Below are 144179 nucleotides of genomic sequence, written 5' to 3'. Positions count from 1 at the left end.
AAAGTAGCTTGGAATTCTGAGAGGAAGAATAGTGACACACATATGATAGATATTTTCTTCACATTTACAATTTCTTTAGATATACTGAGAAAAAATGGTAGGTGTTTTACAAATAAAGTTTAAATAGGAGTAAATGAAATGAAAAATACTGGTTTTGAACGGTCCTGAAAAAAACAGTGGAGTTGTCCATTGGTATTGCCTAATAGGATGATAAAATAAAAACAGATTTAAAGATTAATTTCAAATTTGAAGTTCCTAGCTTGGCAATAATTTTAAAAAGTAACAGTAAAAAACTAAATTAGGAGTTTATTCAGGGGATCAGATTTAGACTAAGAAAAAAATATTTTATTGAAAAAGTACATGTTTTTCTGTATCTTTCTCTGGTTAACGAGGGTCTTAGAAATACCATAGGCAAGCCCGCACTGATATTGTTCACTCGGTTCCTTTGAAATAATTTATTTCTCTGGTTATCTGAGGACAGTATCTGTTCGTCTTTCCTCTGGTTTGTTTTTCCACTTGTGTGCAACCTTGAAGTCAAGGATGCCACCTAACTCCAGCTACCCAAGCTGAGAGCCTCAGGGACACCTGTTTCCTGTCTCCAGATTCAGCCAGGGGTGGGGGCCAGGGCATGTCATTCCTGCACCCTCTCTTCCATCTCACCTCTCTCACTCCTTCCCCTTCCCACCACCAGCTGCACCTTTGCTTTTGTTTTATTTCCACTCTGCTTTCTTATATTCCGTGTTATACTGTTACATTCATCTCCATCCTCAAGAACAGACCATGACACTCCTGTCAAAAGACAAAATTACAACAAATTTAGTTAAAATGATCAATTTGGCTTTTGTTTGTGCTTCATGAATTAGGGCAGTATCTCCTTTAAAAATTTAGGAAAGGTGCTCCAGTGAGCTGAGCAGAGGAAGCCGAAAAGGGCTGAAGAAAGCAGAAACTGGGAACTAAAAGCAGATTGGTTAGCATCAGGTTATTTCAGGTCACTTTCCTTATAAGGGGTATAGCAGGGGGTAGGGGGTCTCACAGAGGGGACTTCCTTATCATGCTGGCTAAAACAGGCCTGCCTGGGGATTGACTATTATATCTCCCTTTCCTGATTTCTGGGAAAGTCAGATAAACAACTTAGGTTTGGTTTGGTGATGTAGAAGTTTAGCATGAGTGACTCCATTTTGCTTTGGTCTGTTAGGGCCCAGTGCAGGGCCCCAGTCCAAATCAGTGGCCTGCTATAAATTTTATTTAACACTCCTCTGCTCATAAGTCTCGAGTAGCTTCTTCTGTCACTTGAGGAAATCCAAACTTCTTGATCAGGAATGTAAGGTTCCTAAGGTCCCTTTTCACCTCATCTTACTACTGCCTTTCTCATGTGCTCTGGCCCCAGTGCAACTATTTTCTATGCTATGTTGGCTTGAAACTTTCTCTGATTGTTGCCTTCAGAATTATTACAACACTTTCGTCATGCCCCTTTTCTATGGAATCTACCACATTTCCTGTTGTTTTAAAATTTACAGGAATGGGTTTTATCTCCTTCACTGGACAGTAGTATACTGAATGTGTCTGAGCACCTGTGGCTGTCATCTGTGTACCCACCTCATTCAGTCTTGTACAGTGTAGCTTCTGAAGCAATGTTTTTTTTTATTTGTTTTTTTTTTTTTTTTTTTTTGAGACAGAGTCTCGCTTGTTGCCCAGGCTATAGTGAGTGCCATGGCGTCAGCCTAGCTCACAGCAACCTCAAACTCCTGGGCTCAAGTAATCCTTCTGCCTCAGCTTCCCAAGTAGCTGGGACTACAGGCATGCGCCACCATGCCCGGCTAATTATATATATATATATATATGCCAATTAATTTCTTTCTATTTATAGTAGAGACGGGGTCTCGCTCTTGCTCAGGCTGGTTTCGAACTCCTGACCTTGAGCAATCCGCCCGCCTCGGCCTCCCAGACAGCTAGGATTACAGGCTGGATTACAGCTGTAATCAGCTAGGATTACAAATACGCGCCCGGCCTATTTGTTTGTTTTTGAGACAGAGTCTCACTCTGCTGCCCGGGCTAGAGTGTTGTGGCGTCAGCCTAGCTCACAGCAACCTCAAACTCCTGGGCTCAAGCAATCTTCCTGCCTCAGCCTCCCAAGTAGCTGGGACGACAGGAACACACCACCACACTCAGCTATTGTGTTTTTTTTTTTTTTCCTATTTTTAGTAGAGATGAGGTCTCATTCTTGCTCAGGCTGGTCTCAAACTTCTGACCTCAAGTGATCCTCCTGCGTCGGACTCCCAGAGTGCTAGGATTACAGGCATGAGCCACTGTGCCCAGCCTGAATCAATGTTTTAAGTCAATTAATTCTTCTGGGCTCAGGAAGGACTATTAGACCAAACTAAGTTCACTGCTCCAACACTTTGATGAAATTAAAACTAGGGTTGGTCTCCAAACTAATTTATTGTTCAGATCTTTTATAAGTCAGTCCAAATATGGAACCAGACTTTAGCTCTTAAGATATCCTTGAAAGGACTGGGTTCCTTCAAGTTTTTCTTGTTAAAGCCCAAATTCAGAAAGGAGCCTCAATGACTTGGGGATCAGTCCGGGCCCTTGGGTGGGAACCCCTTTTGATTCAGCACATCCTTTCTGATAGTAATGCCTATTGTATTCATGACAACTGTGTTTGGAATATTTCCTTTAAGTTACTTTGCCACCCTTAGGTCCAAGAATGGCACCAAAGAAGCAGGAGCAGAGGATAGAGTCATATACGTAGTATGATGGCCGATCAGATTTCTCAGATGGAGGTAGAAGGGACGAGAGATGAGCCCAAAACAGTGAGGACTGGGTCACCCTCTTCCAAGTGGGAAGCTGGGGTCACCCTCTCCTGTGGGACCCATGCTCAGGAAGCCTCAGGTAGGTGCTGGGCTCATGGTTCTGCTCACCTTTTCTATAAATTGCCCATCGTCTTCAACATTCCCGGGTTATGTTGGTTCATTCAATGATCAGATATATATTGAGCACATACTTGATGTAAGGCATTGACTAGATATTGTAGGGAAATGAAAAGACGTTTCAGTCACAGGCCTTGCCCTTTAGGAGTTTGTAATCTCACTGGGAGAGTAGGCACGTTTCAGGTTGGAATAGGCATGGGAAATGTCAGTGATATAAAACAACACTGAGCACATAACATAATCATGAAGAGGAACCCAGCTACAAAATATTATATTGGTGGTTCAGAGGATTAAATTAACACACACACATATAGACACTATACACATTGATTTAAACCACTCCTCTCCAAGATATGACACAATTCCCAAAAGTTTCTAAGCTTCTCTGAAGAACTCAATGAATAACAAATTATACTGAAAGTCAAAATTTATTTGTTGGATATCTCTAATCATCTGATTTATTTTATTTATTTATTTTTAAATATTTTTAATTTTTATTTTTTTTATTTTTTTTGAGACAGAGTCTCACTTTGTTGCCCAGGCTAGAGTGAGTGCCATGGCATCAGCCTAGCTCACAGCAACCTCAAACTCCTGGGCTCAAGCGATCCTACTGCCTCAGCCTCCAAAGTAGCTGGGACTACAGGCATGCGCCACCATGCTTGGCTGAATTTTTTCTATATATATTAGTTGGATAATTAATTTCTTTCTATTTATAGCAGAGACGGAGTCTCGCTCTTGCTTAGGCTGGTTTTGAACTCCTGACCTCGAGCAATCCCCCCCGCCTCGGCCTCCCAGAGTGCTAGGATTACAGGCATGAGCCACCACACCCGGCCTTAGTCATCTGGTTTATTTAGTGGTTCTTTAGCAGGAATACATGAAATTGTAATGAAATCTAAAGGCCAAGAAATAGTGTGTCACTGGAGATATTCTAAATTGTCTTATTTAAGTGAAAATCTGAGATATAAAATATCGAAATATTTTAGTATCAAGATGAACAGATGCCCATTTCTCCAGATTGCAAATTAAACCTGGAGCATTTTATTTGCTTATAGCTAGAAAAAGATCCATGAATGAATATTAATAGATGCCTGTACCAAGAGATATTAATTCCCCAGCAAGAATGTCCAAGGCATCCAGTTGAACGCTGAAATTAGAAAGGTTCTTTGAATTGAAAATGACTGGTACTTATGAAGGCTTCATAAAATCTTTTAAAAAAAATTCAAAACTATCATTCATGTATCTTAATCAACAAACCAGGAAGCAGCAGCAGCCTGAGCTCTGAACTGAGCTTGGAGGCCCAAGGATTTGCAGTGTGATTCTGGGTAGGATGCCTTCTCTGTCTCCCAAATCACTCTCTCTGAAACAATTCCACTAGTATTATCTACTTCATAGGAGCATTGAGGACTGAGAGAAGGAAGGACAGAGGACATGCTCTAATTATTAGCGAGCCTAATTCCTACATATTTAAAAGGGGCCATAAATGTTTAACCACATGAAGGGAATTTGCAGACATCTATATCTTTCAGTTGCTGAGAATCCCAGTTGTGGGGTGTGTAGCCCTGCAGGGTCACTCTGCTGTATGTCTTTGGTCTTTTTCCCTCAGTGCAATTTAGAACATGGCTTTTGCTGAGGGCTTGTGTCTTTCTTCTGGAGGTGGCTGTCCTGGCATTTGTCCCCCCAGTGCACCTCCAGCCCCTGCCCCCAACAGACACATACTGACTTCACTTTCTTTGCCTCCCTCCCTGGCTCTTTTCCTCCTCCTTCCTTAGGTGTGTGATAAGGGGAAAAGGAATGCCCTAGTTTCTTGCCCTGGGCTTCTCCAAACTCCCCTGACCTCTCCATCTGCCCCAGCTCTGCAGGCCCTTCCTGGGGTCTCCACCTAGAAGGCAGCTTTGGCTTGTCTCCAGGCAGCCTCACCTGGCAGTTTAACTAGCCCAGACCCCTTTTGGGGCACAGTTGAGAAAATGCAATATCTTAGGGGCCATTTTTATTTTAAAAATAGGATACTGTTTTAAAAATGGTTTAATTTGTTGATTCTAGATTTTGATCCTGACCTAGTCACACATTTGCTCAGTCAGCACAATTTCTGGGTACCACTTCATGGATCTTTTTCTTTTGTGTGACCCAGCTCAGAGTGGATGCTAGTCTTAGCTATCTGGCTTTCCATCCCCTGTGGATTCAGGGTGGCCCTGCTGTTCAGTCAAAGGAAATTGAACTATTCTTGACTTCGTTTTTTGTTTAATCCCTCAGCTTGGCCCTCCAGTTTATGGTTCTCAAGAGAGCTACAGATTCTCTTATTAAAAACAAAACAAAACAAAACAAACAACCTCCACCCAACACTATTCTTTTTTTTTTTATTTCGGCATATTATGGGGGTACAGATTTTAAGGTTTCAATAAATGCCCATTTCCCCCCCTCCCCCCAAAAGTCTGAGTCTCCATCATGACCATCCCCCAGATGGTGCACATCTCACTCATTATGTATGTATATACCCACCCCCTCCCCCCTCCCACCTGCCCAATACCCTATTACTGTAGTACCTATGTGTCCACTTAGGTGCTACTCAGTTAATACCAGTTTGCTGGAGAATATATCTGGTGCTTGTTTTTCCATTCTTGGGATACTTCACTTACCAACACTATTCTTGACCACCTACTTTGAGCAAGGCAATGTGCCATATGGTATGTGGAATACAAAGAAAAGCAAGAAACTGGCTGGGGTAGTTCACAGGTTAGTGAGAAAGGAAGAGAATACCTGTATAATTGCAATAGAACGGAGCAAAAGCTTCTGGTAGACATTCGAATTTTTTTTTTTTTTTTAATATCCTACATCCAGACCTCCTTTCTATCCTTGAGTATCTGCCAAAGATTGCAAATGCATGCCAAGCAGGGCTTTCCTTCACTTCCTATGAACTATAGGAATTCTTTCATGTCATGTCCCCAGCAGGCAGGTGACCAGGCTCAGCCAATCTAATACTCCTGTCTAGGTTTGTGAATCCAGCTGGAAAGAGATAAAGATATAGGGACTAATGAGAAGTGTTTCAAAAACTGTGACCCCCACACTGAGTCTAGAAACTGTGCTTGGTTCCAGCTCATCTGCCAGTGTTCTCTAGACTTCTAGGCTCAGTATCTTCCAATATATTTGTTTTCTCCTTAAATTATTCAGAGGAGTGTGTGTGTGTGTGTGGGTGTCTTTGCTTGAAATCAAGAACTTTGATACAGAAATGAATAATGGGGAGGGTGATGCAGACAACAGATCCTCAGAGAGTTGGGAAAACTAAAATTGGGAGGAAGGCAGTGAAACTTCCATTGGTGTTGGTTGTGGGATTCTGGAAACCATCGTAAGAAGTGGGAAACAGTAATGTAATTACTGCCCATGGTCACCTTGTAATGAAGTGCCCATTGTAGGCAAGATTAGGGGACCACGTTATGGCTGATGCAGAACAGAATGAAAACATGAGGAATGGAATTCAAGAGTAGTAGGCAGGATGCATTCTTTAATGGCACTAGAAAACCTAAAGAAAGAGAATGATGGGCCCAAATATACAAGTTCTCAGCTCGAGACAGAGATTGCATCCTCCTGACGTTCTATGACCTCACTTAGAAACTTATTCCTACTCGAAGCTGAATGGTTGGCATGGCCCTGAACGAAATTCAACATTTCAGTAGTGGCTGAATTATGTTAGTTGAAGCCTACAGCTTTGTAGAGACTTAAGTGGCTTTCAAATGTTTTTGACTACAATCTCTATAAGAAATACATTTTATATTGCAGTCTAGCACACCCCCCCCCTTGATACAACTGAAAGAAAGGTGTCACGAAGCATTATTTACCCTTATCATAAATAAAGTGTTTTGTTTTTATTCTATTCCGTTCCAAAAAAATTCTGCTGGCAGTCAATCATCCCAACTGAAAAACCTGTGTTAAGGAAGATTAGAATGAGGTTCTGAAGGACTCAGAGAGGCAGCTGAACTCTTGTGCCTTGGGGGAAGGGAATTTATCTTGTTTGGAGACTCTGCAATCCCCCTTGCTGTACGGAGCCACTTAGTCTCAGGTCTTAAGCCAGCTGCCATCTCCACCCCCTAAAGTCATCTATCATAGTCTCTCCACCTGTGACCAAAGTCAGACCTCAGTGTGCCCAGGAGGCTGATAATAAGGTTGAGCTAGGAAGAGGAGGCTCCCACAGCAAAGAGTTGTAGAACTTGGTTAATTTATATCCTCCAAATTCCAGAGAGCATATGTGGAAATGAATTCTGATGGGATGCTTCCCAACCAAGGAGGAAGAAATCTAATTTTAAACCCGACCAAATTAATTGGTAAGGATGGGCTTACTAAACATCCTGGAATCAGTATGCTATTTTCAGCAGCTGAGAGTCATTCTAATTTTTTGCTTGATTAGTTGACCAAAAAAAAAAAAAACAGTTCGTCTCAACAGCAACTCCCATCAAATGAAACTGATGTGCTAAAAATCTTTTGTAAGCAGGTAGAGGAAAGAATGTAAAAAGCTGGGGATTCTGGCTGGAGTGGCCTTTACCAATGTCATCTGCCAGTTACCAGCTAATTATGCCCCCTTGGGAAGGCACAGGAGACCTTCCCATTGCAATACTTTGAGAAATACATCAACGAAGAGAGAGCTGGATGCTTGAAATGCTCTGAAGGGGGGAATTGCTTACGGAGATGTTATTGAAATGAGATCTTTGATTTCAGTGGCAAGATGCGGGAGTTTAAGAGGCCTTGTGAAGACACTTAACCTCCAGGGCAAAATGAGCATGACTGATCATACTAACCAGCAGGCTGGGGCATGGAGGTGTATTTCTTTTGATATATTGCACCCCTACCAGTAAGAAAGAGACGTAATAGCTGATATTTATTGAATATTTGCTCAATGTGCCAATCGTTGAATCCTCACCACACTGTGATTTAAATACTTTTACAATCTCCATGTTACAAGTGAATAAAGTCAGGCACAGAGAGAATAAGAAATTTGCCCAAGACCTCATGGCTACTTAGTTATGGAGCTAGGATTCTAACCCCGTGCCCTTTGGCTCTGGAGTCCATGCTATGCTGGACTGTTTGATTTTGGAGATAACCTATGCCCACAGGTGGATTTGCCATGAAGCTATTGAAGCTGAAGTTTCAGGGATCTTTTTTTGCATGGGCCCTTTCTAAGGCCCTGGGAGGCCCTAGGAATATACTTACATGGTCATGTTTTTGTAAAATTTGCAAAAGTAAGATTTTTTTTTTGAGTCAGAGTCTCACTCTGTTGCCCGGCTAGAGTGCCATGGCATCAGCCTAGCTCACAGCAACCTCAAACTCCTGGGCTCAAGCAATCCTTCTGCCTCAGCCTCCCGAGTAGCTGGGACTACAGGCATGCACCACCATGGCCGTCTAATTTTTTCCATATATTTTTAGTTGGGCAATTAATTTGTTTCTAGTTTTAGTAGCGATGGGGTCTTGCTCTTGCTCAGGCTGTTTTCAAACTCCGGACCTTGAGCGATCCACCTGCCTCGGCCTCCCAGAATGCTAGGATTATAGGCACAAGCCACCGAGCCCAGCCAAAAGTAAGATATTTTAACTGTCATTTGTTATGGCTGCTGTCTTTCAATTCTGACTCTTCAATGTCACTTCCCCTTGTATCATGTGGCTTTGAAAAAAATACTACGAGCATTTTAGGAATCTGGCTAAGGGGAGGTCAAGTTGGAAATTCACTTAGCTTAGTTTTAGTGGGATATATTTTTGTGGTTTACAGCCACTCTGCTGACTTGCCTGGTGTTGTGATACTGACACCAGTATCGTGGTTGTACGTTTCAGGGCCACAGGTTCTACCCACATTGGAATGTGCACTGTGGTGCTTCACACAGAAAGCACATGAGTTGTAGAGAGAAACAAGATTTGAAGTGGAACCAAGGCTCAATATGGAGCCAGAAGCTCGTCTATGGAAAATTCTTCCAATCATCAGATGTATATAATAGAAGTAGAATATTCAGTTTTCATAGTTGCTTAGTCAAAAATTGAAGTTCTTTTCTTTCAGGACCGTACTTGATAATACAACATACATAATTATGGATAACATAGACTTTTTTTCTCTTTTTTTTTGAGAAAATGTGCAAAATATGGTTTATCAGCATTGCTATGTCTTGTAGGGCACAATTTGATACAATTCCATAAAGGCATATGTCTAAGCAGAATTGTCTCCTGAGACATGTAAGTGGAGAGGATTCATTTACCAGCCCTCAATTCCCATCCCTGTAGGCAAAGGGCTGCCCCTTAGGCTGTAATTCCCTTAAATGTCCTAGGATTTGGCATGAAGCAAATGGTCGAACAGGGGCACTGAGAAGATGGGCAGTGCGGTTCAAGAGGTGTTCCATACACTGGTCAGTGAGTGTCATTACTTCAAAGATTATAAAAGTAATTCCTGTAGAAGAAAATGAAAATGCCCTAAAAATTTGTTTCAAATATGAAAGAGACTTGATACAGGTCTTCCTAATTTTTTTTTTTTTTCAAGACAGAGTCTCACTCTGTTGCCTGGGCTAGAGTGCTGTGGCATCAGCCTAGCTCACAGCAACCTCAAACTCCTGGGCTCAAGCAATCCTCCTGCCTCAGCCTCCCGAGTAGCTGGGACTACAGGCATGCGCCACCATGCCTGGCTAATTTTTTCTATATATATTTTTAGTTGTAATCTTCTTATAGTTAGTAATCTTCTTTCTATTTTCAGTAGAGACGGGGTCTCCTTCTTGCTCAGGCTGGTCTTGAACTCCTGAGCTTAAATGATCTACCCGTCTCAGCCTCCCAGAGTGCTAGGATTACAGGTCTGAGCTATCGCGACTGGCCCTAATTTTTTTTTTTTTTTTTTTGATATGGGTCTTACTCTCTTGCCCTGGCCAGAATGGCATCATCGTAGCTCACTGCAGCTTCAAATGCCTGAGCTCAAGCGATCCCCCACCTCAGCCTCTTGAGTAGCTGGGACTATAGTAGCATGTCATGACGCCTAGCTAATTTTTTTATTTTTCTGCAGAGACAGAGTCTTGTTATTGTCCAGGCTGGTCTTGAACTCCTGGGCTCAAGGGATCCTCCTTCCTCAGCCTCCCAAAATGCTAGGATTACAAGCCTGTGCCACTGTGCCTGGCCTAAGGTCTTCTTAAATGTTAACATTAATCCTAACAAAAACTTTTCTCAGCTATCAATAATATAAAAAGAAATTTTGATCAGCCATGCTAGAGAAAATAATGAATTATCTTTCCAATTTTTTTTTGTATGGAAAATAGTAGTCACAGAAAAGTACGTTGCCAAACACTTTGGGAGAAAATATTACAGAGATGGAGCAGGCATTAATGAATACAAATATGTTCCTTTTATGGATTTTCTGATACTTGTGAGTATTTATTAGCTTTCTAAAAAATTGCAATTCGTTTAGTTTTTGTACAATACATATATTAGTAATTTTGCACCATTTTCTCATGAAGAAGCTTCCTCCAAGTTTTCTAAGCCCCACAGAATCTGGATGTGCCTCTGTGTATGTCACCGTTGGGACTGCGGCAACGTTGCCAGCACTGCCTGGGGCCCAGGACAAGGGGCTGCTCTGGCCAGCACAAACACCTGGAATAGTGAGAAGTACTCATGGCTCAGCACACCAAGGACAGTGGCTCAGAGGAAATCGAGCCATTGATGAGTTAAGAATCTCTACCATGAGACCTGAGATTCCACCAACAACGCAAAATTGATCTTTTACAGACCAGCTGAGAATCGGCCCAACATTTCCAATACAATTTTTTTCATGAGTAAATATGCCCTGAGCCTCCCCCAAATCACTTACAAATGCAGCTTTAGAACAGAAGCTGTTTGTGCACAGCTGTGTGTGGGTGCATGCATGCATACACACACAAACACACAAATACTTCTTCTGTATGTAAACTCCTGGGGCCTTACTCTTTACTTTGTGTGTAAATACCTTTTAACTCAAGTGCACATTTCTGCTTAGCATAGTATAAGGTGCATCATAAACCTACATGCCTCAAGCGATTTTCCTGTTCCGGACTCCCAAAGTGCTGGGAGTATAGGTGTGAGCTACCATGCCTGGCCAAGACATCATTATTATTATTATTATTATTGTTTTTAAGAATTCAGAATTAGAGAAAAGTGGAAGAGAGAGTACAGAGAGTTCCCATAGACCCTGTCCCAAGTTTCCCCTATTATTAACAACTTACATTAGTTTGGTACATTTATTACAATTAATGAGCCAATATTGATATATTAACACTAAACTCTGTACTTTATGTAGATTGCCTTAATTTTTAACCTAATGTCTTTTTTTTTTTTTTTTAAATTCAAGGATCCCATCCAAGACAGCATATTACATTTAGTAATTGTGTCTCCTTAACCCCTAATTGACTGTGACAATTTCTCAAATTCTTCTTGTTTTTGATGAATTTGACAGTTTTGGAGAGTACTGGTTAGGGAATTTTAGAATACCACTCTTCTGGAATTTGGGGTTTTTCATACAGTTAGACTGTTTTGTTAATGTGTTTTGGGGGGAAACCCACAGGGGCGAGGCGCTGTTCCCCTCACATCATATTGGGGGCACACACTATCAACGTGATTTATCACTGTTGATGTTGACCTTGACCACACAGCTGAGGTAGCATCTGTGACGCTTTCCTCTTCTTTCTGAACTGGACACTCTGGAGAGAGTCACTAAATGCAGCTTGTACCGAAGTAGTGGGAAGTATCTACATAAATTATTTGAAATTCTTTTGAATGGGAGGCTTGGTCCTTCTTTCCCAGTTTATTTATTTTTTAAGTTTTTATTTTAAATTGACAGTAATTATATGTATGTATATATGGGTTCCCATGTGATGTTTCAATACACAGATACATTGTGGAAAGATCAATTCAGGGTAATTAGCATATCCAACACCAAATATTTATCATTTCTTTGTTGTGAGAACATTTATAATCCTCTTTTAGCTATTCTGAAATATACATTATTGTTAACTACAGTCAACTTACTGTACTATAGATCACCAGAACTTGTTCCTCCTGTCTATCTGAAACTTTGTACCCACTGACCAACATCTCCCCTTTCCCCATCCCTCCAGGTTGTCACCAGTGACAGGATGTTCTGTTTCTTTAAGGCTGAATAGTATTCTATGAGTATATATACCACATTGAAAAAATTCATTCATCTGCTGATGGACACGTAGGTTGTTTTCATATCTTGGCTGCACATAATGTTGCAGTGAATACAGGAGTACAGTGGCAAACTGATTTTGATCCCACTAGGTATATATCTAGTGGTAGATTGCTGGATCATATGGTAATTCCATTTTTAGTTTTTTGAGGAAACTCCATATTGGTTTTTCAAATGGCTGTATTATTATTAATCTATAATGCCCTCAACAGTATATACGTGTTTCCCTTTTCTCCACATCCTTACCAACACTTGTTATCGTTCATCTTTCTGATAATAGTCAGTCTAACAGGTGTGAGGTGATATCTCATTGTGGTTTTAATTTGAATTTTCCTGATGATTAGAGATGTTGAACATTTTATCCTATAACTGTTGGCCATTTGTTTGTCTTCTTTTGAGAAATGTCTGTTCAAGTCCTCTACCCATATTTTAATAAGGTGGTTTGTTTTTTATTGAGTAGTATGAGTTCTTATATATGTTGGATATTAGCCTCTTATCTGATATATGATTTGCAAATATGCCATTTATTAGTTTATTTATATTAGTTATAAATTCTTGGATACTTATTTTATACTTTGGTTATAATCCAATAGTTTGTGGCTTGTTTTTCAGCTGTGACCATTGGGACTCTTTCAGTGGGGTTCTGTGCCACATTGAAATAAGTAAGCACTTTCTCACTTTTTGGCACAAAATCCTCTAGGTTCATATTTTCCATCCAGTTCTAGAATCAGCCATTTGTCCAGGGAGGAACGCTGGTTCCTTCTGTTGGAGAATCGTATTAGAAACCAAGATTTGGATGTTCAGTATGCTCAGTGCTACTGGGGTGTTACTGCTTCTACATGGGACCTTTTTTAAGGGCTTGGTGTAGAAGTGACTTTGAAGTATGGCTCACAGACTAGAAGCATCATCTTCATGTGAGAGATTGTTAGAAATATCTATTCATTGGTCCCAGACTTAATGAATTAAGGTCCACATTTTAACAAGATTTCTAGAAGATTTGTATGGACATTCAGATTTGAGAAGCACTTGGCCAGAACTTAGTCCCATAACCTCAGCTACAAGGGAAGCTGGAAACATGCTCAGGAAGAGGAAATAATGTGGAGAACACATTATCTTGTCTTTGCCACAACTTTGCACCGAAGTATTTGCTCAGAATTGCTGATTTGTTTGGATAGTTTATGCTTAATGCACCTATTTTATTTTTATTTATTTATTTATTTTTTATTTCAGCATATTGTGGGGGTACAAATGTTTAGGTTATGTGTGTTGCCTTGCCTCCCCTCCCCCCACCCTGGAGTCAGAGCTTCAAGTGTGTCCATCCCCCAGGTGGTGCGGATTGCACTCATTATATATATATACCCATTCCCTCCTCCCCCCTCCCATCTTCCTGATGCCCGATAAATGTTATTTCTGTATGTGCACTTAGGTGTTGATCAGTTAAAACCAATTTGCTGGGGAGTACATGTGGTGCATGTTTTTCCATTCTTGGGATACTTCACTTAGGAGAATGGGTGCCAGCTCTAGCCAGGAAAATATAAGAGGTACTATATTGCCATTGTTTCTTATAGCTGAATAGTACTCCATAGTATACATATACCACACTTTATTAATCCACTCGTGTATTGATAGGCACTTGGGTTATTTCCACATCTTTGCAATTGCGAACTGTGTTGCTATAAACATTCGAGTGCAGATGTCTTTTTTATAGAATATCTTTTGTTCTTTTGGGTAGATGCCCAGTAATGGGATTGCTGGATCAAATGGTAGATCTACTTGTATTGCTTTAGGGTATCTCCATATTGCTTTCCACAGAGGTTGCACTAGTTTGCAGTCCCACCAGCAGTGTAGGAGTGTTCCTATCTCTCTGCATCTACACCAACATTTATTGTTTCGGGACTTTTTGATAAAGGCCATTCTCACTGGAGATAAGTGATATCTCATTGTAGTTTTGATTTGTATTTCCCTGATAATTAGAGATGTTGAGCATTTTTTCATATGTTTGTTGGCAATTATTCTGTCTTCTTTTGAAAAGTTTCTGTTCAAGTCCTTTGTCCACTTTTTGATAGGGTTGTTTGATTTTTTCTTACTGATTTTCCTGAGTTCTAAATAAATTCTAGTTATCAGCCCTTTATTGGATGTGTGGCTTTCGAAAATTTTCTCCCATTCTGTAGGTTGTCTGTTTGCTCTTGTGATAGTTTCTTTTGCTGTGTAGAAGCTTTTTAATTTGATCAGGTCCCATTTATTTATTTTTGTTGTTGCTGTGATTGCCTTTGGGGTCTTCTCATAAATTCTTTGCTTAGGCCAATGTCTAGAAGAGTATTTCCAACATTTTCCTCTGAATTCTAATAGGTTCACACCTTAGGTTTAAGTCTGTTACCCATCGTGAATTGATTTTTGTGAGAGGTCAAAGGTATGGATCCTATTTTAGTCTTCTAGATGTGGCTATCAAGTTTTCCCAGCACCATTTATTCTTTTCCCCAGTGTATGTTTTTGTCTTCTTTGTCAAAGATTAGATTGCTATATGAGGATGGTTTTATGTCTGGGTTCTCGGTTCTGTTCCACTGGTCAATGTCCCTGTTCTTGTGCCAATCAAAGCTGTTTTAATTACTATAGCCTTGTAGTATAGTTTGAAGTCCAGTAAATTGATACCTTCCATTTTGTTTTTATTGCCTAGGATTGCTTTTGCTATACAGGGTCTTCTCTGGTTCCATACTAAGCATAACATTATTTTTTCTGTATCTGTGAAAAATGATGTTGATGTTTTAATAGGGATTGCGTTGACTCTGTAGGTCACTTTGGGTAGTATAGACATTTTAACAATGTTGATTCTGCCGATCCATGAACATGATATGGTTTTCCACCCGTTTACGTCTTCAGCTATTTTCTTCCTCCCTATTTTATTTTTGCTCTTCCATTATATTATTTTTACATAAAATGTTCATTTATTCCAATAATTATTATCAGGTAGTTGCTGTGTTTATGGCACTGCTTTGAGTACTACGGATATAACAGTGAACAAAAATATAAGCATAACAGTCTTCATAGAGTTTTCAACTCATGGAGGGGACTGGGCACAGAAAAAAATATGGGTATGTTAGATGTGATAGAAGTTATAAAGAAAATCAGACAAGTCAAGAGGTAAAGAGTGATGGAGGAGTTGGGGCAGGTTGCTGATTTATTAATAAATAGGAAGGACAAGGAGAATCTCTTTGCTTAGGTCATCTCAGTAGAGATTGGAATGAAGTGAACAAGAAAAGCCTGTGCTTATTTGGTGATATTCCAGGCAAAGGAGACACTAGGCAGTGGTTCCTTAAACAGCCAAAGGACACGTTTAGATTAAAATTTTAAATCTCAGCTCCAAAGCCAGCTGTCAAAATATTCAGGTGTCAAAAACTTTTGGATCCTGCACTGATTTCTATTAGTTTTTTTTCCTATCTAGATTTTTGACATCATATAGATCCTGCTATGTTATTGCAACCTCGTTTGTTATCAATGTATGTGATATAAGGATGTTCATTATATAGGAATATGAAAAACCATACTATAGTCATTCTCAAACTTTTTGATCTTAAGACCTTTTTATACACTTAAAAATTATTGAGGCCCCCAAAGAACTTTTGTTTAGGTGGGTTGCATCTGTAGATATTTATATCATTGGAAATTAAAACTAAGAAAATTTAAACATATTTATTTAATTCATTTAAAAATAAGACTAATATAGTATACATGTATAATCTTGGAAAAAAAGACTAATAAAACCATTCATTACATATATAAGCAACACAATTTTTATGAAAATAGGTATATATATATATATTTTTATTTCGGCATATTATGGGGGTACAAATTTTAAGGTTTCAATAAATGCCCTTTCCCCCTCCCCCCACAAGTCTGAGTTTCCAGCATGACCATCCCCCAGATGGTGCACATCTCACTCATTATGTATGTATATACCCGCCCCTCCCCCCTCCCACCTGCCCAATACCTTATTACTGTAGTACCTATGTGTCCACTTAGGTGCTACTCAGTTAATACCAGTTTGCTGGTGAGTATATGTGGTGCTTGTTTTTCCATTCTTGGGATACTTCACTTAGTAGTATGGGTTCCAGCTCTAACCAGGAAAATATAAGGTCTGCTATATCACCGTTGTTTCTTAGAGCTGAATAGTACTCCATGGTATACATATACCACATTTTATTAATCCATTCTTGGATTGATGGGCACTTGGGCTGTTTCCACAGTCTTGCAATTATGAATTGTGCTGCTATAAACATTCGAGTGTAGGTGTCTTTTTTGTAGAGTGTCACTGGATCTTTTGGGTAGATGCCCAGTAATGGGATTGCTGGATCAAATGGTAGATCTACTTGTATCGCTTTAAGGTATCTCCATATTGCTTTCCACAGAGGTTGAACTAGTTTGCAGTCCCACCAGCAGTGTAGGAGTGTTCCTCTCTCTCCACATCCACGCCAGCATTTATTATTTGGAGCGTTTTTGATAAAGGCCATTCTCACTGGAGTTAAGTGATATCTCATTGTGGTTTTGATTTGCATTTCCCTGATGATTAGGGATGTTGAGCATTTTTTCATATGTTTGTTGGCCATTCTTCTGTCTTCTTTAGAAAAGTTTCTGTTCAAGTCCTTTGCCCACTTTTTAATAGGGTTATTTGATTTTTTCTTCCTGATTTTTGTGAGTTCTAAGTATATTCTAGTTATCAGCCCCTTATCAGATGTGTGGGATGCAAAAATTTTCTCCCATTCTGTAGGTTGTCTGTTTACTTTCATGACTGTTTCTTTGGCTGTGCAGAAGGAAAATAGGTATATTTTTTAACAACAAAATTTTGCAAAGAGTGACATTGTTGCATTTTGGCATATCTCTTGGATGTCTGGCTTAATAGAAGCCAGCTGAATTCCCATATCTGCTTCTGCATTCAGTCTGTTGCATTGTCATGTAGCATCTGGAAAACTCTATTGTATACTTGTGAAGAATAAAGGTAAAAAAGGCAAATAGCAGCTTAGTCTTACTACAAAAATAGTTTTGACCTGGAGCCCCTCAAGGGGTCCTGGGTACCTCTAGGGGTCCCTGAGTTACAATTTGAGAACCTCTCCCTTATTAATACATATTTCAGCGTCACCACTCCACCTTGGACCAGTGATTTAATCTTTCTGTGCCTTAATTTCTTCATCTTTGAAAAGGGAAGAATAACAATGCTTACCTCCTGGGGTTTGATGTTCACATATAGGATTTAATTTTATGCTACTTCCTTGGTCAGGAATGTACCCCACATTTATAATCTTTTTTTCCCCACTGAAATCTTGATATGGAAAAATAAGACACAGTGGTGAAAAGTAATAAAAATACAGTGCTATTTTTTCTTTTGAAGATTTCTCTCTTACTATATTTTAACCCTTTGCACTCGGATGTCGAGTGTGACTGGACACTGTTAGCATCGGTAGCAGCAAGAGAAAAAAAGCAAGCGAGTGCAAAGGGTTAAGCTCCATTTAAAATTTTTCATACTGATAATCCTTTGTGATCAGAACTGGGGAAAACATGTCATCCAGTCCCCAAGATGAAACATGCCCGTACATGACAACTCTCCAAACATAGATCACATTTACTATTTACTGTCACTGTGGATCTACATTCCTGAGAAGTCCAAGAAGAAAACTGTCTACAACCACTGTAATAATTCTTTAGAGACCACTGACCTTCAATGCTTCTTTCATTTATAACCATTTTGCATAAATGACCTAATCATCATAAAAATAGTATGAATTAAAACTGTCAATCAAGAACATTAACATGGAATGCTGATTGTTTTATGTTCAAATCACAATGATTCTCTCTTCACTTAGGGTGAATGGCATTCACATTGTTGTTTTATTTCACCATGTGAGTTAAAATGAAAAAGCTTCACATCACTTAAGTAACAGATGTACTATGCATACAAAGTTGTGCAGTCTTGTGATAACTCTCGTAAATGTGGAGGAACTTCAAACGGTAATAATACGAGGTTAATCCAAGAAGTATTAACAGTCTCCTCCTCATCCACCCTGAAAAAGGAAGCATTTATGTAACTAATTAGTGTACCATAGTAAATAATCCACTGACATTTATAAGAAGCATTCCTATTAGAGTCTGGAGTAAATATTATGTTGCATGTAAAACTATAAATAGGTCAAATAGTGGTAGCAGGCCCAGTTTTAAAATGCTATGGAAAATAAATGAGCTCTGTCTGGGTAAAATGGGTGTTAAATGTTCTCTATATATGAGTGCCCAGCTGCCCGGCTCAGGTTTCCCTATAGCTGCCCTGGAAACTTGATGATTCATCTCAGTTTCCAGCCTGACTCTACAAGGTGACTAAAAAAAGTGAGGGAATGTTTCTCTTGGGGGAAGAAAATTGTAGAGGAACAAAAGAAAACAAAGTTTGTAACCAACATAGAGACATGGATTTCATTTCGCTTTAAGTGAATGGAGAAAAGAGTGTTGTCTACATAACAGAATTTGGAGTTTCTATTTGCAGTTTAGACACTTTGAGCAGTTTGGATAAGGAGACTCTATGTTGCCCCCAAATAATTTTATCATCTCTGCCTGCAAGATGTGTGTATTGGGTGACTTTCTTCAAAACTGCACACCAAATGTAGAAAGTATAAAGCCCAGAGTAGAAAAGCAAACAGTTGAAATGAAATCTCTACAAAGAGAAAATTTCTTAAGCTCATGAATTTGGGTGAAGCACAAACCAGGTGCTCAGTTCAAGGCATAATTAAGAGGGGATGAGGAGAGAAGTAGAAGAGAACTAGTATTTTTAGGGCTCACCCAGGCATAGCCAAAGAAGCAGCTGCCTTTCAGTGATATGACAAGAGAAGCCCAGAAATTCTCATTTGTCCCATTCCTCAAATTCCCACCGTGAGGGCTCACGTTCTGATTAAATCCCTTTCAGTGGAATGATCCCATTACTGCAAGGGACTATATATTCATCTATTCAGTCCTTTGTTCATTGATTAAACATCTTCTCTCACCTACGGACTGGGCAAGATGTGCAAAGATGACCCAAAAAAGTTATATTCCAAGTCCCAAGAAGTTTAGTGGAGTGGAGAGAGAAGAATATAAATGATGACATTTTAGTGTGACAAGTGCTTTAATGGAGATAAGTGCAAGAGTACAAGGGATGGGGACCTAGCCCAGGTAGGGGTATGGTGGGAGTAGATCTGGGTAATCTTTCTGGAGGGGTGGGGACAGGGGACAGATAAGGGTGGGAAGAGAGGAACAGAGTTCAGTGCATGGGTCTCTGGGCTCCTCACAAACAAGGGAGATGGGATAATCATGCCTGTCCTCTAGTTCCATGAAAGCAGACTTTATCCAATTTTCTCACTGCTAAATCTACTGAGGATAGAATGTGGTATACCGTGATGTCAATGAATATTTGTGCACACATGTGACAAGTATTCATAGAATACCTACTATGTGCTGGGCTGCTCTTGGTGCTGGGTATACTGCAGTGAGCACAGCATATACTGATTCCTACCCTCATGGAACTGACACTCTAGTTTGAAGAATGAATGGGGCACAGCATGGTGGATATAGTTAGTAATAGAGTATTGCACATTTCAAAATTGCTAAAAGTAAATTTCAGATGTTCTCACCATGAAAAATTTAAGTATCTGAGGTGATAGGTATGTTAACTGGGTTTATTTACTTATTCTACATTGTATTAATAAATCATAACATCACTTTGTACCTATTCATAAATATACACAATTATAAATCATCAATATACAATAAAAAATTAAAATTAAAAAAAGAATGGGGCTGGGTATGATGGCTCACATCTGTAATTCAGTGCTTTGGCAGTCTAAGGCTGGAGAATAGCTTGAGGCCTGGAGTTTGAGACCAGCTTGGGCAAGATAGTGAGATCCCATCTCTATAAAAAGAAAATTTAAGAAATGATGTAGTGACACTTGCCTGTAACCCCAGCAACTTGGGAGGCTGAGGCAGGAGGATTGCTTAAACCCAGGAGTTTGAGCTGCAGTAAGTTATGATTGTACCACTGCACTCCAGCCTGGGTGACAGAGTGAGACCCTGTCTCTGAAAAAAAAAAAAAAAGAAATGAACATGTAGAATGAATTTAATTTCACTTACACCTCCCTTACTAAAGCCTCATATCAAATATGAATTAGACACACAGTAACTAAAAGATAATCATGATAATCTGGATGCCTGGAGGCTTTCGTATTTTAATTATCTACTTCTGTATGCTTTAATTTTGCATACTTTGTTACCTTTGTAATTATAAAAGCAATAGGATGCTAAAAGAAAAAAGTGATTGTTTGTGTATTTGTGTCATAAATGACACTGCATTGATTTTTACAAAGATAGTATAGAAAGTATTATTTCTGTTAACTGAGAAAGAGTTTTTCATCTGCTTCCTGACTTTTCTGATGTGTGGGTCAGAATCCGCTCCCCCTCAGTTTTAAGAATGAGAATATTTTAAGGCTTTCTGCTCCTTTAATTCTGTTCCTAGAACAGTTGGCAGACACTATTGCTGAGCTAACTGCATTCTCTTTTAAAATTTCCCCCATCAGACAAAGGACTTTTCTAGGTCTTAAGAGGATGATGTTAGCAAAACCACATTTTCCAATATCATGGTATCTTCAATGTGAAGTATCCATCTGTCCATCCACCCATACACTCATTCATTCATATTATGTGCTTTATGGTGTCTGAACAGCTTAACAAGAGATACAAACAGGTAAACAGTGCAGTGTAATGCAAGGTCATAAAACTACACTAGAGGAATCTAGGGTGCTACTACAGGAACATACTATAAAAGCCATTCAGCTAAGATGGAATTAATTCAAACTTAGCAGAATGGAAGAAAATGGAATTTAAAAATATTTATCAAACACAACTGTTATATTTAAAAATTTGTATTTACAACTAAAATCACTTGAAGAGTTCTGATAGGACAAGATAGTTAGCTGATTGCCTAAATTATTAAATAGCCGTGCTATAGATCACATTACCTGTACGGACCTGTGCTTTGAGGACATGCTCCAGAATTTGCACCTTAGATACAGCAATGGTGGTACTCAAGGTGGTAGAAAACTAAGAGAAGGAACAAAATCTTTCTTGTGACTTGGGTGAAGCCCTTGGATTTGGGTGAAAAAAGTCAAATGCTCATTCCAAGGCATAATAAGGGGCGGGGAAGGAGGTACATGTCATTGTCTGCTAATGACAGGGACACACCAGTTATAAGGGCCTCCACTGCTCCTTGTGTATGGTAGCTTCTCAGTGTGTGCCCAAGCTGTTCCCCATGAGCTAGTCACTGTGAAAATCCCCCAGAGGGAGGAGCTTCCTTTTCAACTGGGCCCCTGTTATGCCTAAAGAAAGGGAAGGGAGCCTGCATTTGCTATTAATGACCTCCATTGATAGTCCCATTTTACCAAAAGGCTTAGAAAAAACAATTTCAAGGATGATGGCAAAATCATGATAAGTGGTCCTTTTCTGGAAGACTGGCTCCAAAACTTTTTTGTAGGGCTAAGATGCCCTCCGGGCTGAGACATTCGTCCTGAGTCTGTTGTTTCCTTCTCGTGGAATCTTCCTGGGATGTGAAGGCTGACCGTGGTCAGCTGCAGGGCCCTGGCGCAGCATGCCCCGTGGAAACCCTGTACTCTGGAGCCCGTGCCTATGATTAACTCCCTGCATTAGGAGTGGTCAGGACTGGGCAGGGCTGGTCCTCACCCGCCCAGGAAACCTTTGTCTCTGAGCAGAGGATCGGCCTGGAATTCTCTGAAGCCACACTGGGACACAGCATCTCTCTGAGGTTGTTCAAGGTTCTGGCTACTGAAGAGGTCCATTCCTCTTGTCTAAGCACATCTGCCTGGGGAGAGGGGTCTGGGGGCTGGGGTTGGGCAGAGATACAGGCTTCCAAGTAGGAATCCTCATGGTGACTCCCACATGGTGTTTATAATTAATGTCACACCCTAACAAGGCCAGGGGCATGAGGACTGAAACAGTGCCTGGGAAGGCCACATAGGCTCTTGCTGTGGGCTTGGCAGGGCCTGCCAGCTGTCCCGCCAATCCCTGCTGCATTGCCACTCCAGGTCCCCATGGACTGCCCCAGCCAGAAGAGAGGTGGGGAGGGGAGCACCATTTGCTGGAGAGCTCTGACCCAGCCACCCCTCTTTTGGGGATGAATAATGAAGGACAGCACCTTTTTCCTCCAAAAGATTCTCATCTCACTCAGAATAAAACCCAGATTTCTTACTATGGTTTCCTTGGTCCTACATGCTATATTCCCTGCTGATATCTCATTCTCTGAGTTGCTTAATTCATGCCAGCCCTGCTGGCCTCTTGGCTGGTCCTGGGACACACAGGTGGAATCGAGTCTGGGCGTTTGTGCCTGCTGTTCCCCTGCCTCAGGTTGCTCTCGTGCCTCGTGCATGAAGCTCTATCCAAGCGTCTGCTCACCTGTTGTCTGACCACAGATCACCTGACCTAAAATAGGGCTTCCTCCTCCCTTTCTGGCTTTGCTACTTTTCTTAGCATGTCCCACCACCTGACATGTGCCATGTCTTTGACATGCCATGCTAGCTGTCTGTCTCCTGTCACCCAAGTGCAAGCTCCGTGGAAGTGAGAGCAGCGACTTGGTACCCCCAGTGCCTAGCAAAGCCCGTGGCACTGGAGAGGTACAGTTAAAAGTATCTGGGAATGTTTGCCGAATAGGTACGTGCAGTTTTCTCGAAAAGTACTCTAGCCTTCGCTGTCTCTGCTTGTTTTCCTTCCGTTCATTTTGTAATTCATAGCAATGAAGCTTTACCCTTGGCTGGACCAGGACTTCTTATTTTCATTCAGCTCTTTCTAGTTCCTATTTGACTTGATTTTTCCGAAGCAATTTATGCTATGGAAAGATTATTATGGGCTTTGGAGCCAGAGAGGTCTGGCTTTGAATCCCATTTCACCACTTCACCACAAGCTATGTGATTCTGGGCAAGTTATTTTACCTTTCTGGGCCACAATATCCATATTAGTTGAATCAGGATACTAATACCTCTCCCAGGAGCACTGAGTGGGAGAACATATGTGAAACTCAGCCCTACAGGACTGAGTACACAGGCAGAGTTCCAATACGTCAGCTCCATCGCTTTCCTCCCTTCCCCTTTACACCTTTGAGACTCCACTTTCTTTTCTGTTTTTCCCTCCTCTCTTGAGTCACTTCTTTGTGTCGCTTGCCCACTTTTCTTTATCCTTCATCTCCCACCTCCTGACTATTGTTGTTCCCCAAATCTGCCCTTGTTCTTGCTCTCTTTTTCTGCTGCTGTGTGCTCCCTGGGTTATGTCATCCACACCTGTGACCCAGGTACCAGCATCTACCAGTGATTCTGTCGGGTTTGGCGATCTCCTTCTGTGTTCTTAGTTCTTGCTGAGCTCCTGGCTGAAACATGACCAGACACACTGAAGTAAGGCAAGCACGAAGTGAAATTTATTGAGGGGGAGCAACATAGGATCACACAGCAAGACCAAGACATGTGTTTATAGAGCAAGATACATACGCCACAGATGACGAGGCCCCTTGTCATATAGCAAAAGAGACCTTGGTTCTGGTCTGGGTCTTGTTTTCTGGTGTCCGGATAGGGACCTCCCCATGGTTCAGAGGCCATCGTGGAACCACTTTGATGGACAGCTGGGAGTTATATGACCTGAGTCTTACTACGCATGTGGATCTCCCATGAGCCTCTCTGAGAGCTGGTTGTTCTAGGTCACTTTCCAGACTGTACGTTACCTATGCTGCTTGGCCCAGGGGTTAGAGAGTGCTCTGCATTCTTTTGCAGTTGGCATGCTAAGTTCTGACTGGCATATTCATGGGTGTTCCCTCCTCCCCTAGGTATGACAGTCACTCATCTTTTCCCCAGGAGGGGCTGGAGGTCTTAGCTGTTTACTTAACAATTCCAAAGTCTACAGCCCCACCCTAGTCCTCACTCCTGGGCTGCCAGCTCACCTGTCCCCGTGCTTGCTGCCTTTTCTATCCACACAGCCTGCTGGTGGCGCCACTCAGGTGTCCCAAGTCACCTCGTTCACTTCCTTCCAGCCTCCCCTCCTCCATTGTCATAGAAAGTACGACCATCTTCCCAGTTGCACAGTGGAAATCTGTGAGTCAGTTTTCACTGTTCTCTCTCCTGTGTCCTCTATCATGAAGCCCCAAAATTTCTAATTCCTAAAGTTACTTCAAACATTTTCACCTGGCCTGCTACTCCCTGAATTCAATCTCTAATCATTTCTCACCTACTTGACTGCCTTTGTTTTTGACTCTTCTCCCATTCATTCCATGCACTCTGATCTGATCACATCATTTCCATTGAAAAACAAAATGATTCAATGGTTACCTGTTATCTTCAGGATGGATTCAAACCATTCAGCATGACAAACAAGACTTTTCACAAACTGGCCCCATTCCCAGCTACACTTTCGGCTCCCCAAACATGCTGTGCTACCACCAGCGCCCTGCCTTCACCCAAGCTGTTCCTGTTGCTGGGAACACCCTCCTCATCCCCTTGTCCATTTGGCAGTCTCTGGTTAAGCCTTGCAGAGCTCAGTTTCAGCATCACCTCCTCTTTGAAGCTTTGCTGACCTTCCACACTGGGGCAGGTGCCTGCCTTGGGAGTACCACCCCCCCAACCCCATGCACTGCTGTTACCCCACTCCGCTGTGACCTCTTGCTTTTCCTGTTCCATGTGCAGCCCCACAGGCTGGAATGTCACGGAGGCATTCAGCTCTGATTCCCTAGTATTTAGCACAGCGTCTGGCCCTCATAAATAATGGTTGGATGAATGAATGGCAAGGTTAGCGCCTGTTTCAGCTGAGCAAAGTCTTGTAGAGCATCAGGGCTGTTGATAAATTCAGCTTTTCCTCTCTCTACCCTGTTACACATTGTTCCCTGTTACACATTGCATGCGAATTCGTTCAGGACTTGCTTTAGGCTTCAGTGTTGTTTTTTTTTTTCTTTTTAGAACTAGCTCCATTTTTCTCCTCAATCAAACTTGAATGAGTACATTGCACTGGCTCATCTGTAGGTTTCCTTCACACTCTGATATACCACAGTTACTTTTAGTGGGGACAAAAACCAAGCCCTCCAAAGGCATGTCCCAGTTCTGCCACTAAACAGCTGTGGGACCTTGCTCAAGTCTCTTAGCCTCCTTGGGCTTCAGTTTCTCTTCTTCTAAATATTTGTGGGTATTAACTAAGTACACGAAAGCATCAAATGCAAGGCAATATTTTTAGAGTGGTTATATCCCATATTTCTATATTTTATATCATCTTGAAATAAACGGGGACAAATGTCCCATGGCTGCCTGGTCATGCTATTTTGAATCAGGAGAGACCATATCAAAAATTGTGGGTAAAGTCGTGAGGAAATAATGCAGCCCTTAAACAACTCAGGGCATTTAGAACATACCAGGAGACTCATAGAGAAGGGGTCTAAGAACCTCTCTTTTGAAACCTGGATGAGCTGAAAGGGAATTCCCTGGGTGGGGCGGTGAAGATGGGGCATCTGCCTGGCTGGAGCTCTCTGAGCTCTATGCTGGACAAGTTCAGGGTGCAGCCCTGGAACCTTCTGCCAATGTCCTCTTCTGAGACCACTGATAATCACAGATGAAGATGTCACTGCTGCGATTTAGAAATCCAGGAAGCCCCTGAAGAATGTTCCAAAAGTAGAGCCCCAGTCTGGTTTAATGGTTAGGAAAGGGAACTGCTCAGGAGACCAGGGATGGAGACTGTCGTGGACCGACCAGTTCATCTGCTGAGACTTACTGAGCAGCCAGTGTGTGTCAGGTCCACGGTGAAGTTCTGGGGATACAAAGGTGAATGAGAAATGGTTTGTGGCTGAAGTAGAAGAGGTTGGAGGAGATATTTGGTATCCCCAGGGTCTGTAGGAAAGGATCACAAGATGTGGCCTTTCTTTCAATGACTGAACACCACTGAGCACCACAGGGACTAAGGCTGTGTGAGGAAGCCTGGCCTGGACCCCACTCCATGCAGCCCCCTCGCAGTAATTGCGTGAGTGACAGGTACCTGTTCTCCTATCTCTACACCACGCTGGCCTGGGGCCTCCCAGAGGTTCAGAGGCTGGGGCAGTCTGGGCAGCGAGCAGCCCGACAGTTACCACTCACGCGTGGTTCTATTTGCCGGGCTCCAAAGGCTCTCCCAGTTGGAAGTAACTTCCCAAGAAGCCAGTATTGCCTGCCCTCCCAGGCAATTAAACATTGGCCGCTATGATTTAAACTCAGGAACTAACCGCTAATAAAGCTCAATGCTACCCTTTCTAGAATAGCAAGCAGTAGCACTGAGCTTCGTTACAGATTCATTCCTTTAGACTGTCAATGAACAATCATTGGAAATAGGAATAATTCTTCAAATACTGATAACACAATATCTATTAATATTTCCTCTGGGATAGGCTCTGGTTTAAGTGCTTTACAGCTATGAAGTCATTTCATTCTCACAACGACCTAATGAGGAAGGTGTGATCACTATTCCCCTTTTACACGGGGAAATGGAAGTGCAGAGCTCCGAGGGAACTCGTCCAAGGAGGTGGTGGTGAGGGTTGGATCCAGACAGGTGGGCTCCAAATTTGTGCTGTTCTAGAAAGCAAGGCATTGAGCTTTATTAGCAATTAGTTCCTGAGTTTAAATCATAGTAGCCAATATTTAATGAGCATTTACGATGTCTCAGGCACTGCACCAAGTGATTTTTATTATTTTATTTATCATTATAAAACCCAGTAGAGTAGGTACTGTTATTTATTTATTTTATTATTATTTTTTGAGACAGAGTCTCATTCTGTTGCCCGAGCTAGAGTGCTGTGGCATCAGCCTAACTCACAGCAACCTCAAACTCCTGGGCTCAAGCGATCCTCCTGCCTCAGCCTCTGGAGTAGCTGGGACTACAGGCATGCGCCACCATGCCTGGCTAATTTTTTTAATATATTTTTAGTTGGCCAATTAATTTCCATTTTTTTTTTAGTAGAGATGGGGGTTCTCTCTCTCTTGCTTAGGCTGGTCTCAAACTCCTGACCTTAAGCAATCCGCCCACCTTGGCCTCCCAGAGTGCTAGGATTACAGGTGTGAGCTACCATGCCTGGTCTGTAGGTACTGTTGTTATTACCATTTTACAGATGGGGAAAATAAAAGAGAAGATAAAGAATTGAGGTCACATAAGCAGGAAGATTTGAATTCAGGCTGTTTAACTCCAACACCCCACGTGTCCGACAGCTACCCTTGACTACGATGTGCACTTGGGTGAGAGCAGACACCTGTGAGCTGTAGCGCCCAGTTCTCTCGGGGAGAGTCAGTCCAGGGCTCTGTGGCCCTCCTGGGGAGAAGGGGACATGGAGAAGTACGGAAATAACCTATTTCACTCCTCAATTTCACCTGGGCCGTCTGTGCCCACTATCCAGCTCAGAATTTGGAGGAATAGCTTCATTCACTAAAGCCATACTAAATAGGCCAAATATTTTACTTTAAAATCAGGAAGCTTAAGGATCTTTTAAGAACCAACATTCTCATTTATACGAACTCACTATTTCTCAAGGCAACCATTCCTTCATTAGCGCTCGCTATCATGGCCAAATTATTGAACTGAAATCTCTCCTCCTGTAACTTCCATTTCTAGCCCCTAGAAGAATCGGGCCACTGGGTTCCTGAGCCCATCTTGCCATCTCACCACACACCAGCCTCCCCTTATGCTGCGGGCTCAGGACATACTGACTTTCTTTTAGACAGTCAAAAAGGCCAGGCCCTTTGCTGCCACAGGACCTTTGCTCATGCTATTTCCTCTACCTGCAAAGCTATCTTTTCTCTTCCAACCCATTTTGTTAATTTGGACTCCCCCTTTCACATCAACTCAATCTTTTCCTCAGGAAAGCCTTCCCTAGCCCCCTGACTTGGTCAAATCTCCCAATCATATATATACTTTAAAAATATTGTTATCTTAGGTTCTATTCTCTAAAAGCAGAGCCTGGTGTGTGTGTGTGTTCATGGAGGTACAACTCTCAGGAAAACTGAAAGGGAATAAAGGAACCGAGGTAGGGATGGAGAAAGAGCTGCCCGAGCACGTGGTTTCAGGTGAGTCTGGCTTCAGCCTGGTCGGGAAGGAGCTCTGGGGGGTGAGCTGAACAGTCTGTCCTGACTCGAGGCAGATGTGGGGTGGGGGACTCTTGGACTCCCACCTCCGTCAGTGACTGGCCATAGGCTGCCCAGGGTGGGTTACTTCCAAGCACTTCCTGCAGGAAATGGCATGGGCAATCCGCTGGGAAAGCTGCACGCAGGAGCCATTGGGTGGAGGCAGGTGGCAGCAGCTGGGCACGGCTCGCCCACCAAGCCCAGGAAAGGCATTCTAGAGGTCTGGGCAGGGCACCAGCAGCGTGTGCTACCCTCACAGGCTCCGCTTCCTGGAACTCATCCAAATAAAACTTTCACATTTACATGTGTGGCTATTTGATTGAAATCTGCCTCTTCCATTGGAGCAGAACATACTCGCAGGCAGGACCTGCGTCCACCGGCTCATGTGGCTTCTGTAATGCCGAGCACAGCCTTGCTCGTGTTCAGTAAGGACCAGTTGAGTCAGGAAATGGATCAACAGACAAATGAATGAGGCCTCCTTCCTCTTTTAGATGATATCAGTTTACTTCTATGTCTCCTTGTTTACTTATCAGCTTGTGGACACTTTAAATTTCCTTCTGTCTCACAGAATCTTTTCCTCTCTGGCTTTTCTTCGAATTACATTTTCCATTCTGTCCAGGAACCGTATATCCTGGCCACCAGCTGGGGTGTCTAGAGATGTTCCTCAAGTGCTTGTTCCCAAGAATGAGGACCAGCCTGCCATTGCAACACTCACGATTGCTAAGAGCCTCAAGGAAAAAGACAGACCGCAGCCATTCTTTAGATCGTGGATCCTTGAAATTCTCCCCATATCCCTTTCTGGGTGTCGGGGAAACAGTGGTGAATTACAGTCTTTTTGTTCTCTTGGAAATTTCCGTGGCTAACTTCCCACTGACCTTTTGCAATATTCCACTACCTTGTCTTATACCAGGCTGCTGAGGATTTTTATTCATTCTTGCTAATTTGGCCACTGGTTAATTTAATTAGCTAAATCCTGCCTGTTGTATGGATTGCTGAGAGGTCAGGGCCCAGAAGCAATGGGACAAGAGAAGGCTAAATTTTGATGGGAGAGAAGCTGTTTGGAGCCTAAAAGCTTTTGGAACATTAGGGGTGCTGGGCACAGGGCAGAGAGAACATTCTAGCAGGCAGTAGAAGGTTCTGAGGCCTAACCAGTCTGGCTTAGAGTCTGGGACTGACTCTAGCTATTGGATTAGGCAGTAGAGGTCCCGTTGTGCTCTGCCTTGCTGCAGTGCATGTGTACTTGTGTGTGTTTCAATCAGTCAGTCAAAAATACCGACTGGGGTCTACAATGTGCCAAGCAGTTTTCTAGGCACGGGAGATATAGCAGAGAATGAGATGACAAAGTCCTTTCCCTCAAGGAGAATTCCTCATGTGAGTGTGTACTCACACAGGTGTGTGTGTGCGTGTGTGCCCACACACATACCCAACCCTGAGACTCGCACCTGTCTATACCTGCTCCGAAACACGCACACCCACCTGCATTCTCACAGCCTCACCTTCCATGCACCAGAGCAGCATGGGTGTTGGATAGTCACCAGGCCAGCAGTGGAAAGAGCTACTATCTATTCTCGGCCCTGTTCTGCCCAGCTGGGCCACCTGGGAGCCATGCTTTACCTCTGTGAGCCCTGGTTTCTTCATTTATGAAACAGAAGTGTTGGAATAAAAGAGTTCTGTGGGTCTACCATGGGCTGAACATCTTTGTGGTATCTCATCGGATTCCATTTTCTCATTGACTTCTCGGTGGAGCTGCTGTCGTCTTTGATTTATAGATGAGGAAACTGAAGCTAAAGAAATCAAGTTACTTTCCCAGAGTCAATTAGGAAGTCGGTGTCAGAGCCAGGATTAGACCCCTTGGACCTGAGTCCAAGTCCAGTGCCGTTTGCCCCGTGGTTCCATCTACTTCTCACTTCACTCCCGTGCTTGCCATTGTCGGGGACTTCACAGTGGATCTGGTGGGAGGACAGACAAGAAATCCATCTGGATTGGCTGTGAGACCCACAAGGCCATCCTGCTTTCATTCCCTGTCTCTGTCTTGCAGTCCATGCCGGGGGAGGGAGAGCCCCAGGGAAGGCCACTGAGTTAACAGGCACAGGACTTAGTGCTGCAAACTAATCTGACACATGTCCATGATACGCACAACCATTATCATGTCCGATAGCATGTAAGAATAAGTAAATAGCTCACGCAAGTATGATTAGTATTAAATTTTAAAAGTTAAGCTAAGTGCTGCTAGTTTTAGAAGGAAAGACTTGGCCGCAATGGGAAACTCCTGTCATTGAGCTTTCTCCCCAAATGACTCGAACCCAGCTCTGCCCTTTCCTGATTGTGTGTCGTTGTGCAGTGGTTCACCTGGCCCGCTGACCTGCAGTTTCATCATCTGTAAAATGGGGACAACAATGATAGCTATTTTCTGGGGTTTTGGTAAAGATTTGATAACATCTATGGACATATTTTGTAAACATACTTTGTAAACATACTGCCCCCAAAATGCTCATTTATATTGTGTGCTGGGTCTTGTGCTACCCTAGTGGCTGGGAATATAAAAATGTAGACAACACAGTCCTAGTCTTATTTGCTGTTTCCTCGATACCCTATGGCCAGGGTTCCCCTTCGATGTGTGTGTTCTGGTTGCTGCAGGTCTCCTGTTTCTCTCACTTCTCATGATTAATATGACACATGGAGCAAACTGAGTTGGTTTAAGGGAATGTCTCCTTTCCTCCCATGCAAAACTCTAATCTCCTACTGTAGGTTTTCCTATCGGATTGCTTTCCTAACCCTGGAATTTGCTTGTCAGCGACTGATGTCACAGCACAGAGGCACGGCGTGGAGTGGATTGCTGGTGTAGGGGAAGGAGGAGCCAGCCAGGTGATCTGGCACCCTGGAGATCAGGAACCAGGGACCTTGACTGACTTTGTCCAGAGGTAAGGGGTGAGTGTCACAATGACTACCCACCAACTACTCCTAACAAACACCCCTTTTTCCTTTGGTCAGAGCACTCCAAGTTACAGCTGGGTACATGACTGCCGAGCTCTGTTACGCCCACCTGTGGTCATGAGACTAAGTTCTGTGATGTGGACAGGAGGGGTATGCGCCACTGCTGGCTTGTACTCTCAGGGGATGGGGTTTTCACTCAGTCTTCCTCTTTTCCTTCTGCAGCCTGGGTTGTGGGCACGATGGCAGGAGCTGTAACAGCCACGTAGGCTGCGAAATGGAAGGTTAACGCTGAGAATGCAGAACACCAACATCAAAAGAGTCTGTGTTTGCTGCACCATAGAATGTCATTGTAGAAATAGACTGCTTACATACTGATTGTGACATAAAGGAGAAATAGGCCCTATTTTGTTTAAGCCTCTGTTATTTTGGCATGTGTTATAGTAGTTGTATCCTAACTAATCTGATATTTTGTACTCTGGTAAGGATGGATGGCTCTATATATTAGGGGAACCATTGGATGGAGTAGTTGTAATTTAGTAGAATGAGATCAAATATCAACATTGAATTAATAGTTTGGCCCTGCCACATAATGATTGTTGGTCAAGTTATTAATCTCTCTGTGCCTCAGTTTCCTCACTTGTAAAATAATAATTAATAGTAATAATAGACATAATGGTACCAGTGTTTTATTGGGCATGTAACTTGGTTCAGGTGCCACACGTTGTTTGGATTAAGTGAAATAAGAGAGTCCTGAGTAAACATAACACAAATGTAAATTGTTTTTAAACTTTATTACACATATATGAATATTATTGTTTGCTTTTCCCATACTTATTTCTTGTTTACTCAACTACTTATAGTCATTGAGCATTACTGGGATTTTATATCCACAACCCCCAAAAGATCTAGTCTGAAATTTAACACATAATGGATATTTAATGGATACATGTTAAAGGCATAGCTTATTTTTAAGTGGATACCTCTATGCACAGAATATTTTTATATTAAAAAATTAATTTTGTTATTTACATAACATAAAATTTATTATTTTAACCATTTTTATATGTATAATTCAGGGGCATTAAATATGTTCACATTGTCGTGCAGTCATCACTATTAACTATCCATTTCCAGAATTTTTTATCATCCCAAACAGAAACCATGTACCCATAAAACAATAACTCCCTGTTCCTCATTCCCTCAGCCTTTGATAAACTCTATTCTAGCTCTATAAATTTGCCATTCTGGGTACCCCCATATAAGTGAAATAATTCAGTATTTGTCCTTGTGTGTTTGGCTTATTTCACTTAACATAATGTTTCTAAGGTTCATCCATGTTGTAACACAAGCCAAAATTTCATTCTTTTTTAAAGCTGAATAACATTTTATTGTATGTGTGCAACATATATTGTCTGTCCATTCATCCATTGAGAGACACTTGGGTTTGCTTCCACCTTTTGGCTACGGAATAATGCTGCTATGAACAAGGGCATGCAAGCTCTTGACCTGTTGTTCAAGCAGCAATTTTGGCATCCTGTCTGGAGCAGACCTGTGTGTTTCTCCCGGGGCTGGGCAGCGCACTGGCACCTGCCCACAGTGCTTCTGTCGGAGCCAGGCTTGGAGTACGGAGCGCCTCGCGGGTGCCTAGACACAACAGCTGGTCCCTGGCAGAGCTGTGACAATGCTCGTCGTGTGTTGCCATCTCCTCACTTTGCACGGAATGACTCTTTAAAGGACAGAGAGAACACAGGGAGGGTGACATTGGGGAATATGGGCTCAACATGAGTTTGTGCAGATGAATTTCTCTCTGTTCCTGCATATAACATGCCACACCTGATATTCCCAGGCTGGACGAAGGGGCGCCTCAATTTGCTGGACAGACAGTCAGAGTTTGGAGACTTGGAGCCAGAGGTCGGGACTTCCATACCCCGGGACTGTAAGGGCCGTGTATGTGTTTGGCTGATAATCCTCCTGTCTCTCAAGCTTGGCTCCCTGTTGCAGAAGCAGCAGCTGATGACTCTGAAGCTGTGTCACAGCAGAAGAATGCCTGAAGACTGTGGCCATTATTCCAACTTCTGAGCACCACAATCAAGAGGAGTCTTGCTGAGGTCTGAAGACACAGCTCCCCAGGGCTGCAGTTTTTCCACTGGCTGCCAGTGAATGTTAGAATCGGTGTCAGCATAGAAACCACTGCATGGCCTTGGAGTCTCTTATGTTGATCCTGCAGTCTGAGAGATCAGATTCCAGGATGATGGGATTTTGACTGTCTCTAAATTGCAGACAAAGTCAAATGAGGACAGCATAGGCAGGTGTTCTCGTGTGTCCTTGGTTGGGGCTCTGTCCCTTGAGTTTCAATAATTCAGTAAAAATTCAGATCTTTTTATATATTAGGATTTTTAATTTTTTTTTTTTTTACTCCTTACTAGGCAGTGTAAAATGCCTAATGAGATATACTAAGAAAAATAAGGATGTTGGGCTGTGATAGAAAACAAAAAGGACTTACATCTAATGTTTTGGTTAACTGCAGAAATAAAAGAGTTTATGGACTAGAATAGTTCCCAATACACTGGCTGGGGTCCAGTGCCCTCATTTTTGCTCTGCTCATTGGGTTTCTAAAAAAAAATTAGTTGTTTTTTTTTAATTGGAAAAGAAATACACACATATTGCCTTACCCTAGGAAACAGAGCCGGAAGAAAAGGTTAAGTGGCACTGCTTGATTGGGGGTTCAGTGCCAAGGCAGCCAGAAGAAGGGAAAGGGGTGCTGGGGTTGGGCAGGTTGGGAAACAGGTGCAAGGTCAGGTGTTACTTCACATTCACATGCAGGGTGGCTGCTGCTTCACAGATGGGGCTGACCGTTTGGTGGCCCCGTGGCGTGGCTCTGGACAAGATATGCAGAAACACCATATCCTGTAGCAGTCTGTCATGGGGATGAATGAAGATATTTATTTGTTGGTTCTTTCTCATTTCTTCCATAAGTTGAAGTTCACCCTACAGGGTGTTATTGCCCTGCACCCTCAGTTTGCATCCCCTGACCCCTTGGCAGCTGCTGGAGAAGTCAGACCCCACTGTGTGGGACGTCACCTGAAGTAGTGGGAGGAGCCAGAGACTCCGGCCATTTCCCTCACCTGGTGGGAGCAGTTTGGGAGCATGCGGCAGAGCTCTGGGAGAGAGCTAGCTGCAGCTAGAGAATCCAGGGTAGCCGAGACGGGCAAAATGGAGACATAGTAAAAATTTAAGCAATACCAAAGAGTATACAATGAAATGTTTTCCGTCCAAGCCAGACCACCAAGTCACTGTCTGTAGTTTGCCCTACATTTCCTGTATACCAAACATTCGTCTATGTTTACAAGATCCTATGTTCGGATAAGGTTTTGCCGCTTGCAAAAGAAACCCCAAAATGTGGCTAAAACAAGAGAGAGATTTTTTGTTCACTGTCATGTGAAAGTCGGAGGCAGGCAGGAAGGCAGACCAAGGGCTGCTGCCAGGTAATCGCCAACCTGCTCCATCACATTTAGCATGGCTTCTAGCCTCAAAGCTGATTTATGTCCCAAAATAGTGACGGGAGCTCCAGCCATCACGTCTATGTACCAGGCCAAAAGAAAAAAGAAAGGACAAAAGATTGTGTCTCCTAGCTGAGTTAACCTCATTTAAGCAGTTTTCTTAAAGGCCCTACCCAACAATTTCCACTTAGGTCTCATTGGCTAGCCCTGGCAGCAAGGGAGGCTGAGAAATAAGGCCTTTTAGACAGGTACTTTGCAGCTGAGTAAAGCCAGGGTTTGTTTAGTGAAAATGAAGGAAACAATGAATATTGGGTAGACAACTAGCAGGTTTATTTTACAGAAATTCAACACCTTGCTTTTGAACATTTAATGTATCTTGGATATTGTTCCAAAGTAATACATGTAGACTTCATTCGTTTGAATATATGCATTGTATTCTACTGTGTGAAAGTACTAAAATTTATTTAACATATCCTCTATGGCTAGATATTTAAATTATTCCCAATATTTTGGCTATTATAATCAGCACTGCAATTTAACTTTTTTTATTCGTATGTATGTACGTACTCATTATTTGAGTATGTATCTCTACGATAAATTTATAGATGAAGAATGGCTGGGTTGAAAGGGTAAAACTGCATTTTACATTTTGCTATATATTGTCAAATAGCTCTCCAATGTGTTGGCATTACTTCACATTCTCACTGACAGTATATAAAAATGGCTATTGCCTTCCAACCCAGATAACACTGTGTATTATTAAATGCCATGAATTTTTCCAATTTGATAAGTAAAAATGGCATTTCACCAACCTGACTTTCATTAATTGTCTTATTAACTTCTTAAGTGGTCATAGAAGTTGTCAATTCCACTTATTTCCAAGCCCTAACCCAGTCTAGATCAATGGGTGTTTATATTAACTATTACTCTTTGCAATTTTACCCAAAAGAAGATTTAAATTCTTAATGTGTAATCCATTTTCATCCTGAAACATTTCTAAAAGAGAACAGCTTTATTGAGGTATAATTTACATGCCATAAAATTCATCCTTTTTAAAGTGTACAATTCAGTGGTTTTTAGTATATTCACAGAATTGTGCAAGCAGCACCGTCATATAATTTCAGATAATTTTCATCATGGTCTGAAAAAGAAAATCCTGCGCCCATTAATAGTCATTCCCATTTCCCGCTGCCTCACACCTCTCTTATGAGGTCACTAATGGCATTATTAATACCATCACCTTGGTGATTAACTTATGAATCTCCTCAATGCATTCAGACTCTACATCTCCTTGCACTGACATTCCATGATCACCCAGCTCTTACCTTTATCTGCTCTTTACAGAAGATCCCTTGACTAGAGCCATGCATGGCTCTCCACTGCCTTTTTGTTTTTATTTTCCATCCCCTGATCATTCCAGGTGTTTATTGCAATTCAATTTTTCAACTCTTATGACTTCAGGACTTATTTTTTTTATGTCAGATAATCCTGAATCAATATGTGCATTTGACATTAAATTTACAGTCCACTTGATGCATCTAGAATTCACATATATGACAATTTTTTTCACTTTGTCCTATTCCCTATGAACCAGTTGTGTGATGGTTAAAGAGGCATAGAACCCAAATGAATGGCCGCAGGAGAAATCGATTTCTGTTTTGTTTGTTTGTTTTTGATTATAGTCATCTTGGTAGATGTGAATTGGTATTTCAATATGGTTTTAATTTGCATTTCCCTAATAACTGATGATATTGAAAACACCTTTTCATGTGCTTATTTGTATATCTTCTTTGGAGAAATGCTTAAACTTGCCCATTTTTTAAGTTGCATTATTTCTTTTTATATTTTTCAGTGTGAATGTTCTTTATATAATCTAAATACAGGTCCCTTATAAGATACATGACTTGCAAATATTTTCTACAATTTTGTGGGCTGTCTTTTCACTTTTTTGATGGTGTTTCTTAAACCACAACAGTTTTTGATTTTGATGAAGTTCAAGTTATTTAGTTTTTGTTGTTGTTGCTGCTGCTTGTGCTTTTGGTGTCATATCCAAGAAACCATTGCCTAATCTAAGATCATGAAAATGTATTCCTAGGTTTTTTGCAAAGAGTTTTATAGTCTTAGCTCTTACATTTATATTCATGATTCATTTTGAGTTAATAATAAATATTTGTATATGGTATGAGCTTGGGGTGAAACATTTCTAAAGCCATTTTTATAAAACAAGAAGTAGTATTTAAGTAGTATACTTCTTCCCTTAGTTTTAGTTCATTTTCTTTCAGCAGAGACTTGTTCATTCATTTGGTCAACAACTATTTAATGAGCAACTGCTTAGTGCCAGGCTCAAGCATAGAGTGAAGGGGAATAAGGAGTAGTCTCTATTTCCAGTGAGCTAACAGTGGAGGAGGAAAAAAGAAGGAAACCAACAGTTACTGCATGCTATAGCAATAGGAGGAGTACTTACTTCAGCTTGAGGAATGTTTCTATGGAGAAATAATGATTTACCCAAGCACTGAAGAATGAGGCAAAATTTATCAGGTGAACAAGTGTGGTGGGAGAGAGGCAACATTCCAGGAAGGTAAAAATACATGTAAAGAAAGAAAGTCACAGAGCCCATGAAGCAGCGTGGGTGGTGCATGTGCAGACATGAGCATGTGGTTGTTATTCTGTAGGCCATCATGCTAGGAAATTGTAATACAATTCTGTTAGCAAAAAAACAAAAATCACCAAAAAAAAAAAAAAAAAGAAAAACACAGGCAAGCAGACTTTGTCCAGGGAGGGCTTTGTTGTAACACAGATGAGAAGTTAGAAAAGGTGCAACTAAATCAGAGCTAGTGGAAATGAAGTGGGGATGTCGAGTCAAAGAATCTAGGAATTTAGGAAAGTTGGATTGATGAGAGCTGATGGTCAAGTGGATTTGGAGAGTGAAAGGAGATGCCTAGGACAACATCTTTGGGGAGCTGGGGGGGGGATCAGGGTGTAGTTCTCTGAGATGATGAATGCAATTAAGAACCCATATATGGTTTGCAAACATCTACCACATTTTATGTAATCTTGGACCAGGTCCAAAGCTTTCAAAAGTCTTCAAAAAATGTTGTTTAAGTGTTTTATTCTTGCTTCAAAGTCCAATTCAATTCCTTCCATCTGAATTCTTAAATAAGAAGAGTTTCTCATACGACTGCTAGCACATCTCTGGGCCAGGCTCTTGTTCCTTTCCCTTCCTTTGTCCTGCTTCCATTTTTCTCATCCATTTTCAGCACTTTTGCAAATTTGTGTTGAACTAGCCCAGGGGTCCTCAAACTTTTTAAACAGGGGGCCAGTTCACTGTCCCTCAGACTGTTGGAGGGCCAGACTATAGTTTTAAAACAAAACTATGAACAAATTCCTATGCACACTGCACATATCTTATTTTGAAGTAAAAAAACAAATGGGCAAAAACTCCCGCATATGGCCTGCAGGCCGTAGTTTGAGGACGCCTGAACTAGCCTATTGCAGACCGGGGAAAGGAAGGACTGAGGAGTTCTGATTCCCAGCACTGCTTTTTCCCACCGCCTCCCTGTGTGGAGGTTTCTATGTTGAAGAACTCGACAGATCCCAACAGATGCAAAAGAATTTGCTTTCCTATTGGTTCCCTGCGTGAGAGCACAACACAGAATTAGCGGATGCCACATGAGGAGGAAAGGCTGCTTGTTAGAATAGGAAATGCAGATGACTGGCATGCTTCCTTTCCTGTCTGCCAACACCGCCTGACAACAAGCCTCCATTGAGTGCAGCTGTGGCTCTCAGCGCTCAGAGTCTGCTCCTTCGGAATTGATTGAAACACATCGATCTAGGTTTTAAAAGCTGATGGCTAAAGACAGTCCAATTGCATAGTCATCTAAGAGAATCCAAGTAATGAATGTATTGTTTGGCCAGTGAGGCTGCCCAGGTGGTGAGCAAGCCAGGTGTTTGCCACTCTTTCTCCTTTGCCATGACCCGGCACTTCAACAGCAAGATAATGGGCGCCCTTACGCCAGGTCCAGCAAAGCCAAGGGGAACCAGAGAGGCAGTGTGTGTCTGTCTTCTTTGCCAGACTGTAAACTGCTTGAGAACAGGGGAGTTGCATACTTATTTCTGTATTTCCCATAGCACCTCGCATAGTGTTCTTCCAGGAGAAAAGTGAGTTTGAATAGGTTCACCTAAAAAGTAGCCTTGTTCTGAGAAGGTGGCAGGTGGGCTTCATCTTCGACACCCTGTCTTCATTCTCTGCTCATCCTCAGCTGAGCTGATGGGCCTTGGCGCAGGCATTTGGGCCATGACTTTCCCAGGATCTCTAAAGAGAACAGGCACAAGATTTCCTGCTCCTTGGTATCTTTGGAGGGCTGAGGCACAAGCAGAAGAGGAGAGAATTTGCCTGGGCCTTGAGGCTGGGGAACACTGGCCATTCCTGGTTTCCAAAACAGGCTGCAGCTGGAGAACGGCTGCCTACATTACCTTCACCTGGTGAACCTGGTCGCCCTGGAGGGCCAGCTGCCTCCCTGAGCCTCAGTCGAGTGGTACTGGGTCGCTGGCTGGCCTGTGCCTCTGTTTGCTCACGATGGCACACCTTCAACCTGTCATTAGTTTGCTTGTGTGCCGGGGCCCCCAGCAGCCTGCCTTGCCTGCTTGCAGGGCCGGAATGCACACAAAATCAGGAACAAGCAAAGAGCCGCAGCCTCTGGATACAAGAGCCAAGCAGGACGCCTGGCCCAGGTGCCTCCCTCCAAAGCAAGGCTTTTTCCATACACAAGGTAAGAAGGAACTTTAACAGAAAATATCATAACAATTCCTAAGGAGATGAAATTAGAGCTTTAAAAAGGCTTTCTGAAACTGAAGAACTATGGTTTTTGAAAAAAATTAACAGATGAATTTTGAGCACTTATTAGTATTAAAAACCCCATATGCTAAGTGCTAAAAATACAATGATGGCTGAGATTATTCCTTCTCTCAAGGAGTTTACAATCTATTGAAGAAGAGAGACTTATGAATAACCAGACATGGTACAAAGGGGGCTGACATAGAGCTTATGTAAAGTAGGAATAGTGTTTTGCATATAGAAGCAGGAGCTATTAATTCTAAATGGCAGACGAGGGAAGCTGCGCGGAGGAAGTGCTGTTTCAGCTCGGCTCTGAGACGAGAAGGGTCTCAGCAGTGGGAGGATGAGGCGAAGGACAGGCAGGCAGTGATGCTGGGCTTGGGAGACTGTGTGTGTACACGAGGCTGCACAGGTGTCATGGGAAATGCAGCTGGGAAGTGGTTTTGTTCTGCAGGTGTAAAAGCAGGATCATGGACGTGGATTTTTAGCATCAGGCATACTTAGGTTTCAAGGTCTGTTTTTTTTTTTTTTTTTTTGAGACACAGTCTCGATTTGTTGCCCAGGCTAGAGTGAGTGCTGTGGTGTCAGCCTAGCTCACAGCAACCTCAAACTCCTGGGTTCAAGCGATCCTCCTGCCTCAGCCTCCCGAGTAGCTGGGACTACAGGCATGCGCCACCATGCCCGGCTAATTTTTTATATATATATCAGTTGGCCAATTAATTTCTTTCTATTTATAGTAGAGACGGGGTCTCGCTCTTGCTCAGGCTGGTTTCGAACTCCTGACCTCGAGCAATCCACCCGCCTCGGCCTCCCAGAGTGCTAGGATTAGAGGCGTGAGCCACCGCACCCAGCCTCAAGGTCTGTTTTATCACTCAAAGCTGTGTGACCCTCTGTAGTGGCATGTTAATATAAAAAGTATAAAATGATGGCCAGGCGCGGTGGCTCACACCTGTAATCCTAGCTCTCTGGGAGGCCGAGGCGGGCGGATTGCTCAAGGTCAGGAGTTTAAAACCAGCCTGAGCAAGAGCGAGACCCCGTCTCTACTATAAATAGAAAGAAATTAATTGGCCAACTGATATATATATAAAAAATTAGCCGGGCATGGTGGCGCATGCCTGTAGTCCCAGCTACTCGGGAGGCTGAGGCAGGAGGATCGCTTGAGCCCAGGAGTTTGAGGTTGCTGTGAGCTAGGCTGATGCCACGGCACTCACTCTAGCCTGGACAACAAAGCAAGACTCTGTCTCAAAAAAAAAAAAAGTATAAAATGAGAAGCGTTGTAAGGACTAGGAATAATATATGTATACAGTGTGTGGTACATCGTGGCCTCTTGGCATAGGTCTGCTGCCTGAGTAAATCTCCATTTTATAGTTGGGACATTTCAGGCTGAACGAGTTTAAATAGCTTATCAAGTGGTCTCAACAAGTAAGAATCCCAGTCCAGATTTGAGCCCACGTTCTGTCCCTTTCCCTCTGTGGGGAGAAAGGCTTGATGTGGGTAGAGGCAGAATAAACAACGCTTATCACCACCTTCAAAGAGTGTGCACCCGGGCATGTTTAACACAGACTTGGACTGCAGACAGAAGGGGCCCGAGGGCTGCGGTGCAGTCCTGGTGGGGACAGTGGTGGGCTTCCTGGAGGAGGTGGAACTCTCCTACAGACTCTGCTGAAGGAAGCTAGCAGGTGGGGAATTTTTGGGGTGAAAGACTTACTCCCCTGGCTGCTGGCTCTCAGCAGTCTACTCTTGGGGACTGCCTCACCCAGGGGCCCACCTCCTTCCACACAAGCCTGGGTCTTTTGCCCAACTGGAGCTGACCTGAAGGCTCTCTCACTGCTCGAGCTCCCCGCGGGGTCAGCTGAGGTCCTTGCTGGGGCTGCAACCTGGGGCAGCTTCTCCCTGTCCTGCTTCGGTCCCTCCCTCCCATAGGTGCTGGCCCAAGAGCACTCCCTCAGGGGCGTCTGCACATCTGTCTCAGCTGACTGTCCCAGGGAGCCCACCCTGCGACACCCAGATCCAGATCATAACTTGTAGCTCTGGACTGCGGCTGGATCTCCAGGATTCAGCCCATCCCTGGGTGCTGTGTGGCAGGAGACTGAGATGGACCCATGCCCAGGAACCCACAGGACCTGAGGCCAGTCCCCAGTCCCCACCTTCCACCTGCGCCCTTAGCCTCTCGTCTGGGAGGGACAGATTCTTTTGTGCCTGGTGGGACAGCTGAGAGTGTGTGTGTGGGGGGGGGCTGGTCAGGGCACGGGAGGACTGCAGGGAGGCAGCCGCCTTCCACACGGCTTTGTAGCCTTCCATCCACGGCAAGGGAGCAGAGCATGGGAAGGACAGCTGTCAGGGGCCGGCTGAGGACAGGGTACAGCATTGGGTCAGAAGGAGTATAAGAATCTGAGAAGGACACTTAAATGGTCTCAATCTTTTTAAACCTGTGCTCATATTTGAAGGATATGGAAACATCATATATAAGTGGATTTTCCCCCCCTAAGATATGTTTTTGGTTTTGTTTTTTTAAAAATAAGTTTATGCATATTTAAGGTATACAACAGGATGTTCTGAGATACATATACATAGTAAAATGGCTACTACAGTGAAAGAGATTAACACATCCATCAGGCTAAAGCATAATGGAACAGGCTTGTGCTCACAGGGATCACAGATGTGCAGAATGAAGAGCCCGACTTCTGCAAAGCCCCACCAGGAGAGATGGGTCCGTTGGGATTTATTGTCTGTAGTTTGGATTATGTAAGAAGCAAGTTATTCTTCATTCTACTTTATGAATATAAAGTTACCATTTGTAAAGCTGAGATTCCCCGTTGGAAGCACAGCAGCCTGAGGCTCTGTGTAGGTGAAGACGGAAAATCTGGTCGGCCAGGTCTTTGGGGTCCCATTAGTGCTGAGCAGCTCTGTGGGGAACTAGGGCTGCCCAGAGGCTGAGGGCACAGGCCTGGCGAAACACCTCAGGCCCTCCTGGCTTGCCTGGGGTTGAACAGACACAGCTTTCAAGTTTCCAGTGAGTTTTCTGAGCAACCAACCAGGGCCTGCTCTCTGTCCCTCTCCTGGCTGAGTTCTCTCGGCCAAATGTGGCAATTGAAAAGCCCAGACCCAGCAGGGGGACTGGGTCCCATGGTAAGGGCAGTCTCTGACCATTCTTCAGATCCTTGTATCTCCAGATCCAGACGATCTGGAGCAGGCGTCCTCAAACTATGACCCGCAGGCGACATGAGGGTGTTTTCACCTGTTTGTTTTTTCACTTCAACATAAGATATGTGCACTGTGCGTAGGAATTTGTTCATAGTTTTTTTTTAAACTATAGTCTGGCCCTCCAGCAATCTGAGGGACAGTGAACTGGCCCCCTGTTTAAAAAGTTTGAGGACTCCTGATCTGGAGAATACACTGGTGCCTGTTTCCCTGTTTCTTCTAATTTTTAGGGCAGCCAAGAAGCTGGCACACATTTTGGAATAAGGAAGTGGCAGGCTCAGAGCTCAGTTTTAGAAAGATGTGGTTTGTGTGTCTGGCAAGACGTAACAGCGGCAGGAGAGAGGGCAGACCAGGGGCAGGAACGAGTTTGGATGCACCTGTGATCCAGCACCTGGGGGTAGTAAGAAGCCGAATGAGAATGGTGGCAATGTGGATGGAAAGGGGGGCGGTCATTTGAGACACTCTGGGGACAGAATGTGTGGGAGGCAACAATGGCTGAGACATAGACAAATCCGGTTTTAGCCCCGAGGGAATGGTGGCTGATAATGCCATTAAAAGACACTGGGAAGTCAATTCTCACAAACCCTATGAGGCAGGCTTCAAAAATAGATCTGGTTTCAAATTCTAGTCTATTGCTACTAGCTGTGTGGGTGCCATTACACACAAAGTCATCTCATGGAGTCTGGAGTTTGTTTTTTTTTAATTTGTAAAATCTAGGATGATGGTAACTATTTCATAGTTACTTATTGCAAAGAATAAATGAGAAAACATCACAAAGTATTTACAACAGTATTTACAGCACACAATCAACACTTAATAAACGGTAGCGACTGGGTAGAGTCGGATTAGTGCAATTCATGAGACTGTAGGGGAAGTCTGGTCGCAGAGGACAGGGACCCGTTCTAGGAGTCAGAGTCCATGCTGGTATCTCTTCAGGGTCTTTGATGTTTTATTTATTTATTTATTTATTTATTTTTTATTATTACACCATGTTTATTCTACATTTGTTCAAATTATGGGACTTCAAAAGGCAAATGCAACCTTACTTTCTTAAAGATGCATCATAAGCTGTTTTCTTTCAGTGAAAGGAAGTGACAGAGAAACAACTTTGCAAACAAATTTTGAGAATATGTTATTATAATGTGTTTCTTTCTGCATTGGTACCTATAAGGACAAGTGCATGTATCCTGCTATAAAGGGCAAACAAAAACATGCTTGCTTAAAGATGCATCTTTAAGCAAGTGAATTGTTTTCTTTTAGTGAATGGAAGTATTTGAAAAGACACATCTTTGTAAGCAAACCTTGAGAATATGTTACTGTTATTAGAACGCATCTTTGATGAGTTAGAAGACCATCTCTCCTAAGCACAGAAATGAATTGATCTATAAAATGGTCTCTTATTTTTCAGAGTTATTAATAGGTGCAAATGACAAACATGAATACTGTCGATCATCTCTTTCACATGTATCGTTGAAATGATTTTCTTTTATTACCATTTTAATAGCAGCTGAGATTTTTTTAAAAAGGGAATTAAATCATAATGACATTTATTGTTTACTCAACATGAAAAGTTCACCAATGTTATTAAGGATCCAGGCTCTTCCAATCTTCTCCTTCCCCATTCGTGCTGGGTTTTGTTCTTGTTGTCTCATGGTTGCAAGGTGGGTGCCATCGCACAAGGCATCCCATTTATGTTCAAGACAGGAAAAAATAAATAAATAAATAAAAGGAAGGCACAGCACCATTGAGTTCTCTGCTATCTAGCCCTGATATCAGGAAAGTGAAAAGTTTTCCAGAAGACCCAGCAGAGTTTCATTGGCCAGAATTAGGCCATATGGTCATGCCCAAGGATTAAAAATGCCCGGGAAAGCAAGTATCTGGCAAAGAGGAAAAAGGACTGCCTGATAATGGTTCTGTATCCTAACGGGAGATTTTTAATCAGCTGCTGTGATTTTTGGCATGAGATTTTGGCAACTTAGAATTTTGGTTTATCCAGTGATTTTTATCATTTAACTGTAGGCCAATGAACATTTTCATGAATGAGCATGTAGTCTCTTGGTTTTCTAGCACAGTGGTCCCCAACCTTTTTGGCACAAGGGACCAGTTTCATGGAAGACAATTTTTCCACATACGGGGTGTGGGGGAGATGGTTTCAGGATGATTTAAGCGCATCACATTTATTGTGCAGTCAACCCTCTCTGCTGATGACAATCTGTATTTGCAGCTGCTCCCCAGTGCTAGCATCACCAGCTCAGCTCCACCTCAGACCACCAGGCTTTAGACTCTCATAAGGAGCACACAACCTAGATCCCTCGCATGCATAGTTTACAGTAGAGTTCGTGCTCCTATGAGAATCTAATGCCCACGCTGTCCTGACAGGAGGCGGAGCTTATGCAGTGACTCAAGCAATGGGGAGCAGCTGTAAACACAGATGAAGCTTTGCTTATTTGCCCACCACTCACCTCCTGCTGTGTGGCCTGGTTCCTAACAGGCCACAGACCAGTAGCTATCTGAGGCCTGGGGTTTGGGGACCGCAAATCTAGAGGATAAGAGAACTGAAAGGCCATTTGAGAAGATAGGTTTTTGCCAGTATGGTATTCCAGGGCCTGCAGATGCTTTAATTTCCTTTGTTTCCTTTTTTTCTTTTAAAAGTTTCAATAATTAAATAGAGGACTTCTAGAGCTAGATAATTAAAAAGTATCGATGGACTTCAAGATTAAACTTTGTTGTTGCTTCTTATATTCATCTTTGAGTTCAGCAGTAGACCCAGTGGCACAGGAAGCTGAAGCAACAGGAAGGAGGACAAAGGAGCCCGTCCCACCTTGTGCAGGAAGGGCCTGTGCCTAGTGATTAGTGCTGCCCCTCTTGTGCCCTTAGGCCCGACGGCAGGGCCCAGGCTTCTTTTCATAAAGGAAAACTTTCTTGACCCTTCATGATTCAGCTGAAGAGAAGCATTCACAGACATGTATAGTAATTTAACAATCAATCAAATTTCTTGTTATAAAATGAATTTAAAAAGTCATTTGATGTGATATGCAATGACTTTAGACTCCATGATAAAACAAGTTATGATAACCTCAAATATCCCTGCAATAAAAAACAGCTCAAATTTGTGAAATTAATTACAAAATGGTTATTGTTTTGAAGAGGCAATTAAAAAAATATCAACTTAAAAAAAATCTGAAGATGGGTTGTGGTGATGGTTTGCAGAACAATGTGAAAGTATTTAAAATGGGTAAAAATGGTATATTTTATGTTATGTGTATTTTACCATAACAAAAAATGTCTACTGAATATAGCCTTGTTAAATTGAGCGCCCTGCTTAAGTAAATGGATAGAATAAATTGTAAAGAGAAGAGCAAACACCTGCACATAAGTGGGTGTTTGCACTCTACACTCAGTATATATCTTGATCACAGAGTGTTCTCTGAACTCTGGGCCTGAGTACCAAGTGGCATTCTATCTACTTGGCATGTCTCACAGACACTTCAGGTCCTCCACATGTAAAACTGAATTCAGTGTCTTCAGTTCACCTGTGGACACCTACTTCCCCTACCCCTTCCCTGTCTTAGTTGAGGGCACCAGTGTGCACCCAACTGCTCAGGCCAGAAATCTGGGCATTATTATTATTATTATTTTTTTTTGAGACAGAGTCTCACTCTGTTGCCTGGGCTAGAGTACTGTGGCATCAGCCTAGCCTACAGCAACCTCAAACTCCTGGGCTCAAGCGATCCTCCTGCCTCAGCCTCCCGAGAAGCTGGGACTACAGGCATGTGCCACCGCACTGGCTAATTTTTTCTATTTTTAGTTGTTTGGCTAATTTCTTTCTATTTATAGTAGAGATGGGGTCTGGCTCTTGCTCAGGCTGGCCTCGAACTCCTGAACTCAAGCAATCCTCCTGCCTCGGCCTCCCCAAAGCGCTAGGATTATAGGCGTGAGCCACTGCGCCCGGCCCTGGGCATTATTCTTGACTCCGACTTTTCCCTTACACTCCACACCAAATCAATCAACACGTTGGGTTAATTCTGTCTCCTCAATGTCACTCTCATCTGGCCACCTCTCTTCACCCCACAGTTGCCACTCTAAGGTAAGTGAGGAATCAGGAACTCTCCCCTCTGAAATAAGCCCTAGCATCCGTTCTGCCATCCACTCATCTTAATGTAGGTCTTTTCGAGGAACTAATAAATCAATTTTCTTAGCCCATGTAGATGATTCGGCTGGCCGCCTTAAACATATTATCAAGTTGCTTAGCAAACCAATTCTACAAAGGCACTCAGCCATAATTGTTGAAAAATGGAAGTGACTCAACAGAGTTTCTGCATATGCTCAAAACTTCTTAATCCTCCACAAAATATTCACCACCCTCCGTTTAGCACAGTGACATTGACAGTGGGAGACAAAAGGATTGGGAGGCCAGGTCCTCAGGGCATGTGGTGGGAAATGGCCGTCTTCATTAGTGCGAGCTGTCCAAGGGCAGGGTCATCCTCGTTTTTATGAATTTACTCATCAGTTAATTAGCATTTATTCACCATCTATCTGTATGGGGCACCGTTAGGGGTGGAGAGATGGGACAAAGTCTTCACGTGCAAGGAGCACACAGCCTAGAGGTGGAGAGAGATTGAAAAGCAGACGATTGATTGCTTTACAGAGCGGAGAGCTAAGAACGGAGCGAGGTGGTCTGCAGTCGCAGAGGAGGGGCATTCCTCACCACGGGGATGAGCAGGCGGAGCTCGCCAGAGCTGGCAAGTAAAGATTTGCATGTGAGATCCAGTCCTGCTTCACATTTGGCCCTTTTCCCATTTCAGCAAAGAATGTAATCAGTGCAGCAGACACTGGGTTTTAATAGTCTCATTGTTATTTCACTTTGTATTTCCCCAGCTACCAGTCAGGCTGAGCATCTTTTTGTGATTCTTGAACCTGTGCATTTCTCTCTTCTGGGTGTTGTCTTATCATCTGTGGAAAATCTCGGCATTGGAAATCAGCTGTGCAAGGCAGATAGGGAACTTATCTTTTGCTCTTTGAAGGAGTGATTTCCTAAATGCCTCACACATCTACAGACAAAAATAAGAATCAGGATGTTTTCCTAAAATCCCCCTTGCTTCCTGTCGATCCTCTGCCTTCTCTCCAATAATCCTGCTTCCTCTTCTAGCCTGGCGGTCACTAAGCGAGAGGAGCAGGACGTGATGGCATCTGTATGTGCAGACACTGGCATCATCGTTAACTGTTTGTTTTTTTTTTTTCTGTCAAAAGTAAGGGAGAAAGTCTGCACAGATGGACAGAGGGAGTTATGTGTAGGCTTGCAAATGTGAGAACACAGTAGTTGAGTGTGCAGATCTTAAAGAATGAGGTCCAATTTCATATCTGGTTTGAGAGAGATGTCTATACATAAACTACTCCATGGATTTGAGAATAACTTTCATTCATGTAACAGAAAATGCATTGCCTTCAACTGCAGATGTCAACGTCCCAGTTAACCTTCTTGCCTGATGGCAGTCAGAAGGATTCTCCAATTGCGTCTTGAGTTTTAACTGCTTAGCGACCAGAGGACGAGGCCGAAGCTGCCTGAGATGTAGGGGAAAGGGCACCCAGGGCTTGGCACAGGGGCACCTGGGTGGGGTGTGTGTGGCTACCTTATTTATCAGCTGCGTGTTGTTAAGCAATTTTCTCCACTTCTCTGGCCCTTGGGTTTTCCCAAAGGCAAAATGGGGAAAATATTTCCTAGCTCACTGAATTATAAGGGTTAAACAACATGGCAATAAATTGCTATGCAGATGTGTTATGTGTCTTTTTTACTCATCTTTAGTCTGTTTACTACACCACACACAGCCAAGCAAAGGGCCTTGCTTGTTGTTGATGCTTAATACTTGATTAATCATGGCTTGATGAAACAGAGCAGCAGTTCCTTTGAGGGCCACTTTGATGTGGTCCCCTGACCAGCAGCATGAGCCTCACGTGGGGACATGTTAGAAATGTAAATGCCTCTACCTACTTGGTCAGAAATGCTGCCGTTTTAACCTCCAGGTGATTCTAATGCTTGTTAAAATTTGAGAACCACTGAAATAGTCTCCTGGTGTTCTATACAGGGTGAGATTTGGTGGAAGGAAAAAAAAGTGTGTGAGTTTTAATGATATGAAAGCTATTTTTAATTAACTAATTAACTTATTTTCCCAGGAGATGATTTTCATCTAATGTCAGGTTTTCCTTAAAAGAATGAAACATGTTTCAAGCAGAATTGTTTCTTGTCCCTTATTGAATAAAAGCACAAGCATTTAGCTTAATGCAGGATTTGAGAAAAGCTATGTGGATGTCTACACTGAACTGGAACTGATTAAGTTTTTATCATCTTTTCTGTTCTTTACACATATTAATCACAGAACTTATAAACTAATGGTTGGTACACTGACTATGTAAGCTCTGTGATATTTTGCCATGTCATTTCTGATTAAATATATTTAAAGCCAGAGCCATTTGGTGGTGTTCACCACCTCAGTGATGAAACATAATAGAGACCCATTAACACATTTCTGCCCATCAGTGAAAATCCTGATGCACCAGGAAGTTCCTTCCGACAACCAAGAGAATAATCATTGTGGCAAGGCTTTGTCAGGCTCATTTCTCATACACCTTAATTGTATCTTTTTATCATGCAGGTTTTGTGAAGTAACAGACATTAATGAATAGTTGTACCTTGTGTATATGATGAGTGTTCTGTATTATCGAATATTCCTAAGCCTCTTATAAGAGGTGCACCAGTAATTGCCAGTGTGTCTTCTGATCACCATTAAGGAGCTTTGAATTTTTAATTGCCTGCCGTCTGCTTTTGAGAAGGAACCCATTTAATTGTATAAACTATAATTGATCCTATAGGCAGAGTACATTCCGTAGAGTAGGCCCTGATGCTTAGTGACCAAAAGCTAGCAGAATTTCATTTCGGTGAATTTAAGGAAGCATCTATTGAGCATGTAATAAATGTTTGATGAGGGGATAAGTAAAAATAGCTAATAAAAGTCTATTAATTGTAATAGTATCTACTGTATTTTGAGAGTGTACCGTGTGCCAAGGAGTTTACTAAAGTTATCTAATTTGATTCTTATAAAAATACTATGAAGCTGACACTATTGTTCCCATTTTACAGACACCAAAACAATCCTTACAGTGTACCAAAAGGCACACATGGTGTTTGCTGTTGGCATACCCAATGAATATGGGTAAAACTTAAAACAAAGTATGTGGTTGGTTTCATAAAAACGGCATCTGAGAAAGTGAATACTGGCATGCCTGAATTTAGTTCTCCTTATATTGTACTTCTCTATGTGAAAGAATATCCACAACTAATCTGACCTGTTTGTCAAACTGTGTTAGTGAATTGTGCGTGAGCAAGCTACTGGTCTTTGGAGATTGACAAGGGGCTAAGGTCTGATGTGGGCAGAGCTCAGGTTTTGCAGGGTGTAAGACATTAAACAGGGTACTGAATGCACAGGCAATTCCCGAAAGCTTGGAGCAGGCTAGCAAAAAGGTCTGGAGTGCTTCCTTTGTAACTTAGGTAGTCTTCTCTAGAATGTCAGAACAAATGCAGGTGAATTGTTAATAGTTTGGGTGAATAAAGGGAAACTCAAAGTCAGCTAGGAATTTTTAGAAAAAAATGAAAAGATACTTCTATGCACAACAATTCTAATAGAAGAAAACCAAATTGTAAAGTAAGGAAATATTGGGAGATAAAGTTGACATTTGAGAAATGAAAAATTATACTGACTTCCTCATATTACTTGTTGTATCATGACAAATTAGATACAGAGAACATCAAACCTTATTTTGAGCACAGAAATATCTGAGTCTTCAGTATTTTCTTGTGTGAGATTATTTTGCAAATTCTTACATAGTTTCAGTGAGGAACAATACACTTAAGTGGTATTTGTTTATTCTTTTGAATAATACATGGATCTGAATGTGTCTAACCTCTGCTAACTTTTTACTTGGCCCAGTTATCTGATGTAAAACTGCTTTTAAAATGCCATCTGCAGTTCTTAGGTGATGGATTCCACCACCTGTTAGCTCTACAACAATGCTCTGTTTGAGTATCTTCCTGGCCTTTGTCAACTTCAGAAGCAGCTGTGTGGCCTCTAGGTACTTGCTCTATTGATTGGGAGCTGTTAAAACATGCCCAGAATGCTGGCAAGTAAACCTCTGAAAAAGAGGAGGGGAAAACCCAGAAAATGAGAGGATTAGGTGACCTTTGGCTTCTTCTCACCTTTGCTTCTGCTTTCACTGCGCAGGGGATGTGACATTTATCAGATTCCTTTCTTCCAAGTATGTGCCATAAATGGCAGGGGTGTGACATGTGCATTCCTGCAACTTAAGTCCTCCATTGCTTTCCCATAAGCAAATATCATGAATTCCACTGGATGCTCAATATATTTTCTTGGCATTTTATGAACAAGTTTGCTTGAGGGTGAGGAGGGGGACAAGGAGGACTTGTATGTCAGCATTGTGATCTTCCATTGAATTCATCTCTCCTTTTCAAGGAATGATTTAATTTTTTGGATACATTATATTTGTACATAGTTATGGGGTACATGTGAAATTTTGTTACATACACAGAATGTAATGATCAAGGCAGAGCATTTAGGGTATCAAATATTTTTGTTTTGTGTATATTTCACGTCTTCAAGCTATTTTGAAAAATGCAATACATTTGTTGTTAACTATAGTCACCCTACTCTGCTACTGAACATTCGAACTTATTCTATCTTAATGTTTGTGCCCCTTACCTCTTTTCATCTGCCCCCCTCACCCTTCCGGAAGGACTGCTACATCTTCACCACAATAACCGAACACCTTTATCAATCACCAGCTGAACAGATCTCTGGGCCCCACTTTTGTGTTAATTCTACTACAGTTTATCTAAATCATACTTGGGATTCAAGAGAATGCCAAGGAATTCAATATTTATGGAATATTGAGATAAAGTATCAAAGGAATACTACAGAACTGGTCCAAACCATTTTAGGTCTTCTAAGCATTATGTGCAATTTCTGTGTTAATTCTTGAGATCAAGTTCAAACATATAACCACGTTCCTTTATAACATGCCTCTTACTCTAAAACACCGTTATTTAAATGCTAAACTTTTAGTAACATTTAGTATTCTATAAGGTTGAAATATAAATATTCTACTGAAAATTATGAAATAGTAGGGTTGTAAGTACATGCTATTCTGAACTTTTAGGAAACTCTGCTATAATTATATCAACTCAGCAATATTAGCGAGCTTATGATAGAGATATGGAAATGGATTCATTCAACCTACACTACTACCTTGGATTTCATGGCATTTGCCATAATTTCATGGCTGAGGAGTGGCAATGCAGAACAATGCTGGCCAGTATTTGAAATGAGAAAGCACAAGACTTAGAGTCAGGTCTGGGACTCTGATATGGACTTTTATGACTTTTTGGCTATGTGATCTTGGGCAAGTCATTTAACTGCAGGAAAACGTTCATAGGAAGGTTGTAAGAATCCAATGAGACACTGATGAAAGTTCTTTGTAAAGCAAATGTTCTCCCATACTGGAAATTGCATAATATTAACATTAAGAAGAAATTCCGTAGGTGTGGCCTTTGATTTTCACAGTGAGAAAGACTAATAATCACCACAGAAGAAAGAACATATGACCTATGGCATAATTAAACTTTGTAAAAAGACCCTTAGGATGGGGGTATTGTTATATTTTTTCAATGTGTTTGAGCTGCTAACAGGAATTTAATAACTATTTTTTTCTAAGTTCTTTCAATCAGTAAAAACCAAAATATACAAAACAGTTACACTCCAGGCACTGTGCTAATAAGCACTTAACAAATGAGGTCATTTCATTCTCACCACCACCATGAGGTCAGTGCTGTAGTTATACCCACTTTACAGATGAGGAAACCAGGGACACAGATTAGAGAAGGACCTACAGCAATCGTGACCTGGAATTTCACCCGTATTTACTGGATTCATTAGTATTCACCCTCTTCCATATGTTTGCTATTTTCTCCTCCTCCTGTAAGTCAGACCCCTATAGAGGAGGCTATTACAAAATACTAAAGTATTTTACAGTAGCTTGGGGTGAGAGGGAAATGTTGGACAGAGGTAATTCTTAAACCTGCAATAGTCAAACACAGTCCGATGAACTGTTATGCTGTGCTGGGACAATACACCATGTCTGCAGCCATGTATTAAATAGGAGAAGATGAGGCTACATGGCTTTCCAATGCATGGGAGGAGAGCTGCAAATGGCACTTCAGCATGGGCCTGGGGAGCCTGCTCTGCTCGACTCTTGAGAAGTAGTTACTGCATTAAAAGGGCATGCAGAATATTTTACAGATTTCCCAACCACATAGGCTTCACCCTCACTTTGGCTTCAGCCCTCCAAAGGTGTGGTCTGGACACCAATCTGGAATCAGGGCTCTCTCTAGCACCCTATGCTTTCCTCCCTGCTTCAAAAGTCTGTTCTGTGTTCTCTTCCGTTAGCATCAGCTAGGAGACTAACGGTTTACACCTAGAGGTGATAACTTCGTGTTATATACGTGAGGGTCTTTTTACTATACTGCACAGGCAGCTTGCTGACATGTTGAGGCAGCTTAGGCCGACATCTAGGACGCTTGAGAGAGAGCACAGCGGCTGGAAGTTCTTGTGGCAGCAAGTTTATTCAACTGTATGTTGTGCCTAACCTTCTAGGAGTATAACTAAGCTGTAGGGGCCATGGCAACATATTAACTTATTTGGGGCACAACGGTCAAAAACCTGTAATTAACTGAAAAGTGTCCATGCAGGAGGGAGATTTAATTAAACTTTGAGTTTTCCTTAAAAATAGGAACAGTCTTAAAACGCTGGATAAAGAGCTAATCCAATTTATGAAGGCATTAGCAGTGGAGCAATGAATCCTATTTTGTAAAATCATTTGAAAGGCCCAGGATGAAAGGAATGTAGAAAGAAATAGTGCCACAGTGTAACTACCTTCTGCCATGTGGCTTCTTCATTTTTTTTTTCTATTTCTACTGTTAATTTTTCAGCAGATCTTTCAACACCACCCCAGAAAATTCCATATAACGCAAGACAGTAATTTACTCACAAAGGAAACACACCTCCAACTTTATTAATAACCAACTTTTTTTTTTATTAGAGCAGATACAGTTGTGAAAACTGTACATTATACATTTTGGTTTCAAGGATTATAAATAAAGGAACTCACAGGTAGGGAGTTCTTTTTCACAGCAAGAAACTTTAAATAAACAAAGTCATGTTTTATTAAGTACATTGGCAGACTGCATGTGCTGTCCAAAATGTAGAGTACAGTATAACAACCCATTAGAAAGAGCCTTCATGTAAAATACAGCTGTGCACATTTTAGAAAAATACCAACAATTTGAGCTTTGTTTTAAAAAAGCTTATAAATCATACATATATTTATAAATGGGACCCTCATGCTCACTTTATAAACATATCCTTTAGTTATCTGTTACCCATTACTTCCAAAGCATTACACGTTTTAAATAAACACTTAATAAGATTAAATATTTTATTTTATTTTTTTTAAAAAATCAGCTTTCCCAGCCTAAGGAGCTATGGGGTTAGGAAGGAGCAGTGAGAGTACTGAGACTGACTGACACAGGAACTTAAACGCCTGTTCTCAGGTAAAAATGTTACTTCCTAAATTTAAAAGTCAAAGCAAAACGTACAAAATAAATATACAAGTTGTAATTTTTCATCTGCTCTCTTTCTGCCTTCTTCTTTATTCCATATTGGTCACACCCAGGATTCTCAACATATTGTACTTCTGCAAAAAACATCACTGGGTTACTACCCTGCAGGTGACGAAGCATTCAGTCCATACCTGTGCTAACATGGGAATTATGTGAACTATTATCTCTTCTGCACTGAAAAGGTAGCTAATAAGGTAAAAAGAATCTGATTAAACCATGCAATTCATGAAAATATTTAGGAATAGCTCCCCCTCTGCAATGTAATGTTTTAAAAAGATTTAACAGATACCTTTCCTCCCCTGATTTCGTTTTAAATAATTACTTTTATAAAGACCACTTAGTTTCTCTAAGTAAGCATGCTTCTGAATAATAAAGGATAAATTATAAAACAGCAAAAAACCAGAATATGTCAGAAGGACAAAGGACTGCAAAAGACACATATTTAAAATAAAAATGTCTAAGCCTTTAAAATTTGAAATGAAATTACAAAAGGACTTTGAAAAACAGGAAAGGCAGAAAATTGAGAAGCAGGGATTGAACAAAGCTTTATGCTCTACCTGAATGTATTCAACAGAAATTTAAGTTGGAAAAAGAAAACAAGAAAGAGAAGCACAGTTATTAATAGCATCTTGCTTAACTTTCATGGGAATTAACACAGCCACTGACAAGATTTTATTTGGTTGTAAAGTACGTCAGCAAAGAAACTGAATCCTTTAAACACCGATTACTGCAATCCATGCAACGTTTGGACTATACTTCTTCGAATTCTGTTGTCTTTCAGCTTTTAACATTTAGCACCTCTTAAGTGCATAAATAACTCATCTCAGTAAATGATAGAATTTTTAAAATAAAATTATTTCTTAGGAAGGTACGATGGCTTCAGATTGCTAAATTTTAAAGATAAATAGCCTTTTACACGTTTAAGAAGAATAAATGACATAAAAAATGGTGTATTGCTATCAAAATAAGCACATTTTTCACTAGCACTTTGTTGTTTCTTTTCCTTGAGATGCAACACGTGTGTTTCGTCTGGCCAGGACCGCAGGTGATGGGTGACTATACATCATAGTTAAATAAACAGCAAAAAAATGAACAAGAGTCGTGCACAGGCAAACAAAACCACCTCTCCCAGAACATTCCAGGAGATGTTAAAGCAGCAGGTCATGGCATAAGACTGGTGAGTGATGCTGCTACCTATTTCTTCTAATGAGATAGGAGTGAATGTTGGAACCACGTCCACAGCAACACAATCCTCCGACCGCATTCCTCGGGCAGTCGTTGCCCCAGCTCCCTACTAAAAACGTCAGATGGTAAAATAGTAAGGCAGCTGTTGACTTCCATCAGACAACAACAACAAAAAAAATGCAGCTCCATACATTTCCAGTTTAGTCACACTCCGCTAGGACAGATGGAGTAGCCAACGCCAAGAACTTCGCCGGATGGGGCTGCTTCAGCAGATTTTAAAAAAGAATCGTTATTAAGTTTTGTTCTCCAACATGGCTGTGTGCCTCAGCTCCCAGAGGACCCCAAAGCCACAAAGCATTCCCAGGGGAACCGAACAGGTCCTCTGGCTGAATTTTCCAAGTGTCAGCTCTCTCGCGATCCCATCCTAATTCCAAGCCTCCTTCCCTGTGTCTGAGTCTGCCTGGGGTGGGGCATTTAAAGGGCTGACGGCACCACTGCAGAGAACTGTGGGCTAACACCACTAGTTGTCATGACTTCACTGAAGGGTCAAAACAGTTACAGCGTTAAGTAACCATGTTGAATCACATTCAGGCACAGCCAAAATTAAAGTGAAGGACAATACGTTGTTTAAAAAAAAATAATAGTAAATTTGAATATGAGAAAAGAATGTTATTCATTGTGATTTTTAGATAGAAATTAAGGCTATTCTTACCTTTCCTAAATCCAATCAAGTTAGAAAGTGAACAAAAAGAATGGCCAACCCGATATTCAACAGCATGACAAGGACAATCATGACTGAGTTAGGGCCCTGGAAATGAAACAGAACAAAACAAGCATAACTTTTCCAAGTTAATATTCACTCTATTACCAAAGCCAATTACCAAAAATATAAGAAAACTTGGTTGCATTAAATAAGGCATGAATGATGACAGTAGTTCCAAAAGGTATAAATTAAAAATAGCAATGCTATGTTTAGATGGAGCCATTTCTGAATTTTTGCTTAAAAACGAATGCAGGCTTGAATTAGTTTGAAAATGTTTTAAACAATCATCTACTTCATTCACCTTAAAATAATGGACAACAGCCTGGGTTGAGGCACAGTTCACCATAAACGGGGTCAGTAGGAACTGATGGGAACTAAGATGTGCATTTGTTGTTAGGATGTCATTCAAATGAGGATGAACTGTTTCCTCCTAAGGGCAGTTAGAACGGGAGGGTAAAATCTATAAGACAATGAAGCCTCAAAGGAAAAACTCAAGATGAGGCTAACTCTTGCTTTTTCCTGTTCTTTTCTTTTTTGGGACACCCTCCTGTCCTTTAAGTAAAAACTGTACATGAGAAGTTGAATATTCTTAGAAGTTATTTTACAAGTCTAACTTTCTTTTTCCCTAATCACAACCACAACATTTCAAAATTCAGTTATACTTAACAAACAGCAGAATCCTATTTTGATAAATATTATAATAAGCACCAGATAGCCTAACTTCCCCAAACTTACTTAAACCAACCTCATATGACCCATCTTTTCACATCTGGCCCATGGAGAAGTCACTTTTTTTTAAAAGGCCATTTAAAGGACTTTAAGAGAAGTCACCTTTATTACAAAGACACAGTCTTGGTATTTACTGTTAAAATAGTGTCTATCTAATTCTTAAATAGCAGGAAAAATGTTCCAAATGGGCCTTAAGAGGTCAGTAGGTGGGTAGTTTTATTGTCCTTATTTTACAGATGAGGAAACAGTTACACTCTATTTGGGACTACATTGAAACAATGCTAGAGAGGCCTCAAAGGCATTTTTTTGTTTTTTGTGAGTGGAGAAGTGGGTAAGGGAGATTGAAACTGCCATCAGTCAAGTGCTCTCCCCCCAGGGGTCCTCAAACTTTTTAAACAGGGGGCCAGTTCACTGTCCCTCAGACCGCTGGAGGGCCGTTGGAGAGTGCGGTGCACATTCCACACATGCGCACTGTGGGCCCCGGATGAGTTGGCTGCTAAGCAGGACCCCGGCGGGCCGGATAAATGTCCTCGGCAGGCCTCACGTGGCCCGCAGGCCGTAGTTTGAGGACCCCTGGTAGGGTTTGGGTCACACGTCACTTACTCAAGGTCTCTTCCTTGCATGAGGCCACATCTCCCTGGGAGAGGTCAGAGGGCCCACTTCCTTCCCTATCCTAACACTTTCCATACTTTATGGTCATTTGTTAATTGCCATCTTCCCCTAGACTCTGAGCTCCACAGTGGCAGGGCCTTGTCTTGGTTACCACTATGTACCCAGCGCACAGTCACCCAGGCAACCAATATTTAATGAGATCCTTCTGTCTCCCTGTACTTTTCTAGGTGCTGTGGATGTGGTTGTTGAACAGATCAGATTAAATCACTGCCTTAAATGAAGAACACACAGGGTGATTAGTAAAATAGAGGGGCAGATGAGGAAGGAACAGGGGTACCCTTGAGATATGGACTATTTGGAAGAAGAAAAACCCCAGTTCCTAAACCCCATGGAAATGAGAAGAAAATAAACATTTACTGCAAGTCTTTTTAATGCCAGACAGTGGGCTAAGCATTTCTAAGTAGATTATTTTTCATTTATTCTTTACCTGTGATTGTTAGTTCTACATTTTACAGAGCTTCAAGAGGAAAAGTGTCTTGCCCAAGGTTACTCAGCCAGTTTAAACACATTAGAACTAGAATTAAACTTTAGCTGGTTCACTTCAGAGCTTCATACTCTTTCCTCTACATCCCTATTAACGCCACAGGCCTTAGTTTAAAAGCAATTTCCAACCAAGTTATTTAGAACGACATTTTCAACTATATCCCGTAATTCCCACACTATAAGGAAAACATCAAATCTTGATAATGGCCAACTGCTCTTTTGGAATAGTTGTGTTCTAAGTTAATAGAGTTAATAAGTTAATGTAACTTGTTAATTATGTTTAACTTAGAACATAATGTAGGAAACTCTCTAATGGAGATGATCATTCTACATCACCACTCACACAGAGATTAAGGGAATACTATTACAGATTGAGCATCCCTTATCTGAAATGCTTGGGACTTGAAGTCTTTTGGGTTTTGGATTTTTTCCGGATATAACAGTTGAACATCCCAAATCCCAAAACCCCAAATTGAAGACATTCCAATGAGCATTTCCTTTAAGTATCATGTCAGTGCTCAGAAAGTTTTGGGTCTTAGCAGGACGTGGTGGTGAGTGCCTGGAGTCTCAGCTACTCAGGAGGCTGAGGTGGGAGGATCTCTTGAGGCCAGAGGTTCAAGGCTGCAGTGAGCTACGATCCCATCTGAGAAAAGCCACTGCATGTCAGCCTGGCAACATAGTGAGAGCCATCTCTTAAAAAATTTTTTTGGATTTTAGAGCATTTCAGATGCTCAACCTATACTACTATGTACTTTGATCAGATTTTGTTCATGAGTGTGTTAAGAATTTGGGATCATTTCAACTCTTTGGGCCAGTGGGTTTAATTTATAATTCTCAAAGGTACTTTAGTGATATAAAAGATGAGAAAAAAGTATACTGGATCAGAATAATACAATGCACAGTTCAGTGTCTTACAGTGGACCCAAGAAAAGCACAATGACAGAGAAAGTACCTTCAGTGAAGCCAACTCTAAGATGTGCCTGACCCTTTCATGCCCATTCTGTAAATCTTTATAAAGCTATGTGAATGTATCTAACCCTTTCAAATTGGTTTGTAGTTTGAGTGTCTATTCTCTCGGGTTGACTTTAGCTTAGTATCTTTCTTCACGTTTGTACTGGTAACGTGGATTCAATGAATAATGAATGTTTTATCCAGAATGAAAAATACACACATATATCTATATTTCTCCTACCAGGGTGGCTCCATTTATAAAGCTATTTTTAAAGATGACTCAGTGACGATGAAAGCAAGCCAGACATTAAAGGTTCAAACAGCAACTAGGTGAAAAATAAAAATCTGGGATGCTATGTTTAACAGGCCAGATATTGAGCCGTGACCTCTGTGTTCTTCAGACAGCGAGGTGCAGGGCACGCAGAGAAAAGCTTTAAGGTGAAGTCCCATAAATATGACCCTGGTGGCCAGTTGTAGCTTAAAATAGCAAAATGAAAAAAAAAAATCAGTCTTGCTTTTCAAGACTGACTGGGACAGGTGTAATGAAAGAAGCTGTAGCAAGGCAAGTGTAAGTCTTGGTTGGAAAAAACTTTCAGGCAGTTAGAAAATAAACTATAGGAAGTCAAAATACGAAAAACGAAGTTCTAACTCCATAAATTATTTTCTTCTTCTTCAAGAGACTGTTACCCATATTTAAAATTGTGAGAAATTTTCTGGTAAGGAGTTATTATGTTTTCTTTACGTTAATCTAAAACTTCTCTAATTAAAAACATAAGAAAAATGAAAAGTTTAAATTTAGTATTAATAGCAGAGTTTAATTACGTGTATCTACATTTCTTTTTTGGTGTGATGTTCAAATCTGACCTGCCAGGGATGCTTTAGATTTTCCGCAAGTTCCAAAGAAAGATCAGGTAATCTCAAAGCAAGCTTGGAAGCTGATCATAATAATGGCTGGGAAAAAATTGCAGGCAGTTTTCAGAGTGGGTTGAGACTGCTCATTGGAAGAGTCGCCCTGTCTGCTTGATAAGGCTCCAAAGATGCCTATTCTGGCGCCTACCAAAGTTGCCATGTTGCAGAACTCTACAAAAATTTCAGTATTGCATAGACTGTGTGCCCTGGGACAGAGATCATGTGTAACCACTGCCCACAGGGCTCACAAGTTTACAGAAATCTCTGCTACAGCCTCCCTCCTCCTGCCTCTCACACTAACGTCACTAATTTATTTGCTCTAAGTGGTAGCCTGTGTCCCAGGAGATTTTCTGTATTTCTAGGAGATCAATATCCAGGGTGATCTTAAGGATGGATCAAACCCTTTTGAATATTTAGGAGCTACTTATGCTTCCTGCAACTAGTACAGTGTTGAAACAAACATCATCATCATGATAGCCAACGCTTTGTGAGCATTTACCCTGCGCTAGGCACTGTGCTAAGGACTTTGTAAGTATTAATTCATTTAATCTTCACAATAGCCCTGTGAGATAGGTATGGATGAAAAAACCAAGGCACACAGTAGTTAGAAAACTTGTCCAGAGTCACACAGCTGGTAAGCAACAGAGTTGGGATTTGAATCCAGGAAGTTTGGTACCAGAGTCTAATTCTATGAATTTTTAAAGTGTTATTTGTAAGCCCCTAACTTATATGCAGTGTCTATCTCAAAATTGTAAGTAGTACTACTCGATTGTTTTAAAGGTCATTCACTGACTACACCTTTATGATGGTTGTGTTACTGCCTAACTCCTGGAAGAAACCAGTTACCAGGATTGGGGAAGGCGGCTTTCTGTTACTATCAGGAAGATAATATTAACTGTTAGACTCTTCATGTGAAGCTGCCAAGTCAAGCTTGATTTGTAGTCCCTGTCATAGGCAGAGGCAGCCTGAAGCTCAGGGAGGCTGCACAGCTGTTGGGGCCTTCTCTGTGTCTTTGGTTGTGGAAGAGAACCCTAGGCACTGACCTATGAGGTGGAGGGTGCTTGGCTAACTTAAGAATCTGAGGATTCTGCACATAAGTAAAACAGACTGTTTTTCCTAAATAAGGAGGCTGTTTTACAGAAAGATAGTGATGGTACAAGCTAGGTTATACAACCTTTTTTTCCCCCCTATCACAGCCTAAAGTATGACCCTGGGGCATATGCTTCTCTTTGTGGAGTTGTGGAAGTCAACTGAACCCCACTTCTGGGCACCCAAAGATATATACTATATAGTCTTGCATTGTTTGAGTGTCCCCCTTGTAAATCAGGCAAACTATCACTGATATGTATGTGAGGCCTTACTAACATGGGGCTACCCATGCTGAAAGTCAAACGAGGAGTGAATCATTACATTTAACAAATTCAGTTGCAATATCAGGATGCTGATGTATCAATGTTAAAAATTTTAAAAAATGAATGCTTACTAAACAGCCAGAGTCTCATAAAGTTAGTCTGTTTTGAAAATCATTTATCTCCATGGAGTCTCTCAGGAAGTTAGTCCAGTTAATCTGATTAACTTATATTTAGATAATTAAAAAGTCAGGAATTTGAAAAAAAGAGAACCAGTGTTTTATCGATATTAGCAAAATAGATATACATAATACATTTCAAGCATAAGTTAATTAAAAAGATGAATTTCAACTGTTTAACCCTATGAGTAAATTGAACAGACAAAAATAAGGTTGCATTATATTCTTGTTGAACAAGATATTATTCCATACTATTATGCAAATATGGCTCTGTAATTACAAGTACATATTAGGTCAGCTGAGGTTTCTTCCTTAAGCTACATCTAACATCCAACACCTCTGTTTCAAAGGCATGTGACCAGGTCAATAGGTCAGCTGGCCAATTTTTTAAATTGATAATTACTTAGTTTCAGATTTTATAAATTCTACAGAATTTGATAAAATACTAATTCTATATATCATTCAACAAGTAAATCTCATTTGAAAGAGGATGTAGAGATTTTTCAATAACATGGAACTTTCCTGGCTGAATAATAAATATCTTAAATGCTGGAGACTAGCCAATAACAATAACTAACATCTGCCGGAGAACTGAAACTGGAAGATACCCTCACCCTCTGAGAAGTCAGAGGACCAGAGAAATTCCCTTGAACTGTTGGAAATGTCAGTTCTCATCTGGGAAAGAAAAATGTTCTAGCTGCAAAACCTGGCTAATTAAGTAAAATCCAAATTAAGTACTTAGGAGAAGAATTCACAGTGGCTAGAAGAGACCTTTTTTGCTTAAAGATGCTGAGCATTGTGGGGGCAAAAGCTAAGAACTTGGTGTGTCCTCCTAGCTGGAAATCGAGGAGCAGCTGGCCCTAGGCAGGGGCCACGATTCCTTTCTAGCAATCACCGGAAGCTTCCATGAAGCTCACCAGGACATGTTGATAAGGCCTTCCACAAAGTGATCTGTGCTAAGCTGGCCAGGCCCCGCCTACCTGGGTTATGTTGAAGGTGGGTGGCTGAGCAGACATGGAGGAATGTCTGTCCAGGGAGCTGTCTTCAAACTACAAACCTTGTTCTGCTCTAAACAACCCCTCGCTCCTAGAACCTCGGTTAGCATGGCTGTGATTGACACGCACAGTTATGCCACCCTCCTCCCGGAAAGAACCAAAAGGAAGAAAGGAAGGGAAAACACATCGTGCGAGACTTACTGAATTGGCTTCTTTTTCCAAAGAAGGGCACGAATCGTTGCTTGCTGGGTTCTTTGGTATAGCAAGTTCAGACTTCTTAGCTTTTGGCTCAGCTTTGCTTTCTTTGGCAACTGGTTTTGTCACAGATTTGGAGGGACTCCACTTGTTAGGGGATGGCTTGTGCACCAGTGCTGAGGAAGACTGGCTCGACCCATCACCATCCTCCACGTCTTCTGGAGGGTGCTGGGGGGCGTTCAGCTTCACGTAGTAGCCGTGATACTGAGAATGCAGCTCCCCGTTACTGGGGTTGGGGATGTGGTGGCGGCCAGAGTACTTGGACTGGGGTACGGCTGCTCCTGCCTCCTTCGTGGGAGCCTTTGACATCAAGGGCTTATTGACAACGGCCGTCACCTGCTCATCAGCCACACTCCTTTTGTCTTGGCTGAGTCTTGCCCCTGAACTGGGGTTTTGCTTCTTCGTGGGCTTTGGGGAAGGAGAGTGGGGGGAGTGGCTCTGTTTGGGACTGGCCTCAGGAGATCTTGGGGGTGTCGTGCCTTTGCGATAAAAATGAGGAGATTCCTTTGGTGTAGGTGGCTTTTCTGGTACCTTTTCCTCTGGATTTTCTTTAGCATCTACACCTTCCTGTAATCTCTGTTTGATGTAATCAGGGCCTGCCAAAACAAAACAAAAAAGAAAAAAAAAAGATGATAGCAAATAAGGCATAGAAGCTTGTACCTTATGTATATAGTTTTTGGCTAAATCAGGTTGACTTTTTTTTTCTTTTAAATATATTTATAAGACTCTGATTAAGCATAAGCACATTTCTTTCTCCAGGAGAAAAGATTATTTATTACTGAAAGGCTGCTTTTAAGATAATACAGTATTTGTGATTATTTTGGTAGCCACAAAAGTTAAACAGTTCTGGCGTCCCAAATACTTGCATGGTCCTTGCCGACTTGCAGAATGTGAAGGTGAAACTCATGTTGATGGAGCACTGGCCACAACACCATAATTAATCTGCCTATTCGAATTATGTGGTGTAATGAAGACAGAAAGTGTATACTTGTATGGAGAACTAAGCTGACTACTACATGTGTTTGAACATTTAATAGAGTCCACTGTAAGAAAGAGCAGATAACATATTTTTAACAATCTGTCATCAAAGGATCATTAAAACTTCCTGGTTAGGAACAACTTCTGCGGTTGAGGCTGCCCTACACAAAATCATGTATATGTAGCCCATTCACAGCTGTGACGGATGTTGATCTGCAGGCACTGGAAGTAAGACAAGGCAGTTGTCTTTGGTTCTGAGGTCTCAGGATACATTTCTTCTTTTTTTTCTATAGTTCAGGATTGTTTATAACAATCATGTTATTTTTACAGATAGGTAGAATTTTCATTTAACAAAATGCGACCCTGCTGCATTGTTATTTTATGGAGAGAGAGATGCAAAGAAACAGACTGTGGGCCACAAGATGGTTTAGGTCCTAAGAGCTTAAGGGGGTGTCCCAGCACTCTGGGACAGCTCTCCAAGGCAGCGTCCTCCTTCCAGGTCCTTCAGCCCCTTCCTTGTAATCAAGTCATGTGCACACTCTGGCTACCACTCCACCCATCAGCTACTCTTCACCCCTTAAGGTGAAGTCAAGGTCCCACGCAGCGCAGTTGGCCCTCTTCCAGAAGCTGACAATGTCTCACAAGTGTATAAGAAAGAAACTTTCCCCATCAACTGGCTTTACAGAGAGCTGGTGAGCTCTCATCAACTCCACGACACTGAGTCTGTTCATCTTCCTTCCTGCCTCCCACCCTGACCCCTCACTCCAGACAGACTAACTTAAAAGATTTACAGAGGAGCTGAAGAACAACTATCCTTAATTGCTAAAAATACATACTGCACACTTAAACTTTTATTTGCTCTTCCCATGGTAGTCTGAGTAATAAGGCATTGTGATGAGACTGCTATTTATTATGCAAGGTATTTTCCAAAATTTAAAGCCTCAACAAAAGGTTAGGAGGTAGGTGTTATTTATCTACATTTTTTTTTGTATGTGGAAACAGCTGCAGCAGCTGAAAAACCAAAAGTCATATCACTCCTATGTATCCTTTCACAAAAAATGCAACATATAATATTTTAAAGCCAGAGATGAGAATTCCCTACGACCCACCATCGCACATTGTATTCAGGGCCCCAAACATAATAGTATTATCACAATTTCCATCCTTTAGACGATAAATCCACTCGTCAGGATTAAAGTTTCCCAAATTTGTCAAGAGCACAGGTCAAACAACTGAGATTTCCTTTCTAAACTTGGCAAGAGCTTACTCCCTTTTTAAATTGGCAATTTTCTTTTAAATCTTCTATCAAAAATGACAGTATGAATTCTCACAGTATGAATACCCAGTGAAAGGTATCTCACTTGAATAAAGAAAAGCAGCAACTGCAATCACTTAAGAGGTGATGTCTTTCTATTTCTGAATTCTTCCTTGGTGCTGTGTCTGGACGTAGCAGCATCGTGAGCACAGAAAGGTTATGTTCCTCCATCAGCCGACTTGCTTTTACTTTTTAAATTCCCATAAGGTCATTGGTATTGGTCTGTCTTGGAAAAGCTCCTTGTGATACTACTGCAGATTTTTATAAAACCCCATCTCCTCTTTTGTAATAAGGTATATTCTCTGATAGATGCAAATACAGTATTGCTTATATACTTGTTCCTCACCCTGCCACCCAAAATTTCATCACAGTTGCTGTTATTTGTGTTTCACTGTCACTCAATTTTATAGGATTGCTGAAATATACTCCTCTAGGTATGGTAGTGACTATACTGTGCAAAGATAATTAAAAGTCAAGTTTCTTGGAGCCATTAAAGTTTTAATCTAAGCTACATAATGCTGAACCAATTACAAAAATTACCAGGTACTTTTAATGTCTTCAATTTAAGAGATAAAGGCAAATTTATTTTTGCAAAAAAAAAAAAAAATTGCTAATATCTATCTAAAGATTAAGGCACACTAAAAGCTAACATTTAACTTAGGCTGCCCACAGTGAAATCCCAGCACTTTGGGAGGCCAAGGCAGGATTAGTTGAGGTCAGGAGGTCGAGACCAGCTTGAGCAACAGAGTGAGAGCCCATCTCTAAAAAATAAAAATTAGCTAGGCATGGTTGTGCACACCTGTGGTCCTACCTAATTGGGAGGCTGAGGCAGGAGGATCACTTGAGCAATTGAGAAACAAAGCCCAAGCATTTCATTTTGAAGACGTGAGACTGTGATAGATAGTGCAGCTTACAAACTGAGGAGTTAAATTTTTATGATGTTCTCATTACAGAAAAATTGTCAAATTTCTGAGGTGATAGGTTAATCAGTTTGATTTAATCATTCCACGTTGTATTAAAAAATCATAACATCACTTTGTACCCCATGAATGTACACAATAATGTCAATATATGATGTTTGAAAATTCAGAATTTATCCTAGCCACCTTTGGTCCCTCCTGCATTTACTGCAGGAAAGCAGATTAGGAGCAGAAATGGGAGCTGCTTTGACAAAGTTCAACAGAAGTGACAGCTGCCAGCAAAGGATGGGACTGATAAAATACTAACAGGTACAAGAGGCCATTTATTTGGGGTAAACTCGGGCAATTCAATAATGGTAGGTCCAATAAAAATTAATAATTTTTGAAAGTCAGTAACTAAAGGGATATAATGTTATTTGAAAAAAGATAAAAAATCTATTGGTTGCTTTCGGGCTAAAAAAAGAAAATAAAGGAGAAAAAAAAGGATGAAAGAAAAACAAACAAAAACATATTAGTACTTGAATATAAAATACATTTTCAAATGCTTTTTATAAACAGTGCATATAACTCTGCCTACCTCTTAATTTATACTGTCATTAATAAGCCAAGTTGAGAATGATTTGGCCATTGGAATAATTTGTATTAATAAATTTTTAAAGCTAAATTTTAGATTCCATAGAATGCATTTCTTATTAATCTCTTAACTCTCCAATACCAGTCTAATCACTTCTTTAACCTTTAGAAATCTGATGTGCACCCTCTTTGGCACCGTTTTCTTGTTCTAAGTGTATCAGGAAAGGTTTCTCTTACATGATACTCATGCCCACTCTTCTGAGTTTTTTAGGTGTTCTCAGATTGGTCTACAGGGCTTTTGATGATACTCAAAATCTGTTGTACTGAAACAATTTACTAGAATGATAGCAGTACATTTCAGTACCAACTTTTAAATTAAAAAAAAAATCCTAGCTTTATTATGCATTCAAAAAATGGCTGGGTAAGGGCATAAATGCACTGCCAAGCAGCGGCTCTTACACTTACTACCCATCAGAAGTGTCTGGGGTGTTATGCTCAGATTTTGATTTAGTAAGTATGAACTAACGCCTAGAAATATCAATGCTTAACAAATGCTCCAGGTGATTCTAACATACCCGGTGTTACAGGCATTTGAAAGAGTGTAAGACATATGTTGCCTAGAGGTGGACATAATGCCAACCTTACATGACTACATCCAGTTTGGAAACGGTTCCAACAAGACGCAGTCAGATGAGGACTGGCCAGCTAAATGAGGCTATATAGTTGGATTTTCCAGAGTAACATTAAATGCTTTTTAAACAAGACATTTAATATAATGCAGAAGACAGAAGTTTTTCCTGGACTATTTTCTCTTGGAAGGTACATGTTGTGCCTTCTACTTGTTCTGCGTAGTAACGTGTGTCAGCACTGCAAAGCCAGCAACATAAAGTTGATGAGATGCAGCAATTCACTAAATAGACTAGTCAGAATATTGCCAGGCAGGGAAATTATGACAAGTGTTGATAGTTGTTGCAGCCAGCATTTTCATCTGTTTTTATAGACAGTATCTATGAATCCCAAGGGATTCCCACCCTTCACACCCTCCACGAGATTTATACTGGGAAGAAGTCAGATACAGATCACCTGCTCACCAATAAGCCACAAAATACAAAACACTGAAGGGTTACGTGTTACAGTTGGCGCAAAGACCCCGAACAGATATGGCAGATGGTAGCAGCAGGGTATCTAGCTAACTCTTCAGAGGTGAGCCTGGGTGGGCTGGCTACAGGCAGGAGCACCATGAAGATTCCCTAAACCAAATGTCTACAAGGTCAGTGCCAACATCAAATGCTTTGTAGTAACAGCAGCAGTCATTAAATACAAATGAGACATACTCTATGGAGATCGTCAATCAGTGAGAAAGGATCAGACAGAGAGTCTACAGAGATTACATAACTAGTAGCTGGATCACTTGTGTGTTCTGCATGGAGAGAATGCTCCTTTTTCCATAGGACGCCACAGTCCCATCTGTACCAACACCCCAATTTCTGAGAGCACAGCCTTAGGGCCCTGGGTCTGCGAGCTGTGGGGTGTCCATTCCAGTACCTAGCCCATGTCAGGCACTCAACACACGTTTGTGAAACTGATTATACTGGAATGAGTTAGTGGTATGAGCAACCAGCAAACTTATGAATTATCAATTTCATGGCAACTAGTGGATTATTCATTTGCCTTTTTTTTAATAAAAAAATTTATTCAGAATTTTGACTTTGGAAGGTGACCTTAGAAGTGATCTATTCCAGGATGTTTCCCTTTTCTTAACCAAAAATACTACATATTAATAGTAGCCACAGACAATTATGTAATGAAGATATACCTTGATTTCTAAAGAACTTCTACTTCATACCAGAAATGCAAGCTTAGTTAGCAGTGGTTCATAATAGCCGACAGATTTCACTTTCACCCTCAATAATTCCCACATTGAGTGTGTGAGCACACTCACGCTTGCACAGGAAGACAAAGCTTGCTGGGGGTGGTGCCCAAGGGAAGCAGGCTGGCCACCTCCCAAAGTACTAAATTCACCACATTCTAGGGCAGTGTTTCAATTTCTTTAACCCGTGGTCAGCCCTGCCCCCACCGATAAATATAAAAATTTTACATCCTACTTAGTATCACTTGAAATAAAAATAAAGTATCTTGACTGAAAGGAAATTGAAAGAGTGGGACAAAGAGCCAGATATACAGTCTTCCAATCGTCCTCCCCCTGTGCCCCATCCCTCCCACGTCCTTGGTGGTCACCCTCCAAGCTCTTAGGTCAGCCTTGCTGGCTTAGCAACCTGATGTTTTGAAGCAGAGCTATTCCTTGGGGCAGACTCACGTTACCAAAGCTCCCAAGGCTGATGTACAACACCAGGGGTTTGCTGGCTTACAACGAGCAATGTAAACGTCACATAGGTCAAAAGATTCACACTGATACCACCAGGATGTGCTCTCCCTATTGGCAGACCTCCACGGAAAGCTCAACCAAAATTAGAAAGCTACTGGTGAACATGGAATTGGGACAGGCAGCATGAGATGAATCAAATATCTAATGGCATCAAGCTGGGCTAGCCTGATGCGTCCATTTCCCGAGTCAGGATGATCCTGCCAATAAAGCCATACACCACTGGCTACAGTTCCCTGCATCCTTCCCCATAATAAAAACATCCTTGCCAGTGTGGCAGCAATACCCAAGGTTTTGGCTCAGGCTTCTCCTCCTCTGGACAGTGTTGGGATGGACACTGCCAATTTTTGCCTCTGTGACTCTGTTTTTTCTGTATTTCCTTGGGTAACCAATTCTTTCTTTAGATACTTTCATCACTCAATCAGGTTACAGGCAACTCTTGCAGTTCTTAAAGCCATGCTAACACTTCAGATCACTTGACCCATCTCTGTGTAGTATCGGGGACTACTTTTCAGGGCAATCTTATAAGTTCTTGGAGGGATGACCCACTGTGTCACTCCCACTAATGGCAATTTAGTTTTCTGTACATGTACACAATTATTCACAAGCATCAATTTGTATGCTTATTATTTGAGCATTGAGTGACAAAGCCATCCCAAATGGCTATATTTTTTCCTTTTTTTTTTTTTTTAACTGAACTGTAGAATGATAGTTTCAAACTAAAGGCATACGATTTAACTAAGATGGTAAATATGTGAAAATACTGCCAGCTCCTAAAAAGAGGTAATTTGCCATGAAAGTGTTCAAAATGTTAGTTATGACAGGCATCCTTTATCCCAGGGTTAACGACTTCTACGCACGACACATGGATCCCAAACAGTGCAAACTTTTGTATCTGAGATATGTAAACTAAATGAGCAGCCTGGCTTAGAAGAAGTACTTGAAAGCCCTTTTAGAAAGTGGCTATCCGATTTGATCACCCTGTAACTGCAGAATGGAAAGCATGAGTTATGTCCCCTGAGAAGATCAATAATACCCAGTAGAGAACAGGCTTTCTATACAGCTGCTGAAGGAAGTGTTGGCTGTGGGTCAAAGGGGCTTGCAGCCTTCCCCCTTAGCTCTGGTCTCAAACAGACAGACCCACCCACTGTCCTATCAGGCTACTGTGTGATGTATTCACTATTGATGGTCAACTTGCTTATATGAAGCTGTGTTCACCACGGAAGGGTGGGATTACATTTTCCCACAATATTTTTTTCCCCCTCAAATGCTTTTACACCATAAAAGGCTTTTAGAACCATTCAGTCTGGGAAACTGAGATGACCTTTCATATCATTTACCTCTTGGGTAACACCTAATAGAAACCTAGAGGGACCCCATTCCCCAATGGAATTAACAGAATCTAGGAATTACCATCTGCAGACAACAATAGTAAGTCTGTTTGCTTTCAAAGCAGTTCGAGCCCACGGTCTCCTGACTGCTCAGCTTCTTCCCAGTGGCAGTACTGCTGGGGAGCACAGGACAGTCCCTCTCGGGGGTGGGGTTGGGGTGGCTGAACTCTATCCCCAGCTCTCAGACCCTGCAACAGCTAATTTGCCAATGCACTTAGGTACCGGGGAAGTGTGAATTCATTTCATATCATAAGAGGGTTTATTCCTACCAGAGATCACTGCAAAAAATGGAAAGGTTCCTTTTCTTAACAAAATATACATACATATTTAAATGATTTAAATTGTACCCAGAGATTTAAAAAAGATGCACGTGAAAGAAAACACCCATTATCAGTGGTTGCCTTCCTTGGACTTGAACTCTTAGAGAAGTCATGCTGTGACAATAGTATCTATCATTCAGCAACCAGACTGGGTCCCTCCCCAGCCTTTCTCTTATAAAAACTGAGTCTTCTAAATCTGGCCTTTTACTGTCTTCTATCTTTGCACGACACAGCCCTCCCCGCCTACCCTAAAAATCTCTAGATCATTTCTTTCTCATTCCTTTATATTATAGCTAAGTTTCTAGCTTTTCTATACATCTTGCTATTTTGTTCACTTTGACTTACCTTGTTCTTTAGGAATCAGTGATGCCCTGTGGGTTCCAATACTGTATCCCCTTTCATGGGAACCAAACACGAACTGATACCTATATTGTGTAGGGTGCTGAGCTAGAGACAGGGCTCGAGTTATACAGCTTGCTTTAATAAAAACCAACATGGTAAAATTCTTTACCATGAAAATATAAATTCTGATAGTTAGAAATTGAGAACAATTTATTTTTTTCTCTTCACCTGGAAATCTGTTGATTCCCTAAACAACCACTAGAAAGATGTTTGTATAGTGATAGAAAACATATAAAAAGGGTGCCTTTTTGAAATTCAAAACAAAACACCAGTATACCACAGGAAGAGTTAGAAACAGTCTACTAGGAAACTATTAGCAAGTAAATTAAATATTTAAACCTACTGCAAGTATTTGTGGATTGCTATTTTATAACACTTAAGAGGCAGATGATTGAGATCGATTCTTTTTGAGGTTGTTACTTTCATTTCTTCCATCGTGCCCTGCAGCATTTTCCTCTTAATCTTTGCAGATTAGTCTTTCAGTGGTACATTGCTTTACCTCCTAACCCCAATCCTTTGAGCATTAGTTCAGGTACAGTAACAAAAAATAGTCCCTATCCTTATTGGCTCTTCTTTTACTGCTAAAACTAATGTTATAGATGCCTCTGAATTTGGGGGGTATTTGTTACAGGATCTATAATTGTCACTAGCAGAATTTTTTAGAATCAGCTACATCTTTCAGATCTTGTCTTATTTACTGCTATTGTCTTATTTACTGCTATCAGCTCAGTCTGTTGGTCGTATGCAGCTGGGGCTGAGGGAGCAGGAAGGAGGATACGCTGGGGTTTACCCTAAATCTCCAGTGCTGATACTCTGAGTTCAGGTGATAGTTTTTACTATAGGTTGAACATCCCCAATCCAAAATCACAGACAGGACAACGCTGCAAGTGGAAAATTTCACACCTGACCTCCTGTGACAGGTTACAGTCAAAACTTTGTTTCATGCACAAAATTATTAAAAATCTTGTATGAAATCACCTTCAGGCCCTGTGTATAAGGTGTATAGGAAACATAAATGAATCTCATGTTTAGACGTGGATCCCCTCCCTAAGTATCTATTATTACACATATGTAAATATGCGAAAATCTGAAAAAATCTGAAACCCGAGACACTTCTGGTTCCAAGCATCTCTGATGTGGAATACTCAACCTGCACATGTGCTCCCGCTTGTTTCTGTGGGATTGCTGGGGTTCAAAAGGCGTTCAAAGGAAAAAGGAAATAAAAGGAAACGCAAGCCAGTGCTCCTACCCCTCCCACGCAAGGAGGTGTATTTTACCTGGTTGGTAGAAATCAGGCGACAGCTCCCTGGCCACAGCTCTCGCGATGTCGCACTCCTGGCGGGCAGCCAGCGCTGCCTGGTCGGCGGCGTCGGCTTTTGCTCTGGCGTGTGCAGTCCTGCGCGGGGCACAAAGGGGTGAGTCAGCAAAGGCAGCACCCTATCAATTACACATGGACAAGCAAATTGTGATCTGGGAAAAGAAATGGTAATCATGATCATGGCCCGACATCCGCAAGAGCAGGTTTTAGAGTCATGTTGCTGTGAGATTTCAATGAAGATACCATAGGTAAAACTTTCTGTAAATTGCCTCAGTTCTTCTTCAAAGGGAAATGCAAAGCATAAGCAGGGTCTATGTAGCCTGATGCTAAAGTATGGTTTTCAAAACCTACTGGATCAAATCTCCTGTAGACTTGGGTTGGCACTTCCCTTGAAACTATGCAGACTAGAATTAGAGCATGTGAATTAACAGAGTGTTCACGACTTTATTCCTATGGTACAATCAATGTAAGAATTTGATGAAGAGGCTGGGCGCGGTGGCTCACACCTGTAATGCTAGCACTCTCGGAGGCCGAGGCAGGAGGATCGCTGAAGGTCAGGAGTTCGAGACCAGCCTGAGCAAGAGCGAGACCCCCATCTCTACTAAAAAAACAGAAAGAAATTAATTGGCCAACTAAATATATATAGAAAAATTAGCTGGGCATGGTGCCGTGTGCCTGTAGTCCCAGCTACCTGGGAGGCTGAGGCAGAAGGATTGCTTGAGCCCAGCAGTTTGAGGTTGTTGTGAGCTAGGTTGATGCCACGGCATTCTAGCCTGGGCAACAGAGTGAGACTCTGACTCAAAAAAAAAAAAAAGAATTTGATGAAGAAAGGTCTGCCCAGTGGTATGCTGGTAAAGTGGCTCTTTGGCAAAAAAAAAAAAAAGAAAAAGAAAAAAAAGATTTAGCAAAACTGTTATCGTATTGGTAGCGTTTACTGATTTCCACGGCGTAGGTAGTCCCACCTTGGCCAATTCAGGCCACCAGCCCGATGCCATTGGATGTGTAGTTGGGAAGAGACGTACACTCTTGCCTCTCATCAGTAAAGCTGACCGTGGGGCTGCTCTCAGAATGTGCTCAAGAGGGTTACATTGAGGAGTCCCTTTAGTTGACTGTAAGCATGTTTCTTACATGAACCAAAAAGGACAGAATGGGGCAGAGCTGGCAAGGACAAAATGGACCTCTCAATCTTCCATCTCCCCCCGGCCAACCTCATGCACAGAAACTTCTTATCTTTCCAGAGAACTCGGGCTACAGACAAGGAGGTAGGGAAAAGAATGGGGCCTCTTGTGGCCAGAGAGGAGACCGAATGTCTACCAGCCCGAGAAGAGAGAACTCTGGGGCATCCACTTCCAAAGGGGACCTTGGAATTGTGCAGTTAGTCTTTAGATGATGATCTTGGGCACCTATTTCTTTGTAAACTTTCTATTACATTAGCACCAGGTAGGGCTATAGATAACTAGTAGTGGAAGCATAACGAAAGTCTGAAAGAGGTGCTCTGTCCGTATTTCAGAGACAACAAGGGAGAGGAGAAGTTGGGCAAAGGCACAGTGCTCTTCCGGGAGAACACAGGAGCAGCAGCTGGAGGCAGCCAGCAGAGGGACTAGACTGCAGGGAATGTGGGGTGTGGGTCTCACCTAGACCAGGGGCCAAATGGCAGGAAGCCCCCCCTTCTCACATTACTTTCTCCAACCACCACCTCTCATCCTATGTGCTCACTGGGCCCCTTTACCCTCCTATTTAGGACTTAGCTGAGGCTGGAGGTTTGATATCCTGGAATGTAAACTTCGTGAACATTGGCACTCCTTATTTTGGTCATCCACTATAATTCCAAAGTGTAGAATGCTACATGGCACATAGTATTTATCAAGGGACCACTTTATGAATAAAGGAATGAATGATACTTCCTTAGGAACAGCTGGGTAGTTACTTAAAAATGAATGGAACAACAAAACTACAGAGACAGTAAAAAGATCAGGTAGTGGCCCAGGGTTCAGGGTGCAAATGGGAAAGGGATGACTAGGTGGAACACGGGTTGTATTAAGGGGAGTGAACTTATTTTGTATGATCCTGTAGTGGGGGATCCATGATATCACCCATTTGTCCAAACCCACAGAATATATGACACAAAGAGTGAACCGTGATTCAAACTAAGGACATTAATACTAACGAGTTGCCATTAGTGCATCAGTTGTACCAAATGCACCCACAAGTGCAAGATGTTCACGAGGGCACTGCGTGTGCGCATGAGGTGAGGAGAGAAGGCATACGGGAGCTCTCTGTACTTCCTGCTCAATTTTTCTGATAACTTAAAACTGGTCCCCAAAAAAGTCTATTAATTAAGAATGAGTGGATCAACTTCCAGTCGTCAAAGCTGTATGTCTAAATCGTGGAGGATGTTTTAGATTACCTTTGTTTGTAGAGTATCATGAAAGATGAAATGGGAACAAAATTAGGAGGGATAAGCACACATTCCCCCAACAAGTGGCTGCAGTACCAACCCCCACCTGGGCACCGTCACTGACCCGTGACAGGTGATGCGTTAGTCCTGTGTGTCACGCCTGAGAATTAACGGATGCCCTCTGTTAGTGTTCTTTCAGTTTCTCAGAATCTCAACTCATTTTTTTTCCCACAATGATTTTTTCCCCATTTTGTCTGCTATTCTTAGCTAGAGCCTAATTATGTCTAGGTCTCATAATTAATGAAGCCATGAGGGTATAGCTGTGCCGCCTTATAATGTATTCTGCTAGCCCTTCAATGATATACATTTACAGAACTCAGGCACAGACAGCTTATTCTGATGCAATCACAACACACCACTGTATAGTCAAAGAAAATGGTAGCACCACCTCCACCACTTTTTACAACATGCTAAACTGGAGAACAGATAAATACAGCTTAACATTTCTGCAAATATATTTTGCATCAGTGAAGCCTCACTTGCAACTTTAGCACTTAACCCTTTGCTTTGCCACTTGATCTTTCCTGTGAGACCAAACAGGCAGGGAGGACCTTTCTATGTGGCCCAGCTCTGTGGGTCAGTGCTACTGCACGGCTGGCCAGATGGGTCAAAACTAAATTCCAACCTGAATCCAGAGGTCTGCTTAAAAGCTTTCAGTAGCCCTGGAACTGGTAACGAGAAGTGGGAGAGGACAGGAACCCACTTTGCTGTTAACACCAGCTGATGTGGCTAAGGCCACTGGCATGTCTAGATTTCCCCCAGAAATAATCTGGACTTGCCTCTGGCTCATGTTAGTGAATTCATGTGATCAAATCCCAGGCTCAGTTCCAGAGCAACACACGACCCTTTAATCAGCCAACTGGTAAGACATGCTATTGTTCCCGGGTTGGGGGGGATCAGCTAAAACTACTCAGAGTAGAGGCCCTGCCGTTGCAGCTGGTCACGTGGAAAATGTGTGCACACCAAAGGGACATATGTGCTCAAGAAGCCGTTCATTTACTCATAAGACTGTTGACATTTACAGGTTTTCAGACCTTCAAGAGTCTCCAAATGCCATTATCACATATGCTTTCTCCCATCATATGCGGTCAAAAGTAACTGAAAAGCAACTTCTTTATGTTAAGCATCAGCTGTTGACTTCCTTTTAGGGCTCTATTTTTACAAATAAACAAAAGTTTTAACTTGTGGGGAGTTACAAGGTATGGGTAGAGACATCACAGCAAGGCTGAGCCACAGACACCCACCCGGGCAGCTGGTTAAGCTCACTGAGCAGCTAAGCGACTCCCTCCTGGACACAAGCTCTGAAAAGGTCAACTGTGACCAGCTGCAGCAGTAAATGTGGAATTTCTGTACACTAGGTATCGCCTGTACTTAAAAACTTAATGACAAATTATTTTTCTCATCAGCCGTTTCATGAGTATCTGAGTTTTCCTTAATGACTGAAATAGTGTTTTATGAGCTCTCAAGTAACCTTAGAAGAAAATAATCTAGTTTCCCCAATTTTTCTTAAACATATAATGCTTTTACAAAAAGCATATTCAACCTTACATTGAACATGCTCAGCACATGTTCCTCCTGCTAACGGACACACAAGTCCCTGAGATGTCTGTCCCAACTCTGACCTTCAATCTTTTATACACCTGTCAACTGACACAGCTGATAAAGATTTTAATCTAGAATGGACAATGATTCTGCTGAAGGTAAAGCGCTATTTCTACTTTTTAATATATTCTCTTCCTGATAATAAACTGCTTCAAAGTTATGCTTATTTTGATGTCTTTTAAAATTTCTGGCATATTAGGTCAAAGGTAGTTGACTGATCTGATTTTTAAAAGTCGATGGCAGAGATAATCAATTTGGTTCAGGAGCTGTACCTGTGATTTGCTTTGGCACCCAAGTATTTAAAGAAACCTATGAGAAAAAACTTAAAAATAAGAGCAATTGGCACATGACAACCCAAGTCTTGGTTGATGGCAACGCCATTCTTGCAGTTGCTCAAGCCAAAACCCCTTGAATCATCCATCCCTTGATACCTCACGTTTTCTCGCACGCCCCCTCTACCGTCAGCAAATCCAGGTGGCACCACATTCGAAATACATGCCCCATCCGACTCCTTGCTCCCTGGTCATGTCGCTGTCCTCTCACCAGGGATAGCACAGAGGCAGAACTGACCTCTCTGCTCCCATCCATCCTTCCGCCTGCCATTCTGTTTCCCCTCTGGTTCTCTTGAAATTGCCTGAAGATAACCCAAACTTGTTTCCTGGGTTATGGCATGATGGGTAAGAAAATGCAAAACAGATGACCCGTTAGCCTTCCTTTTGGACTGTGACATTACTCATTTATGAGAGACCTAGATTCGAGAAAAGCAATTATCTTGTGCAGACAGCTGTATCCCTTTTTAAGAAGAAATCGGTCTGTTAAAAGCAAGGAATACTCTTGATAGGGACAAGAATCAACTGGCTCCACAGATTTCAGTTACCTGAGATTTCTAAGTTACCTGCACCTAGTAAGAAATGGGTCTTTCAATCTTGATTTGGTTCTCTGTAAAGACCAACTCCGGTCAGGCATGGTGGCTCATGCCTGTAATCCTAGCACTCTGGGAGGCTGAGGTGGGAGGATCCCTTGAGCTCAGGAGTTCAAGACCAGCCTGAGCAAGACCAAGATCCTGTTTCTACTAAAAATAGAAAAATTAGCAAGGTGTGGTAGGGCTGTAGTTTAAAACAAGTTATGTCATCAGCAAATAGTTGTTCTTTTCACCAATGTAGCAGTTCATGTCTTCCTTTTTTCTAAAAGTGCTATCAAGTTATTTATATATAAAATGTAAACTAAGGGGCCAGATTTTGGGATTTGGTATTTTAAGGGCCCAAACTTTTGCAGAGGTATTACACAGGCTTTGAAAGCATTAATAGCCAGGGACCAGGCAAGGCCAGTCTGAAAGAGAAATAATTCTGTCAATGACATAAAAAGTTAAACCACATTACTGTATCACACAAATAAATGCCTTCACAGATTCATAGGGAGACAGGAGGAGCCAAGAGTTGTATAAAGAATGTTTACGTACCTTTTGTAAAATGCTATCCATTTTGGGGACACTGTCCGGTTTATAAAGATCTAGGTGATACATTCCTCTTAGAGTTTAGTGCCAGAAAAAATTTGGCTTCTGATGATTAATTGGTGTGCTTCCTTGTATCCTACAACGTGAACTACATAATCTATGGTTTCTCTTTTTGTTAAGGCTACCTGGCAACTTGTAGTAAAACTATCCTCAACTTTTGTGCATAATTTTCTTCAACCATATGGCTTTAACTCTATATTCCCAATATCAGGAACGCAACTGTCTATATGATTCCTCATAGTGCCCTGAAAATACTTTTTGGAAACTGGCAGGATATTTAAACAAGCAAAAAAACCAATTCCTGGATCAACAAGCTCTTGTAATAAGTTTTCTGAACTCTAGTCCTTACAGTGTGCATGTATGTAAAAACATGGGCATAGGACAGTCTATTATTTGCCCTCCTTTTATCTGATTTTTTTCTATAACCAGAACATTTTTAAGCTTGGAAAATAAGTCCTCATTCTTAAATACTTTATAGACTTTATTTCCTAACACTTGATCAAAAACTTAATAAGCTTAAAGGCTATATTCTCTGGATAGACCAGGCCCAAGGCACATTTCTAATCCTTGATTGGAATATGCCAAATAATTTGTTATTCTACTTTATTTTGAGCTTTATAAAATTTATCTAAGATTTACCTTCCCATATTATTTATGCATTGAGAAAAATATGATGTAAAAATGTTTAAGAGATGTTTTATTTTTGAAATAATTTTTGGAAAAAAATCTCTTATAATCAGGGTCATTCTCAACTTCAAAAACACTACCATTAAATAAGATCAAAATTTCTCTGTAAAACATAATCACCTGCCACCCACTGAATGGGAGAAAATGTTTACAAATCATATATCTGATAAGGTGTTAGTATCCAGAATATATAAAGAACTCCTACACTTCAACAACAAAACAACCTGATTAAAAAATGGGCAAAGGACTTGAAAAGACATTCAGCATCATTAATTATAAGGGAAATGCAAATCAAAACCACAATGAAATAATACTACCTCACACCCAGTAGGATGGCTACTATCAAAAAATCAGAGAACAGCAAGTGTTAGCAAGGATATGGAGAAACTGGAACCCTTGTGCACTGCTAGTGCAAATGTAAAATGGTGCAGCTACTGTGGAAAATAGAATGGTGGGTCCTCAAAAAATTAAAAATAGAATTATCACATGACCCACCAATTCTACTTCTGGGTATACACCCCAAAGAATTGAAAGCAGGGTCTCAAAGTAATATTTGTACACCCATGTTCATAGCAGCACTGTTTACAATAGCCAAAAGTTTAGAAGCAACCCAAGTGTCAATGAATGAACAAAATGTATCACACATTTTATATGTCGTATATATTATTCAGCCTTAAAAAGCAAATTGTGACACATACCCCAACACGGATGGACTTTGAAGACATTATGCTAAGTAGAATAAGCCAGACACAAAAAGACAAATATTACATGAGGCACCTATAGTCAAATTCATAGAGACAGAAATGGGGATTACTAGGGGGAGGGGGAATGGAGAGTTACGGGTCAATGCATATGGAGTGTTAGTTTAGCGAAATGAAAATGTTCTGGAGATTGGCTGTACAACAATGTGGATGTACTCACTGAACTGTACACATAAAAATGGTCACGATGGTAAATTATATGTTATGTATATTTCATACCAACTAACTAGTATTTACAGAGTATCCCATGTGTCAGAGTAAGTAGGAAAAAAAACAAAGGTTGGGCTCTCAGTTGAGAAGTTGCTGCACTAATTCCAGACGTGCTAAGAACCTAATGAAGGAAACAGCCATAACATAAAGGAATAACTGATGGGCATTTTAAGAAAAGAAGCGTCAGAACTTTGAAACACGTGGGCAGGCTTGTGTCTGTTTTGATAGCTTTTAGCATAGAGGCTGTCTTCAACAAATATTAGTAGAATAGATAAACAGGTAAAGAGGAGAGAAACACAAGATAACCCCCAAATTTCTAACTCGGTGTCCAGATGGATGGCCTCATGGTAGTCTGAAGCTAATGACAAATTCAGTTTTAGACAAGTAGGAATTTCCATGACATAGGCATTTATAGTTAGAAATAAAGGGCTGCAATGCAAATGAAAGGCGTAGATTCTAAACAGAAGTGTGGATATTGTGATCACAGAAGATGAGTTCAACAAAAGGCGGATGAACCCTCACGAAATAAGTGAGTCCAAAAAACAACCGAGGATGGGCCACACATGTGCCCTGGGGACTCTGTGGAGGAAGAAGCCACGGGAACTAAGAGGCAGTCACGTACAGGTGGAAGGCAAACTTCTACTAGAACTTGTTCAGAATTCTTGTTCTTAGATAAATCTCATATTCCTTTTAGCAGGTAAGTGGGCCAGGTCCAAATTTGTCTTTCCTATAAGGCAGGTGCACTCTTCTCAGCCTGATGGGCTGAGTTATGTGCAGTCGCTGGAACAAGTGCAGTTAGAATCTGAGAGGGGAGTGGTCTGTCCATCCCGCCATGGTGAGGCCTGGGTGAAGGTTGCTGAATTGGCTAAGGACCTCTGAGAGGCAGCTGTAATAAGGAGGCCACTGCAGAAGCCACACTGAAGGGAGCCCGTGAGGAAGCGGGCAGAGGAAGGGGAGGAAGCAGGTGTGGGCCACATGCTGGAGACTTTTGACCCAGAAAGGAAGGAGGAAATTTGGACAGTAACCAGAAGGATTAGCTGGGCCAAGGGAAAAGACATTTTACTCATATTTTAAGAAAATGAGAGCTGACCCTGTTGGAAAGTAGGAAGGAAGATGCTTAGAGAACAGGAGAAAATGTAGCAGCTCTGAAAAAGTGACAATTGTTGCAGTCAGGTCCTGGATGAGGTGAAAGAAAGGAAATGGGAAAAACATAAAAGAACAGCGATGAGTGGACCCAATGTTTTGAGGATCCTTCAAGTTTTAGGATCCTAAGCTTCAAAGAGACCTAGAGTGTTGTGGGCTTTGGAACCAGACAGACCTGGGTTCCCACCAGTCTGTCACATATTCACTGTGTCACCTTAGTCGCAATTTCCTTACCTGTAAAATGGGGACAATGTTACCTTGTAGAGTTGCTCTGGGATCAGAATGGATTTATGCTAACTTGAAGGACTTATGCTAACTTAGGGTACTTAGGAGATACATGCCCACTGTTAGTCTTCTGGAATTATGGACTGATAGGGAGAAGCTGGGGTTTTTAAAGGGAAGAAGGTAAAGATTTGGAATCAACACTTTATAAAAGTTCTATATAATGGAAGAAAGAAACATTAGAACCTATTTCTCTAGCAGGGCTCTCTTTTCTGAGAGAAGAGGAGAAGGTAAGAGGTGGCCCAGATGCAGAAGCAGGGGCATGGAGCGTGATGTAACCCATCGCAGAGTTTTGGGTAGGAGAGAAGTATATTAGCCAACAGTAGTCTTTGGACTAGATGAAATAGAAAGGTTTAAGTTAGGATTGACTAAAACATTACTTGGACCAAGTTATTTTAAAATGGATATATATTCTATAAAATGATATTAGATACAGTGAAGACTTTGTTGTTGTTGTTGTTTGTTTGTTTTTAGCACTTTAACATATATCTGGATGTTCCTGAGAAGAACTTTGCAATCTTCAGAACCTGGGAAGACCTTATGGGTAACAGTGGGAATTACCATATCAATGCAGTTGTTATTTCTACATCAGTGTTGTTATGCTACAATGGTCCATTAAGGGTACAAATTGAAGTCTGACTAAGAGTTAGAGCCATTCCAGACTACATAATGGTTGAAACACATGATGGCAGCTAGCGGTATTCAACTGAATGATAAACTGACTGAATGATCACACTATAAACTGATCTAATCTCTTAACAGATGGAAATGTCCATGAAACGCACACTCTGTGGTGTGTAAATTATCCCATTTTATAAATACACATTTTTAAAAAAATTAAGGAAATACTATTACTCCTTACAAACGGCATACATCTTTTAGAATTCCTCTTTGAACTCATAGTTGAAAACATTCTCTTAGGTAACAAGACATCCATTTTCCACCTTATAGTATCTAAAACAGCTCTCTAGAAATCCCAAATCTGCCAGTTTACCACTTCACTTTGTCCTTTCTTGATATGCCTAAGCAGTGAGCAATATAGGGATCTATTCCTCTACGGGGCCTTTGAAGCTGAACAGTGTGAACACGGATTTGCTGGGGCTGGCTACACAAAACCACCTTGCAACATTTTAAGCTCTACCATCATCAAGGTACACACTGCAAGTTGCAGAGTTTATGAGAGAACTGTTTGTGAGGAATGCTGAAACATTAGGGGAATAGTTATTTTCTTGGCAAAATAATTTTACTCACTTCATGTTTCCTTGTAGGAACTACAGTTCTGTTACTCCATTTATTTCACAACTAGTTGGTGACAAGGAATCCTTCAATAGTTCAACTAAGAAGCCCACGTATTTTTACTCTAAATCTTCAGCCTTTTGCTGGGACAGATATTGCAGACAATACTATAACAGGCACCAGGGTGTACGCTCTGATTTATGTTAACCCTCGGGTTTTGCTCTTGAAATTTCTGCTTTACCAGACATACTAAAAACACAGTTCGAACCAAAAGAGCCTCTGAGAATCCACATGGTCCCTCCTAGTGGCCAATTACTTTTCCTCCTCTAGAGATCTGAGACTCAGAGAAACTAAGGAACACACTGAAAGTCACACAGCTAATGAATGGGTGGAACCCAGATCTCTTAACCTTTAGGACAAAGACTGTTGACTATGTTGTGAGACCCGTTTTACCATCTTCCAGATTTTACTTTAGCCAATGTTCAGTTATTTAATTATTTCATCTTCTAGTTATAAAATTCCCTGCTATAAAAATTCATTCATATCTATAGTTTTTCTTATATTCATGCTTTCTCTTTGAGTCTGTTATTGCTCTCCTTATTTCTCCATTTAACCTTTAATTTTAACAGATTTACGACTCCTAATGAAAAATGCAAATTTTGAGCTTGCTTCTCCTACATATATTTTTTAAAACAAGTTTTGGCTGACTTCCAAATGAAATAACACAGCTTAGGAAACATGTTACTAAAGACGCTAGGACAGATTTGGTTTTCATCAAGGTTATTCTTTAAGCAGGAACATTTTTAGGTGGTGTTAAAAATACTACAGATTTCATCTAACTCATAGTTGCTTTCCCCAAATCACCAAATTAGTAATTAACGCCTCCAAGTTTAAAAGGAAATATCAGAAGATCATCTAGTTCTTCCTGAATTCTTAAAAAGTTTTCTTCTTTCTCCTCATGAGAATCTCAAGAAAATTGTTTTGAGTTTACCTATTTTCAACATTTGCTGTGTTAAACTGAGACATTTTTCATCCTAGTACTCAACATATAAACAGCTTATCCAAGGACACCGAGCAAAAGGGAAACAGAAACAAATATATAAACCAAGGCAACTGGTTTTCTGTTTAGTACCTTTAAATAAAAGTATTGATAACACTTTGTAAAAAAAAAAAAATAACACTTGGTACAATTTGGAGGACAGTAGCGGTTATGAAGATGAATGCACGTACATCGAGATGAAAATGTTTACTTCTTCATTAGAAATGGTGGTAGAAATGCAAGTCAGGATTCAAACCAACTAACTAGAAGAATCATGTTAAGCTCTAGGGCTCAAATATTAGATTGTTAGTGAACTGCTCCAATGTTTACGCACTAGTGATACTTGTAACAGGAGCCTGCTGTCTGCCCATGTATCTTCTCTAGACACATTTTGATGAGCTATTAACCTTTATCTTCCTGGTAGGATTAATTGATGGGCCTAGGATGCCACAGCTGTAGGTAGGATGGACGAACTCCTGCTGAGAAATGCAGGGCCTCCCTTCCTGGACTCCACTCCTTAGTGACAGATGCTTTAACTTGAATGGAACTACTCCTCACCAATCTGAGATTCAGACCAAGTCCAAAGAATCTCAAAAATTATTCTAGGCACAATGGGAATGCTGCACATCCCCCAAACAAGGGGGAAAATCAGGATGTCATTGCCAGTGAGGCAAAGATTTCTCTTAAGAGAATTCAGAATCTACTGACACCATCTTGTAACCGTGGGAAAGTCAGACTGGATTCCAGAGGGGTAGGAAGAGTTACCCTGCCAAGACCCCCAAGCCTGCCTCTGCAATTGTTGAGGGCTGTCCAGCATTAGTATTAAGCTCCAGGGCCTTACCTGCTGCTTTGCTGGTATCTAATGGCTGCTCTCGTGGGCTTCTCCAGGTTTGCCCCAGAGCATCAAACTATACCTTCCAAGTTAGCTTTGCTCAGTGTGCTAAGTTTTAGCCAGGGATAGAAGTACTGGAACTAGTTCTTCCTGCCTTTTCAATGCAATCATACTAGTCTTCTGAAATGACAACAGACTTGGCAACAAAAGCATGTGCCCTTGTCTTTCAGACTGGCTCCACCCTACCTGAAGCACGAATGTGAAAAGTCCCCTCGAATTTAAGGTGGGCCACCATAGAGCCAAGAGAGGCTTTCTAGGATTCTGGTGGAAACTCGTAAAACATGTTTCAAATTTTGGATTTAAACGCTGCTGCAATGGATACGATGGAAGATACGACTTTCATTCTGTGCTTTGCTTTGGGCATGAGTAAAACGGGGACACAGAAAGTCCTTTCGTAGTTTCATATGAAGCCCCCGTAGGTTAACCTGAAAGCATGAGGGCTGTCAAGTAAAGAGTCAATCGTGTCTGCACGTGGACAGGACTGCTTCTGCCAATGAGGAATTAGAACACCCTGGAAAATAGCATTCATTCTGCAGAGTGAGGAGGAGAGTTAAGAAGCATCTTTCCATCCAAGACTGGGAGCAGGAGACAGCGCACGGAAGCACAAGGCGGGGAGCTGCTTGCTGCTGGCCACTGTGCTGCCAGGAGCTCTTACTACCTTTCCGAAGGTCCCACTGTTCCTTGTCTACCTGCTGACACTTCCGCAGGTTTTGAACTCACGTTTCCTAAAATAACCTCCCTTGGCCTCTCTCTCCTGACATTTTTTCATTGCCTTCTGAATTCCCATTTCATGATCAACTACTACTATTTTCGAACTCCTGACTTTGAGCCGATCCACCCGCCTCAGCCTCCCAGAGTGCTAGGATTACAGGCGTAAGCCACCGCCCAGCCAACTACTACTATTTTCTACTTCAAACCAAACCTTAATATACTTAATGATTATCTACAAGGATCTAGAAATGCTATTACATTACTTGCTACTTTGGGCTCCCAGGTAATTGTGCCTAATTCTAAACAGCACGCTCACTTCCCCCACCCCTTATTATATACATTGCACACATCCTCATCCTGCTCCAACCCCTCTGCAAGTGCTAGGGGTGAAATGAGAGGGTCTTTCCCCTTAAACCTCTCTCTGCAAGATGATCACTGCTGGCAACAGTCAATTATAAATATGAAATTTCTCTGTGATGTTTCTCCAAGAGGTCACCGTGACAATAGCTCAAAGAATGATCTTGTATGACAGAGGAAATGAAAAATGTTTTGATACTGGTCAGAGAGAGATGCCTCTGTTGTACCCTGAGCTCTGAAGTACCATAACAAGTCACAAGTGACATGTTCTAATATGAAAAATAGCTTCTTACAAGTTACTTGTTAAAATATCTTTTCCAGGGTGCTGGCATGATTCCAGAAAACAGCTTGTCTACCTTGGTTGTAAAAGTCCGAAATTCATTTTTGAAGTGAAACCTTTTCTATTCTAAATATAATGGCAAGACTTGGAATATCTTTAAAATCTGCCTTGTAATCTTAGAATTAACTGTCAGTTTAACCACATCAATTGTAACTGTCAATTTAAATGTAAGATGAAGAATTCCTTGTAACGTTAAAAATTTCTAAAGAAGTACTAAATGCTTGGTAGATTTAATCTGTCAGTGAATTTCAAGAGAAGAATATGTAAGTATTTGTAAATATATAATCCGCACATTTTTAATATGTGTACATTATATTTGATCAAAAGATTACATCTATACCAATAAATGTTAACCACTATTGTAAATATCTGAATGTTTTTTGTTTTCATTTGGGGCAAATACATAACTGTACTTATTATCCTATTTTTTGGTTTTGTTGAGTCCCAGGGAATATAATAGAGTTGGAATAAAGGAAAACTAAAAAAAAAAAAAAAAAGGAAAAAGAAAAAAGTAATTAATTAAAAAACAAACAAAAAAACTTCAGGAATGAAGAGTTTAGCCGCAATATTAGATAAAACTCTTATGCTGACTACTAACATTGCCTTGGTAACCAGTTAAGTCAGGGTTGCTCAAATTTTTAAATTATAATTTCATTATGTACAGAGCCAGGCTCCTTTGTCAAATAAGGCTTTACTGCAGGGCTGGTATGTAATTCAATTTGTAGCTTACAAATGTCTCCTATGCCTAGAAAACCTAATTGCAATGGGACTGTCCTTGACTCTTGATAAGAAATCATTAACTAGAATTCGGTAACCAGATTTTATTTTTAAAATAATATAGCACATTTTAGTCAGTTTTTAAAAATAACCTTCCAAGCTTCTGAGTGTTTTAACCAGTCTTCCCTTTTATGCTCTGAGAACCGACGTTGACCTGAAATTTAAGTTATGAAGCAGGATCCCACGGCGTCCTACCTTCTGCTGTTATTCGAGCCTGGACAACCTCTCCCCAAAGCCCATTTTTCCCGTCCCTTAGCCATCTCCTGGCAAGGAGCCCCACTCCCTGCCATTTGCCACTTGTTCTGGTCTATTTTAATTCTGGGCAAGTTGTGGTAGTAGGCTATATTTAAATTGGCCTGCTCTGTGAAGAAACACGGTAAATGCACGTGGCACCTTTTCCCTTTTTGGCATAATCCAATTGTGCTTTGGCTCGGAATCAAGCTGTGTGAGATTCTGCATCATCCACACTGGCTTGACTCCCACTCCCCACTTCCCAGGTGTTTACCGCCCACAGGTGGGGCAGTGGGGGTCTTCTGGGAGGGATGGGCCGTGGCAGGGACCCATGGGGCAGTCTGCCCCGAACTTAAAGAGTAAATCAAGAAACATGAGCAATAATGAAAGGAAAAGTAAGGATGCTTTCTGGCTACAGCTGAGCACTGCTGGAATATTTATAGAATAATTTTTCAAAGACCAATTTCCAGATATGAATTTTGTAAGATATAATACATCTGTTGAAGGAACTTAAGGGAAACGACGTGCACATAAAAAGCCAACTTTCTCAAGTTTCTGAGCTTTTAGAAGAAGACATTCTAAGAAACATTTGGCTCTAACCTGTCCCTCTCCTCTCCTCTACCCTCTGTTGTCACTTGTTTATACATTTCTGTGCTAGACAGAGGATGTACATTCTTACCTGGAGTTATATTGTTGCTTCAAGAAGAAAAACAGGTCAGAAATATGCCCTAATCATTAAAAGTTAAACAAAACGTAAAAAGCACCTTTCTAGAGAACAGTTTCTGAGTTCTTGTAAACTTTCACAGTTAAGCTAACCTAAAGCCAGAATTCCTTCTCTATCACGAAGAATCAAAACACAGTTAACTTTTAAGGAAATATTTTACAAATGTAGGAATTTTTCCTACAGACCTTAATGCATGTGACGCTGAGATTGGTATCATAATATTGCCAGCTCATTTTGCTGGCAGTGGAATTAAAATCCAGCCTAGTTAAATTATATGATCATATTCACCTAGCAGGTCTAGAGGAGTTTAAGTATAGAAACCGGGGTTTCTGCCTATTTACTTTTGAAATGTTTACTCTGACTGCCTGGGCTATGAGAATTTTCCTGCTGCCAGCCAGGTTTCTACTTGATTTTTTGCTAAATAAACTTTACTACTCAAGCAAGAAGTACTTAGCAGACTGGGCTTTTGTTTTCTGGAATAAGCAGGAAAACCATCTTAGAAACGTGTTAAAAAAATTCTTTCCCCACTTAGATTAGTCAATTACTATGAAGCCATTTTTAAATGTCCAGAACAAAGGAGGGGCCATTAGTAGACTATTTGGTTACATGTAGTTAGGGATACAGACTTTCAAACTTATCCACATGGTAGCAAAACAGAGATGAAGAAAATGGATCAAAACAGAGATGTCTGTTTTTACTGGAGGACACACAAATAAATGTTACTGAATATAATTATGCTTTGAATATCATGACAACATGACTCAAAATAAATCTCATTTTACCCTTAGTGCTCTGAGCTTTCAGAGAGCTAATTCCAAATTTCAGTAAACAAGATGACATCTTCTCTCCTGAATGTATTCCCAGCTCCCTAATATTTTTTTAGGTAAGAAAATTATCTAAGGTCTTCCAAGATTTCCTTTTCTTTTTCTAAGACATTGGCCAAGCTCATTCTTAAAGGCAACATGACATGAAAAATGTGAGAGACTCTTCTACCCTAACTCTGTATAACTGCACTTAGCAATAATTCATGTTTTTACTAGTCTGGATTAAGAACCTGCCACAGAAGGTAACTACAGCTACATCACAATAGATAATGGGAGCCTGATGTCCCTAAAGGAACTTCAAATCCTGTAATGTAACTATTCTAGGAGTCATTGGGATTTTCCTCACAGAATAAGGATATCAAGTGGGCTCCTCCCCATTCCCTGCCCTGGGAACAGGGACAGAGAAAAGGTTTCGAGTCTTCTTTCTTAGGTCAGAATCGAAACAAGGAGACAGAGACCAAATCTAGCCTTAAAAAAAACAATCTAAATGATTACTATTAGAGGTTTTAAAGATATATTTTAATAATTCCTAATTATTAGTTCAAATTTTATTATATTGTGTGCTTCCCTGTAACTATTATCAACACACATACAGATCATAAATGCTCCGAGATAAAAATGGACAGAAGGGTTTATGGGTCATTATTTCTAGGAGTGATAGTATAAAGGAGAAATTAAGAGAAATTATACACTTCTTAAGGAGGCCAGGAGAAGAGCTCACATTGAACAGACAAAACCATAGGTGTTGGGAGCCAGACAAAAGGGGCACAGGACAAATCTCTGGGTTTTTAGGGGAAAGGGGTGAAAGGAGGGGACAGGTCCCAGATGTCTACACTAGTCATAGGCCTGTGCTCCACTAATCCTGAGCAACAGGCTAATTGGAAGCCATGAAGGTAGGAGCAGGGAGATGACCTATGAACTCTGCCCTCTGTGACCTGGAGGTCAGCGCCTGCCTCTGGTCTGTATGTGGCAGTAACAGGACAATATACAAGGGAGAGCCACAGAATCTTCAATGACTTGCCACCTATAAAATATTACCATTGGAAAAATATGAACACCTAAGCGAGTAATATTGACAATGATGTAATTACTGTTAACATTTACTGAGTGCTTATATGTATGTCGGGTTTAACTTGCATTATCTAAGAACTTTTCATACTATATCTCCTGTAATCCACCCTGGGCTACTAGCTAGTGGGTGATGGGAGCTAGTTTGAATTGAAGATAAGAATTACGAGCGTACACTGCCCCCCAGCCAAGCTGTAGGTTTTTCCTGTGGTGGTCTTTCTTTCCATTCTGTCTGTGAATACTTGGTTTTCTCATCATCTAAATTAATAAAAGATGAACATTCTCTTCCAGATGATTTTTAAAATTTTTCTTAAATTAACACATATCTTTCTCCTTATTGTATGAGTTGATTCTCGTATAATAACAACCTTAGAGACAAACAACTTTCAGCGTAAATAAGACCATAGTGGACTATATCAAGCATCAAGTGATTACTAGCTGCACTAGCTCTGCAAATTGATTTCACTTCAAGATAAGGAATTTACTAAGTTGCAAGATCTCCCTTAGACCCTCGTAGGATGCTCAGGTGCTGTCAGTGTTGTTCTCTTTTGCTAGGGTCCCAGCAGGTGATCACACAGGCCAAACCTTCTACAGCAGGCACTTCATGCTCTTGGGGTGGCACATGAAGCTTTCTGCCTGCAAGGCCACCCTGAGGCCATCCTTGCCATCCCATCCCGTGCTGTGCTCCTGTCGTCTGGAGGCTCTGACTGTTCCCTCCCCACCTACCGCCCTCGGCATGTCCTTAGGTGTCTTGGCACCTGTGATATTTGGCATTGAAAACCCAGCTACCTCAATCCATAGCATATTGTTACAACCACAGCACAAATGCAATCCTTGGATTAGGTTAGCATGATGGAAATTCCACAGTCTCCCTGGACTTGCTCTACAGATGTAGACGCATTTAGGATTTACAGACTCTAACTGTGCCAGACTAAAATTACCTCTTACATCACGCTGGAACCCACTCAAAGTCAAGTTTCTTGCCGTTTGTGTCTAATCCATTCCGACGGTGGTTGAGAGCATGCGCTCTAGCAGCAGACAGCTTGGATGTGAACTGGCTCTCACCACTCACTAGCCTGTAACCCAGGGCAGGTCACTTGGCTTCACTATGGCTCAGTTTCTTCCTCTGTGAAATGTGACTAGTGGTAGAACCCACCTTTCAGGGCTCCACGAGGCTCCGGGACAACACATGGAAAGCCCTAACAACAGATGGTGCCAAGCTGGGCACAGAACACACACTCAACAGCACAGAGAATGTTTACCCATTTCATTAAGTAACTTAAAAATTTACTAAGTTTCTAAATAAGTAAAATATGCACATGGCTCAAAAATATATTAAAAAAATAATGGAAAATACTAACCCCGCCACAGCTAAGCACCAGTGTTTCTTTTTAACAAGAGGATTTTGCCAGAGTTTGAGTATATACAAGAAAACATGAATATAAAATCCTATTTCCCATTTCTAAACAAAAGGAAGCAATATATACACTTCTGTACCTTTGTGTTAAAAAAAAAAATGCAACCAGCTGGAAGACCTGGATTTGGGTCTTGTTCTGCTTTTTTGCAAGCTGTGCAACCCTGGGTGGATGATTTAAGAGTCTCAGAGGTGTGGAATTGGCACTGTCAACATGTCTGTTGTGGGAATATGATGAGGTATGTGTGCAAAGAGCTTTATAAATTGTTAAGACAGACAGACAGACACCCGGACACAGCATTATTACCAATTAGATGCCACCACCCACGAAGGTCACTCTTTCTACTCTGGAAATGCCACTATGTGGATGTGGAGGACATAAAGTCCCTATTTCTGCCTCAGTATCTGTCTGGCCAAAGGACTCTCCTTGTCTAGGTTCAACAAGGGTCTCTAGCTCTTGAGGAACAAGGACCTGGTCTGGTGTGGGGTGCACTCTGGGCTTTAGTTCGACCTTGTTCAAGGTTTCTAACACGGATACAGTTTCTTTGGGAGCTGATCTAACATTCTGTCCCCAGTAATTTTTACCTGACACTAGGCTTAAGGTTTGAAAACAAACGAGGTAAGTTATGAGGGAGAGCAGAAGGTGACACCAAAGACTTCCCGGCAGTTTTCACTTCCTCAGAAGCAATGCAACATGGTCAGTCCCTTAAAATCATGGCTGCGGCCCAGACCCCGCTAGATCCTGACTCCTTTGGGGTCTGAGCACTGGTTGGGTGAGGAGCAGCTCTGCATGGAAGTTTAAGAGATTTGGTTTCTTCTGCTGCTGAGTCCTTACTATTTATGACCAGAGGCCTCTCACCTATTGTGATGTATTAGTTTCCTCATCAGTAAAATTAAGGGGTTAGGATTAGAACCATTCTAAATCAGTTCTTGTAAGAAAATTTAACATATTATCTCCTCCCAATATATTAATAAAAGCAGATGAAAATGCCTATGTTCTGGCTTACAGGTAACCATCGCTTCCCTCTGCCTGGCAACAGCCCTTCAATAATAAAACCACTGGAAACCTGAAGGGTCCTAAAGTTCCCTTCAACTTAACTATTCAATAATTACAGTAGCTATACTTTTATTTCTAGGGAAATTCATTTATTGTGTATAAATACAAACTAGACCCCATTTTATTTTTTCTCTTAAAGATGACAGTCTTCTTAATAAATGTGAAGAATTATTTTGCTTTGGTAAATGAAGTTACAGGTATCAGATTCAAGTAGGGAGAGGCAAATATACCATCTTACTAAAATATTCCATCATTCGAATGATAAAAACATTTTTTTCCCAAATTATTCAAATATTTTATTTATTTTTTCTTTTTTTATTTCAGCATAATATGGGGGTACACATGTTTACGTTACATATATTGCCTTTGCCCCACTCAAGTCAGAGCTTCAAGCATGTCCATCCCCCAGAGATAAAAACCTTAAGTAATGGCCTGTACACCGAAATCAAATAACCTGTGGTAAGTCACAAAGTTATATGTATTTTGTAACTGTAGATTGAACAGTCTAGCACTTAAGGATTAATAGTTGATTATAAATGGATCTCTAAATGCTAGCCATAGTCTTTAAATATCCCATAAATTGCTAATTAAACCCAGAATTATTAAGCATTACATCAACATATTTTCAAAAATCTGGAAACAGAAATCTCAGGGATCATTTAGTTCCCACTCATTTATGTAGATCAGGAAGTGAAGTCTAGAGCAGTTAAAGTTAATACTACCCCCATCCATACACATAATGTCTGCATCATATGTGGACAATATATGTAAAATGACATGGGCATTATGACCTTAACCTACTCGGTTCCGGCACCCATGGTGACAGCACGCGTGGTAGGAGGCAGCATAACAGACCCTTACAGGATGCTAAGTACAAATATCCCTAATGGCGTGGGTCAAGGTATCACTTCCTCAGCCATAAGGTTGTGAAAACTTGGGCGGTTCTTGTCATGCTCATGGGATAAGAACTCACCATGCACAGAAAGGGCCATTTCACAATTGACTGCCAAGAACTGTGCTACTCTTCAGCAAAGCAGATATTTCACAAATATTTGTTTTTAATTTTTGATTATTCTGACACATTCACCTTTCTTATCAGCGATGAAATGCATCGTGATGGGAGGGAGGAAAGGAGCCAGGGATGGAAGGAGCAGCCCAGAGAAGGTGGATAATAGGGAAATCGAGGAGAAAAGGAAAGACAGAGATGCATTGGCTACTGTGGGTTCAATGTAGCAAAGGGTAAGTAACCAGTAAACATTCCAGAGTTAAATGTCACGGGGAAAAACTATCTTCAGTGCCCGAGAGAACTGTGAAAATTAAAATATTAATATTTACATAAGACAGGCATGCAATACACACACACTCTAATATACAAATATATAATACTGCCCTGCAATTACTGAGCACCTGTATTCCAGGAATTTTGCTAAGCACTTTATGAACAAAATTATTGTGTTGGACTCTCACAACAATCCTGCAAGGTTATTATTCTATTTTATACATGAGGAAACGTACACCAATAGGTCGTGGTTTGTCCAAAGTATACACATCAGTAAACAGCAGAATCAGGCCTGACCCTAGGTATGTTTAACAATATGGTTCATGAGCTTTCCTCACATTATTCTGCCCATCACCTGGAAACAATTAAAATGTTACAGGGAAAATCCTGCCAACTTGTGATAGCTGTTTGCTTATTACACCAGTTTTTTTTTTTTTTTTTTTGAGACAGTGTCTCACTTTGTTGCCCAGGCTAGAGTGCCATGGCGTCAGCCTAGCTCACAGCAATCTCAAACTCCTGGGCTCAAGCGATCCTTCTGCCTTAGCCTCCCAAGTAGCTGGGACTACAGACATGCACCACCATGCCTGGCTAATTTTTTCTATATATTTTTAGTTGGCCAATTAATTTCTTTCTATTTTTAGTAGAGATAGGGTCTCACTCTTGCTCAGGCTGGTTTCGAACTCCTTACCTTGAGTGATCCTCCCGCCTTGGCCTCCCAGAGTGCTAGGATTACAGGCATGAGCCACCATGCCCAGCCCGGTTTTTGTACTTAAGTCTTAAGCATCTCAAATTTTTGTATTTAATTCTTATAATCCTGATGCACTTTCACTAAATTGATCATTCAAAAAAAAGATGATTTTTATCAATTCTGTGAGCTACAGATAAAACAAATAATCAACTGGAAATTAACTAGCATTGCTGAACTAACTCTGTTTACCATTATCCTCCCTGGGTCAGAACATGCCCAGTGGTCACTTGGGCATGTAAGCCTTGCCTTAATATAGTAGGAGCAAAAATCCTACTGATCCCTCAGTGAGACAAATTGGTCAAGAGAGACGAAAATACTAAGTGGACAGACGTGTTTACCCAATTATTTCAGTTGAACAGACCCAGGCTTCGAACCCAACACACTGAAATAACCCCATACTTCTTTAGAAGCAAGTGTCTGTGGACAACTTTCTAACTCAAGTATGATATGAACTTTCTGATTTTGGGAGAGTCTGTCAAAGACACTAAGAGTTCTGATTGCTAGGAATCCAAGTACCGAGCCCTGGGATCCCCACAATGTGTTCCCACCCTGTGTGGTTAGTGGGAGCTACCCTCACCCTGACCTAACTCATTCCACAATGATACCCTCACATTCATACTTCTGTGATCTTAGCTCATGGGATAAATCTTCTTGGATTTCCCCCTCCCACACCCTGCCCTTTTCTTATAATCACTGGTACCACCACCCACTGCCAGCCCCTTCCTTCCCAGGAAAACCAAAGAGCAGCCACCTTCGACATTGTAACAGACAGGAAGATGGGGAGAGACTACACAGAAGTGATCACGTTGGCTCTCAGACTCTTGCTGGAGAAGGTGTCTGATCCACCCTGAGGTCAGGAAACTTTCCTATTGTTCCATCGTTAACCCTGATTGAAGGATCACTGTGTGTCAGGCATTACACAAAAGACCCATCTCATACATGAACCCATTTAAATCCTTTTGATTTCCCTATGAAGAGAGCTCTGCAAATATCCTACCTAATGTAATTGATGAAGACATCAAGGCTTGGAGAGGTTGAATAACTTGCCCAAGGTGGAATCAAGACTTTGCCTGACACCCAAGCATGTGTTCTTCCCATACTCCACTTGCATTACAGAGTGTGAATAAGATCAGGCCCCCTCCATGCCTACTTTAGTCTAGAATCTCCCACCAAAGACCCAACTATTATTAGGAAGCATAAGTGAATATTTTATTCTAAAACCAAACACTCAGGGGCTATCTTCCCGACCACAGAATGCATTCCATATTCTATCAGAAAGTTTGGATTTTTTTTCCTGTGCCGTCAGGACAGAGATGTCATGAATATGCATGCTGTGGTGGGTACCACCAGTCTTCTAAACTGTAGGCAAACGTTTTAAATTCAGAACTTTAGAATGTATATATTTGAAAATAAGCCAGGCACAGAAAGATAAATACCACATGTTCTCACTCATATGTGGAAGCTAAAAAGCTAATTTCATAGAAGGAGAGAGTAGAATAGTGGTTACCAGAGGCTGGGAAGGATGGGCGGGAAGTGGGGGATGGGAAGAGGTTGGTCAATGGATACAAAATGACAGCCCGATCGGAGGAACAAGTCCTAGTGTTCCATAGCTGCAGGCCCCAGAGCTCCGCCGCCCCTCCCCACCTCCCCACCCCTCAATCCGTGGAAAAACTGTCTTTCATGAAACTGGTCCCTGGTGCCTAAAAGGTTGGGGACTGCTGTTCTACAGCACTATAAGGTGACTATAGTTAACAATTCATTATGTGTTTTCAAACAGCTACAAGAGAAGGTTTTGAATGTGTCCAACACACAAGAAATGATAAATGTATGAGGTAATCAATTTGCCAATTACCCTGATTTGATCATTATACATTGTACCCCATAAATATGCACAATTACTATGTGTCAATTAAAAATATTTAATAAGAAAAAATAAATTTAAATAGGTACCACAATATTTTTTACTAGCGGTATTTTAATGAACAGCATCTTGGTTTTTAAGATAGTTAAACACAATGTTTACTGTAGTAATGCTTGTGATAGTGGAGTGTTAGGGGCAACCTGAGTGTCCATCACTAGGGGAGCAGTAGGTAAAATGTGGTGCATGTAGACTTTACTATACAACAGTCAGAATCAATGGGCCAGGTGTACACATGGCAGCATGGATAAATCTTAAAACAGTGTTGAGTGGCAAGAAATCTCTCTCATCAATAGAACTTGAATAAAAATTTAAAATGTTATTAGATATATTCTTTAAAAATATAAATAAAATGACCTGTGTGACATTGTATCATTTATTTAAACCAAAAAATAAAACAACACTACACTTTTCGATTTATATGTAATCAATGACATAATAAACATGTATGACTGAATGCTTATAGAGGGAACAGGGAAGAAAGAAAACAAGAGCAGGGCCTTGCAGTGATGGCTGGATGCAGAAAGCCAAGAACTGAGGACTGTGACTGCTTCAACCCTCTACACTGAAGGGTTAAGACAAAGGAAAGGAAGGGGGGAGGGAGAGAAGATAGATAGATAAATAGAGGATGGATACAAGTTATGAATCCAGCTCAGAGCTTTGACTCCACATATTCATTTTTATCTTTTAGTTCCATTTTTATTTTATAGTGGTGTAATATACAATCATCAGTTTTGCAAACTTCTTTAACAGTGTGCATGTGAACATACAGCTCCCAGCTCCCCAAGCCCTGATTAGAAGCCCAGATTGTAGCCTGAATACTAAACAGACACTCAGAATGTATGAAATACATAAAATGAAACGTACTTGTTGGGATTAGAACTGAACGCTTGGATTCGGTCCTATAAAAAATGCTTCGTTTTCTTTTTATAAATATATAGACTAGCAGAATAAAAACACCATGGAACAAAGAGATGAAGGAAATGAAAAGAACAGTGGGGAGCTAGTGATCAGGTGGGATTTAAAGTCTGCACCTTCCTCCTCCCCAACTCTCCTCCCTTTCACCCCACACCCAGCGAATCCAAGGGGCGGCAGCACTTGCAAATTCTCTTCCCTGGGACCCCAGACTCGGAGAGTCCTCCTGTCTCTTAACCTCAGGCCAGCTAGGGAGGGCTGTGGAGGTTGGGGAAAAAGCCTTCAAGGAGCCAGGGCTGGTGAATGAACTCTTAAACAAACTCTCCACTGACACATCACTAAAAATAAGTATGCTTACATGCATAACACATTTTTGGAACAGTAAACCGAACTCCCTTCTTTATCCTCTCTAGAGACTTACGTATCATTCTTATTCAACTTTATACGAAACAAAATGCAGATGCAACAACTTCCGGCACTGCAGGTAGTGACTTCTGATGGAATGAAGGCACATCTGCCATGAGGTTACGGAATCGCAGGGAGAGTGGATGGGCACTATCAGCCGCTAGCCCGTATTCTGGTCAAATGCTGATAAGGCTCACTTGGGCATTGCCTTATTTAGTCAGACTTCTCTGCCAAAACACCGGTGCACGGTGACAACTGCGCATGCTATTACAAGGCTTTCTCCTTTCAGTCATCTGCTGACACGCCAATTAAAAAAAGTGTCTCCCTTATTGAAACAGCCTACTGCCTTTCCTACTAGCAACTTCCCTACAATGAACCAAGATAATGATACTGCAAATCAATCTGAGTATGTTTACTTGGCAAAAGAATTCTCATAAGAATACAAATTAAGTTCTAGTTCTTAAAGCTTTTTTCCCTCAGTACTGACTGAACAAATTATAATATTGTATGTATTATTACTCTATTGGTTAGGCTAAAGTGCATATTTTTTTCATAGACCAGTATGATTACCTTTTTTTTGTTTTTTTAAAATATATTATGGTATTGTAAAAGCCTCATATTTGAAGTCAGTGACTTCATCTAGACCTGAATTGGCTATTAAGGTGTGTATGTGTATGTATATGAATCTCTTTCACACTATATGTATTTAAATTATTTTCTACAAGTCTAGCAGGTGAGTCAGCTTTAACTGCTTATATAATGAGGAAGCTCTTAATGTACTGATATGGAATGAATTACAATATATGGTGTATTGTTAATAATAAAAAAAGAAAAACCAGGGTAGTCTGTGTATTCTGAGCTATAATCCTTTTTCTGCAATTCCAAGATCTAGAAAGCTTTAAAAACCCAAGTTTTCTTTTTATAAGTTTACTGCCAAAACTTGACAGTAACACCTGAATGCAACTGACACGAGGCTATTTATGGTCCTTCTTTATCCCACTTAGTGTGACTATTCAGTTTCCCTGGAGAATTAATGTGTTTGATTACTCGGTGCTGCTCAGAGCTCCTGGGGATATTATGTAATTTATGCTATATGCAACATATGGCTGTTCTAAAATCCAGTAAGTTCTAAATTCTAAAACATCTCTGGATCCAAAAGGTTTTGGATAGTAATTGTGGATTTGTGGTACATAACTACATGCATCAAAGGAGATAAATATATATTTGTATATAGAAATATCCAAAAAAGTTTTATGAAGATACTTCATTGCCTTCAGGGTGATGACCTGGTCAGCTGGTGTCAGGAGTTGGAGGAAGATTTATTGCTCAGTCTATACCATTTTGTACCTGAAAATTCTGAACCATGAACATGTATCATCTATTCAAGAAATAAAGAAAATTACCATTTAAAAAAATCACCACTTAGGGCAAGAGCCTGACTTCTGTAAAATGCATCCTGCTAACAAGTCTTCAGTAGTCACTGAAGATACTTCATACCCACTGTTGGTGGATACCTTTGACCAGCCCTGCTTGGTTACCATAAACTCCCATTTCTCTGGACTCTTACTTTAAGCATGCCTAAAGTCTTTCCAATGCAGCTGTCCCGTCCTTTCAAATACTATTTACAGTTTTTTAAAAATTTTTAAAAATTTATAATTGACACATAATAATTGCACACACTTAGGAGGTAAAGTAGATGTTTCAATGAATGTATACATTGTATAACAATCAAATCAGGGTAATATGTCTTTAAACATTCATCACTACTTTGTGGTGGTAACATTCAAAATCTTCCATCTATCTTGAAATATACACTGCATTGTTATTTGGTATAGTTGTGACAGAACACCAGGACTTACTCTTCCTGTCTAAACTGTAACATTTTGCCTGTTGACCCACTCCTCGCAGCCTCCCTTCTTCCCCACCCTCCCCCTACAGTTCATTTCTTCCATGAAGCTTTCATCTCCCTCACCCACCTGAGCTTACTTCAATTTTATCTGTAACTGTATAAAACTTATGTAAGTGGCCACATACATGCTTACTTATTTGTCCTATCTTCTCCATTACACTGGAAATTCATGAAAGAAGGAATAAAATAATCTGGCTTTAAAGATTTTACTTGGCACAGTTTCTCTTACATTGATGGTTAATTGTACTGTGTGTATATTAGGTCTCCTCACAAGCCTTCCCAGGATCCGCCCAAATAGAAAGTGATACATATTTGCTGAACTGAATTAAGCTCATAAAACACAATCATTTCCCGGGAAGGCTCTGTAATGAAAATAAAATGGGAAAAATCAAGGCAGCCTTTTGAAGACTCAAATACTACCTGTGATGACAACAGTATATGCATGAGATAGAGCCGTGGGCTGACAGGGAGCTACTCTGAATTTACAGTTCCCAAGTGCAGACACAGCACTTACAGTGGAGAAAACCCAGTAACATGCTGGAACTCTTGAAAAAAAAATATAATAAATATATAAATAATAATAAATAAAACTATAATAAATACAAAATAATAAATATAAAATAAATGGTCCAGTAAGAATTACTGAGTCAAAAATTACATTTTCCCCTGTAATGTTGAAGAAAAAAAGTTATCTACTGATTGTTATGAGTCTCGAGTACCTAAGCTACAAGTCAAAATCCTTAAAAAGCATGAGCTACTAACTTTAGAAACAATCCAAATCCTGATCTTTCTTAGAATCCTTGAAATCACTTCAAGATGATTTTTGAAAAGGTCACTAAATGGCACTAGTATACCACACACGAAATTGAACAATTAGTCCAGTTTCTCTTTTTTTTAAGGCAGAAAGCAGAGACTTTGGAAGAAGGGTGAAATTCCATCCAGTGAAGTGAAATTTCCCTCTGACTATACATTTCATTCAAGTGCACTTGGCATTGGTAACAAACTTTTGTATTCAAAACCATCAAAACCGCAGCAAAACAAACTACGTTTTCTCTTGGAAATTAATCCTACTGAATAAGTTCACTTTGAAACCATGTCTTTATACTCATGAACGAAAGACAAAAACATCTATGTAATTTTCAATACAAATATATACCAGTTTTAGCTGATAATCACAGATTTTTTTCTTAAAAGCCAGAAAAATCTTGGCAACAATTCTAAGTCACCATTCTCATTTTACAAATGAGAAAACTAAGTCCACGGAAGTCACAGTTCATTGGATGAGTTCTGTCTGGGAGGTATACAATTATTAAAAGGAACTGGCTGGACTTACTTAAAGAAACAAGTACAATGTCACCTAACAAGTACCAAAAGAGAGGTCTGTACCAAATGCCATGAAGAGGGGAGCAGATGGAGGGGGTGGAGGAGCCGGGCCAGGAGGGGCTTTGTCTGGGACGGGTTTCATCTTCCCATCCTCCACGGGTTGAGAAGCCTCCCTGCCCTTTTCAGCAGAACTTCAACTGCACCAGCACTGATGCCTTGCAGCTGGCTGGGGACTTGTTTCTCTCACCTAAGGGCTGCCTCTGAAAACCCATTTCTTGAACAACATGCACACCGTTAGCAAGGAGTAGCCTCTCTCAGTCAACATCCGACTCAGGAACTAGATGGATGAATGGCTTTAGGGTAAAATGCGGAAAATAGGGACAGACCTCCAGAAGGACAGAGGACAGCAGTCAACAAGTGGGGAAGTGGGAGAAGAAAAACGGGGGTCGGGGAAGGAGGGAAAGGCAGATGTGGGTAGAAGGCAAGAAAAAGCAAGAGGGAGAAGGAAAAGATAGTTAAGGAGCACAGGAATATTAAAGGAAACGCCTTTTTAGGAAGGTGAAACAAAGAGAAAGTTAAGCCTCTCTCGGACAAAATTTCTCAAGAGAGCCGAACACGTGTGCCAACCTTAGTAAATACTAAATAGAGGGTGTGAAATCATGGACTTGACATAATTGTAATTAATACTCTTAGGTTATTTGAATCATGTTTTGTTTGCCTATTTCAGGTAAAAGCTAGTAAATATTTTAAGTGTGCAGAGCTGACTTGGCCTTGAAAATGACTCTCACACCATGCCCTTCATTTGTGCATGGAGTGAAGATTTCACCTAAGAGTTTATTACTGGGCAAATGTGGACTCACCTATCCATGGAGAGACTAGAGGGGCTACTGCATAAACTCTGAAAGATGCCAACAAACTAGACCAAAGAAATACATCTATACTAAAATCACAGGAACCTTTAAACCAAGCACCCTTCAATATCAGGAAAGAACATCTTGCACAGAAACCTTTCTGTTTGCAGAAAATGCAGCCCTAGTTCAGCTAGACTGAATTTTCATTTCTTCGCAAGATCAAAAGGAAATGGCTGTCGTGGCTTAACCTCACTGCAGGCAACGACTATGTCCATCTTATTGACACCACAGCTACGGTACGGCCCTCTTCAGAGAAAGCCGATAACACACACCTGCTTGGCAAGAACGGGATGGTCTCACAAATTAATAATTAACAAATTAAAAATTAACGCTTTGATTTAAAAAGAAAGTGGGGAGACAACTCCAAAGGTATTTAACTGAAAAAGGTACAATATGCACAACCCGTGAGTAGCACACCTGAAATCGGGCATGTTCCAAGATGTTCCCCATTTGCTGCTGTTGCCCCTGGCACCCGTTCTGGTGCCCTTTTCTCTTGCTCCCCCCATTTCTGCCTGCCCAGATCTTTGTCATGGTTCAAGATCCAACTCTAACTCCCCACGAGGCCGATCCGGATGCTCCCTCGTGGATAAATCCCTTTGCTTTTAAACTTTACCCAGCACTTAGAACATCCTCAAAAACACAACTGATTCCCTCATGGCACGTACTCTTCACCTTATATCACATGGTGTAGAATGTTCTACCTCTAGAGAGTAAGCCACTTGCAGCTGGGATTATCTCATGCTCACTTCTGAACTAGCAGCATTTACTCACGCAAGCATCAACAAGTGTGCGTTAATCAGGGGAGTGGTCTAGATCTTCCATGCATTCCCATAACACACACAGCGTGGATTCTGCGAGTACTGACTTCTAGCTCCATATTTTCCACTTAATTCTTCTGATCCCATTTACCCGACTGTGTATGGGGGGAAAAGACTGGTTTCAGTTATTTCCCTAAAGCCTAAACAGACACACTTAAGAGAGGATAAAATGAAGATGTCTTAATAATCTTAAGACAGACATTTCATACTGTTTTTTTTTAATTAAACAGAAAAGTAGTGTAAGAAAAATTTTCTTATCTAACTTTAATGTTTTTTTCCTCATCCTTTAAAGTCTGGTTATTTCTTCTGAACAGGTTTATTAAAGCACTATGAGGTAGCAATGCAGAAATGCAGATGTGTAGGTGGGGCAACTGGGTTGAAAAGGGACGTCCAATCAAGTCCTGTTTAGGAAGGCAAGGCCCAGGACAAAGACACAGGTGTTCAGCTCAAAGCTGTTTAAACTCCACAGCAGATGGCCTGCAGTGGTGAAGCAGGCTGGTCCGAGTTTTAAAAAGGAAACCTGCATCACAAAAATCTGTCTTTATAGCCACAGTTTGCACACACCCTGGAGCGGCCTCCAGGAACTTCAAACAGAGGTGTGGCCATACACGCTGCGGGCTGGGACTTTTCTTCATATTTGTATGCAATGTATTAGGAGAAAAGCATTTATCTTATTCCAGAATTCAGGTGGGAATCTGTACAGCTATCTTTCTCAGACGCCTATGAGTGCTAATGAACTGCCATTAACCCAACAACTGAATGCATATTTTATTATCTGAACTTCATAAAAGCCCTGGATAATGCCCCAGAGGCACTATCATGTCCTCAGATACACCCTGTGTAGCAGCAGAACAACTTCACCAAAAATCTCTCAATGTGCTCCATGTTAAGAGTAAGAGCTCACACCTGCACAGACTCCAAACACTGAAGGCGTTCCAGCTCACTGGGCACTCTAACTCAGTCTAACCCTGTGAGTAGGTTCTATTACATATCACCCCCATTTTACAGATGGGGAAACTAAGCCTTTGGAGAGGTAAAGTCAATTGCTTTAAGCCACTCAAATAAAAAGTGGCAGAGCTGTCTGGGCATGGTGGCTCCTGCCTGTAATCCTAGAACTTTGGGAGGCCAAGGTGGAAGGATTTCTTGAGGCCAGGAGTTGGAGACCAGCCTGAGACCCCATTTCTAAAAATAACTAACTAACTAACTAACTAACTAACTAACTAACTAACTAACTAACTAACTAACCAACCAACCAACCAACCTGGGTATGGTGCCACAAGCCTGTAGTCTCAGCTACTTGGGAGGCTAAGGCAGGAGGATTGCTTGAGCCCAAAGGAGTTTGAGGCTGCAGTAAGCTATGATGATACCACAGCACTCTAGCCCAGGTGACAGAGCGAGACCCTGTCTCCCTACACCGAAAAAAGTGACAGAGCCAAGATTTGAAGTGTGCTCTTAACCACTACCTCATATTGTAGAAAGATTCCAAAATAATTTCCTAAAGCTCTCTGGGTAAAAATCAAGCCGTCATGTTAAAGATTTATTTGAATGGTTTCTCTTTTCTCCCTCCTGAAATTCTTAGCAATGCAGCTGACATTCACTTCTTCCTTGATTTTGGCCACCATAATTGAATTAGAGTTGACTTACCATCTCTCCTCCCAGGGCCATAGTGACCAAAAAGACCGGAGGGCACTTTTTCTGAGCTGAAACTATGGAACAGGCACATACCACCACCTGTGAAATATTTCTGCCAGAAATAGAGTAATCTGGACCCAACTGCTGGAAGACACTGGGGGCTTCTTGCCACCCACCTCCCACTCGAGAGCCGGTAGCCCTGGGGAAGGGGTAACTCTCTGCACTGCAGGGGAGTGCTGTTCTCATCTCAGACCCAGATTCCAAAACACAAGGCAGGGCTCATTCTGGTCTGTCCTGGAGAAGTGATGGAGTGGCAACCTTGTAAATCTTGGGGTGCTCCCTTGAATGTGGGAGTCAGAGCACAGCAGGCTGGAAAGGGAATTAAATGAATGTGCTTCAAAGCCCGGGGCCTGCAGACTTCTCTGTAACCTGACTGCTTCCCATCGAAGATAAAGTTCCCTAGCTCCTGACTGCTCTCTGCTCCTGCTCTTTCTGCACCTCTCTCAGGCTGCTGAGTGACTAAACAGATAACACAAACCCACCTTATCTACCTCTCCAGCTGCAGTTCAAAGGGAAGCATCTGAATACCATCCAGGTAGACCAGAGGGGAGCCAAGAGAAACAGCTAATGAAACAGGGCCAAGAGCAGGCCTGATGCACCTGCCCTGACTCACGCACCACAAGCAAAGCAAGCCAAAATGAGCAAAAATCCTATACCAGCCTCTCTTCTCCCAAGAATTCCTCCTCTTCCTTGGAACAAATTTTTTTTTTTTTTTCTGGTGATACTCCTACACATTGCCTGAACCTCTATGTAGCCCTTATTTAATTTCAAGCTGCACTGCTAGCTGTTTACATATCCATCTCTGTCTCTCAGTTATAAATTTCCTGCAGGAGAGAGAGTACCTTTTTCATTTTGGTTTCTCCCAAGGCACCTACTGTACTTGCTTTACCCAGAACAGACATTTGAGAAATGCTGGTTGAAATGATTGCAAAATTTACTGTAGCATGAAACATTTAGCATCCACTTTCTACTTCAAATTTACTAACTCCGAACTCTCACAATAGTCCTTTGAGTAGCTATTACCATTTTTTTCCCCCATTTTGCAGATGAAGGAGCCTGAGATGTGGAAAGGTTAAGCCACCTGCCAGACTCACATCACCGGCAGTGCCAGAGTTTGAACCTACTGTCTGGCTACACAGTGTATGTTCTTAACCGCTAACCACACATCCTGTCTCTGTGCCCTGGAACTACACAAAAGGGAATGACAATAGTATTTTAGTAGGAAAGAAACAAACAAGATCTTTTAATCCTTCATACTTTTGCCCATGCAGATCCCTCTTGCTTGGAAAGCTCTTTTTCCTTTTTCTATTTCTGGAAAACTCCTACTTGTTTCCTCCAGTCCCTGCTTAAGAGTCATCTCCAGAAAAGTCTCTTCATTCCTCCAGGTGGTTAGAAACTTTCTTCTGGGCATATATTTTTTAAGCATATATTCCTTCGCTACATCACAGCTCTCATCATATATTATCTGCTGGTTTTCTCCTCAATTTCTTGCCCCAGATTATGAGTTCTCTGAGGGCAAAGGCTGTCTTTCCACAATACTTAGCATGGACATATTTAACAATTTTGTTGGTTCTATGGTTTATTTAGCACCTACTTAGTGCTACTCACTGTGTTAGGGCCACTCACATATACCTGATCTCCTTTAATTCTCCCATCTTTCTGCAAGATGGGTGCTGAATTGTCCCATTTTATGGGTAAAAAAAATCAAAGGCTTAAAAGCTTTCACAATCAATGTGTAAATAAAATTTCCAACCTCAGCTCAGTCTAGTAAGGTCCAGAGTTTTTCTAGTGCTCTTGTTCCCAACACAGGGCAGAGTGAGTATGCCTGCAGTTGAGTCTCTTGGGTTCTTGCTCTTGGGCCCTAATTTGAGACCTAGTTAGGGAGTGGGTATAGTTCCTTGGCTGTGAGTCAATCGCACCTCTAAAACTGCAATTGATTCATCTGCTAATTGCACATCACTCAGTTGTCATGTGTGTTTTAACTGAGCCCTATGAAATCGATGTCACTAACCATAAACAACTTTCAGTAATGAATAATTATCGTTTCTACTAAACTGAACCACTTTTATGCACAATCTCATTAAAGATATTTAAATACACACACACACACACACACACACGTAGTATCCAGCTGGTATATGAACTGTTAGAAACCTGATTAAATCTTAGTCTTGTACTATATATTCTAAATGTCTAAGGAAGAATGCTAACTCAAAGAAGATAAATCAAAACCAAGTATTTTGAGTGCCTACAATGTCTTGAATCTGTGCTAGGTTCCATGCAAGATACAAAAAATAGAATTTTTTATTAGCTATACGGTATATATTAATAAGCATAAAGTAGGCCATTGAAGTCTAAAAATGACCTATTCATGATTATCACTTTCCAAGAGTAGTTTAACATTTTACTCTGGGTACAATTCCCAGAGTTAGTTCTTACTAAACATGATTCTAGCTTGCTTTAGATTTCTACTTAATTATTCAGAAAACCTTTTAGTAACTCTATCTGGCATTACAGCCCATTAGTTCAGTATTTATTCAGACTTCTAAAAATTATTTAGAATTTAAGCGAGTAGAATTTAAAACTAATTTTAGAGATGCAATGGATGGGGTAAAGGAGGAACAGAAGAATTAAGGGAAAAATTTCTGAAAATGTCACGAGAAAATCCAATTACGCACAGCCTATTTAAAGGTCTTTATATCTCCTTTGTGTAGGGCCTGCAAATATATCAACTTGCCTAAAATTTTGTTTGTCCTACCAAGAAATCCCTTTTCTTCCTCTCTTCTTAGCTTACGGTACAACTGTCAAATAAAAATTGTATATATATTTACCATATACAATGTGATGCTTTGATATACATATACATGGATATGGAATGATTAAATCAAACTAATTAATACATCCAAAACATTCCTTCTTAACCTCTATGGCTTGAAAACTTAAAAATTTTACATCTCTGGCTGATTCACACACTGCATATAGATAAAAAGTATAAGGCATGACTCAATACAATAATCCATGATTCTGTAAGAGCCATTTATACTGGAGGAGTTTATGATACAAACAATTTTATATTTTGACTAATTTGTTCATCATTCAGGTAAAAACTTTTCATGGTTTCCTGTTGTATGAGCAATAAGAAAAACAGTTGGTTGATTGGAGAATATTCATATAACTAGCATTTTCTTAATAGAAAGACTAGACTGCCCAACAGAGAGCCCTGTGCCTCGTAAAGCACACCCACAGCTGGCTATTTCCTTGCAGGAGGAGGCTGATCAGACTCAGATGAGCCATGAGCCCTTGAGCAGGGACCTGGCACCACCGAGGATTTGCAGGAAGGCCAGACTGTGCTCCAGGACAACCTCAGAGCCTATGCGGATTCTCCATTACAATTCCAGAGAGGGAGGCCGAACAAAGTAAACGTGCAGTGAGTTTGAGCAGGAACCAGGGAAAGAAAAGACATAGATGGTACTGCGGAACATAAACACAAAACAGACCCTGAGCTCCCCTTGGTTTTGTCCCTGCGCTGAACTAGAATGTGCTTTCCAGGACTCCTAATTCACCTCCGCGTCCTACCTATTCCATACGGTTAAAATGCCTGGTAACGTTCTCCCGGAAGTAATAGCCCCGGACCATAGGGTTTGGGGCCTGAAATTTGCCGCTGCAAGGTTTTCACACTCTGTTTAACAGGTGAGACAAATATCTTCATATAAGCCTTGTGCTCATTCTCTTGCTCCAGTTTGCACACAAGTCACTAATAAAAAAAATGAAAAATGCCTTTTCTAAGGCAAAGAAAGTCACAGATATGAATTTCATTCTTGGACTTAGTCGACGACAACAGGCAGCATGAAGAGTTAAATAAAGCTTTGACTACTATATGGCTCACTATCTAGACAGTGTGATGGCTACTCTTATTACAACTTAAGTAAAAAGGATTTGCTAAGTTGATGTTAGATGATGGAATTATGCAAATAGAGAAATTACATTTGTAACCACAATCAAACCTTGTTTGGCAACTTGTCTTATGGTAGTCTAATTCTTTGCCTCTTCCTTAGGGATTTCTCTACCCAGCCCCCTCTCCTCACTTTCCTAACAACTGTTGTTATAAACGATAATGCAAATCTTTTTTCATTTCTTCGGGAGGCTCTTAAATGCTCGAGGCTTCAAAGTACTTTTCTTACACAATCTCATGATTATCTTTTTGTCTTGTTCTACCCTGAATGGCCATACATCGAAAGTTTCATTTTTTTCCTCCCTAAAATGTGTCTATCATTCTTCATCGTGCTACTTGTGCTCTTAGCTACCTGTACACACATCTTTAACGCATTAACTCCCTTATAAACAACCAGTTGAATACAAGATGAGTTTTTCTCCATAAACGTCAAGGATCCAGTTCTTATGCCTGGATGGATTTATTCATGTCCTTGATGGTCTTGTCCCAACTTCTGCTGCTTGCCATTCATCTTGAGCATGCTAGCTAAAATCATTCTCCTCAGATGTTGTTTTGCTCGTGTTACCAATTTCCTCCGAACTCTGAAAAGATTTCCACTTGTGTGTTGCATAACACCTGATTAGTGCTTTTAAGATCCTTGAATAGTCAGGCACCCCTTATCTAATTGTCCTCTTCTCTTGCCATGACTCAGCTGTGCTCTACACTGCTGCAATGCAAAACATCGAGTCTCAGACTACACACACCAACAGGGAGGTGCAAAATCCAGAAGTGTTTTGAGTACATTTTGCACATACATTTGTAAGACTTCTAGGCTGAGGCTCCAGAGTATAAATCTGACAGTAGGCTTGTATGCACCATCTCTAGACTCCTACCTTCTTTAATTTTTTTTTTAATTCTTTGCTACAAACCAACAGCATTAATTTTCAGAAATTTTAGGAGTTACCACCACTGTTTTCCACAAATTTTATCTTTTTGGATCACATTTTTCCTACTGGTAGGATGAGAGCAAGAAGGAGCTGTTTGTGTATGAAAGATCCTTGCTTTTTGCTTTTGTTAGTAATGGGAGTCATGAGGGAATATCAACCCAGAACACCGAGAGACGATTAATCTTGAAGCTAAAAGCAAGACCTACTTCAGCAAACCACAAGGAAGATATTGCCCACAGATAATGAGCACTGGCGATCTTTACTGCCTTGGATATGAGGGTGTTTCCTTCTCTTCAGGCTGTGACTCATCACCAGGGCTCTTTGTCCCCCTCCTGGCAAAACCTCCATCTGCTCCTGTGACAAATATGCCTTAGTTTCCCTTCACAATGTTGTCCAAGGACCAAATTCTGAAGTCAATCTGAAGACCCAATTTCTGAAGTCAAATTATGAAGTCAATTCAGGACAACTCCACCTGGCACCGGATATACCAATCGTACCAGGCAATCACACCATCTAATTTTTCCCCCTTTTTTCATTAGTTGGCACTTCTCTAGAGCTACAAATGCATGTTTACAGAGAGACACTGTTTATGGGGAACGGGATGCTTGCTTGAGGCATTTTCTTTCCTTTGTTGGCTTATAACTTCTATTTCCCTTGAAATGTCTTTAAGATCTTATCATTGGGCATTGAATACAGTGAGGCATCTCTGTAATTGTTACAAATATAACAACTGTAATTTAAAGAAAACTTTTAAACAAGGAAGCTTAGTGACTGAACTTTAGCACCACAAAATTAACACATTATTGAAGAGTCTAAAGTAAAAAACAAAAAACAAAAAAACAAAATGAAAACCCCTAAATATGTTCTTCTTACCTTTGTTTTCATTGTGAACATTAGTGACCCTCTGCTCACCCTCAAATCAGATTTCAATAAACCCAACAAGGGGTTGAAAGTTACTCTGATCTAGTGAAGAGTAAGAAGAAGAATTTTTCAAAATGCTTTTACTGTCAAATTCATAGGGTCACATGAAAAAACAGAAAAGTATCACTAGGATATGTGGCCAAGTAAAAAGAGGTCTTTGGAACTGCTTTATAAACAATTCAATCTATTCCTTTTTAATTCCTAGAAGACTAACCATTTTGACATTTATGTAAACTTTGCAACCTTTATGGAATGAGGCGGCAGAGCACTAATAAAACAAACAGCTGATGGGCTGAACTGCTGCGTGTAATTTTTTAAACTACTTCCTATGTGCACGTGTTATGTCCACCTGACTCCAAGCTTGGGGAGCGGTCGGGGCTCATGCTTCCCCTTTCTCCCTTCAGGTCCAGCACAGTACGAAGTGTGTAAGTATTTAATAATACTTCTGAAACAAACAAGAATGATCGGTATGCAAGTTGTGCTCCTGGAACGCTTATGGGTACTTCAAAACGATTTTAATTTTAGTTAGATGTTCCTAACTATAATCTTGTTCCTAAAAGGACACAGTAGGACATTTTTTCCCTTTCAATCCACCATCTTCTGATTGAGGACAAATTTGGGTTGGAAAAGGTCAGTGATGTTTCACGACATTTACTATATGAATAATTTCTATAAGAAATATTACCGGCAGTGTTTTGTGAAGTCAGGTTCAAAAACAGGTAAAAGGGAGGAGAAATCACACGGCAGTGCAGGCCTAGACTTAGGTCCTCTAGGACAATCTGGTCTAGTTTCCCACTTCCTCACATCTGTTTTATTGATGAGAAAGAGACCCAGAGAGATTATTTCATCTACTTGAAACAAATCGCCCATGTACCAGGAATGAATGAGCCTTCTCACTAACCTTAACAGGGGCGTCAGAGTATGAGCCACACAACATCTCAGACTTGCCTCTGTTCCTTACCCACAACTTCCAGTCTATCATGCCCTGCTAATTTTATCCCTTGCGTCTCTTCCATCCCTGCCCTTGACCAAGGTCTTTATCACTCCCCTCGACAGACCGGGCCTCCCGTCCTGGCCCCCCGGCCCCTTAAATTACTCGTCCACGAAGCAGTCAGACCATCCATCTTAAAGGCAGATGGCTCCCTGCTCAAATCCCTTCAAAGACACCCCAAAGTCAACTGTAGAAAATTTGACTCCTATATCTTCGAAATCTTATTTCCTATCACATCCCATCTCCACTTCCCAGACTTCAGTGTTCCTGAGAATAACCTGGGAAGCTTGTAAAATGCAAGCTTCTAGGCCTCATCTAAAGACATGTTAACTCACTACTGGGTGGAAGACTAGGAATTTTTAAGCCCCTCCTTGTGATCTGCTGCAGGGGGTGGACGGATTACTCCAGGAGAAAGTGTTCCCCACCACCCAGCTGCCTGCAGGAACTCACACCACACACGTTTATTCCACTGCATCTTTGCTCAGGTGTCTCCTCCATCTGCAACACCCTTGCCATCTTCGCTTCCCTCGTCATCTCCCCTCACTCTTCACAGCCTGAGCTCAGGGTTCCTCTTTTGCATGTTCCTAGTTTTTTCTTAGAGTTTACCTTATTATGCTGACATCATCTGTTTATGTTTGGCCCCTAAGATTTGTGGCTGATAAACGAATAATGTCTGTTAAATGAAACAGTGGCAGAATGAAGTCTGTGACTAGGTAACACTGCTCCTAGACAGATCTTTCATGAGCCTAAGGAGAGTACACAGGTTCAAGAAAAAAACATGCCTACCCCAATTCTCAAATCCCAGCAGAGTTGCAGGGCTTGGGCTCTGAGGTTCTGCTGCCTGGGCCTCGCCCTAGCTCTGTTATGTATTTGCTTTGTGACCTTTCTGTGCCTCAGTTTCCTACTGACTCACAGGACTGCATGGACTACAAAAGAGGACAGATGCCAAGTTCACGCCACAGGTGCAGGCACCAGACCTGTCAGCTCTGTATGTGGCCAAAAGGTATCACCCAAGTTTTATCCACAGACCAGGAGGGATGGGGTACATGCACTAGAGCATAATACACTTGGAGGAAATATTTAGCAGCAGGGTCTACACTGTTTGCTTATCTGAAAACACTGCCAAAATGTTAATATACTGCGAACAGTTAACTTTGATGTCTCGTTATCCAAACACTGCTAGTAAGACCCTGCTACCACCCAAAATCATTATCTTATGGACATTATGCAAAAACTAATTCTCTCAACTTTTTAAAGAAACCCCTAGTCATCTTCCCCTTTGCATTATAAAATTCATATATATATATATATATGTTATGTATGTTCTATGGATAGCATTCCTATTATCAAGGGTAAAATTACTTATTTGAAGAGTCATTTTTGTTAGGTTTCTTAATTTAGTCCACGTCTGCCATGGACCTTGAGTGTAACCACAAATGACGGGCAGAGACTGGGCTACCGAGGGGGACTGGCGGGTGGGGGCTGTGAAGGAGTTCAGACGGCGAGTACTGCTGTGCACACAGTCCCAAGGAAGCGTCTGTGGCGAACTCACTCAGGCTGGCTCAGGTGCCTCCCAGCGGGTCCCTCCAACCTGCAGCCCCACAGCACCTGCCAGCTGCACAAGGGTGCGAGGACCGGTGGGGTATCTGCTTTTCACGACAGGTTGTGATTCCTATTCACCTCTGTATCCCCAGGGCCGAGTGCCCTGTTTAGACAGACCTGGCACTAAATAGATGTTTACCAAATGATGTCCCTTTAGCACAACAATTTGTGAGAGTGGTATTTTGTTCTAGTATGTTGCCAAGAAAAAAAAAAAAAAAAAAAAAAAAAAGAACAAAACAGCCCAACAGATCTTGCTCACTGGCTAGGTCCCTTGAGCACAAAGCTTAGAAAGCATAATTTCACCAATTCAAGAACAGAAATCCTGATGCTGGGATTGTGTTGCCATAAAGGCAACACAGTCCTAGTCACTTCATGTAAGACTTGCTTTACTCGTACTTCTTTAAAAGAAGTCCTCTCACATACGCAGAATTCCTCTTTTCTCTGCATGCCCATAAACGTCTTCATTTCTCAGGGTTTGGATCTGAGCTCTGTAAAGTACAGTGCAAATCTGAGTTCCAGGCCCATCTTCCCAGTTCTCTTTTGGGCTACTATCTCAAAAATTCAAGAAGTCAGAAATCCAAACTCATTTTCTTCCCCGAACCTGTCCCTTCCCTGCTGGTATCTTTCCAAGTAATCGGTGCCACCACCCATTCAGTCAGGTAGGCCAGGAACTTAGGAGTCACTCTGACTCTTCCTTCTCTAGGTTTATTACGCTTATTCAACCAGCTGTAAGTCCTGAGTCTGCTTGGGAGGCTTAAACATACATTCACTTCCTTCTGTCCCCACTGCCACTGCTTGGCCTGACCCACAGGCTCTTGCCTACATTACTAGTTAGCAGATGACTATTTAATCTGTCTCCAGTTTTACTGTGCCTCACTATCCCCAATCCCTATACCACCGCAGCCAGAGTGATCTTTCTAAATACGATCATGTAATTCTCCTGCCTAAGACCTATTGATAGCTTTCCGCTATCCTTGTGATAATGTCCAAACTCCCCATTATAGGCCCAAGGGTCCTTATTTATCTCTCAACATTCCCCTCCCCAGCCTGTTCTTTTGCCACCATGTTGCACATTTTACCATACCACGAATACATGTGGGCCATCGTCCTTTGCACTCTCCTCCATCTTCTTCTGGAAAACACCCATGCACCCTGAGGGCCTCATCCTGGATGCCCCCTGAGGAATCCTGCCTCCAGTCCCAGGCCACGGTTAAGCCCCTCCCTACGTGCTACCTAAGCAAGGTGCCAACCTACTTTTTCATCTGTCCCAACCAGACTCGAGGAAGGAAAGGACTAGTTCTTAATCATGATTTTGTATTTACATGGTAGGTAATTGATTCATATAACAAAGAATGATTAAAATTAGAACTGAACCTCATAAAATGAGCTGGGCTACCCTTTGCCTTTTCTAGTTAACCAAAGCGTGAACTGGTGTGCTCAGGAAAGACAAGGGCTAAGGGGACCACCCTTTCAGGGCACCTGGGTCTTCACAAAGTAACCTATCAGTCCACATTGCAACTGATTTTCAAATCACTGGGCTGAGCAGGAAGGGGCTGGGGAACAAGTGGCCAGGGGGAGGGGGAGGGTTGGTAGAGCCCCATCATCTGATGCCACTTCACTCCCATCCTTGAACCCCAAATTGCTGGCTTCTATGGGATATCTTTGCAACATGTTTTGACCAGTTGGCTCCCTCGGTGTATCTCAAACCCTTCACTAATGGGTGGAAGTAAATGTATGAAATCTTGAAATACTAATTCAAAAAACTCCCACATCAAGTATAAAAAATTAAACAAGACTTCTAGACCAAGCATCAGAGATCGAAATCCGATTGACTCAATATAGCAAAATTCAAAATTTTTACCTTATTTAAAAGTTTTCAAAAATTAACAAAAATATAATAAAATTATTTCTTAAGCTCTGACAATCTAGTGTTTTAAAAGTGCTAGAAAGTGAATTAATGTATTTTATTGGGCTTAAGTTAGTTTCTTTTGGCCCACATGGATGGAAGTCCTAAGAAGATTGACTTTAAAGAGTTGTACTATTTTGGAGGTAATCTTGATTCCTTACATATTAATTAAATTTCTGAGAAAGGAGATTATTTTGAATTTAGCATATTATACAAATAAATGTGAAACACCAACTGAAATAGAAGGGCAAAAATTATTAAAAGCTGATTTGATTTTATTCTCAAGAGGCCGTTGTACTAAAGCTGAATGACTTACATAAATACCTTTGGCATTTGTTGGATCCTGTTCCTAAACACAATGTTCATATTTCATCTATAATAAGAAAAGCATCTCAAAGATTTGCAAGGCACTAGTCTTGCAAGCATCCAGTTTGGTGTCTTGAGTAAAGTGAGATTGGCAGAGTCAGCTTAATCCATAATGGAAAGTTTCGAGCGGGGTGCTTTGGCCGGCTGGCAGCTGCTGCTTGGGGGAGTCTACCAGCTTGGTTAGCACGGCCATAGAACTCGGCCACTTGCCTAGAAACAGAGTTTCTCTAGGTCAAAGCTCAAATTCACAGGGAGCACACAGGACAGAATATGAGCACCATCACATTTTGGGGGGCTTTCCAGAATACATAATAGTAAGGGGGGTTAATTACAAATGAAGCTATACTAAGAAGAAATTGCTGCTTTCATTCTTCATATTTATACTATCAAGAAAGCATATTTCAGAGCTAAATGAGATGGAGGCTGTTGAAATTTGTACTACCTAAGCAAGCTCAGATTTCTAGTTAAAACAAGGTAAGTCAACATGTGCCCCTAGAACCTAGCTTATTACCACCCTGGGCCTTTTTGTTTTTCCAAGTCTTCAATACCAGTCTTCACTAAGTAGATCTGTGCAGAATTGAACATCATCTCACAACCCATTCACACCATAGAGAGCACCTTCTCCTTGCCCTTGCTGCTTAATCAAAGTGGAGGGCCATGCCTACATGATTGAAATTTTTAAAACTGTTTTTAATGGCTAACAAGTCTGGATAAATGTGTGACCCTCCCATTTTATCATGGCCTAAGACTAATTTTCATGAAGTTTGTGTTTGCTGGAACCTACTTTGTTAGGCATTAAAATACATGCCCACCTCAATACCTCTGAATGGGTTTGGACTTTGAAGGGCTGGATGAAGAGGTTTTCAAAGAAGGATCTTTAGAAAGAAGATACCCTAAGGAGGTTTTACAAGGTTGTCATGACACAATGTGTTTTTCATGTTATGTGTAATGGCCTGTTACATCGTGAGTGACACAACATCAGGTCAAAGGACAGGAGCTGACTGTAGCAATTTTTCTGTCTTCCCAAGTTACACCCCTGAGTGCCATTATATCCACGCCTAACCCCTTGCTTGGGGCAGGACAGAGCTGACACCTAGGTCATCTTTCTGGTTTCAGCTGCTCACTCTGCACACCCACATGGAGAGAATTCCAACTGCTCCTGGGCCCCCCCCGATACAGAGAAGCATGTCTTTCTGTAAACAGCTCATAGAAAAATGGAAGAAGTTAGAGCAGGCTCTGCTTTCACCCATGGGGAATGAGCGTTCTTTGGTAAAGACGAGAAGCTTGTATTTGAAAATTGTAGGTGCAATACAAATATTACAATATAAAGGATAATCATATAAAAATATAAAAGGATGATGGTGACCTACTAATATACTTAAACAATATGATTATCCCATATCGTCTTCAGAATAGTACCCTGGCATAGCTTGATATAAACACAAATGCCATTTCCTTGCTCACTTCCTTTTCAGTCTTAAAAAATAAAATTGCCTGGTGACCTTGCACAGATCTGAGGCTGGAAATGGGCTGAGGTTCGATGCATGCTCACATCCGTGAACAGGTGGTCGGGCTTGGTGGATTTAACTCCTTTCTTTTCTCCCTTGTCCCTGTTTGTGCTTCCCAAGCCTTCCTTCCTCACTCCATTTTTACCTCTATCTATCCTAGTCTGGCTTCTTGGTCTTTTAACAACTTTTACTTTTGAAAATGATATTTCTAGGATCAGAACATTTTCCTAAACCTTAAGGGTATGTAGTGATTTACAGTTCACAAAGCCCTGGGATACCCACTCTCTCACACTCTGTGAGAAGGGTAAAGCTAACACTAGCCCTTGTTCACTGTAACTCTTCTCAGCTTCAGCATCTGAGCATTTAACCAAATCTCTGGAATTTGTTCTTAGAAGCACTTGATTGTGACAATTGGAAAGGGTGACAGGGAACCAAGGCAGTGCAAAGAAAGAAAATAAGAAATGTTCTCTTTAGCTGTAAATTCCCACATTTTAGGTGATTTTCCCCTAAAATTTCTTTACTTGTTCAACTACCTCTTCATTAAAATGACTTACAAGACATTGGAAGAATTTCTCCTTCCCGCAAAAATTACTTATGCTAGTTAACTGACAATCAACCAGAGACTGAGTAGAAAAAACAAAAAACTCCATGGAAAAGGTAATCTAAAATTGCTTTTTGAAAATATAATACAACCATTATCATTATAGAAAAAAAATACAGTATATAAACTATTCATTTTGATTTGCAGAAGAGAAAGGGTATCCTTTTCCCCAACGGAACTGAAGAATTTCAAAGTGCTGGCCCCTTCATAATAACTTGGCAGAGAATAAACTTTTTCCTAAAATTGGTAGTAGTCAGTTTAATTTGGAACCATAATGTGCACTGACTCATGGTTGACTTTGGGTTTTAATTACTAATAAATGAAGTATGAATCAAGTCAAACAGTCTTGTGAAGGGCTGTTCTATCTATCCCTGCCAGCTTTATGTGGTAAATTGAATAATATTATTTGAGCCTAAGAAAAATGACTCAAACTTTAAAAAGTGGCAGGACAAGAAAAAAACCTTCAAAAGGAAACAAAGACAGCTGAACATTCAGCAAACTTAGCTTTTTAAAAGACAATAAGCTCTCATGTTCCGACTTATTACATGTTTTGGTGAAGGTGAATACAGGTAGACTGAGCCACTGTCATTAGGATTAATATAAATTGAGTTCCTGGAGTTTCCTCATCTGTAAGGGAATCCTTTGTATGTATCACTGAAACAGCTTAACCACTTTGGTACCAGCCTCGACTATAGTCGATAGCCACAAATGAATGAGCACAGCTCAGCGTCGACTTTAGCGTTAATAACAAAACTTCTACAACAGTACTCCGAATCGAGGCAATACAATCCTTGTACTGCATCAGAAAATCTCATGCATTTTAGAAGAAAGACATTTTCCAGCACCTTACAATAGTGATAAAAAGGAAAACTCCATTTAGAAGATGTATTGTATGCTCAAAAAATAATAAAAGGCGTGGTACTAAATACTATTGTAAACAATGTAATGTTGGCCTATGTGTAGCCCCATGCTTCAAAATTTATCATACCAAAGAATAAAATTTATCATAATATTCAAAAACTTGCCTTATTTCTTTATGATACGAATGAAATAAAACTATAATTTTGAACTGACTTTTCTAATTTTTTTCATTTATCAAAATAAAATTGTGAACATTTAAAAATAACGTTAAGGAAAACATATATGTATATGTTACCTATTCTGATTTACAAGTAAAGCTGCCTGTAAAGTAAAACAAGCTTTCAGTGCTTTCAAGCTTTCCTCATCACATAAGAGCAAAACGGATTTGTCGTCAATGCACAACACAAACTATCGTGCGGACTATGAGTGCTGGCTGTGGGCAAGGGTTTGTGGCCAGTGAGCGTGGTACCGAAGTGGTTAATACCTGCAAGAATGGAGACAACAGTTTGGCTTAACCTGAAGCTTGCATTCCCTGGTCATGCCTTGTAACACTGCTGACTTAACTAAGGGAAAGGGTACTGTAGCACACACTTGCATTTTCTACACATCCTTGACTACTGTCAGACTACAGCATGATGTACTGTTAGAGCTCAGCTTCCATCCTTAAAACTGTGCTTTTTAAATGCCCAGCAAAATGAAATTAGAAGCACTGGCAGTGTTCATACCCTCAGTTGTGAGTATTTAACTCACTCATTCATCACGTATTTACTAGAGCACTTACTAACGTGCTCTGATCCAAACCCACTGCTAGGTTTACAAAAGTGAGCAAAGTTGCCTTTGGGGTGGGTCCATCTTTCCCAATCCAGCTGGAGAGAGAGATATCCAACAAATATTCTGAAATGCAATCACAATTTAGACTGGTGGGAGGATTTAGTTTAGATTGTGGGGGACAGAAGTAGGGTAGGGGGAGTGAAGGAAACCTTCCATGAAGAAGAGACTTTATGCCCAAACCTGAGTGAGGACTAAGCAGCGGGCCAGGCAAGGGCTCCAGGCAGAGGGAAGGGAAGAGCCAAGAACTACCTCCCAAGTGAAGCAAGAAAGCAAGCTGGCGTGGCTGAACCACTCTGAGCACGGAGGAGGCAGGGAGAGTGGTATGAAACTGCAATATATCTTTTTTAAAAAAAAGTACGGGGAGTAGTTTTAAAAAAAACCCTACAGGAAAATTATATATCATCTTAATATTTAAGTCCCAAACTACCAAACACGGAGTCCAATCTCTAGTTCTGGGCGGGGCAGGAGAGGACTCCCTCTCATGCTACCTGCCTATGTGCCGCTGTGGTCACCTGAAGTGGCACTCATGGTCACGGAGAGGTTGGCAAGAGCAGCAGCACAGTCCCACACAACAGGCTGGCCTGTCCTGACCACTGTCACTTCACAGCAGTGCTGGGAGCCTACCCGGGCACACGCCAGCTTCAGTGAGGTTCCTGCAGAGTTCTCCAAAGTCTGCAGAACGGAACAGTTACTACTAACTCACCTGCTAACCTTCTCACTTTATAGTCTTTCTTCTCATCTGTCTGATACAACAAAGCCAGAAGCACAAGCTTGTGATTTCGGCCAGCTCCCTCCCATCCCTCCTCCTCTAAATCTTGCATCCTCATGATAATTATTTCTTCTAAGGCTCAGATCATACAAAGCTCTGTTTTTGTGTTTGGTTTTTTTTGTTTTTTCCTGCACCGTTCCTAAGTGATCTATTCATTTCCATGCAAGTGGGGTTCTGTACGGGTCACTTCTTATTGGCTATCTCAACCAAATGCCTTACCCTAAAACCCTTCCTGAAAACATTCTTCTCAAGGAACAGTGACTTCTTTGAACATCTCACTTAAGGAATTATTAGAGACAAGAGTCAACGGAGTAAAAATTGACCAAGTGAGAAATATAACTGAAATGACAGAGACTGAAGAAATTACTGGAGGCAAGAGCTAAAGGAACAAAAAGTGAACAACTAAGAAACAGAATAAAAACCAGAGAGACAGCAGGGCGACCTTGGGCAGGGCCTCAGTCTCTGCCTCTGGGTGTGAGGGGCCTGGACCAGATGTTGTCCTATGGCCCTTCCAGATCTGAGATTGGGGACCTTTAATATTCTCTAACAAAGCAGATTCTGCCTATTATATAATATTTTCTGGAAAAGTAAATTCAGCGTATGAGGAGGGGCATTCTAGTTATATGTCTCTACCTAGCATTCATTCCTGGGACTCAAAAGAGGGTCTGATTGGCTAAGTTTCTACCCAGGGTAAAGAGTGATGCAGGAAAGACCATGAGGCCTGGGCTTGGGTACTGGGTTCTCCCCAATCCCAACATCGGTCAGTCAGAGTAACGTCTGCGTCTACAAAGCAGAGTGGCTGGGATTCCAGGACTAGAAACAGTATGCCGTCAGTCACTGCATGAAGTCGCCTCCACAACTGCTAGGTATGCTTATTTCTTCGAATATGCAGAGTTGCTCTCCTGCCTCTTCTGCATTTCTTAAAAAACAAGGTTGAGACCCTTTCTCAATCCCAGATGATGATTTTTACCCTCAGGACCAAGACAAAAGGGAAATAAAATCTTGCTAAATCTTATAAATATAGTACTTTTTTTTTTTTTTTTTGAGACAGAGTCTCGCTTTGTTGCCCAGGCTAGAGTGAGTGCCATGGCGTCAGCCTAGCTCACAGCAACCTCAATCTCCTGGGCTCAAGCAATCCTCCTGCCTCAGCCTCCCGAGTAGCTGGGACTACAGGCATGTGCCACCATGCCCGGCTAATTTTTTCTCTATATATTAGTTGGCCAATTAATTTTTTTCTATTTATAGTAGAGACGGGGTCTCGCTCTTGCTCAGGCTGGTTTCGAACTCCTGACCTAGAGCAATCCGCCCGCCTCGGCCTCCCAGAGTGCTAGGATTACAGGCGTGAGCCACCGCGCCCGGCCCCTATAGTACTTTTTTGATCAGAGCAGAGATCTAAAAAAAATTCTAGGAGTAAATTATTAGCTGCTCTTAAGGTCTTGACTCTTTAAGTGCTAAGCTGCTAACGAACTATCTGTGTTATCAACTATTATGTCACCCCTCTGTTCCCTGACCTATCAGAATTAAATAGGGGCCCATAATAAGCTTTTCAAAACAAGCTTCCTGTGTGTTTACTGGGGAACAATGCCACTCCCTCTTCAGAGAAACAAAGCAAAGGTCCACAGATCTACTGCATTTTCTGGAATCTTTGGGACAAAAATGATTGGTTCTGTGTCTCCTGGAGACATTATTGGATGATACAATTATTTTCCCTCAGAGCCAACTTGAGACTGTTCTAAAATAAAACAGGGTGATAGTAGAAAGGCAGGTCCATTTCTCTGGAACTTAAACAAAAGTCTCTAAAGCAAAGAAATAACAGAGACAGAACAGTGACTGGGTGGACAAACTGAATGGTTGATACCTATTAACTGATCATCTCCCTTTGTTGACAGCAGCAGCTGCCAGGAGTCTCAGTTTCTAGTTCTTACTCTGCCATTACTGGACTGGGTGGGTCGGGAGCAGTCTCACTGTATATTCTTAAATTTTCAATATTTTAAAATTTTTATTTATTTATTTTTTGAGACAGAGTCTCGCTGTGTTCCCCCAGGCTAGCGTACAGCAGTGTCAGCCTAGCTCACAGCAACCTCAAACTCCTGGGCTCAAGAGATCCTCGTGCCTCAGCCACTCAAGTAGCTGGGACTACAGGCATGCGCCACCACACCTGGCCAATAATATTTTTCAAAACATTAATAACAGCAAGTGTAAAGGGGCCAGGAAGGACTGTGCGGATACTCTGGTGTTATAAAGAACCACAGTTTATGACAACAACATAGCTAGAAGTGCTTTCTTTCAGGTGGCAATCTCTAAAACCTTAATAAGATCTTTTCCTCTATTTGTTTTTTGAAAAAGTTTCTGAAAGACTGTGAACTCTAAACTCAAAACTACTATTAAGGGAATGTCAGTCTTTCAGTTATTTTCTCTAAAAACAAACTGCAAAGCTCTATATCTGAAGTACTCATTGTATCAAGGAATCTGGAAAGGGAACTAAAACAGTGAAAGTAAGTAAAATATAAAAGGTTAATATATTTTTTTATTTGTAATTTGTCTATTGTGACATCCAAACTGTTAATTTTTTATTGCGGTAACACATAGCACGAGAACTACTCTTAACAAAATTTTTTTTTTTTAGACAGAGTCTCACTCTGTTGCCCAGGCTAGAGTGAGTGCCGTCCGTCAGCCTAACTCACAGCAACCTCAAACTCCTGGGCTCAAGCGATCCTACTGCCTCAGCCTCCCGAGTAGCTAGGACTGCAGGCATGTGCCACCATGCCCGGCTAATTTTTTTCTCTATATATTAGTTGGCCAATTAATTTCTATTTATAGTAGAGACGGGGTCTCGCTCTTGCTCAGGCCGGTTTCGAACTCCTGACCTCGAGCGATCCACCCGCCTTGGCCTCCCAGAGTGCTAGGATTACAGGCATGAGCCATTAACAAATTTTTAAACGCACAGGACAGTATTGTTAACTATGGGCACAGTGTTGTGCGGCAGATCTCTAGACCTTATTCATCTTGTATAACCGAAACTTTATACCTGTTGAATGGCAACTCCCCATTTCACCCTCCCTCCAGCTCCTGGCCACCGCTGCCATTTTACTCTTTGTTTCTATGAGTTTGACCATTTTAGGTAAGTCATCTAAGTGGGCTCATACAATATTTGGTTTTCAATGACTGGCTTATTTCACTTAGCATAACAAATTGAATGTTTTTAAAAAATATCTTAGTGAAATCTTTATGAAGTAGTTAACTGGCTAAAAATATATGGTCTTAAGCTAAATATTTCTTGATTATAACTATATGATATAGTACTCCCAAACTACATACTACTACCTTCAAAAGACTTCTTCAACACAGAGAACATGGCTAGAACTTGGATAAGAGTGTTATGGCACTAGTATAATCACAGACCATCTTTGCATCAATAAGTCCCTTTCCATTATGTAGATTCCTCCAATGTAAACTAATCACAAAAGTCAGTAATTAGAATAAATCATTTGTTAGAGTGTTCTGCACAGGTTTATTTTTCATCTGCCAAGACTGAACTCATCTGCCTCTAATGTATCAGTAAGTTATAGGATGAAAATAAAATGGAAGAATCCAAGCATGCATTTAAAACTAGAGGCTAGGGCCTAACAAAAGGTATATCACTAGCTGTAAAAGCCAGCCAGCAAGATTAGCTGTGCCAAGTACCCTATCTACAAGCAAGCTGAAAAGCAAAGTAGATCCAATGCTTGGTGATCAGCAAACACTATGATCTAAAATAAAAGATGCTTGGTAGGGAAGACAGGAGAGAGAAAGAGACTCTTCATGAAAGTTTGTGTTTATTAATAAGAAATATTAACTTTAAAATAGGATTAGTTTGGGGGAAAGATGAAAACTTTGAGGACTTTTAACATAATATGTATCTAAAAACAATGCAAAAAATGTGATCTCTTTTATTTAGTAGCCCTATTTACATTATTTTTCTTAAGAGGAGCATAATAAAAAGAACTCTAGAAGTCTAGAAGTATTCAGCTGAACCATAGGAAACGGCCATTTTTTTTTGGGGGGGACATTTAGAAACTTCAAATATCAGAAGTTTCATATGGCTCAACAAAAAAAGTGGAGCTTGTTAATTCAATACAAAGACAAAAGCCTGGAGAGATGCTAATATTTTGTGGTTTCAAAAGGAGGTTTACTTCTATAGAAGAGTATTACTGAAGTAGGAACAGGATTTTTAATATTCTATGCTAAATTTATGCCTCAGGTCACACAAAACTATGGCCAGTCAGTACCCACTTAAGCCTAAAAATAAAATTTACCATTTATAACCAGCTCTTTTTCCTTTTTGTCTAACCTATGAAATCCATTCTTAATAGATTTCTCTATTACTCTTACTGGATCCCTGAAACCAGCTATTTAACGGTAACACTTTAAGCACATAGTCCTTCTATGCCCACATACACCCCACTTGTCAATCTATTATTCACCCGCTTTCTCCTACTCATGCCAGCCCTTCTCCACTGCTCTTCTTTCTTCCAACCTTGGCACACTGAGACTCCCATCTGTCCATGTCAGGTTCCCTCCACCCCTTTCCTTTTAATATACCAATGATCTAATCTCTCCTGCATAGAATGTGATGATTCTTGTGAGCCTTAGTCTCTTTGCCTTTCCCATGTAGACGAACTCTGTTGCTTCAAATACTGTATGCTAGATTTTGTCATGTTAACCTCCAAGCATCCTATATCTAGATCTTGGTGGCTGTCTCAAAACCAATTTCATCTATTTCAGTAAGCAGAACCTTAATTTTATAAATCAGGAATTTTATAGGGGGAGAGGTACACACCTCCAACTTAAATATCAGAATAAAGGTAGACCTCTATACTAGGTATGTTTCCACGTCGGATTGACACTTTCTTTCTGGGACACAAAACACGACACTTCCGTGACAGCGTTTCAGAGGTCCTTCTTTAAAACATGTAACTTCCCGGACTCAAGAAGATGTGCACATAGTCAGAGAGAATACCACCAAGTTGTTGCTTAGGGAAAGTGGTTTAGAACAGGAAGGGGGGCTCAACGTGCCTTCAACATTTTTTGATGAAAGAAAGTTTCAGAACAGTACAGGCACATTTCTGACTCTCATTCTATGAGGCTTATTTTACACCTTTGATTTTTTGGCAGTTGGAGAACCCATTTGGTGATGTCACCAACAGACTGATTAGACGTAACTTTGGATATTACATTGTTTTGAACGACCCAGCAAAGCCCCAATATTTACATACCTTGAGTTTGCTATTTCCACTTTGGTTCTCGCCATGGCCGCTGCCCTTTGCGCGCCTTCAATTGCTCTGTCCACCTTCTCCCTAGTTTTTGTGTTTCTTATTGGTATAAGCTGCTTCCTTATTCCACGGACCAGAATATTATTTTTGTATTTTCCCTCTTCCTTGGAGCCGTCGGGAAACACGGTACAGCCATACCCATGCCTCTTGTTATTTGCCCACTCGCCTTCGTACTTCATGCCATTGGAGCGCTCGCTAACGCCAAAACCATTGCGCTTGTCGTTCTTCCACTCGCCCATGTAGGTTTCCGTGGTGGTGGCGTCCACGTGGTCTTCCACGGGGCAAAAATCACAATCGACGTCGCCGAAGCTGATCGTGGAGTTGGCATCGCTGGAACTGATTCTGCTCATGGCCGCGTCGCTGCGGACCGAGCTGCGCTTGCTGGAGATGGAAGACTTGGATTCGGACTTGCGGAGTTTCATGCTTCCGAGGAGCGAGCCCCTTCGGAAGAGGCCGCCCTTCTTCTTGCCCGTGAGCTCGGCATCGGCGTGGAAGTTGAGCACGAAGCCCCCGCGGGTGCCGGCCGGGCTGTCGGCGGCGGCCGCGGCGTCGTGGAGCACGCTGCCGTTGCTCTGCTCGCTGCGCAGCGAGGCCAGCGAGGTGCGCAGCGGGGAGCGGATCACCGTGGCCATGCCGTAGGGCACGCTCTGGCGCACGCCGTAGCCGTGCCGCATGCCTCCGGCCCACTGGCCCTGGTAGGTACCTTGGAGAGACCGCAAGAAAGCACAGCGTGAGTTGGGGGCACAAGGGGTGCGGTCGCCTGCAACCAGCCTGTGCGCCTCGCAGAGCGCAGGGCAGGCAGGCCCAAGGTCAAACCCCACACATTCCCAAGTCAACCCTAGGGGATTACTTTGCATCCACCTGTGAATGAATCCCCGCCCAGTAAATTTGGGTCTAAGGTTTTAACGCTATTGTATAAAATTCCCCAATGGTCTGTGATAATTTTTGCTTTTCATTTAAAAACTTTTATGAATGTTTCAGATGAAAACTACTACTTTCCTAATACAAAAAGAGTAATCATTAGGAAACAACGTTCCCCCCCCCCCAAAATTAACGCATCAGAAATCTCTCTTAGGAAGACAGTACAACTGTAGAAGATGAATTCTATTTGCAAATTTTATTCTAATTTTACTAATTTAGCTGAGAAACTCTAAAAATGACTTTTAGGTCTATGTCAGTATAACATTTCAACAAGCACAAAGACAAAATTATCAGTGATCTGAATACTTGGGATATGGGTCAAACAAATGTCTTAAGTTCTCTATGTTCATTTTACCTTTTTTTTTTTAGGATAGGGAAAATATTTAGGATTGGAAATTTAGATTTGGGTGAACCTTTTTGAGCCAAGAGCGACTTGACAAAAACAATATATATACTGCATATAGTGAACCATTAATGAAAAAGTGAGTGATTTCTTTAACATTTTTGTGCTTCCAAGTGAAAAGGTCAAGCCTTGTGCCACATTACTTGTCAAATGTCTACACTCTCTTTACAGATTTCCTAGCCTCCACCACTGCACTGTGAATCACATTGCCGACTAAACGCACCCTGAGGGGAGGGATTACTTTATAAGAGAACACAAAATTCCCAAACTCATGCTCTTGTGTCCTGTGGTCTGTGGGTATTGGTGTTTGTGGATTGAGGGCCTTTGATGACTGTGTTTACAGTAAACAACTATGGTGGCTAAAAAGAGTACACCCTCTACCTCTACCCCTAGAAAAACTGAGATAAATCCAGATGAAACATTCCACTCTTACCATTTTGGACGTCATCTCAGAACAAAGGTATATTTGACAATTTCCATTAACACTTTGTTGATACCAAATTACTTTTTCAACAAATATTATGCCTTTTCGGGAATACGATAAGCTCTAATCCAAAGCATTTATTCTCAATATGTTATTCTACTCAATCAGCAAAGACATTTTAAAAATAACCTGGTATAGGTTTTTAAATCATCTTAGGAGGAAATGAATGTTAAATTAGGGAATTTAGAAGTTTCTTTTCAAAATCAAGGCAATTTCCTTTCATTAAAGGCAAATTTTAAATTATAATATCCCTCAAAAGAAGCTATCTGGAAATTTTAAAATGTAATTACTTCTGTTATTCATAACAATTCACAATGTCACAGAAAATACATCATTACTCTGTCTTGACCTTTTCCCATTTCTGATTATATAGACCTACCCTGCCAGTCATATTGCATTTTACATTTCCATGCACAAATTTCTATTGTGTGATACATTTATTCTTAAAATACTGAACAATAATGCTAGTTGGTTTATATAACTGTATTAACGAGGACTGATTATTTGAAAAGTTAAAACCATAATGACTATCAAATCAAAAGTTGGATCAGTTTGAAGACTTATCTTCTCTTTCTGTTAATTCTGACATATTTATATCACATAGGCAATAGCAGGGCAATAGTGAAATACTAAGAGGGTCTGGTACTGTGAATGTCATATTCTGGATAGATGTGAAGTCTTAACCTGACATCTATGAACTTCTGAGGAGGTAACTGAACCACAGATTTCTCAAAAGGATTCACCCAAGAGGATAAGATAGTCATATAAAACATTTCAGGTTGAAAAGCGTCCTACTGAATTTTAGCCATCACCAAATAATACCACCTCAACAGGAAAGGGAATAGAATTATTAGGAAATTCCAACTTTTGACTTTTCCTTTGCCTATACATATACAATGTAAATTCTAGGATAAAAGTTATACAACTTGACTTGCACATACTAAAATAAACCACCTTACTTTTAATATTTCCTTTGGTAAAATAAACACTATAATCTTATCCTTCTAACTTTTCTATATAATGACAACTTAATTTTGCTAGAACAAGTTGCAGAGATGGTGTTTGATATCAATAAGTATTTGCACTTTTTAAACACAACCATATCATCTTGGTAAATATTTAACACTAATGGAAAATTAACAGCTAGTTTCCTTAAATTGATATTTCCAAAAATAAGACTCGTATTTAGAATTTCCAAAGAAGTACTGCTTGAAAATCCAAGCTGTCTAAGGCAACAGCAATAATTAGAAAGTTTAAGTCTCTGCTCAACTGTCAAATAGGGAAAGGGGGGGACAAGAGCATTGGCCACATTCCTCTCCCATTTTGTTAAATCGTAGTGTATGAAAAATTTCCTCCATGGAATTGCTAGAAACCAATTTACAGTCAAACTGTTAGTAGTTCATCTGAAATTTAAAATAGGTTTAGTTTAGTCAATGAACCTAGAAAAAAAGGGTCTATTTCTTTATGAAGCAGGTGGGTTCCAACTTCTCCCTGCTGCTCAAATAAAGTTCTAATTAGCTCGTCGATTCCTAAAATATAGATGTGTATTTCACAAGTATAAAAATTATTTTTTACCAGTTTTAAGTTGTGTTCATTTGGGAGCTAGCTTTTTAGATCTAGCCATTTTAACTATACAATCTTGCAGTGGAAGGCATCCAGTTAGGAATGAGTTTCAGTCAAATTTGCACTGCACTATGCCAAACTTAAGTTTATATGCTACGAATGGGTATGCATCTAGTTAACAAAACATTGTGTCCTCCCAGATGTTTTCCATAGTTTTATGACAGGTAAAAAAAAGAAGTACAGATCAGAATTTGCACAAAAATTTCTGGATACCTAGACTTGGACTTCATGACTATGATACTAACTTATTCAGAGGGTTTCTATTTCAACAACAATTCACACACAAATCACTAATAAATTAAGTGATACTTTTCATATGGAATTACTACTTCCTTTCTCCTCTAGTTTAATGTCACCACAAAACACATGGAATTAGATTTTCCTTGAATTCAATATAGGGTGTACAGGAATGGACATGTGGTGATACAGAGAGTGGATACAAACAAGCTCTTTAGTGAAGACAAGGAAAGTGATTTTCCTATTTTGGCCAAAACCTTTGTATGAAGTTATAACAATACATTCACATTTAGACTCCCCTTTTATGATTAAGGACTTTCTAATGAACTGAAGCAACATATGACAGAAAGCAGAAAATCGAGTAGCAGAGACTTTCAACAGTGATTTTTAAGAGTTTTTCCCCTTCCTAGTTGCAGCATATTAGATTTTTTTTTTTTTTTTTTGGAGGGGGTAGAAAAGGAAAACCACAGTACTATGGTGATGCCAAATTTTAACTTTTTTAAATTAAAAGTTTGTTTTAAAACAGAGGGCAGATTATTCATAAAGTCATTCTGGATATTTATTTGGGCTTCTACAATATGTACATAGACAGCCTTTACCGTGCTATATATATTTTTGATTACTAGGTATAATGAATACTCTAAACCAAGAGAGTTTGTTTAATTAGTAACTTTAAAAGACTATTTTTAACCTTACAAAACTGAAGTGAGAGAACTATCCACGGCCTTCTTAAAAGGTTATAAAATAAGGCACATATTTAAAGAATAAATTATGCATTCCACTTTTGAGCATGGAATTTAGTTATATAGTAGAGCTGCGGCTTCCAATAAAATCCGGTCACACACAAGCTAACATATTTATGGGGCTGTCAACCAAGGCACTTTATGCCCATCCAGAACATTTAAGGGCTCTAATTAACTACTGTGGAACTTGGGATTCACATAACCCATAGAAAAGTATTAAAGTTTTTTTTTTCTTTTACTCCATGAGAACCATATCTTTTATTTATACTGTAGGATGAAAAGATGTCCTTTTTAGCAAGTCCTACCATTCTGCAGTTTTGCATTTGAAACACAGCCGGAATGTTCTGAGTAAGTGAAGTGTACAAATTGTATAAGCTTTTATATAAGCAATGGCATAACTGGGGTTGCAGTGGGCTGGAGAAACTTTTAATTGGATCCCTTTAATATCCTCCAACTCTGAGCTGCTTTATTCCAAAAGGTGACATCGCCTCCCACAACCCTTTTCAATTAAATGTGATTATGTTTATTATCAGAAAATGTACTTTGCCAAAGCATAAGCCATTCATCATTCGGCTTATTATACAAGGAACTTGGTCAAGTTTTGACACCTGTTTCAATGGTGTGTACTTTTCCTAATAAATATATTTTTAAAAAAAGGAACTTCTGTCCTATTTATATACACAATTTCTTTTGCAAATATTGTTAAATATTAAAATAAGGTGATTTTTGTTCACAGCCAGGCATAGTTTAGTAGGTCATACACCTTAATGAAATTTGGCGTTTAAGTACTGCCATTCTCAGTACAGTAGATACTAACTTAGCTGCTACTGGAACATACCTTTCAATTGTTTTAAAAAAATGTACACATTATTGCCCACTTCAAAAATATCTTCCTGATAATTTATACAAAGGTCTCCTGGTCAGCAAAGACTTGCTATTCTTTTGATCGAAAACCAGTACTTTTAGGAACCGAATGAAAACTAGGAACTCACGCCCTCCGAACCCCACCTGCATCAGGTGGCCTCTCCGTTTCCATAACTAGGACGTTTCCAAATGCACCCCTAAATATGGCATAATTCCCCAACATCCTAGTTATGGGGTTCTGGCTTCTATCTTTAGGCTACCAGAGGACCAGAGGCGAAATACGACTCCACGTGAAACCAATCCGGGGAGCGGTCAGCACCGACCGCCGGCCTCACAAGCCCAGGGCGTCCGCTCTAACTCCTCCGGAGTGGCGATTTCAAACCCGGCCGGGAGAGGGAGGGATCAGGAACGTAATGTGACGGGCTCAAGTGACAGCGTCCTCTCTCCAGCCCGGCCCTCGCGGGCGGTGCTCCCTCCTGGTGGCAGCGCAGCGCTGGCGCCGGCCAGGTACATTCACGCCTCGCTCCCCCGGGTGTGGACACGCCGCCCGCTTCGAGAACGGGGTCAGCTCAAACCCTCGCGCCACCAGCCCCGTCCCAACGCACCCTCTGGGGGAGGAAGGGCGCGGGAGGCGGGTGGGAAGCTTCCCCAGGTGTTTTGGCGGGTTTCCGGACACGTGCGCCTCGCGTCCTCCCCGCTGCCCCGCAGGCTGGGCACAGCCCACCGCACCAGCTCGCGGGGCGGCCGAGCCGCCTGCGACGCCGCTCACCTCCGTCCCCGTAGGTCTCCACGCCGTACCCGTCCTGCAGCCCGTTACTCCAGGTACCCTCGTAGCGAGCGGGGGTGCACAGGCTCTGCCGGACCCCGTAGCGCCCCTTGAAACCATGTGACCACTCCCCCCGGTACATCCACTTGCCCTTCGTCTCCACCCCCAGCCCGTGCCGCTTGCCCTGCGCCCAGTATCCCTGGTAGGTGTTGCCGCTGGGCCAGGTGTAGCCTCCGACCACCTCGAAGCCGTGCGACCAGGAGCCCGAGTACTCGCCCTGGCCCTTGGGCCCCGTGCAGATGCCATGCCCGTGCGCCTTGCCCTCCTCCCAGCCGCCGCAATAGGTGCCGCCATCGTCGAAGTCGAACCTTCCGCCCGTCATTCGGGGGGCAGCCCCGGCGCGCTCCCCGCGGGGGCACGGACGCGGGCAGTGCTGGGCACGGCAGGGTGTAGCTCGGGGGTGGGGGCCCGGCGGGCGAGCTCACGACAGCGCCCCGGGCAGCTCGCGCCGCCGCTCGGCTCCAGTCCGACGCCGCCCCCGTCCTCCCTCCTCTTTTGCCGCCGCCACCGCCGCCTTCGTCCTCCTCCTCCTCCTCCGCCGCCGCCGCCCCGGCCAGCGCCGCGCGCGAGAGGACAGCCCAGGCTCCTGAGCGGACCTTCAGCTGCTCCCGCCCGCCCACGTGAGCCGGGCGCCGCCCCGCGCCCGCCCCTCGTCCCCTCCCCGGGGCGCCGAGGCCCGGCCCCGCGGCGCGCCCGCCCCACCGGGCCCTGCCCCCAGCCCCCGAGCTGCCGCTTCCCGGCGGGCGGGCGGGCGCGGGCGCCGGTTGGCGCGCATGTGTTCGCGCAGTGGGATGCCAGTGGGAGGCGAGTGTACCCTGGGCCGCGCGACAATCCCTGCCTGTAGATGAAGGCGCGGCCGCCTGTGTGGGGGCCGCTCGCGGGCGCCGGAGCCTCCTGTGTTTGTGTTTGGGCTTTTTCAGTGTGGTTGAGCTCCTGTAAGTGCCGCCACGTGTGTGTGTGTGTGTGGAGGGAAAACTCATTGTGTGCGTGTTTGTCTGCATGGGGTTTGTAGTTGCATTTTTTCGGCATTCCAACTTCTGTACTGTTGCATTTGTCATGTTCAGCTGTCGTCATGAGTTAATAGCCCCAGATATATGCATGCATGTGCTATAAATCTGCGGCAGCCTAGATATAATTGTGCAGAATGTTCTTTTACACCTACTTCATTTCAGAGCACATGTGTTTGCATTTATTTAATGAAGCTACTGGGGAGGGGAGCGATGCAGTTTGAAGAAAGCACAGAATAAGTTGGTTAGTTTTTTTTGTTTGTAATAATGAGGATGATTTTAATCTGCCTTTTCAAGGGCATAGGATATTACTTTTACATTAGAACCTGCTCCCCCTCGTGCTTCATTTGTTCTTCTGAACAACCTTAGAGGTTCTTCAGCCTGGAGCTGTGTACCCAGCAGGCAGACGGCTCAGTCTGTGTATGTTGTATAAGTGTCGGGAATGTACATCCGACACCTCTCCACTGGTATTCACCGTTTAGGAAAGTAAATAGAAGTTTTCAAGGAGGAATATGGTAAGTAAAACACTGCTCTAAACTTGCAAAGAGTCTGTGACCTACAAAACCAGGGACAAGTGTCAGCTGATCTACAGTACTTTCTTGCTACAACTCTGCTTTGTTGAATTCACTTTAAACAAGTCTTCTAAACTTCTAAACCTCGATTTCACCATCTCCCAAATGGGAATGACAAGATTTGTCTTTCCCTTTCTATGTGAGGTAATAACTGAGTATATTGTATGTGCAGTGCCAAGCTAAAAATTAAGAGATTTGGTAATAGGCAAGTTGAATCATTATTGCCTCTGGTAAGAGCAAGTATTAGTGTCAACGTCACCCTCAAAATACCCATGGGAGATACTTCTTACAAGTTCACAGCCAAAGATCTTAGGTTAGTCTTTCAAGAAAACTGCTTTGCTGGGTGTTCCTGTTATTTCTTAGCCTGAGAGGCCTGTGGAAGACTGGGCGAGCATCAGAAGCCATCAAAGGTTCTCTCACTAGGTATTTGATAATCAGATAAAAATACAAGGACAGGTGTCAGGAAGGCAGCAGGGAAAAAGTAGACTAATCTGCACCGAAAAGGAACTGAAATTGACCTTGATTGTCTCTATCTCAGGACTGGAGTTGGCCTTTCCTGCTTATCTGGCTGAAAGACTGAAAGAAAAATCTCGGTTTACATAGAACCAAATCACCAAAGAGAATTAGAAACCCTCATGCATGGCACTGCCCGCAGAGTTGCCAGGAATAGTGCTTACCCTAGTGGCCTGAAATAATTACGCATCTCACACAGCATCTTGTCCTGGACCGGGGATTGATTTAGGCCGCTGGGAAACGAGGGCCCAGGGTTTTGAGGCTGAGCCATAATTCCACTTCTCTTATGGGATACACCAGAATCAGGAGCTAGCGTAGAGAGACGCATTCCCATCTATTTTGAGGTTCTGTTTGATATGAGAAACTGTGTGATTGCTCAAGCAAACATTTTTTTTTTCTTATCTCTTTTTAAACTGGCTTTTTTTTTTTTTTTTACAGAGTAACTTTTGTCCCTTTTCTGTGTGTGTGTGTGTGTGTGTGTGTGTGTATGTGTGTGTGTGTTGACTCATATATGTTCTGGTTTAAGTTTTGGAAACATTTCTCTTCCTAATTCTCGTTCGAGTGTGCAACGAGAATATATTTTCTGGAATATATGGCACGGCAAGTTTCTGGCTTCTATAATGGATATTTAGTTCATTTATGGTAGATAGACAAAGCATGGCATTACACACACATCTGGGTAGAATCTAGGAGATTTGGGGAGGATAAAAGACATGGCCATTTATTTCTTAATCTTTTCCTCTGACTATCCCTAATAGATTCCTTCTTTAAAAGGAACCCTAATTAAAAGTTGGAATCTACTACCAGCTATCTACTGTTAAAGTTTAATCTTAATCCTAACCTGACTCTTGCGATTGACTCTCTTCATGGAAGAAAATTGGTATTGAATTTTTGATAACTTAACAATTTTTGGCAAAGTAACCATAGAAGCCATGCTTCCGTTTACCTGCTGCCATCACAATGGAACATTTCCACGGTCACATAGATGCGTTTGTTAATGTAAGTGTTCAAGGTCAGTGGTAATGGTTAGAGAAGACTAGGAAGGGAAACAAGGAAGAGATGCTGAGAGTGATGGCATAGCAGATAGCAGGCACTGGAATAGTGTTTCAGTTTAATAGTCAGGGTTAGTAATGTCCTTATTTTCCCTCTCACTCTGAACCTTTGCCCTGGATAAGGGGGAGTTGAATTTAGCTTTAAGAAGGGATTAGTAAGAAGAGAATGTGAATGTTGGTTTGACAGGTGGGATGGGGGAGGCTATTAAAACCCAGGGGCCAACAACCACTCTAGCAGTTTGTTTTCCTCCATGTGCAAAACCTGGCTATTTATATAATAATGTATATTTCCATTCTACCAAATTTTATAACAAATTATAAGCCATTTTAAGTGTGAATATATTCCAGTTAACACCATATTGGCCGGGATCTTTTGCTTAAAATTTAATGGTGTTTTTTTAAAGAAATGAAGGTGTGTTGAAAAATTTCTTGGTGACTTCATTTTATTTACATATTAGAATTAGAAAATTTTTGATTAAAAAATTTACAAATGGCAAAAAGCTAACCTGTCAGTGTTTATTGTCTAAAGGATGTGATTCAAAGTGTGTAAAAAAAATACAATGAGAAAAATCACTTGATTTGTAAGTCAAAATGAGTATTACTACCTTGATTTATAAAATCAAATAATCAAAATAACTTGAATATTTGTAATAAATCATTCATAAAAATTTAAGAAATTTGTCCATGATAAATACAAAAATTGGGAAATACAGTCACAGGCTTTGCAGGCAGCATGAAATCAGAAGAGAAAAGGAATTCCAAAATTAATGGTCTTCAGATCTTTTAAGTCCACTATTGTGTACCAAATACCATGCTCAGGCTTTCACCTGTACTAATTCCCTTATACCTCATTAAAACCATAATAACTCCATGTGATTAGTACTAGTAATACAACCATTTTGCAGAAGGAGAAAGTAAGTTTTAGGGCATTTATGTGTCGTGGGTTATTCAAGGGAGAAATGGTCAAGATGGGATTCAAACTCAGGTCTGTGTGACTCTAGAGGCAGTTCTTTATTCCTGTCTTTTATTGGAGGGAGGATGAGAGCACATTGGGAGCTTTCAAATTCAGAAAGGAAGCAGTTTGGGTAGAGAGCAAAGGAAATCAAAAAGAATAGTGAAGATGACTTTTATTTCTTTCTTTTTTAAGAATAGCTGCCTGGGTGAACAGTAATGCTACTGTCTAGATTTTTTTTAAAGTGGAAGAAGGAGAGTAAATTTAAATTACAGGGGCTGGGAAAGGTATGTTCATTTAGGAGAGGATGATCCAGAAATATATCCCAGAGGAGATGTTCAATAGGCAGTTGGGTAGTAGCGGTCAAAAACTAAAAGTAAGTAAATTGATAAATAAATAATCCTTATTTTTTCTCCTGTCTCTAATGGCTGTTGTTTGGTCTCTCCTTTTGAGACTTGCACTGTTCACTCAGGCCTTACGCACCACCAAGACCTTACTTTGACCCAGCAGAAAGTAAGGTCCCAGAAGGCCAACTGAAAACTGGAACTTTACAATCTCACTCTCTGACAGCATTCTCACTGAACACACCATCAGCTCATTAAAGTCTCCTCTCCTTGGATGTCCTTCCTGTCCTCCTGGCTCTTTCCTACCTACCCTGCCCGGAGGCCCTAGTGAGTCATTTCCACTACACCGTCCCTGGCACTCAATTTTCTTTTCATAGTGACCTCCTGGTATACCTGCCCACCCAGTCCCTAATCCTAAACCACCATTTCTCATCCCCTACTCCTAGGAAGCCCCTTCTGGAGATAATCCCACCATTTATTAGTTGCCAGCCTCAGGTGGTCCCTCCACTCTGCACAGCAGACCTTTCCCAGGCAAGTTCGAGATGTTTATCACTGTCCTGGAGCCCTGTCTTCCCCCACGCAGAGGATGGAGCTAAAATATGGGAACACCCTCCGCTTTCCTCTCTTCAAAACTTCATACCACTTCTCATTTTCTTCCTCTCTCTGCCTACCCCCTCCCAGAAGAAGAGATATCCTTTTTTCTCCTCAAGTTATGAATCAATTCCTTGTCTCCTTTTAAATATGCTTTACTTTCTTCTCTTCTAGCCAATAAGCATGCTCTTGTGTCCTCCATCTTGAAACAGTCCTGGTTGGCTGGTCCTACTTTCGTCTTAAGTCCTCTGTGTCTCTTCTTGAAGTTGCAGACCTTGAAAGAGTACCTTGCATTCGAGTGTTACCTCTCCTTCTCTGATTCTTGCACCACTTGATTTGGATTCTGTTCTCACTAGTCTAGTGAAACTTGTCTAGCCATTAGGGACAGATAGAATGGCATCTCTTCAGTTCCTGTCCTGCTAGTGGCAGCTGTGAATCCAATACTGTGAGCACTTACCTCCTAGGCTGTGAAGTCCGTATCTCATGCTCCTCTTCTCTCTCTTCTCCTGTCACTTCAGCTGTCTCATTCCCTGTGTATTTTTCTTATCCCTCTCTAGTCTCCTTAATTTTAGCTATTTATTGTGTTTTAACCATTAGCTTCATGGTGCCAGAATTTTGTATAATTGCTGGATACTTGTTGGCTTATCTTGTACAACTAGGCAATCTTGCCCCAGAGGCTAAGAGTATGATTTAGAAATAGTCTGATACAAAAACACCAGCTGAGCCTTATTTAAATCTCAAGGGCAAATGCTTTGGTTTCTTCCCGTGATTTGCCCCTTGTGGCCCTCTGCCTGCTCTTCCTAATGGGGAAAGCTCCATCTAGACCTGGATGGCACCGTGTCCAATGATGAGGCTCACAGTGAGACTTACAGAGTTTCAGGAAAGTCAGATTTTCTAACAATGGAAAAGGTAGTGACAGATTAAAGGGAGACTCAAAAAAAAAAAAAGTAGTAAGCTTGAAGACAGAGTGGATTGAAGACCCAGTTCCTGAGGCAAACCATAGAATGTATACGTATGCATATGTGTATATGATTACTATCTTACGTTTGGAGACAAAGTAGTAAGGCTCAGACCTTGCTCTTATGGATATAAAACATCTATAAAGAGGCAGGAGATAAAAATAAAAAATAATAAAAGTACAAGGGAGACAATTACAAGCACCCAGTAAGTGCCAAATGTCCTAAGAGTTCAGAGGACAAAGTGATTTTGTTGACTGCTGTGGTTCAAACTATTTTTGGGAATCACGGGCATATTGTTTAGCTTTGTGGATATAGTGGAGGTTCATCCTTCTGGACATCTACAATGGAATGATCATCGTAAGTTAAGAGGCACCTTACAGAAGGAGGGAATGAGGAGAATCCATGTTTGTGACTATGAGAACAGAAGAGACCTCCAGGAAAAGAGGTCCCTGGAATCAGAGGGGACATGGCGATGAGTTCATCTCTCTCATGGTGCATTTAAAATCACAATGCTTTGTTCTGAAGCTATGGCTGAAAAGGCAACTCAGTACTTGAAATCACACAAATTAGTATGGCAAGGGAATATAAAAGCATTTTTGGGAGTGTCGGTATTAAGATGTTGTTAAAAGTTATAAAAATTGATGGGATAACCTTTTCATAAAGCAGTTAAATAAAGAAGAGAAGCACACAATATTGTTGAAAGCACAACTAAGGAGTAAGTAGCTGCTAAGTGACTCATAGCTGAAGGAAAGAAAAAAGAAATCAATTATTAGACAGTAAAAGAAATGTAAATGATCATTGAGGAATGAATGGTTCCCTGAGAGTTCTGGAATGGGATTTGAAACAATAGCCAATAATAGAAAAGGCTTTCCTCAAACTGAATGACAAAGGGCGGAGGATATGTAATCTTTGCCAAGTGTTGTAGTCCCAGTCTGCATGTCACCTCAGCAGGTACACCTCAGAGCCTTGTAGGATTCTTCACATACTGATTGCATTCCAGATAAAGCTTAAATTCCCCTTCCTTTCCTTATTCACACGGTAGCATTTTTGTCATCTCTTGCATTTCACTTATTATTTTCCTGTGGCAGGCACTTTTTAAAGCGTACAGAGACATCAGAACAGCCCCAGGGTGGCCGCCGAGGTGCACTGCTCGGGTCTCCCTTCTGGAGGACCTGGGTGAGGAGGGAGCTTGGCAGACGGCCTCCAGCAGCTTGGACTTCAGATCTGCTGAGGTGTTCACATGGAGGCCACGCTCTGCCCAGGACAGCCCCGCCAAAGTAAAAGGCAAACTGCTGCATCGCACGTTCTGTAATACAAAAAAGGGAACAGAACACCCGGTAGGCATCTCTGGTGGCAACACATTCCACACTTAGAAACTGCTCCAGCCTATGTGCTGGGTCCCAGGGAAGGGGGGCTGCCAGCTTTGAGGGGGCTCAGGGCGGGAAAGGGTTTTGCCAGGTTGTGGCAAAGGCCTAGGTTGTGATGCCAGCAGCCCTTCCTCGTGGGCCATATGATCAGGCAGATCCTGTGGTGCTGGAGGTGTCAGTGGTGAGAAAAGATACATGGAGATTATGGCAAGCCCCGTGGAGGAATCACGATGCAGGTCTGTTGGGTTCTAAAGTAAGGACATGTTACCTGCAACGGAGAATCGTCTATCTTTTGAGAAACAGTTCTTGGTAAGTTACTTGGCTTTGGTAGACATGAGACCAAGTGACTGTTCATCTAGAATTTCCCATTGTGAGCTGCATATGTGTATATGATTACTATCTTGGGTTTGAAGACATAGAGTGGCAAGGCTCAGACCTTGCTCTTATGGATATAAAACATCTATAAAGAGGCAGGAGATAAAAATAAAAAAATAATAAAAGTACAAGGGAGACAATTACAAGCACCCAGTAAGTGCCAAATGTCCTAAGAGTTCAGAGGACAAAGTGATTTTGTTGACTGCTATGGTTGAAACTATTTTTGAGAATCATGGGCATATTGTTTAGCTTCGTGGATACAGTGGAGGTTCACCCTTATGGACATCCACAATGGAATTATCTTCTTGAGGTAAGAGGCACCTTACAGAAGGAGGGAATGAGGAGAATCCATGTTTGTGATTATGAGAACAGAAGAGACCTCCTGGAAAAGAGGTCCCTGGAATCAGAGGGGACATGGTGATGAGTTAATCTCTCTCATGCTGCATTTAAAAGCACAATGTTGAACCTGGCAAGGCAAAAGTCAGACAGTTCGTGTTCCTTATTTTCTTCTGTTTGATCTAGCCAAAAAAAAAAAAAAAAAAGTCAGACCCGGAAACAGTCTATTGTGGGTTGGACATGGTGTGTCCAGGATCAAGTTGAGCAGGACCAGAGGGCAGGAAAGGCTGCAAGGACAGATTGACCTACCCCCCCACCCCATGTCCTCCACCAGAGTTGGACTAGTACCCCTTCCCCCACTCTCTCAATGGGCAGAGTGAGGCTCCATACAGCCAGCTGAAGGAGGAGGAAAAGCTCACATTTGGTTTATGGATAGGCAAGCTCAGTGTGTGGATGGAGCTGAAAATGGATGGAAGCTGCATTACAGCCACACTCATGAGTGGTCTTGAAAGTCTATAGACAGAGAGAATCTGTCCAGTGGGCAGAGCTATGAGTGGTGAACCTGGTCATGTATTTTGTGTGAAAAGAAAAGTGGCCCAAGGTGGGAATATGTATAGATTTCGACAGCCTGGCCATCTGGGCAGAGGCCTGGAAGGAAAAGGACTGGGGACATGGAAGTCCAAGGTGGAGACATGTGGATGAAAGTGTAGGAGTGGACACAAAGCACGGAGAGTTTTGTACTGCTTCTTAGTGCCCTTCAAGGAAAAGCACTGAACAGGATTCAGCTGGTTGATGTGGGTTGGCCTTCCTCAACAGCCATCCCAGAGGTAGAACAAGGGGCATGTGAACTTAGTAGCCTCAGCGGCAGAGGTGGAGGTTATACATGGGCCCAGCAGCAAGGACTCTTGCTTATCAAGGTCAGTGTAACTACTGCTGCCTCTAAATGTCCAGTCTGCCAGCAACTGAGACTATTTATTGAGAATACCCATCACCTGCTTGGTGACAAGTTGACTATATCAGGCTCCTTTTATCCTGGACAAGCCAGTGGTTCATCCTTCCAGGGATAGAAAACTATTCTGATTTGCCTTTCCCGCCCACAGAGCCTCAGCCTGTGACACCACTGCCCAGCGGCTTCTAGATGCCTGATCCATAGGCATGGAACTTCACATAACAAACGTCCCACCAGGGACCCACTTCATAGTGGAGGAGGTGCCAAAGTGAGCCCTGATCATGAGGCCCACTGGTCTTACCGTATTACTGCATACTTCTATTATCCATGATGAGCCAACCTCATCGATTGATGGGATGGTCTCCTGAAGGCACAGCTGAAGTTCCAGTTTGCTGGTATTGATGGAGTGGTGTTCTTTGGGATGTACTGTATGCACTAAACCAGACTTCTCTATGACACAATTCCTAATAGGAGGAACACATAGACCTGGAAACTAAGATGGAAGCAGTTGTACCCCACTTACTATCATATCCAGTGACCTCCTGGGTCTTTGTCCTTCCTATTTCCACAACTCAGAGCTGTGCAGGGTCCCTAAAGGGGAAGCACTTTTGCCAGAGGACAAAGCAGGATTTCTATTGAATTGCAAACTATGGCTACTGCCTGCCAGCAGCAGGGATTGTGCCCAAGTATCAGCAGGTAAGAAGAGGAAGTGTCATACTGGCAGGGGTGATTGACCCTGATGAGCAGGAGGAGGCTTTTATACAACAGGGACAGAAAGGAATACGTGCCGAACCCAGGTGATCCATGTGGGTGCTTCCTCGTCCTCCACGGGCCCCCTGTAACCTGGATGCACACATGTGGCAACCCCATCTGAGAAGGGTGTGACTTCTAGGGCTGGAGAACCAGAGGCCTTAAGGCCACATGTGGCCTTCTAGATCCTTAAATGTGGCCTTTTACTGACTCTAATAGAACAAATCCTTTTAGTAAAGGATTTAGGCCACAGGTTCCCCACTCCAGTACCAGGTAAGTCACCAGAACCTGTGGATGTGATAGCTGATGGTGAGGGGAATTTAGAGTGGAGTGAGGACAAGGGAGAAGATGAGAACCATTTTCAGCCTCAAGACCAACTGCAGAGACAGGGGCTGCTATTTGTCCCATTAAACTTCTCAAAGCTTCCATTGAGGAAGAGAGGCCCATGGGAGCTGCTCCCAAACCTGTGTGAAGACTATTTTTGCAACACAAGGGGGAGATTGTGGTGGTCACCACTTAGATCCTTCTTCAAAGGAACTCACTGTGAGGGAGGAGGTTGGTGGACAGCCTCCAACTGCGACACCTTTGGATCCCAACAGTGACACCTTTGGATCCAAACAGTGTCCATGCCGAAGCCACACTGAGCTGTTTCCAGCCTGTGGGATCACAGTGGGATCTGTGAGCCGGGCTGTTCCTTCACAACACAGGCCTCCTCTGATGGGTGGCACTTCCTGTGCTCTCCATGGACCTCGCTGGAACTTTCTCAGGGCTGCACTGCAGTCTTACCCTTCTGTACATGCTTCTTCCTCCTTCCTGCTTTCCTTTCACCAGTTTCAGACCTACATCATGCCAAAGGTTCTCCCCACCTACTCCTGCTTCCTGTGGCTTTTATCCTGCACATATGTTCCCCTTAGTAAATCTCTTCTATGTCTAATTTTGTCCTGGCATCTGCTTCTTGGAGGCCCTGAATGGATCCACCCAGTGATCTTTAAAAAATACACACACACACACACACACACACACACACACACACACACACACTCTTACATTTATGGGGGAGGAGGGGCGTCTTGGCCAAAGAGATGAAAAGTCTAATCCTGAATATAGTAAAACTGAATTGAAATTCAGATTTCATGGTCCTTAAGAAAGAATGAGGTGCTTTCTATTTACTGATCGGAAAATCCCAAGATCTATTAAGTGGGGAAAAAAGCAAGATACAGAACAATATATTCAGTGTGCTATATTTAACCTGTAAAGATACAAAAAAACAAATCATAAAGGAGGTAAGAGTGGAAATCTTCACTGAAGATCAATTTGCTTTGTTTTTATTTTGAACCTGGAAATTATACTACTTACGTCAATCTTCAGCATCTTAGCATTTTATTATTTTAGTTATTTTAAAAATCAATCCTGTATAAGTGATTGAATAGAACCACCAGTGGCAGATGATGCAATAACATGTATAAAGCAATGAGTAGAGCTAATGAATTTTAGAACCCTCCAAAACTCACTGTTTCAAATGGAAAAAGACTGCCTGAGTAATCCAGATGGTATGAGTGATTTCTGACTCATCAACTGATTGAATAATTCATAGACTGTCTGCCTGACTGTGACAGAAGTGGACATTTAGGAACCTCCAGCTGTATACTGATGTGTCAGTTCTGTCGTATTTATTGCGTTGAAAGTTTTGCTATTTCTAAAAAGAAGTATGCACAACCGTTTTCTTTGATGTAACAGCCTAGGCTAAATCTTGCGTTTCCACACCTCAGATCCATATTAAATGTTTCTTTAGGGCTGATATTTCATTAAAGCAGTGGTAATCCCTTGGCAAGTATTTTCAAAAGATGCTTGTGCAGGCTCCATCCTCCCTCGCAAAATCTCTGAGAGTGGCCACATCACACACATTCTGAGAACTCCCCTAGTGATCCTAATGTATTTCTCTGATGAAGAGTCATTATTATAGGGCAATTTCCAGAGTTCCCCTGCTGTTGGTCACTGAGGAACACTTGTTAAAGACAGATGCTTCTTGACTTATGATGGATTATGTCCTGATAAACCCATCATAAATTGAAAATATCATAAGTTGAAAATGTATTTAATACACCTAGCCTACGGAACGTCGTAACTTAGCCTAGGCTACCTTAAACATGCTCAGAACACTTAGATTCACCTATAGTTGGGCAAAAATCACCCAATACAAAGCCTATTTATAATAAAGCATTGAATATCTCATGTAATTTATTGATTATTGAAAGCGAAAAACAGAATGGTTGTATGGGTACTTGAAATATGGTTTCTCCTGAATGCATATTGCTTTTGTACCATCATAAAGTGGGAAAATCCTAAGTAGAGCCATCGTAAGTCAGAGACCATCTGTATACACATGCCCAGGTTTCATCCTTGATTAATCCTGATTCTATGAGTTGGTATTGGGGCTCAGGAATCTGTGTTTTAAATAAATACTCTGAGTGTTCTTCAGGGAAACATTATTATAGGGTAATCCCTTCATGTGGACTACCTTAGACTCTATAAACTGATCAAATGCATCCAAAGTTGCCTGATACTAATGATCGTAGTAGGACTTCATCTTTTTTGGATGAATTCTTTCTATAAGTGCATTGATAATTATAAACAATATCCTTCTCCCTGTCATTTTAAAAGCAAAATTCAAAAGCATCTTACAACAATATGTCTCCTAAGGATAGGTATACAATGGACAGTGAATGTTTATAAAACAAAACAAGCCATTAATGAGGTAGCCTTGAAATTATCACCTTAACAAAACTCCGATAACTGTAGGCCAAACCAGTGGGTGGACTTGTAAGTTCTTCATCTCTTGCTAGCATCTGAAGCCTGAACTCAGGAGGTGTGCTGTCTGTAGGGACTACTAGTCTTGGGAGGTCTGTCTCCTTCGCCCACTTTGGAGAAGTGGCAGGGCATAGAGCCTGGGTTAAGGCCAGAAGAGCTCTCCCCTTGGGTGACCACACAGCAAAGCACGCCCAGCCACTGTAGAATCGTGCCTTTGATCCAGCTGGTAAGTTTCACATGGCCCTGGGCTAGCTGGGCCTTGTGGCAGCTGGGCATATTGGCCTGCCCCTGCTCCTGAGTATCTGAACCTGCATGAGCTGGGTTTGCTTTCTGTCACTTCCAGGGGTTTAGAGCGGTATTGAGACAGAAGGAGCTCAGGGTTGAACATACAGTAAGAGAATGTGTCCGAGTGATCCTGGGATGACCTCTTCCAGATTTATTTTCGGGATGCTCTTTAACATTATCTGTTAAGTGAAAAAATAAATCTTTTCTACTATTATGAGCAAATGGCTCAGTAACTGTTGAATCATATATATCTTAAGAGATATTCTCTTCAAGCAGTAATTGAATTTTGCTAAAAAGTCTGTAGCTTTTGAAGTCATTTTCATGCTGATTATGATGTATCTGAAGTGTCTGAAGAGGCCATCTGCAAGCGTTGTTTCAGTTTGTGATTCTCCTTCATCCCAAAGGCCACATGTTACTTTTCCTCAATATTTATCATTCTTTTAGATTGTTCCATGTTAATGTAATGCATTAATTAAAAGATTTTCAAATGTTAGAAAAGATCTTTTACCTTCTTTACAGCTTTGTCAGTGATGTGAATGTAATCTGCTATGAATGTGAATTTGTTCACTTACTCAATAGGCATGTAGCAAGTGCCTTCTGAACAGGATGCCTGGTAATGGGTATAAGGTCATGAACTCCCTGCCTCCATGGAACTTAAAGTGCTCTGAGGGGATAGGTACAAACTCAATGTATCGTTGCAAATTGCTGTGCTGCAGAAGAAAAAGTAATGCTATGAAAAAGGATAGCAAGGGACACTTTCGGTTAGATTACAAGATCAGGAAAGGCCTCCTCTTCCTTCCTTCCATCCATCCATCCATCCATCCATCCATCCATCCATCCATCCATCCATCCATCTA

At 41.4% G+C, this 144179-nt stretch overlaps 1 protein-coding gene across 4 annotated transcripts; it reads right to left on the bottom strand.

Annotated features, from left to right (window-relative positions):
• Nucleotides 1–53893: 53893 nt before the first annotated feature.
• Nucleotides 53894–131056, bottom strand: JPH1 (junctophilin 1). Of its 4 annotated transcripts, none has more exons than XM_012735353.3 (6): nucleotides 130406–131056; nucleotides 124305–125064; nucleotides 72531–72649; nucleotides 62918–63567; nucleotides 56399–56494; nucleotides 53894–56224 (listed from the first exon to the last, which is right to left on the bottom strand). In XM_012735353.3, the coding sequence occupies exons 1-5, from the start codon at nucleotides 130782–130784 to the stop codon at nucleotides 56414–56416; spliced, it is 1989 nt and encodes a 662-aa protein (XP_012590807.2). In that variant the 5' UTR covers nucleotides 130785–131056; the 3' UTR covers nucleotides 53894–56224; nucleotides 56399–56413. The 4 variants fall into 4 exon arrangements, with proteins under 4 accessions (XP_012590807.2, XP_012590809.2, XP_012590808.2 ...); XM_012735355.3 differs by having other exon boundaries at nucleotides 53894–55949; XM_012735354.3 differs by having other exon boundaries at nucleotides 53894–55946.
• Between the last annotated feature and the right edge of the window lie 13123 nt (nucleotides 131057–144179).

Source organism: Microcebus murinus, chromosome 7, assembly GCF_040939455.1.
Source record: "Microcebus murinus isolate Inina chromosome 7, M.murinus_Inina_mat1.0, whole genome shotgun sequence".
Lineage (NCBI taxonomy): Eukaryota > Metazoa > Chordata > Mammalia > Primates > Cheirogaleidae > Microcebus > Microcebus murinus.
This window is presented reverse-complemented; position numbering and strand designations above follow the sequence as displayed.

Coding starts and splice junctions, on each gene's coding strand:
- JPH1 (XM_012735353.3), bottom strand. CDS start 130,784: ATGACGGGCGGAAGGTTCGACTTCGACGATGGCGGCACCTATTGCGGC. Junction 125,065..130,405: donor GGAGACCTACGGGGACGGAG/GTGAGCGGCGTC, acceptor GGTCTCTCCAAG/GTACCTACCAGGGCCAGTGG. Junction 72,650..124,304: donor GTGGAAATAGCAAACTCAAG/GTATGTAAATAT, acceptor TGCCCCGCGCAG/GACTGCACACGCCAGAGCAA.